The sequence below is a fragment of the Macaca nemestrina genome, chromosome 1, assembly GCF_043159975.1.
Source record: "Macaca nemestrina isolate mMacNem1 chromosome 1, mMacNem.hap1, whole genome shotgun sequence".
Classification (NCBI taxonomy): domain Eukaryota; kingdom Metazoa; phylum Chordata; class Mammalia; order Primates; family Cercopithecidae; genus Macaca; species Macaca nemestrina.
In genome coordinates this window covers 84,170,009-84,313,105 of record NC_092125.1, presented here as the reverse complement: position 1 = coordinate 84,313,105, position 143,097 = coordinate 84,170,009, and the positions used below count along the sequence as shown (strand labels likewise).

At 44.6% G+C, this 143,097-nt stretch overlaps 3 protein-coding genes, 1 long non-coding RNA gene and 1 pseudogene across 6 annotated transcripts; 1 reads left to right on the top strand and 4 right to left on the bottom strand.

Annotated features, from left to right (window-relative positions):
- Nucleotides 1-23,729: 23,729 nt before the first annotated feature.
- Nucleotides 23,730-33,544, bottom strand: LOC105478569 (H3.3 histone A). Of its 2 annotated transcripts, none has more exons than XM_011736020.3 (4): nt 33,411-33,544; nt 31,745-31,895; nt 30,425-30,578; nt 23,730-24,405 (listed from the first exon to the last, which is right to left on the bottom strand). In XM_011736020.3, exons 2-4 carry the CDS (start codon nt 31,870-31,872, stop codon nt 24,277-24,279), a joined length of 411 nt encoding a protein of 136 aa, XP_011734322.1. In that variant the 5' UTR covers nt 31,873-31,895; nt 33,411-33,544; the 3' UTR covers nt 23,730-24,276. The 2 variants fall into 2 exon arrangements, with proteins under 2 accessions (XP_011734322.1, XP_070937570.1); XM_071081469.1 differs by lacking the exon at nt 33,411-33,544 and adding an exon at nt 33,274-33,402.
- LOC139355932 (POLG alternative reading frame-like) lies at nt 33,303-62,289 on the bottom strand. Its single transcript, XM_071068645.1, has 3 exons — nt 62,278-62,289; nt 47,631-47,711; nt 33,303-34,757 (listed from the first exon to the last, which is right to left on the bottom strand). Exon 3 carries the CDS (start codon nt 34,524-34,526, stop codon nt 33,303-33,305), a length of 1,224 nt encoding a protein of 407 aa, XP_070924746.1. The 5' UTR covers nt 34,527-34,757; nt 47,631-47,711; nt 62,278-62,289.
- An 18,413-nt stretch (nt 62,290-80,702) lies between these two features.
- Nucleotides 80,703-97,640, bottom strand: LOC139359130 (uncharacterized). Its single transcript, XR_011614893.1, has 4 exons — nt 97,419-97,640; nt 88,729-88,768; nt 86,826-86,883; nt 80,703-80,840 (listed from the first exon to the last, which is right to left on the bottom strand). It is a non-coding gene; the product is annotated as an uncharacterized lncRNA (long non-coding RNA).
- Nucleotides 97,641-97,658: 18 nt separating this feature from the next.
- On the top strand, nt 97,659-114,627 carry LOC105478566 (SDE2 telomere maintenance homolog). 2 transcript variants are annotated; one of them, XM_071081460.1, is made up of 8 exons: nt 97,659-97,820; nt 101,932-102,049; nt 104,051-104,162; nt 104,482-104,651; nt 105,716-105,836; nt 108,703-109,195; nt 110,786-110,892; nt 111,572-111,703. In XM_071081460.1, exons 1-7 carry the CDS (start codon nt 97,701-97,703, stop codon nt 110,852-110,854), a joined length of 1,203 nt encoding a protein of 400 aa, XP_070937561.1. In that variant the 5' UTR covers nt 97,659-97,700; the 3' UTR covers nt 110,855-110,892; nt 111,572-111,703. The 2 variants fall into 2 exon arrangements, with proteins under 2 accessions (XP_070937561.1, XP_011734310.2); XM_011736008.3 differs by lacking the exon at nt 110,786-110,892 and having other exon boundaries at nt 97,660-97,820; nt 111,572-114,627.
- A 15,540-nt stretch (nt 114,628-130,167) lies between these two features.
- LOC105478558 (NADH dehydrogenase [ubiquinone] 1 alpha subcomplex subunit 3 pseudogene) lies at nt 130,168-130,421 on the bottom strand (annotated as a pseudogene).
- Between the last annotated feature and the right edge of the window lie 12,676 nt (nt 130,422-143,097).

Below are 143,097 nucleotides of genomic sequence, written 5' to 3'. Positions count from 1 at the left end.
ACACCAAAGGGTATCACTGCAAAGGAGGCTCTTGACTATCAGGGGAACAAAGCATATTCTCTGGAGGTTAGGCTGTCTCTTTTTCCAGCTACCATTGCTTGCCCAATGAACCTATGTAACAAAGTGGCTGTGTGGCAAGATTGGAGGCTATGCACGAGCTCAACAACATGAACTTCCCTTCACCAAGGCTGAGTAAGCCATCTACTAACTGCCTAATCTGCCAACAGCAGAGACCAACACTGAGCCCACTCCTTGTGGGACCCAGCCAGCCATCTAGTGGCAAATTGATTACACTGGACTTTTTCCATCATGGAAAGGACATTATACACATATTCTGGATTTGCTTTCCCTGTTCATCTTGTTTCTGCCAGCACCACCATGCATGGATTTACAGAGGGCCTTCCTTACCATCCTTAACGCTCCACTCAGTACTGCTTCTGATCAAAAGATGAGCAACAATGGCCTACTGCCCATGGAACAAACTGTTTTTTTTTTTTTTGTTATTGTTTTTCTTCTTCTTTTCTTTCTTTCCTTCCTTCCTTCCTTCCTTCCTTCTTTCCTTCCTTCCTTCCTTCCTTCTTCCTTCCTTCTTCTTTTTTTTTGTCTGAGATGGATTTTCACTCTTGTTGCCCAGACTGGGGTGCAATGATGAGATCTCAGCTCACTGCAACCTCTGCCTCCCCAGTTCAAGCAATTCTCCTGCCTCAGCCTGCCAAGTAGCTAAGATTACAGTCACCTGCCACCACACCTTGCTAAATTTTGCATTTTTAGTAGAGAGGGGTTTTCCCATATTAGCCAGGCTGGTCTCGAACTCCTGACCTCAGGTGATCCGCCCACCTTGGCCTCCAAAAGTGCTTGGATTACAGGGGTGAGCCACCGTGCCCAGCCCTTGTTTGTTTGTTTTTAAGGCAGGATCTTGCTCTGTCACCCAGGTTGGAGTGCAGTGGTGTGATCTCAGCTCACTGTAGCCTCAAACTCTTGAGCAAGTGATCCTCCCAGCTCAGCCACCCAAGCAGTTAGGACTACAGACACACACCACCACGCCTGGCTGATTTTTATTTTATTTTATTTTGTTTTATTTGAGACAGGGTCTCGCTTTGTCGCCCAGGCTGGAGCGCAGTGGTGTGATCTCGGCTCACCGCAACCTCTGCCTCTCGGGTTCAAGTAATTCTCTTCCCTCAGCCTCCCAAGTAGCTGGGATTATAGGCGCCTGCCACCAAGCCCAGCTAATTTTTGTATTTTTAGTAGAGACGAGGTTTCACCCTCTTGACCAGGCTGGTCTTTAACTTCTGACCTCATGATCCACCTGCTTCAGCCTCCCAAAGTGCTGGAATTACAGGCATGAACCACTGCGCCCGATCTCACTTTTTTCTCTTCTTTTTCTTTTCTTTTTTTCTCTTTCTCTCTCTCTCTCTCACTGCGCCCGATCTCACTTTTTTCTCTTTTTCTTTTCTTTTTTTTTTTTCTCTCTCTCTCTCCCTCCCTCCCTCCCTCCCTCCCTCCCTCTCTCTCTCTCTCTTTCTTTCTTGACACAGAGTCTCGCTCTGTGGCCCAGGCTGGAGTGCAGCGGTGTGATCTCGACTCACTGCAACCTCCACCTCCCGGGTTCAAGTTATTCTCCTACCTCAGCCTCCCAAGTAGCTGGGGTTACACGTGTGCGCCACCACGTCTGGCTAATTTTGTATTTTTGGTGGAGATGGGGTTTCACCATGTTGGCCAGGCTGGTCTCGAACTCCTGGCCTCAAGCGAACCGCCCGCCTTGGCCTCCCAAAGTGCTGGATTACAAGCGTGAGCCAACACGCCCGGCCCCAGAGACCACTTTCGCTGGGCAGAGGGGATGGAGCTGCGGGGTACAGGCTTGCGCGCTGCGGAGCCGGGAATTACTGAGTCCCAGGAGGCGCGGGCAGGACTGGCTCTGTTTTTTTCCAGCTCGCGGGCTCTCCGTTCATAATATGACATCTCCAACAGTCAGCTCGGAGGCAGCTGAGCACTAACCCGCTTTGTTTTCCAAAGTGCCACGCTTCACCCACTCGGCAGGATGTGCTGCACCTTCAAGGCCGCAGCTGCAGCTCGCGGGCTCCAGGCGTTCACGTGGCTGGGCCGGGCGCAGGAGGCTGCCCTCACCCGTGGGACGGTGCCCCCCAGGCCCCGGGACGGGAAGGAGCTGAGGCGACGGCGGGAGTGGGCCCTGCCCCCGGGAGGCTGAGGCCTCAGGAGCGGACCTCACTACAGGCGGCCCGGGTGGGAACGGCGGGGGAGTCCCAGGTCGTGGGGGTGACCCAGCAGCCAGGGCTGGCGGAGAGGGGGCCGTAAGGTGGGGAAACCCGGGGAAGGGCGGGTGGCGGGAACCCCCTGGGCAGGCGGGCGCGTGGGGGCGGACCCGGTGGGCGTGGTGGGCTTTGGGGGCGTGGCCTGGCGCTGAGGCCGTGTCACGTGACAACGACCGAGGCTTGAAGTGCAGTTGGGCGAACCGGAGGCGTCTGGAAGGATCAGTTTCGCGTTTGGGGGAAAGGTCTCTCTGGCACCTGGGGCTGGGGAGGGTGAGCCGGAGGAAGAGACCCCGGGAGAGGCGGCGATTTCAGAAGTGCCTGAATGGGGAGAAGCCCGCCCCGGAGCCACGACAGTGGGGACCGCTGGAGAGATGCTGGGGGCCGGCCTCCACGACCTGGGGGGGAGAAGGGAGGGGACGAGCGGCGGACACCCTGAACCCTCAGTCCTCGAGGCCCTGACAGCGACCCTCTCTCATGCTGCCCCAGAGGAGGGGTTGGAAGGAGCAGCTGGCCCCACGCTCGGTTTCCCAAGACTGCGGGCAGCGCTCCTTAGGAGTCCGTCCGGGGCCGGCTGCTTCCGCCACTGACAGCCGAGTCGCCCCGGCCGCAGGAAGGGCCTGGTGCGCGGCCATCTGCTGACCAGTCTGGAGCTAGCGTGGTGGCCTCGGCTGCGCTGACAGTGAGGCTACCGAGCTCTCTTACACGCCATCAGGCTTCACAGGCCCCTCACCCGGCTAAGCCCGGGCATGGCATGCCTTGAGGGTATCCGAGTCTGTGACATCTTAGCAGAAATCCAAGCTAGCCCTCCCCACCCGCTCCACTCTACCTTCCCTTCACTTGGAATCGGAACTGTTTTATTTCAGCTCCAAATGTGATGATGATGACCCAATAAAATCCACCGTGAATTGAGCCCTCACTGTGTGTGCCCCGCTCTGTGCTAAGCATTTGTCATGCGTTCTCTCATATAATCCCCGGACCTCCTACCACTTTCCTTATTTTTGCCTTGCCAGCCCTAATTGTAAAACTGAACACTTATTATTACAATGTTTTAATTGACTCAATTTTTTTTTTTTTTTTTTTTTGAGACGGAGTCTGGCTCTGTCACCCAGGCTGGAGTGCAGTGGCGCGATCTCGGCTCACTGCAAGCTCCGCCTCCCGGGTTTATGCCATTCTCCTGCCTCAGCCTCCCGAGTAGCTGGGACTACAGGCGCCCGCCACCTCGCCCGGCTAGTTTTTTGTATTTTTTAGTAGAGACGGGGTTTCACCGTGTTAGCCAGGATGGTCTCGATCTCCTGACCTCGTGATCCGCCCGTCTCGGCCTCCCAAAGTGCTGGGATTACAGGCTTGAGCCACCGCGCCCGGCCCTCAAATTTAAACTTAGAGGTGCTATACGAAATCACAGGTTTGATGTGCAATGTTTATTTCACTAATTCATATACAGTATATAGACCTTGAAAATGTTTGAAACTGGCCGGGCATGGTGGCTCACGCCTGTAATCCCAGCACTTTGGGGGGACGAGGCGGTCGGATCACCTGAGATCAGGAGTTCAAGACCAGCCTGGCCAACATGGCGAAACCCTGTCTCTACTAAACATAACAAAAATTAGCCAGGCGTGGTGGTGCGCACCTGTGGTCCCAGCACTCGGGAGGCTGAGGCACGAGAATCTCTTGAACCCGGGAGGCAGAGGTTGCAGTGATCCAAGATTGTGCCACAGCACTCCAGCCTGGGCAACAGAGCAACTCCGTCTCAAAAAAAAAAAAAAAAAAATACATACACACATTTAACAAATTGGATCGGTCTCGTCTCTTTTCTTTTTTGAGACTGAGTTTCGCTCTTGTTGCCCAAGCTGGAGTGCAATGGCGCGATCTCGGCTCACCGCAATATCCCTCTCCCGAGTTCAAGCGATTCTCCAGCCTCAGCCTCCCGAGTAACTGGGATTACAGGCGCGTGCCACCATGCCCAGCTAATTTTTTGTATTTTTAGTAGAGACGGGGTTTCACTGTATTAGCCAGGATGGTCTCAATCTCTTGACCTTGTCATTTGCCCCCCTCGGCCTTCCAAAGTGCTGCCATTACAGGTGTGCGCCACTGCGCCCGGCTCTTCTTTTTTTTTTTTTTTTTTTTTTTTGAGACGGGATCTTACTCTGTCACACAGGCTGGAGTGCAGTGACGCGGTCACAGCTCACTGCAGCCTCAGCCTCCCCGGGTTCAGGCGATCCTCTCACCTCAGCCTCTTGAGCAGCTGGGACTGCAGGCGCGCAGCAGCACGCCTGGCTAATTTTTGTATTTTTTGTAGAGATGGGTTCCGCCATGTTGCCCCAAGCTGTTCTGGAACTCCTGGGCTCAAGCAATTTGCCTGCCTCGCCCTCTACAAGTGCTGGGATTACAGGCATGAGCCACCATGCCCAGCCCTGCCTCATTCTTTTTAATGGTTATGTGGTATTTCTTTTTAAAATTTTTTGTTTGGGTTTCCTTTTAGAGTATATTGCCTAGGGTGGACTCGAACTCCTGGGCTCAAAAAATCTGTATTTTATTGTTTTATTTGACTATGAATTATTTTTAGTTGTTTTATGTTCAGGAAGCTGCTGTTTCTAGTTATATATTTCTATTAATTTTAGCTTAATTCCATTGTGATTGAAGAACATACTCTATGTAATTGCAGTTAAGAACATTTGTTAGGCTTTCTATATAGCTCTGCATATAAACAACTTTGGTAAAAATTTTCCTTGTGAATTTGAAAAGAATGAATTCAGTTGTTGAGTTCAGAGCTCTATATATGTTAGTTGATGCAGTTTGTTAATTGCATTGTTCAAATCTATATCTTTACTTCTTGTTTTTTCTCTCAGCTGATATGAAATATATATTTTAAAGTCTCCTACAATGATTGTGAATTTGTCAACTTCTCTTTTTAGTTTTCTCTGCTCTGTATATTTTGAACCTGTGCTGTTAGGTGCATACAGATTTAGCATTGTGATGTCTTCCTTTTTGATTGCTTCCTTTAGCATTATGAAATAGCCTCTTTACCTCTTGTTACGTTTCTTCCCTTAAAGTATACTTTTATGTTTGTTTGTTGTTTTTATTTTTGAGATGGGGCCTCACTCTGTCCCTCAGGCTGGAGTGCAGTGGCCTGATCAGGGATCACTGCAGCCTCTACCTCCTGGGCTCAGGAGATCTGGGATCCCACCTGAGCCTCCCAAGTAGCTGGAACTACAGGCCCACACCACAGCCAGCTTTTTTTTTTTTTTTTTTTTTTAAGGCAGAGTCTCTCTGTCACCCAGGCTGTACTACAGTGGCACGATCTTGCTCAGTGCAAGCTTCACCTCCCGGGTTCACGCCATTCTCTTGCATCAGCCTCCTGAGTAGCTGGGACTACAGGCACCCGCCACCACACCTGGCTAATTTTTTGTATTTTTAGTAGAGACGGAGTTTCACTGTTGTTAGCCAGGATGGCCTCGATCTCCTGACCTCATGATCAGCCCGCCTCGGCCTCCCAAAGTGCTGTAATTACAGGCGTGAGCCACCATGCCCGGCCTAATTTTTGTATTTTTTTTTTATAGAGGCGGGGTTTCATCCTGTTGCCCAGATGGGTCTGGAACTCCTGAGCTCAAGTGATACGCCTGACTCCGCCTCCCAAAGTGCTGGGACTACAGGCATGAGCCACTGTGCCCAGTCATGTTTTCAGGGAAGATAGTAATATTAAGGTGTATTTTTCTTTTTCTTCCATTCTTTCTTTGTTCTTTTATGTATTTTATTTATATATATTTTTTGAGACAGGGTCTTGCTGTGTTTCCGAGGCTGGAGTGCCGTGGCCTGATCACGGCTCAGTGCAGCCCCGACCTCCTGGTTTCAGGTGATGCTCTCACCTCAGCCTCCCGAGTAGCTTGGATTACAGGAGTACGCCACCATGCTCAGCCAATTTTGTATTTTTTGGAGAGGTGGGGTTTTGCTATGTTGCCCAGGCTGGTCTTGAGTGTTTCTGCCAAAAATGCATAACCTGATCTAATCTGGAAACAGCCAACAAACCCAGAATGTGGAACATTCTTTTTTTTTTTTTTTGAGAAGTTTCACTCTTGTCGCTCAGGAACTTCTGAACTCAAGTGATCCATCCAACTCCACCTCCCAAAGTGCTGGGATTACAGGTGTGAGCCACTGCGCCCTGCCTCCTCTTGTCATTTTATTTAAAGTGTGCCTATTTTATGTAGCATTGTTTGCTGATTTTTAAAAATAGTCTTAGAATCCTACTTGGAATATTTAATATATTTACATTTTGCATTTAATTATCATATAATTAGATTTATATTTATTGTACCTTTTTTTTTTTTTTTTTTTAAGATGGAGTCTCACTCTGTTGCCAGGCTGGACTGCAGTGGTGCAATCTCGGCTCACTGCAACCTCTGCCTCCCAGGTTCAAGAGATTCTCCTGACTTAGCCTCCCGAGTAGCTGGGACTACAGATGTGTGCCACCACACCCAGCTAATTTTTGTATTTTTAGTAGAGACGGGGTTTCACCATGTTGGCCAGGATGTTCTCATTATCTTGACCTCGTGATCCGCCTGCCTCAGCCTCCCAAAGTGCTGGGATTTGGTCCATCTTTTAAATGTCGTTTCCTCCTCCTTTCTTGTCTTCTTTTGGATTAATCAAACACATTTCCTCCTTTTGTTAGTTTTACATTCTTTTTCTGTTCTGTTAGTTATTAGCCTAAGGGTTATGTAATATAGATACTTGACTTACTATGGTGGAACACAGAGTATTGCTTTAACTACAGCTCCAGTGCTGCAGGACATGTTTTAAGTACATTTATTGCCTCCCACTTTTTCTGTTATTGCTGTCGTGCATTTTAATTCTACAAATATTTTAAACTCCTTATGTCATTGCAATTATTGGCTTATCCACATATTTACCTTTCTGTGTGTATGTGTGTTTTTTTGTTTCTATGTCTCTCTGGTATCATTTTTTTTTTTTTTGAGACGGAGTCTCGCTCTGTCGCCCAGGCTGGAATGCAGTGGCCGGATCTCAGCTCACTGCAAGCTCCGCCTCCCGGGTTTATGCCATTCTCCTGCCTCAGCCTCCCGAGTAGCTGGGACTACAGGCGCCCGCCACCTTGCCTGGCTAGAGTTTTGTATTTTTTAGTAGAGATGGGGTTTCACCGGGTTAGCCAGGATGGTCTCGATCTGCTGACCTCGTGATCCGCCTGTCTCGGCCTCCCAAAGTGCTGGGATTACAGGCTTGAGCCACCACGCCCGGCCTGGTATCATTTTTCCTCTGCCTGAAATACTCTCTTTCGTAAAAGGTATGAACCTGCTTGCAACACACTGCCTCATTTTCTTTCTTTCTTTTTTTTTGCCCCCAGTCTTTAATTAACCTTCAGTTTGAAAGGAAAATATTGAGGCCTATAGAATTCTCCATTGGCAGATGTCTTTAAAGTGCTCAAAGAGATGTTATTCCATTGTCTTCTGCATTCCATTATGTCTATTTAGAAGTCAGCCATAAGTCATATTATTGTTCCTTGGTAGGTAAATGTCTCTTTTGTTCTTAAGCTGCTTTTAACATTTTCTCTTTGGTTTTGGTTTTCCTCAGTTTGACTGTGGTGTCCTCAGCTGTGTTTTTCTTCACATTTATCCAGCTGGTGGTTTGTTGAGCTTTTTGAAGTAATAGGGTGCATATCTTCCATCAGTTTTGGAAAATTCCCGGACATTATGTCTTCAAATATTTTTTTCCTGCTCCATTATCACTCTCCTATCCTTCTGTGACTCCACTTTCATACATTCTCTTACCTGATTTTTTTTCCCATTCTTTATTCTCATTGTGTTTTACTTGGGGTATTTTCCATAGATTCATATTCCAGGTCAAAAATCCTGTATTCTGTTGTGAAATCTACCTAAGAATCTGAGTTCTTAACATCAGATGATAAGTATTTCAGTTCTGGAATATTCATCTGATTCTTTTTTATAGATTTCTTTTTTTTCTTTTTTTAAGACAAGGTCTCACTCTGTCACCCAGGCTGGAGTACAGTGGCACAATCTCAGTTCACTGCAACCTCCACCTCCCGGGTTTAGGCAATTTTCATGCCTCAGCCTCCCAAGTAGCTGGGATTACAGGCGCACGCCACCATGCCCAGCTAATTTTTATTTCTATTTTTTGGTAGAGACAGAGTTTCACCATGTTGGCCAGGCTGGTCTTGAACTCCTGACCTTAAGTGATCCACCCACCTCGACCTCCCAAAGTGCTAGGATGACAGGCGTAAGCCACTGCACCTGGCCTTCTTATAGATTTCAAATCTCTCGTGTAATTCTCTCTGCTTTAATCTATCTTTCATTCTATTTTCTTAAGCATACTAATCTTACTTATTTAGAGACAGGGTCTTCCCAGGACAGAATGTAGTGGTGAGATAACTCACTGTGGCCTCAACCTTCCAAACTCAAGTGATCCTCCCAGTGATCCTCCCACCTCAGCCTCCCACGTAGCTGGGACTACAGGCACATTGCACCACGCTCAGCTAATTTTTGTATTTTTTGTAGAGACGGGTTTCACCATGTTGCCCAGGCTGGTCTGGAACCCAGAGCTCAAGTGATCAACCCACTTTGGGCTCCCAAATTGCTGGGATTACAAGCATGAGTCACCATGCTTGGCCATCTTATTTATTTACCAATTTATTTATTTATTTGAGACAGGGTCTCACTCTATCACCCAGGCTGGAACGCAGTGATGCAATCACGACTTACCACAGGCATCACCTCCCTGGACTCAAGTGATTCTCCCACCTCAGCCTCCTGAGTAGCTGGGACTACAGTTGTGCACCATCACGCCCAGCTAATATTTGTATTTTTTGCAGAGAAGGAGTTTCACCATGTTGGCCAGGCTGATCTCAAACTCCTGAGCTCAAGTGACCTGCCTGTCTTGGCCTCTCAAAGTGCAGGGATTACAGGCGTGAGCCACTGCACCCGGCTATCATGTTTATTTTAATATTCTTGCATGCTAATTCAAATATCTGGATCCTCTGTAGTCTGATTTTTCTCTTGATCATCACTTACATATTCTTGTTTCTTTGTAGGTCTAACAAATCAACAAGCAAAAAACAACCCAATTAAAAATGGGCAAATGGGCTAGGTGCAGTAGCTCATACCTATAATCCAAGTACTTTGGGAGGCTGAGGTGGGTAGATCATGAGGTCAAGATATCACAACCATCCTGGCCAACCTGGTGAAACCCTGTCTCTACTAAAAATACAAAAATTAGCTGGGCATGATGGCACATGCCTGTAGTCCCAGCTACTCAGGAGGCTGAGGCAGGAGAATCGCCTGAACCCAGGAGGCGGAGGTTGCAGTGAGCTGAGATGGTGCCACTGCACTCCAGTCTGGTGATAGAGCGAGACTCAAGAAAGAAAAGTGGGCAAATGACACTGGAGGAAGAAAATGGAAAAAAGTAGAAAAGAAAAAATGGGCAAAGAACATGAACAGAACACTTCTCAAAAGAAGACATACATGCAGTCAACAAGCATATGAAAAAATGTGGCCGGGTGCGGTGGCTCAAGCCTGTAATCCCAGCACTTTGGGAGGCCGAGATGGGTGGATCACGAGGTCAGGAGATCAAGACCATCCTGGCTAACACGGTGAAACCCCGTCTCTACTAAAAAAATACAAAAAACTAGCCGGGCGTGGAGGTGGGCGCCTGTAGTCCCAGTTACTCGGGAGGCTGAGGCAGGAGAATGGCGTAAAGCTGGGAGGCAGAGCTTGCAGTGAGCTGAGATACGGCCACTGCACTCCAGCCTGGGCGACAGAGTGAGACTCCGTCTCAAAAAAAAAAAAAAAAAAAAGAAAAAGAAAAAATGCTTGCTATCACTAATCATTAGGGAAATGCATATCAAAACCACAATGAGTGACCATCCTATACCAGTCAGAATAGCTATGATTAAAAAGTCAGGTGGGGTGCAGTGGCTCACACCTGTAACCCCAGAATTTTGGGAGGCCAAGGAGGGCAGATTGCTTGGACTCAGGAGTTTGAGACCAGCAAACCCCATTCTCTAGAAAAATTAAAAAATTAGTCAGTCATGGTGGTGCGTACCTGTAATCCCAGTTACTTGGTGGGCTGAGGCAAGAGGATCGCTTGAATTCAGAAGGTCGAGGCTGCAGTGAGCCAAGATCGTGCCACTGCACTCCAGCCTGGGGAAGAGAGGGAAACCCTGTCTCAAAAAAAAAAAAAAAAAAAAAAAAGTCATCCTATTGTTGCCACATCCGTGAATAAAAAAATTAAGTCAAAAGGTAACAAATGCTGTAGAGATTTCAAAGGAAAGGGAACACTTATACACTGCAGGTGGGATGTAAATTATTAGTTCAGCTATTATGGAAAGCAGTCTAGAAATTTCTCAAAGACTTAAAATAGAACTACCATTCAGCCCAGTGATCCCATTACCAGGTATAGGTATATACACAAAGGAATATAAATCACTCTACCATAAAGATACATGCATGCATATGTTAATCACAGTACTATTCATAATAGCAAAGACATGGAATCAGCCTAGATGCCACCCATCAACAGTGCACTGGATAAAGAAGATGTGGTACATATATACCATGGAATACTAGACAACCATAAAAAAAAACAAAGCCCTGTCCTTTGTGGCAACATGGATGGAGTTGGAGGCCATTGTTCTAAGTAAATTAACAAAGAAACAGAAAACCAAATACGCATGTTCTCACTTTTAAGTGGGAGCTAAAAACTGAGTACACATGGACACAAAGAAGGGAAAAATAGATGCCAGAAACTACTTGAGGCTGGTGGGTGGGAAGAAGGTGAGTATTAAAAAACTACCTATCAGAGCTGGGCACAGTGACTCATGCCTATAATCCTAGCACTTTAAGAGGCTGAGGTGGGAAGGGTTGCTTGAGCCTAGAGTTTGAGACCACCCTGGGCAACAAGGTGAGACCTTGTCTCTATGAAAAAATTTTAAAAATTAGCTGAGTGCCATGGCGCATGCCTGTAGCCCCAGCTACTCAAGAGGCTGAAGCAAGAGGAACCCTTGAACCCATGAGGTCGAGGCTGCAGTGAGCAGTGATCATACCACTACACCCCAGTCTGGGTAACAGAGTGAGTCCCTGGATTTAAAAAAAAAAAAAAGAAAAAGAAAAAGAAAAAAAAAGAAAGGAAAAGAAAGAGAAAAAGAAAAACTACCTATCAGGTATTATGCTGATTACCTGGGTGACAAACTTGTCTGTACATTAAACCCCTGAGACATGAAACTTACCTGTGTAACAAGCCTATGCATGCACCCGTGAACCTAAAAGTTGGAAAGGAAAAAAAAAGGCTTCTTGAGTTCCCACTTTCTTCTTTAGTTACTGCCCATTTCTCTCCCTTTTTTTTTTTTTTTTTTTTTGAGACAGTCTTACTTTTGTTGCCCAGGCTGGAGTGTGGTGGCACAATTTCCGCTCACTGCAACCTCCACGTCCCTGGTTCGAGCAATTCTCCTGTCTCAGCCTCCTGAGTAGCAGGGATTATAGGCGCCTGCCACCATGCCCAGTTAATTTTCGTATTTTTAGTAGACACAGGGTTTCACCATGTTGGCCAGGCTAGTCTCAAACTCCTGACCTCAGGTGATCCACCTGCCTCGGCCTCCCAAGGTGTTGGGATTACAGGCATGAGCCACCACATCCTGCCCATTTCTCTCCATTTTAAACAAAACTACTGGAAAGTTAGCTATGCTTGCTGTCTCTAGTTTGTTTCCTCTAATTCTCATTCTCTCTTTTTTTTTTTTTCTTTTTTGAGACAGACTCTCCGTCTGTTGCCCAGGCTGGAGTGTGGTGGCATGATCTCAGCTCACTGTAGCCTCTGTCTCCCGGGTTCAAGGGATTCTTCTGCCTCAGCTTCCTGAGTAGCTGAGACTATAGACAGGTGCCACCACGCCCGGCTAATTTTTGTATTTTTAGTACAGACAGGGGTCTCGCCATGTTGGCCAGGCTGGTCTGGAACTCCTGACCTCAGGTGATCCACCCACTTTGGCCTCCCAAAGTACTGGGATTACAAGCATGAGCCACCTCGCCGGCCCATCCAATTCTCTTTTTAAAAGCATTTCCCCTAACTGCTTGCTTTGAAATCTTCTTTGCTTCCTTTACATTTTTTTTTTTTTTTTTCTTTTTGAGACAGGGTCTTACTCTGTCGCCTAGGCTGGAGTACAGTGGTGTGATCTTGGCTCACTGCAGCCTCCAACTCCCAGGCTCAAGCCATCCTCCCACCTCAGCTTCCCAAGTAGTTGGGACTACAGGCATGCACCACAGTACCCTCTTTTTTGTTCATTTTGTTGTTGTTTTCTGTACTTTTTGTAGAGATGGGTTTTTGCCACATTGGCCAGGCTGATCTTGAACTCCTGGCCTCAAGTGATCTGCCAGCCTTGGCCTCTCAAAGTGTTGGGATTGCAGACATGAGCCACTGCACCTGGCTCGCTTGCTTGGTCTTTCTTTCTTTTTCTTTTTCTTTTTCTTTTTCTTTTTTTTTTTTTTTTTGAGACGGAGTCTCGCTCTGTCGCCCAGGCTGGAGTGCAGTGGCTGGATCTCAGCTCACTGCAAGCTCTGCCTCCCGGGTTCACGCCATTCTCCTGCCTCAGCCTCCCGAGCAGCTGGGACTATAGGCGCCCGCCACCTCACCCGGCTAATTTTTTGTATTTCTTAGTAGAGACGGGGTTTCACTGTGTTAGCCAGGATGGTCTCGATCTCCTGACCTTGTGATCCACCCGTCTCGGCCTCCCAAAGTGCTGGGATTACAGGCTTGAGCAACCACGCCTGGCTCTCTTTCTTTCTTCTTTCTTTCTTTCTTTCTTTCTTTCTTTCTTTCTTTCTTTCTTTCTTTCTTTCTTTCTTTCTTTCTTTCTTTCTTTCTTTCTTTCTTTCTGTCTGTCTTTCTTTCTGTCTTTCTTTCTGTCTTTCTTTTTCTTTCTTTCTTTTCTTTCTCTCTCTCTCTTTCTTTCTCTTCTTTCTTTCTTCTTTCTTTCTTTCTCTTTCTTTCTTTTTTTTGAAATGAAGTCTCGCTCTGTCACCCAGGCTGGAGTGCTGTGGCATGATCTTGGCTCACTGCAACCTCCACCTCTCAAGTTGAAGCCTCAACCTCCTAAGTAGCTGGGATTACAGGTGCACGCACCATGCCTGGCTAATTTTTGTATTTTTAGTACAGACGGGGTTTCACCATGTTGGTCAGGCTGGCCTCCAACTCCTGATCTCATGATCTGCTTGCCTTGGCCTCCCAAAGTGCTGGGATTACAGGCATGAGCCACCACGCCCGGCCGGCCCTTTCTTTCTTTTTGAGACAGGGTCTCATTCTGTTGCTCAGGCTGGAGGGCAGTGGCATGAACTCAGCTCACTGCAGCTTCCGGCTCCTAGGTTAGGTTCAAGGGATTGTCCTGCCTTAGCTTCCCAAGTAGTTGGGACCACAGTTATATGCCACCATGCCCGGTTAATTTTTGCATTTTTTGTAGACATGGGTCTCACTATGTTGCCCAGGCTGTTCTCAAATGCCTGGACTTAAGCAATCTACCCGCCTTGGCCTTCCAAAGTGTTGATATTACAGGCAGGAGCCACCATGCCTGACTCTAAATATATTTTAAACTGCAGCCGTTATGACCCTTTACCCCTTCATCATCTACCTCAAAGAACAAGGGCATTCTCTTTACAATCATAATACTGTTATTATTATACATTCAGTAAATTTGAGAGTAATATGTTATTTAATATACAGTGCTTATTAAAATCTCCTCAATATTTTCCTTTTAATGTTTAAAAAAAATCCAGACTCTTATACACACTGGGCTCTCAGAAAAAAATAAACCTAGAATCCAATGAAGGATTAATATGCAATTAATTATCATGTCTCTTAAATCACCTTTAATCTAGAACAGTTCCCCTGCCTTGTTTCATGAAATTGACTTTTTTTTTTTTTTTTTTTTTTTTTTTAAGTTGAGATGGAGTTTCACTCTTGTTGCCTGGGCTGGAGTGCAATGGTGCAGTCTCGGCTTACCGCAACCTCCGCCTTCTGGGTTCAAGCGATTCTCCTGCTTCAGCCTCCTGAGTAGCTGGGATTAAAGGCATGCACCACCACGCCTGGCTAATTGTGTATTTTTAGTAGAGACAGGGTTTCTCCATGTTGGTCAGGCTGGTCTCGAACCCCTGACCTCAGGTGATCCACCCACCTCAGCCTTCCAAAGTGCTGGGATTATAGGCTTGAGCCACCACACCTGGTCGACATTTTTTTTGTTTTTTTTGTTTTTTTTTGGAGTTTAGGCAAGTTGCTTTGTACAATGTCTTACTTTTTTTTTTTTTTTTTTTTTTTTTTTTTTTTTTGGAAACAGAGTCTTGCTCTGTCGCCCAGGCTGGAGTGCAATGGCACGATCTCAGCTCCCTGCAACCTTCGCCTCCCAGGTTCAAGCGATTCTCCTGCCTCAACTTCCTGAGTAGCTGGGATTACCATGCTGTGCCACCATGCCCAGCTAATTTTTTTTTGAGATGGAGTCTTGCTCTGTCACAGAGGCTAGAGTGCAGTGGCACGATCTCGGCTCACTGCAACCTCCACCTCCTGGGTTCAAGTGATTTTTGTGCCTCAGCCTCCGGAATAGCTGGGACTACAGGCACACACCACCATGCCTGGCTAATTTTTTGTATTTTTAGTAGAGACTGGATTTCATCACATTGGCCAGGCTGGTCATGAACTCCTGACCTCAGGTGATCCACTGGCCTCGGCCTCCCAAAGTGCTGGGATTACAGGTGTGAGCCACTGCACCCAGCCCAATGTCTTACACTTTGGATTTATCAGGTTGTTTCTTTATCCTTATTATTACATTCAGTTTAAACATTTTGGCTCAACGTTTGGGTGATGTTGCGTCCTCAGTATGATGTCGGTTTGTCTCCTTTTTGATGACATGAAGTTTCATCATTTGATTAAAGCCCTAGTTTCTCTTGAATTCACTCTAATCAGGTTTTGTTCCCTCTATTTCATCAAAACTGTTATTAGGATCACCAATGACCTCTACGAATTCAATGGTCAATTCTCAGACCTCACACTCCAGTTGACTTAGTAGTATTTGACACCGTAGATCACTTTGTCTTCATTGGATCACTTAGACTTAGTAGTATTTGACACCGTAGATCACTTTCTTCTTTTGAATTCCAGATGATCATATATGTCTGGCTTTCTTCCTCTCTGCCTACTTCTTCTCAGTCTTCTTTGGAGCTGTCACTCAGTCCCTAAACTCTAAATGTTGAGTTCCTTTGCCCTTGGAGCTCCTCTCTAATTTCTATCAGCACCTACTTCCTTGGTGATCTCGGCTAGTTTTAAGACCATGTTGATGATTTCCAAATTTATATCTCCAGCCCAAACCTCTCTCCTAAACCCCAGGTTCATATCCAATAGTCTACCTGAAATCACTAAAAAGTCTAATTAAGCATCTCAATCTTAACACATCCAAAACTGAGCTCTTTATATTTCCGAAACCTGTTCCCTCACAGTCTTCTCTATGTTAAGCAATAGCAACTTCATGCAGTTGCTCAGGTGAAAACCCTGGTCCCATTAACCACCACCCCCCACACTTTTTTTTTCTCATGCCTATATCCATTAAGTCCTAGCCATCTTCCTATCATTGTAAAATATCCAGAATGCCACTTCGCACACCTCCACTGCCACCACCCAAGTCCAAGCCACTATATCATGTCGCACTTAGGTTACTGCAATAGCCTAATTGGTTTTCCTTTCTGCTCTACCCTTATTGCCCCCAGTCTATTCTCCAGACAGCAGCTGGAGTAATTTTGTTCAAACACTCGTCAAACCGGTTTTATCCTTCTGCTCAAAACTCTCCAGAGGTTTCCCATCTCACTCAGTGTCCTTGCAGGACCTATAAAGCACTGCATGCGCTGGCTCCCATTACATCTCTGGTTTCCCACCGTGCTTCTCTGCTCATTTGCTCCGCTGTGGCATGCTCACCTCCCTGTTGGTCCTAGAACATACCAGGCTGGCTTCTGCAATGGGACCCCTCATAGGACCTGAAATACTCTTCTCTCACATCTATGTGGCTTGCTGTCTCATTTTCTTCAAGACTTGACTTGAAAGATACCTCAGTGATGTCTCCCTGGCTACCCTAACTTCCAACATCTCCCCACAGTCCACAACACTTGTTATCCACATTCTTTTTTTTTTTTCCTAGCATTTACCACTATCTGATAAACTATGTACAGATGGTCCCAAGTTATGATGGTTCCACCTACAATTTTTCAACTTTTCGATGATGCTAAAGTGACACACATTCAGTAGAAACTGTCCTCGGAGCACCCATACAACCGTTCTGTCACTTTGTTTAGTATTCATGAGCTCTTCAACATTTTATTTAAAAAATAGGCGGGGCACAGTAGCCCCCGCCTGTAATCCCAGCACTTTGGGAGGTCAAGACGGGCAGATCACAAGGTCAGGAGTTCAAGACCAGCCTGGTCAACATGGTGAAACCTCATCACTACTAAAAAATATATTTAAAAATTAGCCAGGCATGGTGGCATGTGCCTGTAATCCCAGCTACTCAGGAGGCTGAGGCAGGAGAACTGCTTGAACCCAGGAGATGGTGGTTGCAGTGAGCCAAGATTGCACCACTGAACTCCAGCCTGAGCTACAGAGCAAGACTCCATCTCAAAATCAAAAAACAAAAAACAAAAAGGCTGTTAGATGGTTTTGCCCAACTATAGGCTAACGTTAAGTGTTCTGATAACTTTTTTTTTTTTTTTTTTGAGACAGGGTCTCACTCTGTCACCCAGGCTGGAATGCAGTGGTAAGATCTTGGCTCACTGCAACCTCCGCTTTCCGGGTTCAAGCGATTCTCCTGCCTCAGCCTCCCAAGTAACTGGGATTACAGGCACATGCCACCACGCCCAGCTAATTTTTGTTTTGTTTTAAGATGGAGTCTTGTTCCCGTTGTGCAAGCTGGAGTGCAGTAGTGTGATCTCAGCTCACTGCAACCTCCACCTCCCAGGTTCAAGTGATTCTCCTTCCTCAACCTCCCGAGTAGCTGGGATTACAGGTGTGTGCCATTACGCCCAGCTAATTTTTGTATTTTTAGTAGAGACGGGGTTTCGCCATGTTGGCCAGGCTGGTCTCGAACTCCTGACCTCAGTTGATCGATCCACCCACCTCGGCCTCCCAAAGTGCTGGGATTACTGGGGTGAGCCACCGCGCCTGGCGTAATTTTTGTATTTTTAGTAGAGACAGGGCTTCACCATGTTGGCCGTGCTGGTCTTGAACTCGTGACCTCAAGTGATCTGCCCATCTCAGCCTCTCAAGGTGCTGGGATTACAGGCATGAGCCAACATGCCTGGCCATTCTGAGAACATTTAAAGTAGGCTAGGCTAGACTGTGATGCTGGGTGTGTTAGGTGTATTAAATGCATTGTCGATTTAGGATATTTTCAACTTAGAGCCAGTTTACTGGGAGATGGCCCTATCCTAAATCAAGGAGTGTTTGCATTTGCTTCATCTTTATTGTGTTTTTTCCCACTACAATGTAGCTCCATAACAATAGGGAACTTTGTTCACTTCTCTATCCCCACAACAGTGTCTGGTACATGGAAGGTACTCCATAAATACTGAATGAATGAATGAATGAATGAATGAATGAGGCATGGGGGACTGGGTGATTTGCCCAAGGTCACTCGGCTAGTACAGAGGCAATTTAATTCCTGAGTGTGAACTGTTGCTTTTTGAAGACAAGGTCTCTCTTGCCCAGGCTGGAGTGCAAGTAGCACAGTCATGGTTCACTGCAGCCTCAACCTCCTGGGCCCAACAGATATTCCCTCCTCAGCTTCCTGAGTAGTTGGGACCACAGGTGGGTGCTACCATATCTGGTTATTTTAAATGTTTTTGTAGAGACAGGGTCTCACTATGTTGTCCAGGTTGGTCTCAATCTTCTGGCCTCAAGCGACCCTCCTGCCTCAGCCTCTTCTAGGCGTGAGTCACCACGCCCACCTCAGAGCCTGAACTCTTAACTGTGGAGCTACACTGCAAATAATTATTTCCTTAAAAAAATAATTTTTAGGCCAGACGTGGTGGCTCAGGCCTGTAACCACAGCACTTTTGGGAGACTGCAGCAGGTGGATCACCTGAGGTCAGGAGTTAGAGACCAGCCTGGCCAACATGGTGAAACCCCGTCTCTACTAAAAACACAAAATTAGCTGGATGTGGTGACTCAATGTTTTTGAGACGGAGTTTTACTCTTGTTGCCCAGGCTGGAGTGCAGTGGCGCCATCTCGGCTCACTGCAACCTCCACCTCCCGGGTTCAAGCGATTCTCCTGCCTCAGCCTCCCAAGTAGCTAGTGGTTAAAAAAAAAAAAAGTATTCATAATGACTTTGAGAATGCCTCTTAAGTAGTTTCACTACTTGCATTGTTACTGATTCATTTGCTATCATGATAAAGTTGTAACCCACCTAGTTCTATTTCACTTTTTTCCATAAAATCTAGCTCCTGCATGATCTATTTCACTTTGAGACTAATATTCGCTGCCATAAGAATCATAGCTATTCAGTAGGGATGCTACTTGGAAAGATAAGTTTGGAACCAGGTTTTGCCCTTCAGTTCTGCAAGGAACAGTATGTATGCTGGCTTGCTTTATCAGAATTTTAGATTCTAGTTCACTTACTATTGTGTCTGGCTTTTTTTTTTTTTTTTTTTTTTTGAGACAGAATCTCGCTCTATGGCTGGAGTGCAGTGGTGTGATCTAGGCTCACTGCAACCTCCACTTCCTGGGTTCAAGTGATTTTCCCACCTCAGCCTTCTGAGTAGGTGGGATTACAGGCATGCACCACCATGCCCAGCTAATTTTTATATTTTTAGTAGAGACGAGGTTTCACCATGTTGCCCAGGCTGGTCTTGAACTCCTGACCTCAAGTGATCCTACCACCTTGGCCTCCTAAAGTGCTGGGATTACAGGCATGAGCCACTTTGCCTGGCCAGGCCCTGTGTTTTTGTATCTTACTTTCATTTACTCCTCAAAATAACAAATCAGTTACCATATATTAAAGTTACAGAAGCTTAAGGTTGACATGGAGGTGAGCAAGACCACTCATTCATTCTAGCATTAATTTGACAAATTTTTATTCAGATTTACTATATATCAGCCGGGGAGCTATAATGGGAAATACAGTGAACCCCCATTCTTGTAGCATTCTAGCGGGAGCAGTCAATAAAACAGTAGATAAATGGGCAGCGCGGTGGCTCATGCCTGTAATCGCAGCACTCTGGGAGGCCGAGGTGGGTGGATCACCTGAGGTCAGGAGTTCAAGACCAGCCTGACCAATATGGTGAAACCCTGTCTCTACTAAAAATACAAAAATTAGCCAGTCATGATGGCATGTGCCTGTAGTCCCAGCTACTTGGGAGGCTGAGACAGGAGAACTGCTTGAACCCTGAAGGCGGAGGTTGCAGTGATCTGAGATAGCGCTATTGCACTCCAGCCTGGGCAACAGAATGAGACTCCATCTCAAAAAAAAAACCCGACAAATTAACAAGGTAATTTCAGATTTTGATAAATACTAAGGAATGTGAAAAAGGGTGTGTGAGCAGAGGGTTTGGCTGGAACTTAAGTGGTGGAAAAAGATTGGTAAGGTCAGATCACATTAGGTTTCTCCTGAGTCAGTGAGTAGTTTAGATTTTATCCAGTGTGCAATGGGAAGCCATTCGAGATCTTTAAGTGGGGAAATGACATGAAACAAATTATGTTTTAAAAGTTTATCTGGAGACTGTGCAGAGGAGTCCAGAGGAGAGTAAGATGCATGGATGGATGCAGATAGATTTAAATTATTTCAAGAGTCCAGGTAAGAAAATAGCAGCTTATGCCTGTGATCCCAGCACTTTGGGAGGTCAAGATGGGGGGGATCACCTAAGGTCAGGAGTTTGAGACCAGCCTGACCAACATGATTAAACCCTGTCTCTACTAAAAATACAAAAAAATTAGCTGGGCATGGTGATTGGCGCCTGTAATCCCAGCAACCTGGGAGGCTTAGACATAATTGCTTGAACTTGGGAGGCGGAGGTTTCAGTGAGCCGAGCCGACATCACATCATTGCACTCTAGCCTGGGCAGCAAGAGCAAAACTCCGCCTCAGAAAAAAAAAAAAGAAAGAAAGAAAGAAAAAGAAAATGGCAAATAGCAGCTTGGATTAGGGCAGAAGTGGTGAGTGAAAAGTTTTGGATGCCCCTTTGGAGGAAGGAGCCTAAAGGAATAGGTGATGACAGTGGAATTAAAGGGGGTAGGTTATGACTGAGCAGGTGATGAGCAGCATGGTTTTGACTGCATGCAGGCTTTTCTTATGATTTCTAAAATATCACCCTCAATCCTAATTTTGTCTTCCCTCCCAACCCCCATTTGTTTCTACTACTGCCAAGACTTCAACTTCTACAATTCCTGGCAAAATTAACTGCTCTAATTTATTCTATGTATCACTTAAGAGAATGGCCTTCGATTTAGCCTACATGGGGACAAAGTCTACCTCCTTCATTTGCCGTTTCCTTACCTGTAAAATAGGGCATAAAACAGTATCCACTTCATAGTTGCTAAATTTTGAGTTGGGGCAAACTTTTGCATCCTCAGCATTTAGCAGGCCCTCGATATATTTGCAAATTTGAACGTATTTCCTCTTAAAGATTCTAGACTGTCAAAAAGGGCAAGAGCTTGGGCATTGTTCAAGCACTTACTCACCTACTTGTAATATAATAGCTGAGATTCCCCCCATTTGCTTAAGAGGATGTTTTCAAATTCCTAAAGATTCTTCCAGTCATAGTATTCCCGGTTTTCCTAAGACATTTACCTGAAATTCTTTTTTTTTTTTTTTTTTTTTGAGATGGAGTCTTGCTCTGTTGCCCAGGCTGGAGTGCAGTGGCCAGATCTCAGCTCACTGCAAGCTCCACCTCCCGGGTCTACGCCATTCTCCTGCCTCAGCCTCCCGAGTAGCTGGGACTACAGGGGCCCGCCACCTCGCCCAGCTAATTTTTTGTATTTTTTTAGTAGAGACGGGGTTTCACCGTGTTAGCCAGGCTGGTCTCGATCTCCGGACCTCGTAATCCACCCGTCTCGGCCTCCCAAAGTGCTGGGATTACAGGCGTGAGCCACCGCACCCAGCCTTACCTGAAATTCTTTTAATCTTAAAATATAATTTTCTGGGGTTTTTCATCTGTTAACTTAGACTTTAGTGAACTTTTCTGGAATCTTAAGAGGTGTTTATTGGCTATTTACTTTGCTATTGAAAAGTTGAAACAAAGTGGTGATTCTAGCTAGTCTCCATACATTTTGGGCCAAATTCCAATTCACTCTAGGTTTTTTTTTCTGGGTGGGATTGTCATATAGCAGCTCTGAAGCATCATAGGAAAGAGGATTATCAGCCTAACAGTTACTGAGCATTAACCCAGGGATTAAAGAGCTGGCAGATCCATTTACACCTGAGTCAAAGGATAGCCCTGAGCTCAGAACTACTATGCATACTGGTCAGGTCCTAGTAAATTAAAAATTTCTTCCCAAATTCCGCCACCTCATTTGTAAATAGTAAAAAGTTACCTACTTCATAGGAATATATAAGAATACATGCCCAATATTAACATAGCATTGTATGAGACAAATTCAATAAATTGACCAGACATCTGTGTACATACACTGAGTGCCAAGTTTATCTGTGCTTTTTTCTATCTGGCTCATTTTATAATGTTCAACTTTACACCTGGACAGTGAGCACATAGTACTATATGTTTAAACAAATTGAAATTTTGTTTAAACAAGGGACTGTTAACAACCACTTCGTGGGGCAATTTTAAAAAAGGACTTTTAGAGCACTAAGACTTTTTGAGATTTTAGGATTCCAAGAACTCAACCAACCATATCGTCTACTTGTAAATAACTGGTCTTTACCAGATTCCAGCAGGTAACATTAACTTTCTCCCTTACTGGAGACACCTGTTTCTTCTGAAGTGTTTTTCATGAAAAGGCCACTTGGTCCTTTGCACTGAAAAACTGAACAGAGAACATTCAACTACAATTGGCTTTTAGTAACTTTTATTTAGAAAGTACCAAGTGTTACCAGTACTTCCCTGTACAAGTACATGCAAAAGATCACACTGAAAACTAGGATGCATGCTAATAAAATCAGACTCTTAAAATAATTCTCCCATTAAAGAATTTTGTAGTCACCTACAGTCAAAAGACTAAGTTACAGCTAAAAAAAAATTTTTTTTTTTTTTGAGACGGAGTCTCGCTCTGTCGCCCAGGCTGGAGTGCAGTGGCCGGATCTCAGCTCACTGAAAGCCTGTAATCCTAGCACTTCGGGAGGCCGACACAGATGGATCACGAGGTCAGGAGATCGAGACCATCCTGGCTAACATGGTGAAACCCCGTCTCTGCTAAAAAGTACAAAAAACTAGCCCGGCGAGGTGGTGGGCACCTGTAGTCCCAGCTACTCGGGAGGCTGAGGCAGGAGAATGGCGTAAACCCAGGAGGCGGAGCTTGCAGTGAGCTGAGATCCGGCCACTGCACTCCAGCCTGGGCCACAGAACAAGACTCCGTCTCAAAAAAAAAAAAAAAAAAAAAAAAAGCAGTAGGAAGGCAAGCCCAAGGTTGTATCTTATTGACATGAGTCTATTCTTGGCATAGTTACTAACATTTCATATTTTTTTTTTTTTTTTTGAGACGGAGTCTCCCTGTCCCCCAGGCTAGAGTGCAGTGGCGCGATCTCGGCTCACTGCAAGCTCTGTCTCCCGCGTTCACGCCATTCTCCTGCCTCAGCGTCCGGACTAGCTGGGATTACAGGTGTCCGCCACAGCACCTGGCTAATTTTTTGTGTTTTAGTAGAGACGGGGTTTCACCGTGGTCTCGATCTCCTGACCTTGTGATCCGCCCGCCTCGGCCTCCCAAAGTGCTGGGATTACAGGCGTGAGCCACCGCGCCCGGCCACATTTCATATCACTTTCTAGGGCAGTTTCAAACACTCAAATGTTACAACTAATGGGATGTGTTCAAAGTCTTAGAAGGTTTAATTATCATTTCACATTAATCGTACCAATACTAAATAAAACAGGGCTAAGAATTACTAATGCTTGAGTAAGTTCAGGGTTAATACAGAGCATCTTAAAATGGCCCGATCTTGAATGCATTAATTTTTGAGCTAAAGACTGTTACACACTTTGTTATTAAACATTCATGAAAGCTGAATCTACTTACAGATTCCAGTATTTCCAGGTGATCCTGTTGATTAGCTTTTCGAATTACTGGTTCAGAAGACAACATATCCAAAGAGTTAAGACCACTGGGTAGTGGCAAGCTTCTAAAAATCAGAAATAAAGCCAGTTTCTTTTTGCCACCAAGTCTATACTTTGCTCATCTCTCAGTAAGTCTTGTCTCAGATATATGTAACTATTAAAGCATTTAATATTGAAATTATTTTGAATGTAATTGTAGGGCAAGGCTGATAATAAAGACCAAAAGCAGGTATAGTTTAATGTATTTTAATAGCAAACTTACAGGAACAGCACAGAAGACAGACAACATTAAAAACATGTACTTGCATGTAGGACAACTCAGTTAGAAAAGTATAGTGAATGGATGGAATCTACTGTATGATAAAAATGCTACAAACACCATTTAGTTGCCGTCAATAAGAAATTTACTTGTTTTAAAAAAATCCAAATGCTGGCATTGTCCAGAAAAATTTAACAGGTTTATTTATAATTATTATAAAGTTGAACCGCTGAAACTTGTTCACTGAAACATTTTAACTTGCATTAATGCTTTACGCCTCTGCATTTATATTAAAAATTCACACACAAATGAAAATGGAAAAACTGCCAATACCTGATTTCTGTCCCCTATTTTTCCACTCGCAATCATATACTTAGGTACCTTTTGACCCCATGGAAAAAAAATATCTAACGTTCAGAACTACCAATAACAGGAAGAAGAGAATTTTTTTTTTTTTTTTTTTTTTGAGAATGAAATGTTTCCCATCATAGTGGATTCTTAAGCACGTTCTCCACGTATGCGGCGTGCTAGCTGGATGTCTTTTGGCATAATTGTTACACGTTTGGCATGGATAGCACACAGGTTGGTGTCTTCAAAAAGGCCAACCAGATAGGCCTCACTTGCCTCCTGCAAAAGGAACGAAGAAAAACTTACTGATGGTGTTATTTACAATAGTTAAGACCCAACTATATGAATTAAAACAAAAAAGTTTTTGAACCCTTTAAAAAAAACGACTGGGCAAAATGTTGACAATTTTACCAAATGCTTACATTTTAAAACCTGTGAGACAAAGCTCAAAAGCAGATTAAAAAAAAAAAAAAGCTTAAGTCTTTTATGAAGTTACACAAGTCTAATTACTTCGTTACTAGGAAACTTCACTTTTTCTAATGGTACATGATTTCTAATAAACTGAAACATCACAAATAAAGCAAGAAATCCAATTTAACACTCTCATTCTTATAAGCAGAATCATGTTCAATCCAAATACTCCATCCCAGCCTAGTCTCACTCTGAATCCCATTCACACAGTATGTAAACCTCTGCCTTATCCAGTAGTATAATATGGTGAACTGGTTTTTATCACATGCTTCTCATCTACCTTCCCTTTTATACCTGTTTTATCATGAGAGTACTTTTGATTCCAGAACTTATCATAAGTTAGTTCCGTATTTCTTTTTGAGATGGAGTCTTGCTCTGTTGCCCAGGCTGGAGTACAGTGGCGTGATCTCAGCTCACTGCAATCTCTGCCTCCCGGATTCAAGTGATTCTCCTGCCTCAGTCTCCCGAGTAGCTGGGACTACAGGCAAGCACCACCATGCCCGGCTAGTTTTTTGTACTTTTAGTAGAGAAGGGGTTTTACCACATTGGTCAGGCTGGTCTCAAACTCGTGATCCACCCACCTTGGCCTCCCAAAGTGCTAGGCTTACAGGCGTGAGCCACCTTGCCTGGCAGTTTTTTATTTATTCATTCATTCATTTATTCAGTCTCCCTTTGTCGCCCAGGCTGGAGTGCAGTGACCAGATCTCGGCTCACTGCAAGCTCCACCTCCCGAGTTCACGCCATTCTCCTGCCTTAGCCTCCCGAGTAGCTGGGACTACAGGCACCCGCCACCACGCCCAGCTAATTTTTTTTTTTAGTAAAGACGGGGTTTCACTGTGTTAGCTAGCATGGTCTCAATCTGCTGACCTTGTGTTCCACCCACTTCAGCCTCCCAAAGTGCTGGGATTACAGGAATGAGACACCGTGCCCAGCCTGGCAGTTCCTTATTTATACACTTTGATCTATGCCCAGGAGACGTGCCCCTGTCCTCTACCAAGTACCTTCCTCTATGTACCCCAAAATTAACAGCATTTGTTGCCCTCTACTACTAATATCGATTTGTTTTTCCCCATTTGACTGTAAGATCCTTTCAAGTTATCTTATTCCTACTACCACTCAAAAATGACAGTATGAATCATTGATACTTAGCTTGTGAAGAGGAAAAAAGGGGCATTTCCACTTAGAATTAACTCATAACTCAAATTGTTAGTATACTTATAGCTGTCTGAAAAGCTGAAGAATCTTTTAGTCTAAGTCAAAACATCTGCCTTTTTTTTTTTTCTCTTTTTTTAAAGATTTGAGTCTTGCTCTGTAGCCCTGGCTGGAGTGCAGTAGTATAATCTTGGCTCACTGCCACCTCCATCCTCCTGGGCTCAGGCAATTCTCCTGCCTCAGCCTCCCAAGTAGCTGGGATTACAGGCATGCACCATCACGTCCAGCTAATTTTGTATTTTTAGTAGAGACGGGGTTTCACCACGTTGGCCAGGCTGGTCTTGAACTCCTAACTTCAGGTGATCCGCCATGCCTGGTCTGCTTACTCATTCTGAAATGCAGAAATTACCATTTTAAAAAATAACCATAAATCCAACAGTTTTGGATTTGGAACATGAAATGATAGGTTAGCTGGCTCTCCTTCTCTATAAGGAAAAGTTATTTCTCTGCTCAACATATATTAAGGGAGAAAAGAGTCTTATAGTTGTTATTTTTATTCTAACAAAAATTTCCAGGCCGGGCGCCACGGTGGCTCACACCTGTAATCCCAGCACTTTGGGAGGCCGAGGCGGGCAGATCACCTGAGGTCAGGAGTTTTGAGACCAGACTGACCAACATGGAGAAACCTTGTCTCTACTAAAAATACAAAAAGTAGCCGGGCGTGGTGGCATTTGCCTGTAGTCCCAGCTACTCAGGAGGCTGAGACAGGAGAATTGCTTGAACCCAGGAGGTGGAGGCTGCAGTAAGCCGAGATTGCGCCACTGCACTCCAGCCTAGGTGACAGAGTGAGACTGTCTCCAAAAAAAAAAGTACATTCACATTTACAGCTTCATCCTTTTTAGCACTATCACTACTCTTCTACAAGTTTCTTTCATTCAAATTGAACTATTTTCACGTGTGTTTCTCCAGCATTTGTCATTAACAACTAAGTCTTTACTTATCTACCCTTTAAGGCCCAGCTCAAGACTATTCTATGAAGGAGAAAATCGTATACTCGTCTCTTGCTCCTGTTGCCAGTGCAGGCAACACTGAACTCCTAGTTCCTTGGCACTCACACTGACCTTGCATTATCAGCCATTTTTTGGTGCCCTTAAGTTACTTCATAGAAATCTCATTTTATACTCAAAATGCCTTGTCCTCAAGTAGATTTTCATTATTTGCTACTTTTAAAAAATGTTTCTAGTCTATGCAATTAGTCCCTCGCATCTTACCTATTCTACAGGTATTAAAAGCAAAAGTCCTTAATATTCAGAGATTCATTCTTAAGATATTCTAGAAGTGGGTAGAAATCCTGGAAAAAATGGCGTATCGTAGCCTCCTTAGGGGCTCACAACACACATCAGCTATTGTATCAGGAAAGAAAACAGTTTAATTTTGCTTAACCTGGCACCTCGGGATTACAGAAAGCTAGAATGCTTTTGTGGAATGCGGTACAAGCTACTATGTGGGCAAACCACCAGGTACCATGATTCTGGTAGCCTTCTAGAGTGATCACTTAGAACTAATCAGATGCGGCATGTGGTAGCTGGGGCTCCCACTGCTGTCTTAGAACTTGGCTACTAGTTTATAAAGGTTGTGCCTGGTCAGCTCTGAGAGAAGATTCAACTCCCACAGAGGATCTGACCATGACCCATACATTTCCAATTCTATTACGAATAACCCAAAGTCCCTTAAAACATTAAGGCTGTAATGGGAATTAAAGACTGCCACACTAATTTCTGACTTAAAGAATTAATTTTGAGTTAATGGCAAAGAAAAAAAAAAACTACAAGAAAATATTAGTTTAGAACATTTTGAGTATATTCAAAGTCTGGCTTTTTACCATTTCAAAGCAACACTGTCCACTTAACATACGATATTTGGGTTCAAGTTCTCAGATATTAAAGGCAAAGACTATATTTTAAGTAAGTAAATTATTGATTATCTATGGCAAACTGAGACTAACTTCTCCTCTACCATTCTCTCACTGGACTACCTCCTATCCTTTAGTTGTAAAGTGTGTAATTCTAAGGCCAAAACCAAAGCACCTTTGGATTTCTACTTCCATTGTGATCTTCTGTTACCCTATTCCATTAACAAATTCTCCCAATCTTTTTTTTTTTTTTTTTTTTTGAGACAGAGTTTCGCTCTTGTTGCCCAGGCTGGAGTGCAACAGCGCCATCTCGGCTCACTGCTACCTCCGCTTTCCGGGTTCAAGTGATTCAGCCTCCCTAGTAGCTGGGATTACAGGTGCCCAACACCACACTCAGTTAATTTTTTGTATTTTTAGTAGAGAAGGGTTTCACCATGTTGGCCAGGCTGGTCTGGAACTCCTGACCTCAGGTGATCCACCCACCTCAGCCTCCCAAAGTGTTGGGATTACAGCCGTGAGTCACCGTGCCCGGCCCACCCTCTCTATCTTTAAGATAACTAAAATATATGCATTAAAAAGCAAACAGAGGCCGGGCGCGGTGGTTCACGCCTGTAATCCCAGCACTTTGGGAGGCCGAGGCGGGCAGATCATGAGGTCAGGAGATCGAGACCATCCTGGCTAACATGGTGAAACCCGTCTCTACTAAAAATACAAAAAATTAGCCGGGCGTGGTCGCAAGCGCCTGTAGTCCCAGCTACTCGGGAGGCTGAGGCAGGAGAATGACTTGAACCCGGGAGGCGGAGCTTGCAGTGAGCTGAGATCGCACCACTGCACTCCAGCCTGGGCAACAGAGCGAGACTCCATCTCAAAAAAAAAAAAAAAAGGAAGCAAACAGAAAGCACAAAAGCTTAACAAAGATCACTCTTTTCAATAAAGAGCTAACACTAAGAGAACTGTGAACAGAACAGGTGAACATTTTGCTTAAAATCAATACAACCACACTTAATGACAAATATGCAATAGTAACAATGGAAGTTTATATGTGAATAATTTTAAAAAGATGAGTCTTTTACCCAGATTGTTTAGTAAATTCAATTTAAAAGGCTGTATTGGCGCGGTGGCTCAAGCCTGTAATCCCAGCACTTTGGGAGGCCGAGGTGGGCGGATCACAAGGTCAGGAGATAGAGACCACAGTGAAACCCCGTCTCTACTAAAAATACAAAAAATTAGCCGGGCGCGGTGGCGGGCGCCTGTAGTCCCAGCTACTCAGGAGGCTGAGGCAGGAGAATGGCGTGAACCCAAGAGGCGGAGCTTGCAGTGAGCCGAGATCGCGCCACTGCACTCCAGCCTGGGAAACAGCGTGAGACTCCGTCTCAAAAAAAAAAAAAAAAAAAAGGCTGTATTATTGACATTTAAGCTAAAAAATGCTACACTTTTCAAGTACGGTACTGTGTTCTTTAAGCACAGTTCTAACTAGAAAATACTGGCAGCTTTGTACCAATGCTTACGAATCTTAGTAACGTTTCTGTATTTAGTAATAAACGAGAACTGAAGATAATCAGCTATTAAAACAGAAAATAAAGTTTTAAGTAAAAGCATGGAAGATTTTAGTAGCTGAAATTTCAGCAACTGAGAATTTAATGGATGCCTACTCCTGGAATTCACCAATCAACTGAAGTTTAGACTAACCATAGAAACAGCTCGACCAATTACACTTCAGGGTGGAATCCACCTATCATATCTTTCTCACATATAAAGCAAAAGCCCGGCACAGCAACAGCAGCCTTGAAAATCCTCCAATGGAGTGTACTTAAGATTCTGGATGCCTCCTCCCCCACCCCCCCGGAGTTTGATTCAGGTCTGCAATGGTGCTTGGCAATCAGCATTTTTAACAACCCCCAACTGCACACTTCTGATGGAGGTGGTAGTTTTACTGTATTCTGGAATACTTGCATCTAAAGAATCCAACTACACAATATAAAATAGGTTACTTAAACGATTGATGTTAATGACGTCTACATAAGTTTACCAAGTATCCTGTAGGAATTTCAAGTTTTGGTCTTGTCTTAAACAACAAATATCTCTAGAACAGTATTTCTCTAAGTCCTGACATGCTAGAGATGAAGATTAAATTCAATATGCTCCACATTTAAGTGGCAATCCCTAATCCCCTTTAGGAAACCACAAGGCAAATCCCGGTCCCTTTACATGTCCAGTATCACCTTTAAGCACTATTCCCCCCAACTTGCCAATCCAATCCTATCCTCCATTCACTGATCCTTTTACATCTTAATGCATAATTCTTTAATACTGCCTATTCCCATCCTAGCTCTCTCTACCTATATGTTTCTTCACAACCTGAAGACAGATTTCTTTTATTCTAGGCACTGTTGTTTGAAATTGTTACTGCAAATATAGACCTCTAATCTCAACTTCTTCTTAATGTCCTGCAGCATCCATAAACCAAACCAGAGGATTTTCTTTATTGTTTTTAGTGCAATGTTTCAAAATTTTAAATGGTATAATGGAATGTGCACTAAGCCGTGGAGTGGAGTCAAATGGGTTCAAATTATGGTTTTGTCATTTTCTATGTGTATGACCTTGAGCAATTCAACCTTTCTGAAGTCTCAACAGTGAAGTAATGATACAACTACCTGACAGGCTTGTGATTAAAAGATATAAGCATATGCAACAATTTGGAACTGTTCTTGGTACACAACAGGAATACAAACTCTCTTGAGTTATCCCCACCCACCATTTTACCTGCAAAGCACCAATAGCTGCGCTCTGGAAGCGCAGATCTGTTTTAAAGTCCTGAGCAATTTCTCGCACCAGACGCTGGAAGGGAAGTTTGCGAATCAGAAGTTCAGTGGACTTCTGATAACGTCTAATTTCACGGAGTGCCACAGTACCAGGCCTTTAAAAAATTAACAATAAAGAAACTGTTACCAAAAACATAAATAGCACAAAAAGGTAAGTGGGCAGCTTTACTGAAATGCAGTAATTTTTCAAAAAATAAACCACCCAACAATTCTTCAGCTTCAATATAAAATTTCCCTGATCAACTTAAGATGTGAACATTCAAATCGAGTAACAATACCTTTAAAGCAAAAAGCATGAACTTAAAATGCATTCTTAGCAAAGAGTTTATCAAAGTCCTATTTACTTTCATTTTAAAAAGTTATTCATGTATATAAAACTTGGGAAGGTATTAGCTGTCAGGCTAAAAAAGAAGTTGGCTCCTCTCAATTGAGTACCACTCTCCTTCCCTACACCCTCTATTATCTTAAGAGCCCTTAAAGATGACCAACACAACCCAATGAACTTCATTTAAAAATATACTTGTGGCGTTTAAGTTCTATTCCCCAGAATACCTCTGACTACAATTCATCCCTCATGAATTATTAAATTTGAATACACCCGATTGTGCAGTGTTCCTTCCACGTGGAAAAGTATTTTTTTCGAACTAATTGTCAGCAAGAAATTTACCTCTCATTCTGACTTATTTCTTCCACTGTATGAGCTTTTATTTTAAGTTAATCGTAGTGTCTGCGGAGGCTAAGTCTGGGCAACTTCTGCCCTCTAATGGCAGATGCCCTTAACAACACAGTGGCTCAGCTAGTGCACAATCAAAAAAGCCAATACAGAAGGAAATAAGCTTATCAAGTACACGAGGGGGTAGGAACTTTATAAAACACCCAATTTCGATTAAATTATTATTTTGCCAAAAGCTAGGAAAGATATCCTCAAAAGTGTATTCAAGAAAGCAACACGTAACTATTTTTAAAGAATTACTAATAGTTAACTAAAATGTCAACATATCCCATTAACATTATCAGTGATATACTAGGTCTCCTTAGACCTGTAGGTCAGATTATGGCTTCAAAGTTAAACGTTTTCAATAAAACCCAATACCAAACGTTATATAAAAATGATCATACAGTACATATATTTAAGTAGTAAAGTGTTCAAAAAAAAAAAAGTCTCTCTAAAGCAAAAACTTTTCCTGTTATCCATCTTTTTGTTAAATTATATGGATACATACCAGAGACTTTGTCCCATTTTTTCCCTGTTTTTAAATACCTGTAACGATGAGGTTTCTTCACCCCTCCAGTAGAGGGCGCACTCTTGCGAGCGGCTTTTGTAGCCAGTTGCTTCCTGGGTGCTTTACCACCGGTCGATTTGCGGGCAGTCTGCTTTGTACGAGCCATGGTACAGAGACCTCCTTACTTACCTACCAGCATGGAAAAATCAAAAATCACCATATGCAACTACTAAACATACAACTTTTCCTGCCACGATCACCCCCTCCCCATATCTGGAAATTATGATCAATATAAAAAATAATGTTCGTATTGTTATATAATTTGAAAGGGTGCAGATTACGTCTACCCAAAATCTTCTTGAAACAAACTATAGTACTAGAAAATTGTTAGCAATTAATGTCAATCACCTCTCAAAATGCCAATTCTGAGCGACAAACGGCAAAACAAAAAGACCTCGAACAGCCTTTGATCCTATTTATTTAATTAAAGTAGAAATTAGAAATGTCTGTAAACATTCCAGCCACAAACAAGTCAAAAGAACGAAGCCACAAACCACTGGAAGGTCTAGCCAAATTACAGCAAAAAAAGGTCTTCCTCCCCCCCGACTTTGGCTGCCCCCCCTTCGTCTGGCTGTTGATGAATTGCTGTAAATATCTGAAAATATTCTTGGTTTTGCATCGTTACAGTTATGTTGACAAAAAGGCGTCTCGAAAAAACAAGAGAGGAACAACAGCTACCACCAGCGAGCATTCTACAAAGCCCCGTCCTCGCGTCCAGTCTTCACAGGCTTCGCAGTGAAATGAAGTGCCCCGCACCCAGGCTTTAATTAACGCACGACATCCGCCGACCGGTCCACCCCAAGCACCACATAAACTTTCGGTTTTGCCTCCTCCGGGTCCCTCTGCACAGGGTCCCCTAACCTGCCCACCTCGCTCCCAGCGCCTCAAGCAGGAACCAACTCGCCTCCCAGACCAGAACAAAATGGAAACAATCGCAAAACGTATCGGATTCCGTTCCAAAGAGACAAAACACCAAATCGCTCGAAAATACCCCATCCCCTGCCACGTGCCGCCCTCCAAAATGCAAAAGTTTTTTTGCATTTCAAATGCATCAAGTTTCCGCTTCTCCAAAAAAGGGAAAAAAATGTCCCTCTTTTAAAAATTCTTGCTTTTTTGAAATGGGGAAGAGAGAAACGGGGGAAAAAATATGGTCGGTGACCAGAGAAGAGAGACAAGATGGTGAAGCTTAGCAACAACTGTGGGGAGGCAGCAAAAAGCGAGTTACCCCAGGGTGCGAAGCGGCGGCGATTTCCACCCCTTTCCCGCTCGAAAACTGGGGGCTGGGGCCCGGGGGCGGTAGTTAAGAGGCCCGCGCGGGTCGTGGTGAAGGTTTGGGGTCCTAGGAAGAGGCGGCGGGCGGGATTTCACCGAAGAAAGAGGAGCCAGGGGCGCGGGGAGGAGGAGGGAGAGCAGGCTCGGCGCCGCGGCGGTTGCTGCTGTTGGGCTGAGGCGGCGAGAGACTGGGGAGCCGCCGCCGTCAGAGGGAAAAGGGAAACTCGCTCCTTACCTCCATTTCTGGGCCAAAAAGTTTGTGGGCTAAGCCGGAGGGGCTACGGGTCCCCTCCCGGCACGGCCAGGGCCCGGTTCCCGGCTGACGACAAGCGGGGCTCGGTTCCGGGGAAGCGGGCAGACGGGGAAACTTACCCCCCTTCTCCTTCGGCTGTAGCTCGGCGAGCGAGAGGCGGCGCTGGCGTTAGAGAGCGACGGCGGCGCGGCGGCGGCTGCGAACACAATTGAAAGATGGCTGACACCGAGGCTATCCCCCAACACACGCCGCCCCGCCCCCGCGCCGCGCGCCAGCCAATCACACACAATGGAGGGAAGGCTCGGCCCCGCCCCCACAGCAACTCTCGCGCCCCGCCCCCTCCCCTCCCCCCGCGCGCCCGTTCGCTGGCGCGCGCTCGCCCCTCCCCCGCGCGCCGCCCGCTCCCTCCTCCAGGCCGCCTCGCGCGGTGTGTGTACAAACACAAAAGACACGCTGAGGGGCCGCCGGCTCCCGCCGAGACTGCCGCCCGCCCCCGGCCAGCCCCCGCCCCCGGCCCTGCACTCCCATCCCGCTCCGTGTGCGCACGGCGTCGAACCCCCGAGGCCCGGGTTTGGGGCGCCCGGAGGGAAGTAGGGGGAGGGGAAGGCGGGCGGAGGCGCGGCGGGTGAACGCCCGGCCTGCGGGCGTCTCGGGTCGCGGCGGGGAGGGGAAGGAGGGGCCGCCCCCGCGCAGGCCCTGGCGCGCGCCTCCGAGGAGACCCGGGCGGCAGTGGGGGAGGAGGACGCGGTCGGCCGGGTCGCCGCGCCCCATTGGAAAACGCTCCCCAGCAGGAAGCTGGCAAATAGGAATCCAGCGTCCCGTGCCCGCTGTCGGACGGGGTCGCTGCGGCAGCGGGAGGGGTGGACCGACGGCCTCCTTCCCGCCTGCGCGCTGGGCCAAGTGCGGCCGGGTCCTGCGGGGCCGGCCCGAGTCCGCCGCAGAGAACTTGATCCGCTCAGACTCCTGGGCCGGCCGCTTGCGTGCAGGGCAGCTTCTCGCCGGTGTCGGCCTCCAGGATCAGGGGACGGGGCTCGCTCTCCTCCTGGGCCCGGGCCCCCGACGCAAGATGGCTGTGTCGCGTCGGCCTCTAAACAATGTGTGGAGCGAGCAGCTCCTGCACCAGGGCCCGGTGGCTTGTCCTGCCCGCCTGTGGGGCCGTGTGATCTGTTTTCGGTAGGATTGCTTTGGAAAGGAATTGCCGAATATAGATCGTCAAATGTCCGCAGCTTCTGCATAGTTTAGAAGAGGCTGAAAACAGTAGAAAGAAACCAAACATGGTTTGGGAATTAGTACATCTACCTGTTTTCCAATTCTCAGTAGCGTAGGAAACGGACTTTTCATGGCCCAAGTTATCCTCATGACTTGTCAGTTGATTGGCTTTGGAACCTCTGAACCGTCCCTAGATGGTATTGACGCTTCACAACTGTGTGTGAAGGTTTTCAATAGAAGGGTCATGCAAATATCCCCTAGGGTAGTGAAGGAGGAAAATTTCATAAATGAAGGGCAGTAACGATTTGTAATCTGAAGATTTCACAAAGCATCTTAGTCATAAACATTATCCCGAAACAGATACGTGGAAATCAGATATGAGGAAAGAAATGGATTTGTCCAAAGTCACTTAAGTGAGGAAGAGACCTAGGAGAAACAAACAAACAAAAATCCAGGCCTCCCGTTTCATTATTACTTCATGAATGTTAAGTGTCCCTGGTTGCTGTGCAGAACACATGCAATCTCTAGTCCTATCCTAAAAGCACATATGCAATCAGCTTGGGCCGAGCTGCCAGCAAAGAATTTCCTATAATTCAAGCCAAGATGAGTTATTTTGCTTGTTTTTTGTTTTGTTTTCGGGAAACCAAAATATTTATTGTTGGATTTATCCAGGAAGGCTGTTCTGCATTAGTTAAATCCATCATATCTTCAATAAATGTTAAATAACATGGGTAATGTTCTCTTTGTATGCTGGATTTTTCAATAGCTCCTACTTCTTGGCTTTAAAAAATATTTCTAACCAAGGGTCAGACCATTTTAGTAGAGTAGTTATGATCTTAGATTATTTGAACTAACTCAGCTGTCCTTTTGTGAAATGGGCATAATAATATTTATCTCAATGAAGTTAGGCCACAAATTCTTTCTAGTAGGTTCAAGTACTTAAGCACCTGGAAAGGTGACTGGTTACCCTCCTAGTGGCTTCAGGAAGTTTTCTCACTGAATGAATATTTGAGTGCCAACTCTGTGCTCAGCACAATTCAGGGGTGCTGGGAATGCAGCAGTGGATAACACAAGCGCTGTTCCTGCCCTCATGGGGCTTATGATCTCTGGAAGCACTGCTTTGCACAGGGAAGTAGCACCAGGAGAGGCGAAAGAAAGAGGGACTTTGGAGCCCCAAGATTGGCAAAAACTATAGCTAAGGAGAGAGGTGAACTGTGGAGTCTAGATAATGGGAGAGGAGAGCTGCCAGAGCAAGAAGGGATTCCCACTGGGCCCTAGGGGTCAGTCCTGAATTGGTTTTACTCAGGCCCAGCACAGTGGCTCACGTCTGTAATCCCAGCACTTTGGGAGGCTGAGGTGGGTGGATCACTTGAGATCAGGAGTTTGAGACCAACCTGGCTAACATGGAGAAACCCTGTCTCTATTAAAAATAAAAAATAGCTGTCATGGTGGCACACTCCTGTAATCCTAGCTACTTAGGAGACTGAAGTGGGAGGATTGCTTGAATTCGGGAGGTGGAGGTTGCAGTGAGCTGAGATTTTGCCACTGCACTTCAGCCTGGGTGACAGAGTGAGACTCCATCTCAAAAAAAAAAAAACAAAAAGCAATAGAATTCTTGGGCTAATAATGACCTCAACATTCGCAGTTAAGAAATGGGGGGGATGGGAGCAAAAGCTTTTAAGTTAAAATATTTTCCCTAGAATAGAGTACTTATGGCCACGAATTTAGATTTGTTTATAAGTAGAAAAGTAGAATGGAAAGGACTTTTTTTTTTTTTTTTTTTGAGGTCAGGAGTTGGAGACCACCTTGGCCAATATGGCGAAACCCCATCTCTGCTAAAAATACTAAAATTAGCCAGGCGTGGTGGCTCACATCTGTAGTCCCAGCTACTTGGGAGACTGAGGCAGAGAATTGCTTGAACCCCAGGAGGTGGAAGTTGCAGTGAGCAGAGATTTTGCCACTATACTCCAGTCTAGGTGACAGGAAGACTCTCTCAAAAAAAAAAGAAAAATATGGATCATTTATCTTGAGGCTTTGGATTCACACCGTCTGTCTAAAACTGTCCTTTCCCTCAGTCTTGTCCAGTAAATAGCACTATCATTTACTCAACTGCTCAAACCAAAAAGTACAGAGCCTCCTTGAGCCTCCTTTTCTTTCACACCCATAGCCAGTCTATTGGTCCTGCTCTGAAATGCTTATCAGAATGACCTACTCCTCTTCTCATCTCTTACCTGGCCTCCAACGGTAACTTTCTGTATGACCTTTCTCTTTCCCTTCCTGCACCTCTGTATTCTATTTGCTACGAAGCAGGCACAGATTAGATTATAGAATATAAATCAGATTAGGTTGCATTCTTGCTTAAATCTTCAGTGGCCTGCTACTGCTCTTGGTTAAATTCCACGTGTGTGGGCCCTGGCATTCCCCCTCTCTCCCCTCAGCACTGTGCTGCAGACCAGCCACCCCGGTCCATCAAGTCCTCCTCTGCCTTAGGATCATCGCATCTGTTCTTTCTGAAGCTTGAATTCTCTTCTCCCAGCTCTTAATAGGACTGTCTCACCATTCTTCTAAGGCAAACTTTCTAACCTTTCCCATGTCATTTTCTTCTTAGAAAATGATCATATTTGGCCAGGTGCAGTGGTTCACGCCTCTAATCCCTGCACTGTGGGAGGCCGAGGTGGGTGGACCACCTGAGGTCAGGAGTTCGAGACCAAACTAGCCAACATGATGAAACCCTGTCTCTACTAAAAATATAAAAAATTAGCCGGGCATGGTGGTGGGTGCTTGTAATCCAGCTACTTGGGAGGCCTGAGGCAGGAGAATCACTTGAACCTGGGAGGTGGAGGTTGCAGTGAGCTGAGATTGCACCACTGCACTCCAGCCTGGGCAACAAGAGTGAAACTGCATGTCAAAAAAGGTTGAGAGTTCAGGCTGGCCTGAAACTCTCAACCTCAGGTGATCTGCCTTCCTCGGCCTCCCAAAGTGCTGGGATAACAGGTGTGAGCCACCGCGCCTGTAATCCCAGCGCTTTTGGAGTGCCAAAACAGGCAGATGGCCAACGTGGAGAAACCCCATCTCTACAGAAATACAAAAATAAGCTGGGCATGATGGCGGGTGCCTCTAATTCCAGCTACTCAGGAGGCTGAGGCAGGAGAATCGCTTGAACCTGGGAGGTGGAGGTTGCAGTGAGCTGAGATCACGCCATTGCACTCCAGCCTGGGCAACAGAGTGAGACTCTGTCTCAGAAATATAAATAAATAAATAAATAAGCAAACAAACAAGAAATTTAAAAAATAAATCTAAAATTCATTACAGGCATACCTCATTTTATTATGTTTCACAGATGTGTTATTTACTATCTGAAGGTTTGTGGCAACCCTACTTTGAGCAAGTCATTTTTCTAATAGCATTTTGATAATTCTCACAGTATTTCAAACTTTTCTATTACTTTTTTTTTTTTTTTTGAGACGGAGTCTCGCTCAGTCGCCCAGGCTGGAGTGCAGTGGTGCGATCTTGGCTCACTGCAAGCTCTGCCTCCTGGGTTCACGCCATTCTCCTGCCTCAGCCTCCCAAGTAGGTGGGACTACAGGTGCCTGCCACCATGCCCGGCTACTTTTTTGTAGTTTTAGTAGAGATAGGGTTTCACCATGTTAGCCAAGATGGTCTCGATCTCCTGACCTCGTGATCCACCCACCTCGGCCTCCCAAAGTGCTGGGATTACAGGCGTGAGCCACCGCGCTTGGCTTTTTTTTTTTTTTTTTTTTTTTTAATGAGACAGAGTCTCACTCTGTCACCGAGGCTGGAGGGCCGTGGCACTGTGTCGGCTCGCTGCAACCTCCGTCTTCTGGGTTCAAGCAATTCTCCTGCCTTAGCCTCCTGAGTATCTGGGTTTACAGGCGTCTACCACCACACCTGGCTAGTTTTTCTATTTTTAGTAGAGACAGGGTTTCACCATGTTGGCCAGGCTGGTCTTGAACTCCTGACCTCAGGTTATCCACCCGCCTCGGCGTCCCAAGGTGCTGGGATTACAGGCATGAGCCACTGCGCCCAGCCTTTTCCATTACTATTATTATTTGAGACAGAGCCTCACTCTGTCGCCCAGGCTGGAGTGCAGTGGTGTGATCGTGGCTCACTGCAACCTCTGCCTCCCAGCTTCAAGCAATTCTCCTGCCCCAGCCTCCCGAGTAGCTAGAATTACAGGCATGTGCCACCACGCCCAGCTAATTGTTTTTGTATTTTTAGTAGAGATAGGGTTTCACCATTGTTGGCCAGGCTGGTCTCAAACTCCTGACCTCAAGTGATCTGCCTGCCTTGGCCAACCAAAGTGCTGGGATTATGGGCATGAGCCATTGCACCTGCCCTCCATTATTATTATTTCAGTTATGGTGATCTGTAATCAGTGATCTTGGATGTTACTATTGTAATTGTCTTGGGGAGCCATGAGCTGCACCTGTGTAAGATGGCAAACTTACTCTGTAAATGTCCTGTGTGTTCTGATGTCCACGGATCGGCTGTTCCCCCATTTTTCTTTCTCTCCTTGCACCTCCAATTCTCTAAGACACAACAATATTGAAATCCAGGCCAATTAATAGCCCCACAGTGACCTCTAAGTGTTCAAGTTAAAGGAAGAGTTGCACGTTTCTCACTTTCTTTTTTTTTTTTTTTTTTTTTTTTTTGAGACTGAGTCTGGCTCTGTCGCCCAGGCTGGAGTGCAGTGGCCGGATCTCAGCTCACTGCAAGCTCCGCCTCCCGGGTTTACGCCATTCTCCTGCCTCAGCCTCCGGAGTAGCTGGGACCACAGGCGCCCACCACCTCGCCCGGCTAGTTTTTTGTATTTTTTAGTAGAGACGGGGTTTCACCGTGTTAGCCAGGATGGTCTCGATCTCCTGACCTTGTGTTCCGCCCGTCTCAGCCTCCCAAAGTGCTGGGATTACAGGCTTGAGCCACCGTGCCCGGCTACGTTTCTCACTTTCAATCGAAAGCTAGAAATGATTTTGCTTAGTCAGGAAGGCATGTCGAAAGCCAAGATAGGCCAAAAGCTAGGCCTCTTGCACCAAACAGTTAACCAGGTTGTGAAAGCAAAGGGAAAGTTATTGAAGAAAATTAAAAGGGCTACTCCAGTGAGTACACGAATGATAAGAAACAGAATAGCCCTCTTGCTGATAAGGAAAACATTTTAGTGGTCTGGACAGATCAAACCAGCTACAACATTCTCTTAAGCCAAAGCCTGATCCAGATCACAGTCCTAGCTGTCTTCAGTTCTCTGAAGCCTGAGAGAGGTGAGGAACTACAGAAGAAAAGTTTGAAGTGAGCAGAGGTTGGTTAATGAAGTTTAAGTAACGAAGTCATCTCTGTAACAAAAAGTGCAAGATAAAGCATCAGGTGATCCAAAAGATCTAAGATAATTGATGAAGGTGGCTAAACTAAAAAACAGATTTTTGTTGTAGATTAAACAGTTTTTATTTGAAGGAAATGCCATCTAAGACTTTCATAGCTAGAGAAGAGAAATCAGTGCCTGGCTTCAAGTTTCAAAGGACAGGATGATTCTCTTGGTAGGGGCTAACACAGCTGTGACTTTAAATGGAAGTCAGTGCTTATTTACTGTTCTGAAAATCCTAGGGCCTTTAAGAATTATGCTAAATCTACTCTGCCTGTGCTCTATATAAATGGAACAACAAAGCCTGGATGACAGTACATCTGTTTAGAGCATGGGTTACTTTTTTTTTTTTTTTTGAGGCATAGTTTCGCTCTTGTTGCCTAGGCTGGAGTACAATGGCACCATCTCGGCTCACCACAACCTCTGCCTCCCGGGTTCAACTGATTGTCCTGCCTCAGCCTCCCAAGTAGCTGGGATTACAGGCATGCGCCACCACATCCAGCTCATTTTGTATTTTCAGTAGAGATGGGGTTTTTCCATGTTGGTCAGACTGGTCTCAAACTTGTGACCTCAGGTGATCCACCCGCCTCAGCCTCCCCAAGTGCTGGGATTACAGGCGTGAGCTACGGTTTTTTGTTTTTGAATCTCGCTCTTGTTGCCCAGCTGGAGTGCAGTGGTGTGATCTCGGCTCACTGCAACCTCCGCCTCCCGGGTTCAAGCGATTCTCCTGCCTTAGCCTCTTGGGTAGCTGGGATTACAGGTGCCTGCCACCACACCCGGCCAAGTTTTGTACTTTTAGTAGAGATGGAGTGTCACCATGTTGGCCAGGCTGGTCTCAAACTCCTGACCTCAGGTGACCTGCCCACCTCAGCCTCCCAAAGTCCTGGGATTACAGGTGTGAGCCACTGCACCCAGTCGCATGGTTTACTATTTTAAGCTTGCTGTGGAGACTACTGCTAAAAAAAAAAAAAAAAAAGATTCCTTTCAAAACATTATTGTTCATTGACAGTGCACTTAGTTGCCCGAGAGCTCTGATGGAGATGAACGAGGAGATTAATGTTATTTTCATGCTTGCTAACACAACATTCTGCAGCCTGTGGATCAATGAGCAATTTCAACTTTTTTTTTTTTTGAGATGGGGTCCTACCCTGTCACCCAGGTTGAATGCAGTGGTGCAGTCTCAGGTCACTACAACCTCCACCTCTGAGGCTCAAGTGATCCTCCTACCTCAGCTTCCCCAGGAGCTGGGACTACAAGTGCATGCCACCACACCTGGCTAATTTTTTTTGTATTTTTGGTAGAGGCAGGGTTTTGTCAGGTGCCCCAGACTGGTCTCAAACTCCTGAGCCCAGGCGATCCACCCTGCCCTAATTTCAACTTTCAAATCTTATTATTTAAGAAATACATTTCAGGCCGGGAATGGTGGCTCATGCCTGTAATGCCAGCACTTTGGGAAGCTGAGGCGGGTGGATCATCTGAGGTCAGGAGTTCGAGACCAGCCTGGCTAACATGGTGAAACCCCATCTCTACTAAAAATAAAAAATTAGCCAAGTGTTGCAGCACACACCCATAATCCTGGCTACTCGGGAGGCTGAGGCAGGAGAATCGCTTGAACCCAGGAGGTGAAGGTTGCAGTGAGCCAAGATCACACCATTGGACTCCAGCCTGGGCAACAAGAGTGAAACTCTGTCAAAAAAAAGAAGAGAGAAAGAGAAGAGAAGAAAAGAGGTGAGACATTGCATAAGGCTATAGCTGCTATAGCAAGTGATTCCTCAGATGGATCTGGGCAAAATGGTGTAAAATCCTTCTGGAAAGGATTCACCATTCTAGATGTCACTTAAAACTTTCACGATTCATGGGAGGAGTCAAAACATCAGCATTAACCAGAGTTTGGAAGAAGTAGATTCCAACACTTATGGATAACTTTTAGGAGTTCAAGACTTCAGTGGAAAAAGTAACTGCAGATGTGATGGAAATAGAGAACTAGAGCCTGAATTTGGCTGAATTGCTGCAATCTGATGGTAAAACTTTAATGGTTAAGGAGTTGCTTCTCATGGATTAGCAAAGAAAGTGGCTTATTGAGAAGGAATCTACTTCTGGTGAAATTGCTGTGAACATTGTTGAAATAACAAGAAAATATTTAGAATATTACATAAATTTAGTTGATAAAGCAGTGTCAGGGTTGAGGATCGATTCCAATTTTAAAAGAAGTACTACTGTGGGTAAAATGCTGTCATTCTTCTGGTAGATTGAGAATATTACTCTACAGAGATCACCTACCACAAGGACAAGGGACTTGAGTTACCAGGGACCCCCAAACTACCTGGTACATTTCATTGGTTGGTTGATTGATTGATTGATTGGCAGGGTCTCATTCGGTTGTCCAGGCTGGAGTGCAGTGGCACAATCATAGCTCACTGCATCCTCAAACTCCTGGGCTCAAGGGATCCTCCCACCTTATTCTCCTGAGTAGATAGTACTACAGGCATCTGCCACCACAATCAGCTAATTTTTAAAATGTTTAGTAGAGATGGGGTCTTGTTTTGTTGCCCTGGCTGGTCTTGAACTCCTGGGCTTAAGCAGTCCTCCTGCCTTGGCCTCCCAAAGTGCTGAGATTATAGGTGTGAGCCACTGAGCCTGGCCCTGGTATCATTTTTTAGTAGTAGTTCAAGCAGTGTTGTTTCCATTTTTCTAGTATTGAAAAAGAAAGTGAATTCTTTTTTATTTTTTTTTGAGATGGAGTCTCACTTTGTTGCCCAAGATGGAGTGCAGTGGTGTGATCTTGTCTCACTGCAACCTCCACCTCCTGGGTTCAGTAGGGACCACATGGCTCCCTATTAAGACGGTAAGCTTTCCCAAGTCCACTTTCTACACTGACATCCACCCACAGCATGACCCATCCTGTATACATTGTTCCAAGGCCTCATGGAGGGAGTGCTCCCTACTGTTAGTCTCCAAATGCAGCCCAGGAAGTCACCCCCTGCTAAGGTTGCCAGATAAAATGGTGCGTGGGCATACTTACACTAGAAAATAATTAGTTGTTTATCTGAAATTCAAATTTAGCTGAGCATCGTATGTTTTGATTTGCTATATCTGGCAGACTTAACCCCCTGCTATAGTGCTGTTTCTTTCAACTCTCCATGGCCCCAGCTCCTGGTTGTTGACACTGTTCTGAGCTGTTCATTAGCATCTGAACCTGGCTTCCTTCCATGGGCCTGAAGGCTGGTGTCCACTTGCATTCTTGCCACATCCATCCTTCCCTTTCTAGCAAGAGAATTTTTCCATGTATACGTCTCCATATTGCAGGTTAAGAGTTTCCAGGCCCTCTCAGGTCCCTTAACTGTTGTCTTTCCTGGACATTTAGAACTCTCCACAGACAGGGCAGAGCTTATAATAGCTGAGATTACTCTGGTCTCCCTCCTAGATACTCTGCCAAGAGACCTACCCCATGGAGCCATCGGGTTCTTGTCACAGTTTATGGTACAAAGCTTGCTGTGAAAGTTGACAGTGCTATCCAAGTTCAATTCCTAATTAGTTCTTCACCAAGCAGAACCTACCCAGTGACAATCCCTAGGCATAACCAGGATAAAAGAGGACCAAATGGGAACGGCAGGGACTTTGAAGTCAAATGGGGCTGAGTTTGAATCCCAGCACTGGCCCTTATTACTAGGGGAGTATTAACCCCTCTGGATCCTAGATTCCTTGTCTGTAAAATGAGTAAAATTACCTTAAAGTACAATCATAGTCCTACCTTGTTAGGTTGCTATAAGGATTAGAGAATATGAAGATGGAGTACCTGACACAGAGTCCAGGCTCCACTAGTGATGATCCGTTGTATCATACCCATCTTTACTGCTTTCAAAAGAGTGATACAGTCTTTATTATTACAATTTAAAATAGCTGTATTAATGCTTCTCAAACATGTCTGTGAAATGTGACCTTTTTGAAGCATGAAGTTCAGGTTACCTTTAGGAGGATTTGTCATTCTTTATTTGACTCTGGTCCTTTGCTACATAGCTAGTCAGTGTCACACAGAGAATAGTATGGGCCAGTACTTCTACATAAGATTTAAGGAAGATGCTTAATTAAGCAATAGCTGGCTGGGTGTGGTGACTTACACCTGTAATCCTAGCACTTTGAGAGGCCAAAGTGGGTGGATCACTTGAGGTCAGGAGTTCGAGACCAGCCTTGCCAACATGGTGAAACGCTACCTCTACTAAAAATACAAAAATTAGCCAGAAATCACTTGAACCTGGGAGGTGGACGTTGCAGTGAGCTGAGATCGTGTCACTGCACTCCAGCCTGGGCAACAGAGCAAGACCCAATCTAAAAAAATTAAAAAATAAAAAAAGGAATAGCCACATTATTAGAAGCCCCTCAATGTCCCCAGTCTGTGAGGTAGAAAAGTAATTGCAGCATCAGGAGAGTAGAAGATTTCTCCAGACTGATTCCACAGGAGAAAGAGAAACAGACTCTGCCAAGGCAGTCTTCTGTCCTATGAGTGGTATCTTTCCCTCTCAGTCATCAAGGATGCCCCACTGCTACTCAAAAGCGACAGGAAAAGTTATCAGTTATCTTGGGATTATAGTTTTGTGTTTCCTTGAGGGTGATCACCTCTTTCTTCCTTCTAGGTTTCCTTTTTTTTTTTTTTTTTTTTTTTAAGACAGAGTCTCACTCTATTGTCCAGGTTGGAGTGCAGTGGCACGATCTTGGCTCAACCTCTGCCTCCCAGGTTGAAGCGATTCTCCCTGCCTCAGCCTCCTGGGTAGCTGGGATTACAGGTGTGTGCCACCCACACATGGCTAATTTTTGTGTTTTTAGTAGAGATGAGGTTTCACCATGTTGGTCAGGCTGGTCTCGAACTCCTGACCTCAGGTGATCCACCTGCCTCGGCTTCCCAAAGTGCTGGGATTACAGGCGTGAGCCACTGTGCCCGGCCATATTTCTTGAACACCCAAAGTAACTTAAGTCACACATATTTACCAGGAGTCAATGATGAAAGAGAGGTCCATTGGAAATAAGGTAACATTATTTCCATGGACATTAAATGCGGGTGATACAGATATTAGTAAAAGTTGTTTTTTTTTGTTTGTTTTTGTGTGTGTGTGTGTTTTTTTTTTTTTTTTTTTGAGATGGAGTCTCGTTCTGTCACCCAGGCTGGAGTGCAGTGGCACCATCTCAGCTCACTGCAACCTCCACTTCCTGGGTTCAGTGATTCTTCTGCCTGAGCCTCCCGAGTAACTGTGACTACATGCGTGAGCCACCACGCCCGGCTAATTGTTGTACTTTTAGTAGAGACGGGGTGTCACCATATTGGCCAAGCTGGTCTTGAACTCCTAGACCTTGTGATGCACCCACCTTGGCCTCCCAAAATGCTGGGATTATAGGCGTGAGCCACGGCGCCCGGCTAGTGAAAGTCATTCTATATCCACTATTGCCTCCATAAATTTTCTTTCTTTTCTTTTTTTTAAATAGTGAAAGGATCTTGCTCTGCTGATTAGGGTGGAATAACATTCAACTCCTGGGCTCAAGTCATCCTCCCACCTAAGCCTCCTGAGTAGCTAGGATTACAGGCATATGCCACCATGTTTGGATAATTTTTAAATTTTTTTTCCCATAGAGATGTCACATAGAGATGGGATCTTGCTATGTTGGCCAGGCTGGTCTCAAACTCCTGGCCTCAAGTGATCATCCTGCCTCAGCCTCCCAAAGCATTGGGATTATTAGGTATGAGCCACTGTGCCCAGCACTCCTACAAATTTTCATGTGTGGATATGAAATCACCTGACTCCCTAATAGGCCCAATGGTTGAAAATTTAAAGGTTAACATATTTATCAGAAATGAGAAAATAGGCCAGATGTGGTAGCTCATGCCTATAATCCCAGCACTTTGGGAGGCCAAGGTGGGCGGATCACCTGAGGTCAGGAGTTTGAGACCAGCCTGGCCAACATGGCGAAACCCTGTCTCTACTAAAAATACAAAAAATTAGCCAGGTATGGTGACCTGTGCCTGTAGTCTCAGCTACTTGGGAAGCTGAGACAGGAGAATTGCTTGAACCTGGGAGGTGGAGGTTGCAGTGAGCCACTGCACTCCATCCTGGGCAACAGAGCGAGACTCCATCTCAAAAAAAAATTATGTATAATAATATATGTATAATTTGTGTTATTACATTATATATGTTATATATTATATATAAATAAGAACATTATTATTAGAGAGTCCATCATATGGTTGAGAAAAACATAGCTAATATTTATTGTGCATTTATGGTGTGCCAGGCCCTGTGTTGAATGTTAGATGCGCTTTCTCAATAATGTGTTTATTATTCTGCCTCAGTTACAGTTGAGGAAATAGGCTAAGGAAGGTCGGTAAGGAAGGTAACTGACCAGGCTGGCAAGTGGCAGGGCTGGAACTCCACCCTGAATATGCTCAGTAGCCCAGGCTCTGCTGTCCATATAATTCACAAGCATTTATTCAACTAAGATTAGTCACAGACAGTTATCAGAAATTTACCTTTAAAATCTTAAAAATGGCCACACTTAATTTTTTTCTTTTCTTTTCTTTTCTTTTTTTTTTTGAGACAGTCTTGCTCTGTCTCCCAGGCTAGAGTGCTGTGGTGCCATCTTGGCTCACTGCAACCTCCACCTCCCGAGTTCAAGTAATTCTCCTGCCTCAGCCTCCTGAGTAGCTGGGATTACAGATGCCTGCTACTGTGCCTGGCTAATTTTTGTATTTTTAGTAGAGACAAGGTTTCACCATCTTGGCCAGACTGGTCTCAAACTCCTGACCACCTGCCTCGGTCTCCCACTCGGCCTCCCAAAGTGCTGGGATTACAGGCATGAGCCACCACGCCCAGCCTGATCATATTTTTACCTATCAAGAATTGGTCCATTTTTCTAGAGTGTCATATAAATATACTAATAACCTCACAACAAGTTGCTGAAATTGATAAATATATATATATATATATCAAAGATTATAATGCATAATGTTAAAAGCTGCAGTAATTTTCAAAGAAAGTACTACCTAGATACAAGAATCCTCCAGTAAGGAAGGTGAATAACCACCCATTTGCCATGAATCAGCAGTTAGCATATTAGTGGTGCTTCACAAATACTTTTTTGTCATTTTTGAGGTGTAGAAGCACTGCTATTCCATAGCTCCTAGAGAGATGAAGTGGCCAGGATAAACTCAGAAGCGCAGGGAGCCACAGCCATAGGATCCCAGAGCTCAGTCGCTCTGCTCCCTGGAATGTGTTTTTCAAAACTGCAGTGTGAGGCTGAAGGGCCAGCACACTGGACCCAGGCTTATGAAATGGACAAGACCAATGTGAAAGGGTCTGGTTCTTTGCAGGTGCTCATTAAATGTGGTTTTCCCCTTCTCTTATTCAATAAACAGCTGTTTGGTGTGTGTCAGCTCCTATTTATTGCTACATTAGAAAATAATAGCATTATTCTCACATAGAGCATCTATGAGTAGAGCTGACAAGACCAACATAGGGCAACAGTGCTTTCTGTGGCATTTGCATAGAAAGTGCACCCTTCGAATAGGCAGTATGCCTGGAGCTGTTTGGAGTTTAGCCTGAGACTCAAATCTGCCAAAGTCTTTTCTTCTGAGAAAGCTACCCTGTTTGTGATTGCTATATTCCAGTTTATGTGACAGCCATTTTTTTGTTTCCTAGCAGTCCACAGATACATCATTGGAAATTGTGGTTTGGAGCATCATTTAAGGGTTTTTTTATTTTTTAATACTCACCTGGTTTAAATGACACTGCTCTTCCGTTTATCATCTTCAGTATAGCATCTGTTTTTTATTCATCTTGTATCTGTACTTTACCTACTAAAGTAGGGGGCCATTATTCAATGAAATTATCATGAGAATCATTTCAAAACTTTACCACTTTAGTTTGTTGGTGGTGTTTATATGAAACAGACCCCTCAGATTGTTGATGATTGTATAAATTGATAAAACCTCTTTTGAAAGCAATTTGCAAATGCATCAAGAATCATGAGCATATTCATACTCTGAGCCTATAATTCAGCATCTAGAATCTAAACCAAGGAAAAATAAAAATAAAAATGTATGTCTAATGGTATCTATTGCAGATTTATTAATAGTGCAAAAGTATAAACAAATAGACATATGATTAATATATTTTAGTAACCCCCAAGTGAAATAGCCTGCCATTAAAATGCTATCCTTAATAAGTTTTACAAGAAATGTTTTTAAAAATGTTTTTAAAATTGTAATGTTGGCCAGGTGTGGTGGCTCACGGCTGTAATCTCAGCACTTTGGGATGCCAAGGTGGGAGGATCACATGAGACCAGGAGTTCAAAACCAGCCTGTACAACATGGCAAGACCCCATCACAAAGAAAAAAAGACATTGTAATGTGGGTTGGAGAAAATGAGATATAAAATTTTATATTTATTTTATGCTGGGAAAATTATACACAAGTATATACCCATATGCCAGGATGGTGATATTATGGGTGATATGTTTTTCTTCCTACTTTTCCAAAAGTTTTTAATGTGATTACATTATTTTTATAGTGGAAAGATTTTTAATAATTAAAAAAAATCATAAGTGCAAGTAGAACCATATGCCATTATGAGGAGAATTTTTAAAACTAAAGATACCAGGATACGTGGCCTGACTTACAGCCTAACAATAGGACACAGGGTTTGAAATTGAAACTATTCCCCCAAATCCAACACATACACATATCCATAGATAAATTGGCAATGATGTCTGTAAACCAAAAGTGATTTGGGTAACTCAAGCTTGTTTGAGGGAACCCCTCCAGACATTATGTTGGCAGGAACTATGGCCACCCATGGTGCCATACATAACCCCGGTACAAGCTGTCAGGGAACCAAATAAAACTGATATACCCTCATGTGGCTCAAACAGTGAGTCTTTTCAGCAGTTGTTCTGCCCAGGAAACTTCTCTGTTGGTAGTGTCATCATTCTATACAAAGGCAAGTCTGGCCAGTCCTAACTAACAAATACCAGTACAAAGGCATTACAATGTCTTATCCATGATTTAGAAGCTTTGTGTTAGTGTTCAGATGACCACATTCTTCTACTTTTCCTCTCTCCCAGGACATTCACTCAGCCTGTCCTGGGAGAAGAGCCTTCCTCCTAGTCCCTGCATTCAGCAGTGCATCTGGGGTGATGGTGCAGTGGAGAATGGCTCGTTATTAGTTTCTGGACACTGTCTCTCTCTCTCTATCTCTCTCTCTCTCTTATTGTATAAACTCCAAATTAAGTTTTAATAAAAAGATATTGGTGAATATCTTGAAGATTCATTCATTCATTTGGTCATTTCTTCATTTATTAAAGGATTCATTAAAACAAACATAATAGGCTGGGCACAGTGGCTCACCCCTGTAATCCCAGCATTTTGGGAGGCCAAGGTGGGTGGATCACCAGGGGTCAGGAGTTCAAGACCAGCCTGACCAATATAGTGAAACTCCGTCTCTACTAAAAATACAAAAATTAGCTGGGCATCATGGTGTGCGCCTGCAATCCCAGCTACTCAGGAAGCTGAGACAGGAAAATTGCTTGAACCTAGGAGGTGGAGGTTGCAGTGAGCCAAGGTGGCACCACTGCACTCCAGCCTGGGCAAGTAAGCGAGACTCTATCTCAAAAAATACAAACAAACAAAAACAAAACAACAGGCATAATTTATTACATACTGGAATTAAAGAACACAGAAAACCACCACCCTTCTTTCAGTTTATAGGCTACATCAGGCTCACAGATAAAAATCTAAGGATCTTTGGCATGGTATTTCAGAAATTACTGGGGAAGCTGGCGGGGTTGGGGGGTGGTGGTGGAAGTGGGGGCTGTGATGGGTGTGCTTAGGACTTGGTAATGAGAGTGAGATGGGACCACGTGTTCCTTAGGGAGTAGGGCTCAGATGGGGGAAGGGGAGAGACTCTGGGAATTGCTGAAGGGAGTGGGACTCAGGGCAGTGGCCCAGGAAGGTCTTTTGAGGGCTGCTAACTACTGGTGAGCTGAGTTTAGCTTGAAACTTAAAGGGAGATTCAGAAAAGAGACGAAAGAAGACAAATGTCACATACTAGACAATTTTGCTTAAGTCTCTCTCTTGAGTGAGGGAACAGTAGGACTGCTGCTTTTTCTTCCTGAATCCACCTAGGCAGTTTGGTCCCCTTTGGGTAGATCTGCAAATAGGGAAGTGTTCATGGCCCCCTGCCCAGGAGGCTTCCTAGGAATTTGTTGAGCAAATTTCTTTGATACCCAGGATTTGATATTTGCCAAGAGTCAGCCTGAGCAAATTCCTAACTGTTGAACATGAAAGCAAAATTCTCAGAGTCGGCCAGCTCTGCTAATTGCATCTTTCCCTAGCAGAGACTTGCAGTGGTACAGGCTATTTCTTCATCCACTAAGCACATGCTTCTTGGCCTATGTGGTGGTCTAGCCTTTGCATTCTTGCCTTTGAGAAGATTCCTGGAGAGTACCAGGCAAGATTCTTCTCCAGCGTAGGAGGTGGGATGGCAGGCAAGAGGATGAGCTTTCCAGTTCTTTTTTGTCTGTATTAATTCTACTCCTCCCCTTCTAGGGTCTTCCTTTCTCTCTTCATCTCCCTTTTCCCCTCTTTTTTCTCTACCCTCTTACTCCCTATTCTGGCCAAGTGGATTAGGAAGTAGGGAGGGAATGGTCAGGGCTGGGAAGTCTATTCTTATTTATTTTTCTTTTTATAGCAAATACCAAGCTTCCTTCATGGAAGCACATGGGAAATTACACCCCTGGGTTGCTGAGGCCACTTAATTTAAAAAGTAAGCCCAGTCTGGAATATATCAGTTGAGTGAAGTGTCCATCCCTGGTGAATGGTCCTCAGACGCCTGCCATGTCTTGGAGAAAAGCTGGGGCTCACAGAGTGCTGCTGCCCCTGCCTTGCACACATGTGCAAGGGTTGGTGGTGCTGGGGACCAGGCTTAGGTGGAAGGGAGGCCAGCCCTTCCAGAGGTGAATATTCTGAACTCAGCCTCTCTAACTCTAATTAACTTAAAATGAAAGATTTTGTCTGGGAGCAGTGTCTCATGCCTGTAATCCCAAAACTTTGGGATGCTGAGATGGGAGGATAGTTTGAGGGCAGGGGTTCAAGACCAGCCTTGGTAATGTAGTGTGATGGTTAATATTTGGTGTCAACTTGATTGAAAGATGCCTAGATAGCTGGTACAGTATTGCTTCTGGGTGTGCCTGTGAGGGTGTTGCCAGAGAAGATTAACATTTGAGTCAGTGGACTGGGAGAGAAAGACCCACTCTCAATGTGGGTGGCACCATCCAATTGGTCGCCAGCATGGCTGAAACAAAGCAGACAGAAGAAGGTGGAATAAGATTACTTGCTGAATCTTCTGGCTTTCATCTTTCCTCTGTGCTAGATGCTTCCGGCCCTTAAGCATCAGACTCCAGGTTCTTTGGCTTTTGGACTCTTGCAGTTACACCAGTGGTTTCCCAGGAACTCTTCAGCCTTGGGCCACAGACTGAAGGCTGCACTGTCGGCTTCCCTGCTTTTGAGATTTTGTGACTTGGACTGAGCCATCTGGCTTCCTTGCTCCTCAGCTTGCGGCCGGCCTATCGTGGGACTTTGCCTTGGGATCGTGTGAGTCAATTGTCCTTAATAAACTGCCTTTCATATATACATCTATCCTATTAGTTCTGTCCCTCTGGAGAACTCTGACTGCTGATATACATAGCAAGAAGAAAGACACATTGGAAAATAGAGAATAGATCAAGAAAACAATCCACTCATAATTCCATTACCCTATCACTACCACTAGTAGCATTCCAAAAAGGTTTTCATTATTAATTCAGTTTGGTGCTATAGTGGGTACATAGGGTCAAGGGGAAGGTACCTGCAAAGTCTAAGTGAAGCAAAGACTATCCTTTGAGAATGAAATTAGGAAGAATTGTTGAGATCAGCCCTCTATAGCAATGGCCCAATCTATGAAACTGAAATAAATTTGCTGAGACATTTCACCGTTCTCATCTGTAAAATGGCAATAATATTTGAATTCCCTCCTTTTCAGATTTGTTGTAAGATTAAAATAAAATAATAAAAAAGAACAAATTGTAAAGTCATTAGTAAATGAATGTATCCTACTGTGTCATGATTATCCAATTTATTTAAATGACATAGGCAATCAAATTTCATAATTCAGGATTTAAAAAATTGTACTTGGGGCCTCTCAATTCCTTTCCTGTCTGATTTGATGAAATATAAAAGGTAGGTAATTGGTGAATAAGTCTTGTTTCTTACAGGTCATATACATCTGGTTGGAAATAAAATAAAGATATGGCAGACTAATGCCTATTTGTACGCGCTTTTAGAACTTCTCTACCGTACTGTAGCACCATGAGATGATTAGTGTTAGTAACTAATGCTATGGAAGTATGAGAATAATAAAGAATGATGAAAACAAGAAGAATAAAGAAAAGTAGAATACTTATACTTTATTACAGTTTTGTATTCTTCTAATTAAAAAATTTTTATTATAGTTGCACTGAGAAACAGTTTATTAAAAAATGAAAATAATTATTATTTTTTAGAGACAGAGTCTCACTCTGTTGCTCAGCCTGGAGTGCTGTGGCATGATCATAGCTCACTGCAGCTTTGAATTCCTGAACTCAAGCAATCCTCCCACCTCAGCCTCCTGATTAGCTAGGACTACAGATGCACACTACCATGCCCGGCTAACTTAAAAATTTTTTTTGTTTGTTTTTTGTAGAGACGGAGTTTTGTTTTGTAGCCCAAGCTGGTCTCAAACTCCTGGCCTCAAGCAATCCTTTTGCCTCAGCTTGCCAAAGTGCTAGGATTATAGGTGTGAGCCCACCACCTCCAACTTGGGTTTGTATTATAAAATTAACCTCAGAAGCAAATCACTGCTCTAGACTCTGTGAAACCATGTGATCTTAGTCTATTTTGTGTTGCCATAGTGGAATCCTTGAGACTGGGTAATTTATAAACAAAAGAGGTTTATTTGGCTCACAATTCTGCAGGCTGGGAAGTTCAAGGGCATGGCCCTGGCTTCTGGTGAGAGCTTCCATGCTGCAACATAACATGGTAGGGAAGGTAACACAAGTGAGGAGGGAGAACCTGAGGGATGTCTCAGCTTCATAAACAACCCACTCTCACTGGAGCTAATCCTTTCCCACAGGAACTTGCACCAAGCCATTCATGAGGGATCCTCCCCATGATCCAGACACTTCCCACTAGGCCCACCTCTCAGCACCACCACATGGAGGATCAAATTTCAACATGAGTTTTGGTGGGGACAAACAAACCATGTCCCAGCCATGGCACATGTGGCACACCAAAGCAGAAACATAAACATATGAACAGCTGTTTTAGAGAAAGTCTGATTTCTATGCTGCCAGAAATACAAAGCAATGGTACTTATTCTGATGGATTCTTGAGTTATTTCAATCTTTTCCACATATTTCCTAAGCGTCATTCCTTCATATACAATTAGATGGCCCTCAGGCTTCATCCCATTGGAGATCAGAGTCAAATCACTATGAAATGAGTTGAATTTCATCCTCCCAAAATTCACATGTTAAAATTCTAACCCATAGCACTTCAGAATGTGACCTGATTCAAAAATAGGGTCATTACAGGACAGGTGCAGAGGCTGACGCCTATAAAGAGACACAGGGAGAAGACGGCTACCTACTAGTCAAAGAGAGAGGCCACAGACAGATTCCCTTACAGTTCTCCGAGGACCAAGCAGCCCTTCCGACACCTCGATTTCAGATTTCCAGCCTCCATAATGCAAGACAATACATTTCTGTTGTTTAAGCTATCCAGGCTGTTGCACTTTGTTATGGCAGCAAAAGAACACACCTTTCTTGTAGGAGATACTTATTTGTGATTAGTTCCAGAGGAAGAACTTCCTGAAGAAGGTGGGCAGGTCAGTGGGAGCTCAGTCCCTGTTGGCCTTCAGGCTGCCAAGGCCCACCCAACACTTGAGATGGTTAATGGCACCCATGTAAGGCCAGGGATTTGGGGAAAATGATTTCCCTCCATCTCTGGCGCAGACTGATCCTGGCCTAAAGTAACTCACATTATGCTTCCTCTCTTGACCTACACTTGACTGCCATTCCTGAGACAAGACCAGCACATGGCCAGGCACAGTGGATGGCTCACGCCTGTACTCCCAGCACTTTGGGAGGCCAAGGCGGGTGGATCACTTGAGGTCAGGAGTTTGAGACCAGCCTGGCCAACATGGTGAAACCCATCTCTACTAAAAATACAAAAAATAGCCAGGCATGGTGGTATGTGCCTGTAATCCCAGCAACTCAGGAGGCTGAGGCAGGAGAATTGCTTGAACCCAGGAGGTGGAGGTTGCAGTAAACCAAGATTACACCACTGCACTCCAGCCTGGGTGACAGAGTGAGACTCCATCTCAAAAAAAAAAAAAAAAAAGACAGGATTTTGTTCTGTCAGAACTTCCTCTGGTCACAGAGTCAAGTCATTTGTAAACCATCATCACTTGTGCAAATCTGAAAACTGGGGATTCTGCAGAGGTTGACAAAGGACACAGGATGTGGACAGAGGAAGTTGTGATGAAGTAAAAAAATCCCTCAGTGTCCAAAAATCAACCAAAGTGTCCATTTCTACTTTGATACTGTTACATGAGAGTGGAAGTGCAACTTATTTTATAGGAATACTAATTTTGCAATGAGTTTGCTAAGGTGTATGCCCTGCCTGCTGCTGATGGACCAGGGTTGGGGATATGGCCCTGAGACCAGCCAGTCCACTGGATAAACTGTGCCCTAGATGCCCTCCCTTGAACATTTTCACTCAGCTCTGCCAACATTCTGTGGATAAGAGGGACAGAGAGATGCCTTTTTTTTTTTTTTTTTTTTTGAGACAGAGTCTCGCTCTCTCACCCAGGATAGAGTGCAGTGGTGCGATCTCGGCTCACTGCAACCTCTGCCTCCTGGGTTCAAGCAATTCCCCTGCTTCAGCCTCCCGAGTAGCTGGGATTACAGGCGCCTGCCACCATGCCCGACTAATTTTTGTATTTTTAGTAGAGACAGGGTTTCACCATGTTGGTCGGGCTGGTCTCAAGCTCCTGATCTCATGATCCGCCCGCCTTGGCCTCCCAAAGTGCTGGGATTACAGGCGTGAGCTACTGCACCTGACTGAGAGATGCCTTTTAAGAGAAAGCTAGGCGGCAGAAGACACTGCTCAGGAGAGATGAGTGGAGAGAGGTGGAGCTGAAGGACCCCGAAGTATAGAAAGCAGAGGGGAGCCTCCTTTTCTATTACACTGTGGTCCCCTAAGGTGCATCTTTTCGCCCTGTTTCCCGCTCTTTGAATCCAGCAATCCAAGATTGCCTGCTGTGTCCTAGTAATGCCCACTGCTGGCCCCACCCTCTCTGACCTGAGCTAGCTCAAGTGGATACCTGTTCGTTGTAACCCCTCACCTTGCCTGGAGCAGCATCTTGCCCCTACCCAGGGAGCAGTCCAGCCACCCCGTCCCTGGGCTGCCGAGCACCTGGAGAAACAGCAGCCGGAAGACTGGACCCCACGACTGTTCATATCCCTGTCTGCATGGATTGAAACTCTGTTTTATTCACTGCTGTGGTTCTAGACCCTAGTGCAATTCCTGCCACATAGTGAGCACTCAAAGACAATGTTTGAATGAATGAAATACATTGCTTCAACCTCCGCTGGGCTATCTGAGCTCTCTATCTTCTCTCAGCACTTTTCACCTGTCTTTGCTTAAGTCCTTTTTGTTTCCTGCCCTGGCTCTTCCACTTGCTCAAGTTACCCTCCTGCTGCCTCTCTCTTCAGCAGTAATAGCTAACGTTTACTGAGTGCATACTGTGGACTGGGCACGGTTCTAAGTGTTTTATACGTGTGAAATCCTTTAATCCTCCTGAAACCTATGAAGCAAATCCTATTATTATCACTCCTATCTTACAGATGAGAAAGCTGAGGCATGGAGACTAAGTGACTTGTCCAAGTTCACAAAATAGCGATAATGAGGACTCAAACTAGACAGTCTGGCTCTAGTCAACATCCTTAACCCTTCATTAGCTTTGTGATAATAAAACCCAGCAGTGCTCAGCAGCTTAACTAAAAAAGCAGAGAAAACTCTTTCTTCATCAGAAAAGAACAAGACTATTCTTTATAAAATGTTTGTGAAAAGGGGTGATTGGTCTCTAGTTTGGGTGCCTAGCACAAGTCACCACCCCCTGGTTCACCAAGGAAACGGAGGGAATTGGTTATGAATTCTGCAGACCCTCCTGCTTGCAGACATCTTTGTCAGACCATTCTGCTGCCTTCCTCTGGTCTCAGAGAGCTGGGTCTGCCCTCGCTTTAGCTCTTGATCTAGGTCCCTCCTGACTGTTTTGGGGGTTGCCTCATTAGATGCACCCATCAGGTCCTGGCAGAAGAGAGGTGGTGCACTCAAAACTTGGGCTGCTGAGCACTGTCAGAGTTTAAGCAGGGTTTGATGAAGAGCCCACCCACGGGGTGTGAGCAGAATAGGACAGGGTGTGTGGGCACAAGCAACAGCAAGGAGCCACAAGGGGGTAAACGGTGACCCTGGGGCCTGGCAAAAGTGGGCTCTGTGGAGAGTGGGGGCCTGGGAGTGAGGTGGAGTAGAGTTGTATTTGACAGCAACAAGCCTTGCCGCTCTCTCTCCTGCCCATCCGTGGTGCAGAGGCTCCCGGAAGCTGGAGGGCAGTGGAGGCTGCCTAATGGAGTCTCCTGGAACACGGAGCAATTGTGGAGAAGGGAGGGTCTTAGGTAAACGGAGCATAGCCAGCGCATGGCTTCCCCATCCTGGGTGCTCAGCCTCCCCTTCTCTGTTAGAATGCTGTCTTCTCTCCTCTGCTGGCCCACCTCTCCCCTTCCTTCCAGGCACAATTCGTCAGAGAATAGTTTCTAATAATCGTCTCCACTTCCTTACTACCTATTAACTTTTATTTTTTTATTTATTGAGACGGAGTCTTGCTCTGTCGCTCAGGCTGGAGTGCCGTGGCACAACCTTAGCTCACTGCAACCTCCGCCTCCCAGGATCAAGCAATTATCCTGCCTCAGCCTCCCAAGTAGCTGAGATTACAGGAGTGCACCACCACATCTGGCTAATTTTTGTACTTTTAGTAGAGACGGCGTTTCACCCTGTTGGCCATACTGGTCTTGAACTCCTGACCTCAGGTGATCCACCTGCCTTGGCCTCCCAAAGTGCTGGGATTACATGCGTGAGCCACTGTGCCTGGCCAACTTTTAAAAATCCTTATTGCATTTTAGATTACAAATACAACATTAAGTTATGTAAATTTTGAACACTACAGGTCGGTTGTGGTGGCTCACGCCCCCAGCACTTTGGGAGACTAAGGCAGGTGGATCACCGGAGGTCAGGAATTCAAGACCAGCCTGGCCAACATGGTGAAACCCCGTCTCTACTAAAAATACAAAATATTAGCCAGGCACAGTGGTAGATGCCTGTAATCCCAGCTACTCAGGAGTTGAGGCAGGAGAATGCTTGAACCCGGGAGGCGGAGGTTGCAGTGAGCCAAATTGCACCGCTGCACTCCACCCTGGGCGACAGAGCAAGACTCCATCACAAAAAAAAAAAAAGAAAAAAAGGCACAGTAGCTCATGCCTGTAATCCTAGCACTTTGGGAGGCCAAGGTGGGTGGATCACAAGGTCAGGAGATTGAGACCATCCTGGCTAACGTAGTGAAACCCCATCTCTACTAAAAATGCGAAAAATTAGCCGGGCATGGTGGCAGGCACCTGTAGTACCAGCTGCTCGGGAGGCTGAGGCAGGAGAATGGCATGAACCCGGGAGGTGAGCTGACCCCATCTCAAAAAAAAAAAAAAAAAGAAGAACACTGCAAAAGTAGATAATATATAAAGGAAAAGTCTTCCATTATGTTAACCCATACACACACTAGAAACCACCACTGTCAAGAGTATAGTGCATGTTTGTCTAACTTGTAAAAAGTATATGTATGATCGGAATGACTGAAATAAAAAATAATGACACTATTAAATGCTGGCGAGGATGGAGAGAACTTTGATCACTCACATGTTGCCGGTAGGAATATAAAATGGTATGGCCACTCTAGAAAAGAGTATGACTGCTTCTTACAATATTAAATATGCACTTGCCATATGATGCAGCAATTACACACCTGGGCATCTACCCAGAGTAATGAAAGTTTATGTTCCTGGCCATAAATGTTTGCAATAGCTTTATTCCTAATTGCCCCAAACTGGAAACAACTCAAATGTCCTTTAATGGTGGAAGGTTCAATAAACTATGGTACATTCATACCATGGAATACTACTCAGCAATAAAAGGGAAGGACTTATTGATACGCATGACAATCTGGATGGGTCTCCAGAGAATTTTGCTGAGTGAGAAAAGCCAGTCTCAAAAGGTTACATACTGTGTGATTCCATTTAGATAATATTCTTGAAACAATAAATGTATAGAGATAGAAAACAGATTGGGTCAGGTAGAAGGGAAGAGTGACTGTGGCCATAAAAAGGTAGCATCAGGGGTCTGTGTAGCGGAACTGTTCTTCATCTTGACTTTGGTGGTGGTCACATGAATCCACACATGCGGTAAAATTGCTTAGAATTAAATACACACACATGAGTGGCTGGATATGGTGGCTTGTATCTGTAATCCCAGCACTTTGGGAGGCTGAGGCGGGCATATCACTTGAGGTCAGAAGTTCAAGATCAACCTGGCCAACGTGGTGAAACCCCATCTCTACTAAAAATACTAAAATTAGCTGGGTGTGGTGGCGCATGCCTGTAATCCCAGCTACTTGGGAGGCTGAGGCAGGAGAATCGCTTGAACCCAGGAGGTGGAGGTTGCAGTGAGCGGAGATCATACCACTGCACTCCAGCATGTGCAGCAGAGTGAGACTCCGTTTCAAAAAAAGAAAAAAAAAGAACTAAACACACACACATGAATGTGTGTAAAACTGATGACATCTGAGTAATGGTGAAGGGTTCTATCAATGTCAGTTTCCTGGCTGTGATATTGTGCAATAGTTATATGTTACCATTGGGGGGAAATGGGTGAAGGGTAAGCAGGATCTCTCTGTATTGTTTCTTTTTTCCAGTAAGTTTTATTGAGATAAAATTCAAGTAATATTTACCTTTTTAATGTGTAAAATTTAGTGGTTTTTAACATATTTACAGAGTCGTGCAACTTCAGCACTATCTAATTTTAGAACCTCTTCATCACCCCCAAAAGAAACCCTGTATCCATTATTAGTCACTCCCCGTTCCTCTCTCCCCCAGCTCCTGGCAGCCACTAATCTACTTTCTGTCTCTGGATTTGCCTACTCAAGTTATTTCATATTAATGGAATCATACAGTATGTGGCCTTATGTCTGGCTTCTCTCGCTTAGCACAAGGTTTTCTTTTTTTTTTTTTTTTTTTTTTTTTTTTTGAGACGGAGTCTCACTCTGTCGCCCAGGTTGGAGTGCAGTGGCCGGATCTCAGCTCACTGCAAGCTCCACCTCCCAGGTTTACGCCATTCTCCTGCCTCAGCCTCCTGAGTAGCTGGGACTACAGGCGCCCGCCACCTCGCCCGGCTAGTTTTTTGTATTTTTAGTAGAGACGGGGTTTCACCGTGTTAGCCAGGATGGTCTCGATCTCCTGACCTCGTCGTGATCCGCCCGTCTCGGCCTCCCAAAGTGCTGGGATTACAGGCTTGAGCCACTGCGCCCGGCCACAAGGTTTTCAAAATCCATCTATTAATATTTTATAAAATGTGTCTGTACTTCACTTCTTTTTACAGTCAAATAATACCTCATTGTATGGGTCTACTTCCACATTTTATTTATCATGTTCATAAGTTGATGGACATTTGGGTTGTTTCTACTTCTTGGCTACTATGAATAATGCTGCTGTGGACATTCATGTACTAGTTTTTGTGTGAACATAGTTTTTAATTCTCTTAGGTATTTATACCTAGGAGTGGAATTGCAGAGTCACATAAGCTCTGCCTCCCGGGTTCACGCCATTCTCCTGCCTCAGCCTGAATAGCTGAGATTACAGGTGCATGCCACCATGCCTGGCTAATTTTTGTATTTTTAGTAGAGATGACCATGTTGGTCAGGCTGGTCTTGAACTCCTGACCTTGTGATCCACCTGCCTCAGCCTCCCAAAGTGCTGGGATTATAGGCTTGAGCCATCGCACCCGGCCCTCTATGTTTAACTTTCTAAGGAATCACCAAGCTGTTTTTCAAAGGGGCTATACTGTTTTGCATTTCCATGAGCAATGTCTGAGGGGTCTGAGTTTTCCACATCCTTACCAACATTTGTTATTGTCTGTTTTTTTGTTTGTTTATTTATAGCCATCCTAGTGTGAAATGGTAACACACTGTGATTCTGCATTATCTCCCCCTCTTTTTTTTTTTTTTTTTTTTGAGACAGGGTCTAGCTCTGTCACCCAAACTGGAGTGCAGTGGTGTGATCACAGTCCACTGCAGCCTCAACCTCTCAAGCTCAAGTGATCTTCCCATCTCAGCCTCCCAAGTAGCTAGGGCTACAGGCATGTACCACCATGCTTGGCTAATTATTTTCTTTTTTTTGTAGAGACAGGATTGTATTGTCTCTTATAATTGCATGTAAAGCCGGGCGCGGTGGCTCACGCCTGTAATCCCAGCACTTTGGGAGGCCGAGGCAGGCGAATCACAAGGTCAGGAGATCGAGACCACGGTGAAACCCTGTCTCTACTAAAAATACAAAAAATGAGCCGGGCGAGGTGGCGTGCGCCTGTAGTCCCAGCTACTCGGGAGGCTGGGGCAGGAGAATGGCGTGAACCCAGGAGGCGGAGCTTGCAGTGAACCAGGATCGCGCCACTGCACTCCAGCTTGGGCGACAGAGCAAGACTCCGTCTCAAAAAAAAATAATAATAATAATAATTGCATGCAAATCGGCCTGGTGCGGTGGCTCACACCTATATTCCCAGCACTTTGGGAGGCCGAGGTGGGTGGATCACTTGAGGTCAGGAGTTCGAGACCAGCCTGGTTTAGTAGAGGCAACCAGCCAACAGATTTAGTAGAAACCTGTCTCTACTAAAAATACAAAAATTAGCCGGGTGCGGTGGCACGTGCCTGTAATCTTAGCTACTTGGGAGGCTGAGGCAGGAGAGTCACTTGAACCCAGGAGGCGGAGGTTGCAGTGAGCCGAGATCTCACCACTGCACTCCAGCCTGGACAACAATAGTGAAACTCTGTCTCAAAAATATTGAGCCACCACACTCAGCTAATTTTGTATTTTTAGTAGACACGGGGTTTCACCATGTTGGCCAGACTAGTCTTGAACTCCTGACCTTGTGATCCGCCTGCCTCTGCTTCCCAAAGTGCTGGGATTACAGGCGTCAGCCATCACACCCGGCCTACCTGGTGTTTGTTAAATGAACACTCGGGTGAACTGAAAACACCCAGCGATGCTCCAGAAAGGAGCACAAGTACAGTAGGAAGGGGAGGAGTTTTTCATATTGGCAAGAGGCCTCATGGAAACTACATCATGGTAGAATTGGAACTGCTCTGTGAGCAGCAGAAAGAAGGAAAGAGAGAAAGGAAGAGGGAAAAACCTTGGGGCTATTCCCTGGGGGACTTAGAGCCAGTAGGAGATTCTTCTTTCATTGCTGCCCACAGGCAAAGAGGGAAGTAAAAAGGTGAAGGAAGATACAGAGAGCTCCTCTGTCTCTGCTGTGCCTCCTTTGCTGAATTCAGCACCTACATGCTAAATGCAAAAGAACACTTGGCATCTCTTTCCTCCTCAGGTAGAATGAGAATCCCTCTAAACAAAGCTGGATAATGTCTTTACTATTTCCACGAAACTTCACCCTCTGGGAATAATGCCCTTCTCAATTATATGGGCATTTTCAGTGTACACCTCTTTGGAAAAGGTCAAGAACAATCCATATAAATATAATCTTTTCTAATTATACATTTATATTTGGGTAAAAGTTCTTTCATAGTAGGGATGAAAGAGAATAAATTATAGAACTCAAAGACAGAGAAAACGCTCCAGAAGAAAGTCTGAACTTACCTAAGAAAAAGTTAGATGAACAGCATTAGTTTTTTTTTTGTTTTTTTTGTTTTTTTTGCTTATATATATTATATATGTCTTACTTTCAATGAATATGTCTTACTTTCCTAATAGTAGAAAAAAGCAATACGTTTATTTAAACCATAAGAATTCTTGCTGGGCGTGGTGGTTCACACCTATAATGCCAACACTTCGGGAGGCCAAGGTGGATCATTTGAGGCCAGGAGTTCATAACCAGACTGGGGAACATAGTGAGACCCCACCTCTACCAAAAAAAACAAAAAAAAACAAAAAAAAAACTATAAAAATTTGGGTGTTGTACACACCTGTGGTTCCAGCTACTCAGGAAGCTGTGGTAGGAGGATCACTTGAGTCAGGGTCGAGGCTGCAGTGAGCTATGATCATGCCACTGCACTCCAGCCTGGGCAACAGACGGAGATCCTGTCTTAAAAAATAAAATAAAATAAGATAAAAAAGAATTGCTCATCAGCGGACATGGAGTAAAGGTTATCAGAGGAAAAAACAGAAGGGCTGAGGCCACCTTGCTCAGATTGGAGGCTTATAGGACAAGGGAGCATATTTGTTTCCTATGCTGCATAACACATTACAACAAACGTACTAGTTTAAAACAACTTCCCTTTATTATCCCACACCCTGTGAGTCAGGGGCCTGGGCATAGTGCAGGCTGCAGGGCTGTCATCATGGTGTCGGCCATGGCTCAGCTCCATCTGGAGGCCTGACTAGTGACAGATCTGCTGCCAAACTCATTCGGGTTGTTGGCAGAATTTGGTTCCTTGTTGCTTTAAGACCAAGGGCCTGGCTTTTTCTGACTGTTGGCTGCCCTTAGCTCTATGAGGCTGCTCACAGTTCCTTGCCATGTGGACCTCTTGATAGGTCCTCTTACAAAATAGCAGTTTGCTTCTTCAAAGCCACTAAGGGATGAACAGAGCTAGTGGGGTGGAATTGTATATAATGTAATCTAATCACAGACTAACAGCCCGTCACCTTTGCCATATTCTGTTGGTTAGAAGTAGTCTTAGATTGGGAGGCTGAGGCAAAAAGATTGCTTGAGCCCAGGAGTTAGAGGCTATAGTGGGCTATAATTGCGTCTGTGAATAGCAACTGCACTCTAGCCAAGGCAACACAGTGAGACCTCATCTCTTAAAAAAAAAAAAAAAGAAACAGAAAATAAGAAAAAATAAGAAGCAGTCACTGGACCCACCTACACTCAAAGGGAGGGGATTATATGATTATACAAAGGTGTGAGTTACTAGGAGGTGGAGATCATGGGGACCACTTTAGAGTCTGTTCCTTAAAGGGAGCTCAGAAATTCTTTTGGGATCCATATCCCCTTGTCACTCAGCATTCCAGTATGTTCTAGTGGCTATCCTACTGAAAGCACCTGGGATTCTTCACCTGACAGTTTTCCTTCCACCTGAGACACAGACATGCTGGAGAATTACTGACCCAATGAGCAGGCCCCAGCCAATGATGGATGGAAACCGGAGGCTCCCCTTCTTCCTCACCTCTTGGGTAGGAAAGCTCAGAGGCATGTTCTGCACTGTCTCCCAGGGTCCCCAGTAGGACTGAACCCCAGTTGCAGTTACACAGCAGCAACTTGCTTAATAATGTTCCTTTTCTTGGCTTCCTTCCCTTTCCTGCCTTACTTCCCCACTCTAGCCTTCCTGGAATCACCTCTTAAAGAAACTAGTTGAATCCAGAAACAGAAAGTAGAGTGATTGCTAGGGGATAGGGGAAGGAGGGAATGGGGAGTTAATTGGTTTAAGGCATATGGTTCAGGTTTACAGGATGAAAAGGGTTATAGAGATGGATGATGGTGATGATGGCACAACATTGTCAATGTGTTTAATACCACTCAATTGGACACTTAAAACTTATTAAGATGGGGCTGGGCACGATGGCTCACTCCTGTAATCACAGCACTTTGGGAGGCCGAGGCGGGCAGATCACGAGGTCAGGAGTTCGAAACTTGCCTGACCAACATGGTGAAACCCTGTCTCTACTAAAAATACAAAATTTAGCGGGGCATGGTGGCACACTGTGTGTGTGATTACAGGCACACACACAGATTACGCCTGTAATCTCAGCTACTCAGGAGGCTGAGGCAAGAGAATTGCTTGAACATGGGAGGCAGAGGTTGCAGTGAGCCAAGATCGTGCTACTGCACTCCAGCCTGGGTGACAGGGCAAAACTCCATCTCAAAACAAAACAAAAAAAAACCCCACAAAAACAAACAAAAAACAAAACAAAAAAAACCTTATTAAGATGGTAAATTGTATATTATATGTATTTTACCACAATTTAAAAAAATGGAACAAAACAAAATATACAGAACAAAACTAGTCGCACTCAAATCCTGCCTTAAGGTCTGATTCTGGGACAACCTAACCTAAGATAATAGGAATCTATATTAATTTTGGGTAGCAGAGAAAAAAAGCACTTACAAGCTGAGTTTAGGGTTACATGGAGTCCAACTAAAAGAAACCTAAAATCAGCAAAGACTAGAAATGAGAGAAAGAGTCTAGCAGGCCTGGGGAGGAAAATGAAGAATCAGACACCATCTTCAACAAGTTAGTCAAATGTGACTGAGCTGGGAATGGTTAAATTTCCCAGCTATAGATAGATGATATCCTAAGATTCCTCACAGTGTAATAAAGCAGATTTTTGCATCCTAAACCTGAACGTGGCAATTTGGACATGTCACAGAGGCAGGGCACAGAAGAGGCAGCAAGACTTCAGCCCTCCAGCAATTAGTAAGTAGAAGTGACCAGCAGTTTTGGGCTGCCCAGCATCTATTGCCACTATCTTGTTAATTGTACCCTGATTTTCCTTGAATGTCTCCAAGATACCTTAAAATCAGTAAGTCCAAAACCAAACTCATGATTCTCCCTGCCAGACCCAGGCTTCTTTGAACATTCCATAGGTCAAGATGGTGCCATCATCTATCCATGTAAGCAAGCCAAACACAATGACCCCAGCCTAGTTCCCTTCTCTCCTTCCCTGTAAACAATCTGTCACCAAGTCCTGCAATTTTACTTCCTCAATTTCTTGTGGGTTTTTGTTGTTGTTGTTGTTTGTTTGTGTTTTTTTAGATGGAGTTTTGCTCTGTCACCCAGGCTGGAGTGCAGTGGCACGATCTCGGCTCCCTGCAGCCTCCTCCTCCTGGGTTTAAGCCATTCTCGTGCCTCAGCTTCCCGGGTAGCTGGGATTACAGGCATGCATCACCATGCCCAGCCAATTTTTTCTTTCTTTCTTTCTTTTTTTTCATTTTTAATAGAGATGTAGTTTTTTCATGTTGGCCAGGCTGGTCTCAAACTCCTGATCTCAGGTGAACCACCCATCTCGGCTTCCCAAAGTGCTGGGATTATAGGCGTGAGCCACCGCGCCAGGCCTACTTCCTCAATTTCTGTTAAATTCATCCATTTCTCTCTGCTTACACCACTATGACTACGCCAGTCCAAGTCCCTGCCATCTCAACTTCCAAAATAGTTTCCTAGCTGTGTCACTCAGTAACAGGGCAATCCCCGTGTGATGGATAATTTTAGGCATCAACTTGACTGGATTAAGGGATACTCAGCTGGTGAAGCATTATTTCTGGGTATGTTGGTGAGGGCATTTCCATAAGAGATGGGCATTTGAATCAGTGGACTGAGTAAGGAAGATCCACTCTCACCCAATGTGGCTGGACACCATTCAATCCTTTGATGGCCTGAATAAAACCAAAAGGTATAAGAAAGGCAAATTCTCGCTTTCTCACTCCTGAAACTGGGACGCCCTCTTCTCCTGCCCTTGGACATCAGAACACTAGGTTCTCTGGTTCTTTGGACCCAGGAACTTGCACCAGCAGGCAGTCTGTTTCTCAGGCCTCTGGCCTTGGACTCAGAGTCACACTGTCAGATTCCCTGGTTCTCTAGCTTGCAGACAGCATATAGTGAGACTTTTCAGCCTCCATAATCATGTGAGCCAATTCCTCTAATAAATCTCTGGGCTGGGCGCGGTGGCTCACACCTGTAATCCCAGCACTTTGGGAGGCCAAGGCGGGCAGATCACCTGTGGTCAGGAGTTTAAGAGCAACCTGACCAACATGGTGAAACCCCATCTCTACTAAAACTACAAAAATTAGCCTGCGTGACGGCAGGCACCTGTAATCCTAGCTACTCGGGAGGCTGAGGCAGGAGAATTGCTTGAACCGGGAGGCAGAATTTGAGTGAGCTGAGATCGTGCCACTGCACTCCAGCCTGGGTGACAGAGCGAGACTGTCTCAAAAAAAATAAAATAAAAAATAAATCTTATCTCCTATCTATCTATCTATCTATCTATCTATCTATAATAAATCATCTCTCATCTCTGTCATCTATCTATCTATCCATCCATCCATCTCTCTCTTTCTTCTATTGATTCTCTGTCTCTCTGGAGAATCCTAATACACTCTGGGCATACAAAGCCCTCCTGACACCCCCTCAGTTTCTTCTTAGGGAAGCGCCTCTGGCTACACTTCCCAACCTCAGGACTCCTACACATTCTCACAGTCCATGTACTCATTGTTTTCAGCGTTCAATCGTAGTTGTAACATAAAATATTTGTAAATATATTTTTATTGTGAGAACATTCAGTTTGACGAAATACAGAGAACAACATATCAAGCACCTATGTAGTCATGACCCAGAATTAACTATATTAACACATGTTAACCTTCTGCCATATTTATTTCAAATTTTGTTTTACGTTTAAAAGGAATCAAACATAAAACAGATATGGCTAAAATCCACTTGACCAGTGTTTCCCTTCTCCTCCACTTCTGTTCTCTCTCCCTCTTCAGAGGAACTAGCAACAAGAATTTCAATGTATTTCTTTCCCATTCATGTTTTTATGCTTTTAATAGATAAGATGTGTTTTCAAAACCATTGGTTGTGTTCCTATTGTTTTTTGTTGTTGTTGAGACAGAGTCTCGCTCTGTCGCCCAGGCTGGAGTGCAGTGGCGCTATCTCAGTTCACTGCAACCTCTGCCTCCTGGATTCGAGCGATTTTCCTGACTCAGCCTCCTGAGTAGCTAGGACTACGGGCACGCACCACCGCGCCTGGCTAATTTTCGTTTTGTTTTTTTTTGAGACGAAGTCTCGCTCTGTAGCCCAGGCTGGACTGCAGTGGCCGGATCTCAGCTCACTGCAAGCTCCGCCTCCCGGGTCCACGCCATTCTCCTGCCTCAGCCTCCGGAGTAGCTGCGACTACAGGCGCCCGCCACCTCGCCCGGCTAGTTTTTTTTTTTTTTTTTTTTTTTTTTTTGTATTTTTCAGTAGAGACGGGGTTTCACCGTGTTAGCCAGGATGGTCTCGATCTCCTGATCTCGTGATCCACCCGTCTCGGCCTCCCAAAGTGCTGGGATTACAGGCTTGAGCCACCGCGCCCGGCCCCATTTTTGTATTTTTAGTAGAGATGGGGTTTCACCATGTTGCCCAGACTGGTCTTGAACTCTTGAGCTCAGGTGATCCGCCTGCCTCGGCCTCCCAAAGTGCTGGGATTACAGGCGTGAGCCACCGCACCTGGCCTATTCCTACAGTTTCTAAAAGCAGATATAATTAGTTTTAATTTAAACCACTTTGATTTCATTCAAGCCGAGAATATCTTGGTCCTCAGGTGGTGGATTCAGAAGGGAACCAAAGAGGGTTTTCATTCTGTCTCATCGTGGAGAAACAGCAGCAAGAACAACCAGCTCATTTTTCTTCTTCTTCCACTTTCCCCCAAGTATCAGAGGGGAGCTGGGGCCAGCAGTACCCATCAGAGAATATCAAAGCAGAAGCACATAATGCTTTGGCACCTGTGGGCTTACCTGGTAGCATCATAAACGTCTAACACCAGCGCTGAGAGTTGAACATTTTAAAAATAGGGAAAAATACAGTGAATGAACAGGTGGCCTCAAGTTTCTGTGCCCCCTGGTCCTGGAGACATGGTGCTGTGCTCAGGCTGGCTTCTAGCCTACTTCTGGTCTGCTTCCTGTCTGCTTGAAGCATGTGGCCCTGCTGCTGGAGGCTTGGCATCTGAAGATGTGAAGCTTTGGGTTAAGAGGCTCAAAGTGCCTCCAAGTTGTTACATGGAATCAATAAGGGTGAACAAGTGCCTGCGGCCTTCTCTGGGACACTTTGCCCTCTTCGGTTTGTTACAGAAGATACGGCTAAATAAATTTTAGATTGTTTGCTTCCAGATACAAAGGAGGGCATCAAAGAGGAGTAAACTCCTTTCCAAGTGATTGCGCCAGCCAATCTGTCTAGTCTAGATTGAGAATTATACCTTGCCGTGACAAAGGGTCCAAAGAACAACTCATCATCCTTGGCTAGGAATAAAGTTATTGCTTCTTAAGGGGCGGAGAACTCTCTGGCTTCATATCATTAACATACTTGTCACCTCTAACTAGACCCAGTCAGGCCCAATGAGCTCCATTAGAGTGAAACTCAGAACCTGCTAATACTGAAGTGTGGATGGACAACAGTATTTGTTTATGTGTAAAACTGGTACTTTTTTTTTTTTTTTTTTTTGGTGGAAAATGAGGAAGTGAAAAGAATGTGACCTTTGGAGTCACGCAGACCTGGGTTTCTCTCCTGGCACCGCCTCTGACCTGCTGTGTCACATGAGCTTTCTGAGCTTTAGTTTTCACTTCTGTGACACAAGGAGAAAATTCCCATCTCATAGGGAGAATTTAGTGAAAGGACTGAGCATTTTGTCTGGGACATGATTGATCCCTTCATCTGATTTTTTTTTCTTTTTTTTTGAGACAGAGTCTCGCTCTGTTGCCCAGGCTGGGGTGCAGTGGCACGATCTCAGCTCACCGAAACCTCTGCCTCCCAGGTTCAAGTGATTCTTGTGCCTCAGCCTCCCAAGTAGCTGGGATTACAGGCACGCACCACCACGTCTGGCTAATTTTTGTATTTTTAGCACAGACAGGATTTTGCCATGTTGACCAGGCTGGTCTCGAACTCCTGACCTCAAGGCCAAGTGCCTTGGCCTTCCAAAGTGCTAGGATTATGGGCGTGAGCCACCGCACCCGGTCCCTTCATCTGAATTTGGAGAGGGCAAAAGTTGGAACTCTGGGTTGTGCCTGGGAAAGGTGGATATGAGGTGAAGATTAGATTGGGGCAACTATAGGAGTCGCCAGAGTCTGCTGGCCATGCCACCATTTAGGAACTGGTAGAAGGCTGCTGCAGTGAGAGCTGGCTTTGCTTCGATCCTGTTAAGTAAACCATGAGGATGCTTCAGTGTTTGGAGCGGCCTTCTTTGGTCACCCACTGTATCACCCTGGGGCAGAAAGCTTCCAATCTCAGTCCCACAGGGGTGTTATTCACGTTAGGAAAGAGAGTGGTTTTCATTTTCAGAAGAACACGAACACATTGGCCTCCAGATGAATATGCAACTTCAAAGCTTCTAAAATAGCTGGCTATCCCTTGTCCTGAGTTTTCACTCAAGGTTTATGACACTGTTGTCGGATATTCATTGTCCCATATTGGCTAGACTGGAAAAGCGGAATCTCTTCTCCCTGTCCACATCTGAAAGAGCAACACTGTCTGCTGTCCTACAGAGCCTGTCATTGATCTATGATTTGGCCTCTCACCTTAGACTGTTCTCAATACGTAGAACAATGCTCCACCTTCACCCGTGTGTAACATTAGGCTGGATAAACACTACCAAAGGAAACATACATTATTCAGGGAATGTGAGCGTGTAGGTCCCATGCCCACAGTGTGTCATGGACTTACCAAGAGATGTGTTGCAAATAATGAGTGGCATCTTGTTTCAAACAATGCAAAGCCAACAATAATAGGAAAAATGACACTTCTCTGGATTCTCCAGCTAAGAAAACACAAAGCAGTTTTGGCGGATGGAGTTCAAGCTGATTACTTTTCTACCTAAATTATTCTTTTATTTCTTTCAAGTTGGTTTCGCAAGGTTTTAAGGAAGCCACCCAGTTGTGGGTGGAGCATTTTCTTCTGGGAACTACTCCCAGGTGCATGAAATACCATTCAGAAATGAGCAAGACATGTTCACAAGGCCAAGGGCTTCTTTGGAGCCATAGTTACTCTCCACTGTATGCTGCTCACACATGGATTTTTGGTTTGACTTGTAAACCCTAGCCTGTTGTTGCAGGCTTTAAAAAATATGTGTTGGCCAGGAGTGGTGTCTCACGCCTGTAATCCCAGCACTTTGGGATGCCGAGTTGGGAGGATCACTTGAACTTAAGAATTTGAGACCAGCCTGGGCAACAGGGCAAAACTCCGTCTCTACACAAAATACAAAAAATTAGCTGGGTGTGGTATCGTGTGCCTGTAGTCTCAGCTACTGGGAGGCTGAGGTAGGAGAATCTCTTCAGTCTGAGAGGTCAAGACTGCAGTGAGCTGTGATCATCCCATTGCACTCCAGCCTGGGTAACTAAGTGAGACCCTGTCTCAAAGAAAAAAGAAAGAAGGAAAGAAAATATGTGTTAATTATGGGGAATCTGGTCATTAAAAAAATATATGTGGAATCATAAAGTATATGATATTTATCCTTCCCTTGTTTGTTATGACAGTATGTCCCTGGAACTTAGGTGGCAGGTATCAGAGTGTTTTACGTGTAGTCCACATCCTGTATTACATGCTCATTCTCGGAGTTGGGCTTTGGCAGAGATGCTAAACACACAGATGCCAATTAGGAAACTAAAATCCAGTCATTACCCAGAGATTAAATATTTCAACACAGTGTCTCAAACTATAATTAAAGGCAGTGAGCTTTGTTACTGGGAGAACAAAAACAGAGAGAGGCAGACAACTATTTTTGGAATTGTCCTTATCTTCGACATGATCTACTCTATACATTTATCAAGTTGTTTACCATACTTACAACTTTACAAATCAGTCTAAATAGAACATCATAAAATGACATGTTTGCAGGCCAAGTGCAGTGGCTCGTGCCTGTAATCCCAGTACTTTGGGAGGCTGAGGCAGGAGGATCACTTTTTTTTTTGAGATGGAGTCTCACTCTGTTGCCCAGGCTGGAGTGCACTGGCACGATCTCAGCTCACTGCAACCTCTGCCTCCCGGGCTCAAGCAATTCTCCTGTCTCAGCCTCCCGAGTAGCTGGGACTACAGGCACCCACCACCACGCCTGGCTAATTTTTGTATTTTTAGTAGAGACGGGGTTTCACCATGTTAACCAGGCTGGTCTTGAACTTCTGACCTCAGGTGATAGGAGGACCATTTAAAGCCAGAAGTTCAAGACCAGCTTGGGCAACAAAGTGAAACCCCATCCCTATAAAACATTTGGTGACACACATCTGTAGTCCCAGCTACTTGGGGAGGCTGAGGTGGGAGGATCACTTGAGCCCAGGAGGTTGAGGCTGCAGTGAGCTAAGATTACGCCACTGCACTCCAGCCTGGGTGACAGAGTGAGACTCTATCTATAAAAATAAATAAGCAGGCCCAGGCGCAGTGGCTCACGCCTGTAATCCTAGCACTCTGGGAGGCCGAGGTGGGCAGATCACTTGAGGTTAGGAGTTTGAGACCAGCATGGCCAACATCGTGAAATCCCCCCCTCTGCTAAAAATACAAAAATTAGCCAGGCGTGGTGGTGGGCGCCAGTAACCCCAGCTACTCCAAAGGCTGAGGAGGTAGGAGACCGGGAGGCAGAGGCTGCAATGAGCCGGCTTGAACCTGGGAGGCGGAGGTTGCAATGAGCTGAGATTGCGCCACTATAGCCTGGGCAAAAGAGTGAGACTCTGTCTCGAAAAATAAATAAATAAATAAATAAATAAACAAACAAACAAATAAGTGATGCAGCTGTGAAGTGGCCTAGGGAGAAGTAGGGAGGAAGCAGGCAAAAGAAGAGATGGTAGGAACAAGAGAGAGAGAGAGACAGACCTCCTTCCCCCCCACCCCCAGAAAGGTTAAGAAAGAAAATTTAAAAAAAAAAAAAAAAAATGTCCGGCGCAGTGGCTCACACCTATAATCCCGGCACTTTGAGAGGCCGAAGTAGGCAGATCACTTAAGGTCAGGAGTTCGAAACCAGCCTGGCCAACATAGTGAAACCCTGTCTCTACTAAAAATACAAAAAGTTGGCTATGTGTGGTGGCGGGCACCTGTAATCCCCGCTACTTTGGAGACTGAGGCAGAAGAATTGCTTGAACCCAGGAGGCGGAGGTTGCAGTGATTGGAGATTGCACCACTGCACTCCAGCCTGGGCGACAGAGTGACACTCCATCTCAAAAAAATAAAAAATAAAATAAAATAAATCAATGAAAATCCATAGTCTTTGCATCAAATGTTAAGTGGTAGTACAGTTCAATTTTGCCCTAAATTTACTATTTGTATTTTGTTATATCTTCTAAATCAAAGTATAATTCCAAGAGTATAAAGTACATATACACTATGTGCATGTCTTGAGCATATACTAATAAAATTATTTACTTTATAAATATCAAAGTTTATCATTGAAGAAATGACAGGTCATATATAACAGTATCTATCTATCCAAGTCAGAAAAATTTACTTGCTGAAAGAATTAAGTTTAAAAAACCATTTCCTACTACCTAAACATTTGGTCAGCTAGCTTATGATTTCATTTGTCTGTTTTTATCCTGTTGTTTTTGCATCATGTAAGTCCATTCTTAATGGCTTTTTAAACAAACTAAATGAGTAAATAAAAGGCTTAAGAGTGCTATATAAATGTGTACATTATTATTACTTCTGACTCTGGAAATTAAGAGAGCTAAGAATATTTTAAAGGTGCTGAGAACATTTTACTATATTTTTATTTATTTATTTTAAATTTTATTTATTTATTTTTTTGAGATGGAGTCTTGCTCTGTTACCCAGGCTGGAGTGCAGTGGCACAATCTCCGCCTTCTGGGTTCACGCCATTCTCCTGCCTCAGTGTCCCAAGTAGCTGGGATTACAGGCACCCATCACCACACCCTGCTAATTTTTTTGCATTTTTAGTAGAGATGGGGTTTCATCACGTTGCACAGGCTGGTCTCAAACTCCTGACCTCAAGGCCTGCCTTGGCCTCCCAAAGTGGTAGGATTACAGGCATGAGCCGCGGTGCCCAGTCTCATTTTACTATATTTTCTATACCCATTTTGGGATAATAACAGAACAGGTATTTCCAAGGCAGTATCAGGAAACACCACACATTTCCCTAATACTTTTTGCTGAGTGCACAGAGAATGGAGCAGATAACTATTGACACATGGCAGGGAGCTGTACTTACAACCAAGATTTATCTGATTAATTACATTTTCTGACAACTAGCATAATGTCACAGTATCCAAAATGGAAACTCATGTTACAGATTATATCCAATCCATAGATAATAAAGAAGGATCCCCCTCCCCCATCCAAATACTTCTAAACTTGTTTATGTATAAAAGGATTTTTTTTTTTTTTTTTTTTTTTTGAGACAGAGTCTTGCTCTGTCACCCAGCCTGGAGTGCAATGGTGCGATCTCCACTCACTGCAACCTCCACCTCCTGGGCTCAAGTGATTCTCCTGTCTCAGCCTCCCGAATAACTGGGATTACAGGCACCCACCACCATGCCCAGCCAGGAATATTTTTTTTAAGAGACATTTTACAAAGAAAAAAAATCTCTAAAGTTTTTTCCGTCTTAGTATTCTCTAATTTTATTGTTTTAAGTGGGTATCATAGAAAACAGCCAACTATAATATAATTAAATAGACTGCACTTTAATGATCAGAGATATTTGATTATAGTTTGGGTATTAGGTGAAAATAAGTACTATTCATCCTGTTAGGTGTGAAATTGACATTATGGTCAAAGAAGAACATATGCACATTTTTAAGAGACACATACTGAAATATATATGGGTGAATTGAAATTTTTAAAAAATATTTATTTATTTATTTATTTATTAACCACAGGGTCTTGCTATGTTGACCAGCCTCCCAAAGTGCTAGGGTTACAGGCGTGAGCCACCATGTCTGGGCAATTGAAATAATTTCTAGAATTAAAAAAAAATTCAGAGAGAGAGAAAGTGATAATGTGGCAAAATCTTGATAATTGTTAAATCTGATGATGGGTACATGCAGGTTTATTGTTCTGTCTACTTTTGTGTAAGTTTAAAATATTTATATAAAAAGGGTTTGTTTATTATATTTTAATTTTTAATCTATGTATTTATTTATTTTGAGACCAGGTCATAAGACTGGCTAATTTTTGTATTTTTGGTAGAGGTGTGGTTTTGCTGTGTTACTTAGGCTGGTCTTGAACTCCTGGGTTCAAGTGATCCACCCACCTCAGCCTCCCAAAGTGGTGGGATTACAGGTGTGAACCACTACCCCTGGCCAACAAAAAAAGTTTTTTAAATAATTCAAATAATTGGTTTAACAGTTTTGTTTTTTCATATGCAAAACATAAATTGGATAGAGAGAATTCTGCTACAGTGTTTATCTGCTAAAGGGATTATTTATCTAGCTCACTAGTTCTCAAACTTGAGTGTGCTGTTTAAAATTCAGATTGCTGAGTCCAGCCCCAGAGTTTCTGATAATAAGTCTTGCAGGGGCCCAGCAATTTGCATTTCCAACAAGTTCCTAGTTGATGCTGATGCTCCAGTCCAGGGACCATGTCGTGAGAATTACTTCTCTGGGTAAACCATCTCTTCTAAGCTATCGTTCTTCATTCTTTCTGCAGCCAATTCCATTCCTTTATTATTTCATGTCAAGCATGAGCTTTAACTGTCCATATGGGCCAGTTTCTTATCTTAATTTATTCTGGAATATACTGAGAGTCAAAATCTTGAGAATTTGATAATTAAGTCTCCTCATTGTTTGGTTCTGACTTACCCAGCTTTTCAATCTTTTCTTCCTTTATTCTCCTGACTCCAGCAATATCAGGATGTTTGTACTCTAAGTGAGTCATGCATATTCCTACCTCAGTACCTTTACCCATGCCACCATCCCCTCCTGAAATGCATACGTTGTGTTCACACACACACACACACACACACAAAATGAGTAACCAAAATGTCCAGTCCAAATCTCCCGTTCTCTGTGAAGTTGATTATCAGCATCCATGGTGATCCTTCCTGCTGAAAACTTCTCATTTTACACTAGTCATACCATCATGTAATAATTTATATTTTTTTATATTCGTGCATTTTTTTTTTTTCTTTTTGAGATGGGGTTTTGCTCTGTCACCCAGGCTGGAGTACAGTGGCATAGTCTCAGCTCACTGTAGGCTCGACCTCCTGAGTTCAAGCAATCCTCTGACTTCAGTCTCCCTGGGACACAGGCATGCACCACCATGCCTGGGTAATTTTTGTATTTTTTGTAGAGACAGGGTTTTGCCATGTTGCCCAGGCTGGGTATTCATGCTCCTTATCTCCTCCATAGGCTTGTCAATTCCTTGAGGGCAGAGACCTTGCCTTATACAGAAATTCTTTGTGCAGCCCACAGACTTTGGCCCAGAGCTATGTTCTTAATAGGTACTTTCATTTTCTCTGCAAACTGGGGGAAATACGTTTTTTCTAATAATAGATGGAACCTGAAGTCTACAGATGTAGAATAAGCACCAGGGAAAGGCTCATAGAATCCTAACATCAATGCACATCCAAGCAGTGCTATAAGAATAATTAATTATTATGCGAGTCTTTGAGACCTTCAGATGAAAGGGGCTTTAAAAGAGTCCAGAATTATTATGATGATCCATGTCACCTTTTTTTTTTTTTTTTTTTTTTTTGAGACGGAGTTTCGCTCTTGTTGCCCAGGCTGGAGTGCAATCGCGCGATCTCGGCTCACCACAACCTCCGCCTCCCGGGTTCAAGCGATTCTCTTGCCTCAGCCTCCCGAGTAGCTGGGATTACAGGCATGAGCCACCATGCCCAGCTAATTTTTGTATTTTTAGTAGAGACGGGGTTTCTCCACGTTGGTCAGGCTGGTCTTGAACCCCCAACCTCAGGTGATCCACCTGCCTCAGCCTCCCAAAGTGTTGGGATTACAGGCATGAGCCACCACGCCCAGCCCATGTCACCCTTTCAAAGCCTCAAATCAAATTTCACAGCATCCCTCAGGTTTCCTCAGACTGGGAAGAGTTCAGGGTTACTCCTCCAAGGGTGGAGTAAAAAGTGACTTCTCCACACCCACCACTCAGGATTTTCAGGAAAGACAAACTTTAAAATAAGGCTGGAGATAGCAAAAGTCCCAACAAAACAAACTCTTGGCTTCCTGAGAAAAAGTGAAATCGAGTTACTATGTGTCGTCCTCCAGCAGGGAGAGTTGGACTCCAGACCAATCATCTGTGCCTGTCTTCCTATCTTGTCCCCTTGGCTAGTGGCACTCACAGGCTTTCAGATGTTGGCGTCTACCTGCAGTCATCTAGATAAGAACCTGCATGTTCAGGCCAGGCATGGTGGCTCACACCTGTAATCCCAGCACTTTGGGAAGCCGAGGCAGTTGGATCACTTGAGGCCAGGTATTCAAGGCCAGGTGTTCGAGGTCAGCCTGGCCAACATGGCAAAACCCTGTCTCCAATAAAAATACAAAAAGTAGTTTGGTGTGGTGGCAGGTGCCTGGAATCCCAGCTACTCAGGAAGCTGAGGCAGAAGAATTACTTGAACTCGAGAGGCGGAGGTTGCAGTGAGCCAAGATCATGACGCCATTACACTCCAGCCTGGGCAGCATAGCCAGACTCTGTCTCAAAAAAAAAAAAAAAAAAAATAAGAACCTGCATGTTCAAGTTGTTATTTTTGTTCTGAGTATGTAAATTTTGGCCTGAGTTCTGCTTCCATGAAGCACTATGAATGAATCTCTCTCTCTCTCTCTTTCCCTCCCTCTCACTCATGGAATAGGTCAAGTCATCTCTTGATTACCACTTGAAAATCTGTTATGACCCAAGCTCGGGAATGTTGCTTCAACATCGAGGCTTAAGTTTTCTTCAACTTCATTTTCCTTGATAGCACGTTTCCTCTCTCTGTTCTCTTTGCTTTATTCCTGCATCCTTGTTTTGGTTGACTTGGGTTGGTACCACTTTACCAATAATTCACTAAACATAAAAAATGTCTTCTCTGAGTCTGTAGCTATGACTGCCTACGTTAGTGGGAACTAAAAGAGCTTCAATACTTTTACAGGCCCAGGCAAACATGGATACAGTTATAATTAAGCAGTAAATCACAACAAGATGCTGTTAGAGCATGCCTCAGATGTGCTGGCGAAAGTTGAATATCCTCACCTGCCAGCGAGAAAGAAAAAAAAATGAAAAGCCCAGCCAAGCTTAACCAGTCAGGGCTTATACCCAGTGTGATCATAAAGCCACTCCTGGCTTATATTTCCAGGAATGAAAAATCCAATGTACAAAGAGCCAGGGTTATGTTACACACCAAATGCTAATTCCCTCTTTAGCTGATCGGGTTAAACCATTTCCTGGTTTGCAAGGGGCAACTTTGATTAGACTAATTGTGAGATTAGAAGTCCCCAGACCTTTATGACTGGCATACCAAAAAAGTACAATTTATTTAAAACAATGACCAAAAAAATCACATATAAAGACTTCATTCCAGATCCTAAATTAGAAGGTGTAGGGTTTTTTGTTTTTTTGTTTTTTGACAGAGTTTTGCTCTTGTTGCCCAGGCTGGTGTGCAATGACCCGATCCTGGCTCACTGCTGCAACCTCCACCTCCTGGGTTCTAGTGATTCTCCTGCCTCAGCCTCCCGAGTAGCTGGGATTACAGGCATGCGCCACCAGACCAGGCTAATTTTTTGTACTTTTAGTAGAGACAGGGTTTCTCCATGGTCAGGCTGGTCTTGAACTCCCAACCTCAGGTGATCCGCCCACCTCAGCCTCCCAAAGTGCTGGGATGACAGGCATGAGCCACCACACCCGGCTAGAAGGTGTAGGGTTTTAACCTGGATTTGCCATCAACTAACCAAGTACTTTGGCTTCATTGTACCTTGCTTTGGCCTCGGAGGGTCATTGTTGGTTTTGGTCCCTACACAGCTAATGTCAGTGTGGACAGCCCTTGATTCCCAACTCAGACTTGGAAAACAAGCAAACAAGTACTGGAGGAGGCACCGACTCTCAGTCTCTAACTACCATTTGAGCCCAATTCAGGATATGCTTTCATGGAAGAAGGAGGTCTCGCTTCTGGGCAAAGATATACATATATATATATTCTATAATATATATAATATATAATTTTTTAGAATGAGTCTCACTCTGTTGTCCAGACTGGAGTGCAGTGGCACAATCTTGGCTCACTGCAACCTCTGCCTCCCAGGTTCAAGCGATTCTTCTCCCTCAGCCCCTTGAGCAACTGGGATTACAGGCCCCTGCCACCATGCCCGGATAATTTTTGTGTTTTTTAGTACAGAAAGGGTTTCACAATGTTGATCAGGCTGGTCTCAAACTCCTGACCTCAGGTGATCCACCCACCTCGGCATCCCAAAGTGCTGGGATTACAGGCGTGAGCCACTAGGCCTAGCCCTAATTTTTGTATTTTTAGTAGAGCTGGAGTTTCTCCACGTTGGCCAAGCTGGTCTCGAACTCTTGAGCTCAGGTGATCCAACTGCCTCGGCCTCCTGAAATGCTGGGATTACAGGCGTGAGCCACCATGCCCAGGAAATATATCTGAATGATGTATCTTGGGCAAATATATCTGAACAACTTGATGACGTCTCCTCCCCAAGCCCCTCCCTAGCACACACAGTGACTTCTACTGAGGCTCAGCTGTTAGCAGCCCCTTAAGCTGGAAGAAGAGATGCAATGAACCAGAGGGAAAAGAGAATCTTTAGTCAGTTATAGTTGAAACAATACTATAAATCCATGTAAACCATGGGCTAAAAGGCTTTTTGGGATTTGGACTGGGACCTTCACCCAGTACCTGTAACCATATTTTTGCTGGAAAATGTTTCCTGAGGTGTACACAACTGGCTTATTGACTTTGGGGTACAAATTCCTCAGTAAATTGCTGACTGTGCCCTCATAATAGAATCTGATTCTGGAAGAGACCTTAGAGATCATATAGTTGAACTCCAGATTTTCCAATGCCGCCTTTTAGAATGTTCTAAGGTATGGGATCAAAGGATTTGTCACAACTATATTGCTCATAATCTGTAACATGTTCTCTAAGTGTGGTCCCCGACTATCTGGCAATGACAGCATCACCTGAGAGCTTGTTATAAATGCAGATTCTCAGGCCTCTCTCCAGACTTACAGAATCAAAAGCTCTGGGAATGGGGCCCACCAATCGGTTTTTTTGTTTTTTTTTTTTTTTTTTTTTTTTTTTGAGACGGAGTCTTGCTCTGTCACCCAGGCTGGAGTGCAGTGGCGGGATCTCAGCTCACTGCAAGCTCCGCCTCCCGGGTTTACGCCATTCTCCTGCCTCAGCCTCCCGAGTAGCTGGGACTACAGGCGCCCGCCACCTCGCCCGGCTATTTTTTTGTATTTTTTAGTAGAGACGGGGTTTCACCGTGTTAGCCGGGATCGTCTCTCGATCTCCTGACCTCGTGATCCGCTCATCTCGGCCTCCCAAAGTGCTGGGATTACAGGCTTGAGCCTCCGCGCCCGGCCAACCAATCGGTTTTAACAACTCCTCTGTGTGGTACTAGTTTGAGAGTCACTGGTGTACAGGAAAAACGTATTTATCGAGGGAGAAAGTTGTGGGGAGTTGCTTTATTGTCTACCTTGAGTGTGCTTAATATTAAATATGGGTGTAAGTAGCCATTTTTGTCTTATCTTTGCAACCTGATTTTTGCACGTGAAAAACAGAAATGAGGCCGGGCGCGGTGGCTCAAGCCTGTAATCCCAGCACTTTGGGAGGCCGAGACGGGCGGATCACGAGGTCAGGAGATCGAGACCATCCTGGCTAACACCGTGAAACCCCGTCTCTACTAAAAATACAAAAAACTAGCCGGGCGAGGTGGCGGGCGCCTGTAGTCCCAGCTACTCCGGAGGCTGAGGCAGGAGAATGGCGTAAACCCGGGAGGCGGAGCTTGCAGTGAGCTGAGATCCGGCCACTGCACTCCAGCCCGGGCTACAGAGCAAGACTCCGTCTCAAAAAAAAAAAAAAAAAAAAAAAAAAGAAAAACAGAAATGACCTCATTTTGCCCCCTTCATCAAAAGTGGGTTGATGATGTCATATTTGAACATTCTCTCTCTACCTGTCTTTGATCTCACGATGGAGCCAAGATTCTGCTCAGAGAAAGGTGCTCCTGCCAGTACCGGTCCTCTCAGCCCTGGAGGTCACCAGGCAAGGTGCTTCCCGTACAATTCAGAAGCAGGCTGGCAAGCTGAGGTAAGGGATTTGACGGCTTGGCCACCACCTGACAGGGAGGAAATCTGCTCGTGCACTCAGGAGTCCTGCCTGGTCCTGCTGGGGAGCTCCCCAACTCGGGAAACATCTGGTCCACATATGGTCAGAGAGCTGAGGGCCAGGGCCTCACAAAGCAAGGACAAACATCCTCAATAACCTTCCATGGGCTGTTATCAGAATTAATGGCAAGGCAGGGGCACCCACAGGGCTCCGAGCCCTTTCAGAGAAAGGCATAGTATTAAGACTTTTCACAGAAATGCGTGTTTATTACATGTGGGTGACTTTTTCCTATTTATCTCTCTACTGGACACAGGTTCAACTGGGAGTTCTTGAGGAAAGGGCCGTCGCCTCACTTAATATTATATTGCTACGATTCAACCATATTGTTATCTATAGCTATAGTTCATTTGTTTTTTGTTTGTTTATTTTTTTCAGAGCCCACTGAAAGAATAGTTCATTTGTTTTAATTGCTGAATCACATTCCATTGTAGGAATAAAACACAACTTACTTATCTTCTCTCCTCTTGATGGGCATTTGGATTGTTTTGGGGTTTTTGTTATTGTAAACAGGAGACAAGATGTTCCTGTCTGGAAAAAGATCAGTAAGGAGCAACTTAACCTTTTGATAACAAAACCCATTATGAAATATAATAATTAAAGCAATGCAGTACTGGCCTGGGAAGAGACAAACTGACCAATGGAATAGAATGGAATGGTGTGGAACTTTGGCATATGCCAGAGGTGGCATATAAAACCAGTGGGAGGGCCAGGTGTTGTGGCTCATGCCTGTAATCCCAGCACTTTGGGAGCTAAGGCAGGAGAATCACTTGAACCTGGGAGGCAGAGGTTGCAGTGAGACAAAATTGCGCCATTACACTCCAGCCTGGGCAACAAGAGCGAAACTCCATCCCAGAAAAAAAAAAAAAAAAGAAAGAAAAAAGAAAAGAAAAGAAAGAACATATAGGTAAATCTTTCAGACCTTGAAGTTGGAAAAGGCTTCTTAAATAATACCTAAACAGTATTTAACTGAAAAGGAAAGACTGATACATTTGACTATATTAAAAGTAAGAATATTTTTCACACGTAGATTTTTCTGCAAAAAAAATTCCAAGAATAACGATTATTCTGCTACTCTTAACCACTCCGCAGTAATAAACTTTTTATAACTTGAGATTAGATTTGAATATAAATACAATTGCAGGCTGGGCATGGTGGCACATGTCTGTAATCCCAGAACTTTGGGAGGCCAAGTCAGGAGAGTCACTTGAACCTGGATGGCAGAGGCTGCAGTGAGGCAAGATTGTGCCACTGTACTCCGGCCTGGGTGACAGAGCAAGACACCATCTCAAAAAATAATAATAATAAATAAATACAATTGCAGCTGACTCCATAGTCTTCTTCTTTTTTTTTTTTTTTTTGAGACAGGGTCTCATTCTGTTGCCCATGCTGGAGCACAATGGCATGATCTTGGCTCACTGCAACCTCGATCGCCTGATCTCCCAGGCTCAGGTGATCCTCCCACCTCAGCCTCCTGAGTAGCTGGGACTACAGGTATGCACCATCACACTCAGCTAATTTTTTTCTTTTTTTTCTTTCTTCCTTTTTTTTTTTGAGACAGAGTCTTGCCCTGTCGCCCAGGCTGAAATGCAATGGCATGATATTGGCTCACTGCAACCTCTGCCTCCTGGGTTCAAGCGATTCTCCTGCCTCAGCCTTCCCAGTGGCTGGGATTACAGGCACACGCAACCATGCCTGGCTAATTTTTTGTATTTTTAGTAGAGACGGAGTTTCACCATGTGGGCCAGGCTGGTCTCAAACTCCTGTCCTCGTGATCTGCCCGCCTCAGCCTCCCAAAATGCTGGGATTACAGGCATGAGCCACCATGCCCGGCCTCGGCTAATTTTTGTATTTTTTGCAGAGATGGGGTTTCGCCATGTTGTCCGGGTTACATAGTCTTAAAGAGAATCATTCTTTCCCCCAGACTGCAGTAACATTGGTGCCAAATCACCCTCTTCTCTTGACCTGGTTCATCTTAACCAAGTGTTCCCTTCTTGCTTCCTGCTTCCTCTTTCACCCCACTTAGAATAGAAACATCAGACCTTTACTGGCTGGAAACCATAATGGGAGAAAAAAGTCAAAATATGCTGAAATAAAACATAAGTGGGACATTATCCTCACCCAAAGATAAAAATTTGAAGTTACCAACAATAAAGAAGCTAATGGAAATTAATTAATATTCCTTCCTCAAATATTTATTTGAGCATCAACTCTCTCTTAGACACTGTGCTAGCAGCTAGAAATAGAAACATAAGATGAAGCCGGGCACGGTGGCTTAGCCACCGTGATTACTCACAGCACTTTGGGAGGCTGAGGTGGGTGGATCACTGAGGTCAGGAGTTCAAGACCAGCCTGGCCAACATGGTGAAACCCCATCTCTACTAAAAATACAAAAATTAGCCAGACGTGGTGGCGCATGCCTCTAATCCCAGCTACTGGGAAGGCTGAAGCAGGAGAATCACTTGAACCTAGGAGGCAGAGGGTGCAGTGAACTGACACCATGCCATTGTACTCCAACCTGGGAGACAAGAGCAAAACTCTGTCTCAGAAAAAGAAAAGAAAAGAAAAAAAAAAGGAAACATAAGATGCAGTCTCTGTCCTAAAAGAAGACAAGGAGATGCTAGGGCCAGTGTGCTTGGCACTGTGTTAGAGTTCTATAACGTCCCAGCAGAGCACACAGGAAGGGATGGGCAGTAATAGCAGGGAGAGTGGGGAAAGCTGGGGAAAGGCAGGGATAGGAGAAGCTTGAAAGGTCCAATTTGAGCAAGGATATGAAGGTGTGAATAAGCAGCTGAACACAGAGAAGCACAGGTAGTCAGCGTGGCTGAAGCATAGGGTCCCAGCAGGGAGACTGCGTGAGAACCAAGACACAGCATGAGGCAGAGGCCGGTTTGGGTGTCTGAACTTTCTTCAGAAGCTAAAGGGTGCCACTGAAGAGTTTCAAACACAGGAGTGGCATTATTATTATTATTACTACTATTGAGACAGTTTCGCTCTTGTTGCCCAGGCTGGGGTGCAGTGGCACAATTTCGGCTTACTGCAACCTCCACTGCCCGGGTTCAAACGATCCTCCTGCCTCAGCCTCCCAAGTAGCTGGGATTACCAGCATGTGCCACCACACCCAGCTAATTTTGTACTTTTAGTAGTGACAGGCTTTCACCATATTGGCCAGGCTGGTCTCGAACTCCTGACCTCAGGTGATCCACCTACCTCAGCTTCCCAAAGTGTTGGGGTTACAGATGTGAGCCACCGTGCCCATCCAGGAGTGGCATAATTATATTTGGTTTTAGGGAGATCAGTATGGCTGCAGTGTGCAGTGTGGCGGAAGGGTTTGAGGATGGTGGTAGGAAGTTCACCCAGACCAGAGCCCATGGTGGCTGAAACACAGAGTTAGCTTCAGGAGAGGAAGGGCAGAGAGAGAGAAGTGAAGGAATTGGATGTTGACTAGATTTGGGAGATAACAAAGCATGGGATCTAGGATGACTCCGTTTTAGACACCCAGGTGGATAGATGGTGGCACCACTCACTGAATTAGGGAATACAAAAGCTAAAGCAAGTTTATGGGGAAGATAATTAATCTTGAGATACATATGGGACATCCAGATGGCAGAGCCAGAGAGCTGAGAAAGAGGCCCACCATAGCATGCTGCAGAGTCATGGCAAGGAAAGGGGCAGGGCAAGCCTAGAGAAACCTCCTCAGAACCTGGCTGGGAGGGGGGGATTGACAGTCCGAAGAGACAAAGGGCACAGAGGGTGTTTTTTTGGGGTGGAGTAGGACAGGGTCTTGCTGTGTCACCAGGGTTGGACTATAGTGGTGTGATCATAGCTCACTGTAGCCTCAAACTCTGGGGCTCAAGGAATCCTCCCACCTTAGTCTCCCAAGTAGCTGGGACCACAGATGCATGGCACAACGCCTGGCTAATTTTGTAATTTTTTGTAGACATGGGGTCTTGCTGTGTGACCAGGCTGATCTAGAACTCCTGGCCTCAAGTGATCTTCCAGCCTCAGCCTCCCAAAGTGGTGGGATTATAGGCATGAGCTACCATGCCCAGCCAAGGCTGGTTTTTAAGTTTAAGACGTGTGAAACATAAATATGTATGCAGATTGTGAAAAAGAAGTCAGTAGAACTGGAATATTTGATGGAGAAATCCCATCTTTATGTCTTACATCTTGTGGATATTGAACTTTCAAAGAAAAGGTAAAGGTATTTGTAGGAAGTCATTCTTACTCTAAAATAAATCCTAGACAGTGTCAAAATTATAGCATAGTCCCTCTTGCCTCATCAATAGCAAACAATACTTTTGATGCATAAACAAGGTATATATCCAAAATTGCAAGAATCACACAAAGGAATGTAACTCAGAATGGCAGGCGCAGGCCTAATGTCTTCATCTGCATCTGTGTTCCACTAATATCATAACAGCATCCAGCCCTTCTCATTGGGCTTTTCTATTTAGGCGGGATCTGTGATACAATCACACAGGCATTTTTCCAGATTTATGCAGATAATACAGAATATCATTATAAATTCATGACATAGGCATTGACTGGCTGCACATGGAACCCAGATATAGAAAGGGAAAGGCAAAGAAAAGGAACCTGGCAAGGAGTACATTGAAGATGAAGACACACTGGAAACGTTCCCACCCAAGCCTTCCCACTCGGCACTCAGTAGTGAGTGATCATGAAGGTTTCTGGCAGGAAGAGGACACTCAAGGAGATTGACCAAATGTCTCTTTTTTCCTCCTCCCTGATCTTCTACCTTCTGGACTGTGCTTTGTCTTTGAGGACACCAGATACCCATGAGTAAAGAGGAAGCCATTTAGTCATTCTGCTTCCTCAGGGTTTGCTGCCATTGTCTGCAGGCCTTCATCTCCTCTGGACCTTGGCAGTAGCCCGACTGGTCTTCATGCTGTGGAATCACTCAGACCCAAGTTGAAATCTTGGCTTTGATACCTTATTGCTGTGTGACCTAGGTTAAGTCTCTTCATCTGTCTGAGTCTGTTTCCACATTTGTAAAATAGAGATGGCTACTCAATAAATGGTGACTAGTATTGCTGTTATTTATGCCTTCAATCTCTCTCCAGGGTTCTTTTTCTTTTTTTTTTCCGTTTCTCTCTTTTTTTTTTTTTTTTTTTTTTGAGACAGAGTTTCACTCTTGTCACCTAGGCTGGAGTGCAATGGTGTAATCTTGGCTCCCTGCAACCTCCACCTCCCAGGTTCAAGTGATTCTCCTGCCTCAGCCTCCCAAGCAGCTGGGATTACAGGCACGTGCCACCATGCCTGGCTAATTTTTGTATTTTTGTAGAGACAGGATTTCACCATGCTGGCCAGGCTGGTCTTGAACTCCTGACCTCAAGTAATCTACCAACCTTTGCCTCCCAAGTGCTAGGATTACAGATGTGAGCCAAGTAATCTGCCTGCCTCTGCCTCCCAAAGTGCTAGGATTACAGACGTGAGCCACCATGCCTGGGCCCCAGGGTTATTTTTCTAAAGCACAGATCTGACCATGTCTCCTTTCTATTCAAAACCTGCTGTGGTTTCTCCTTCCTAACGAGTGAGGTCCAGATGTCTCAGCCAGGCATTAAATGACCAGTCTGCCTCTTCAGCCATTATCTTCCATGCTTTCACCCTTTCCCCTGCCGTGTATGCTCTTGCAGTAATGTCAGACTTCTTTCCACTCCTTGAACGAACCCTGTGCTCCTCCTCGGTGCCTTTCTATTAAGTGCATCTGTGTGTCTGTCATCAACGCTTTTATTTTTTAACCTGATCAGCCTATCCAATGCATACCCATTCAAAACCCCAATTCTTTGTCTCTCTCTCTCCCCTAAGTGCCTTTGGGATGTGGTTTGTGTGTGCCTGTGCGTCTGTTATAGCGTTTACTGGTCTGAGACATTTCAAGAATGATTTTTTATTTATGATGGTTTTAGAACATCTGGAGAGTAGGCCCTTACCTTTTTTTTTTTTTTTTTTTTTTGAGACGGAGTCTTGCTCTGTCACCCAGGCTGGAGTGCAGTGGCCGGATCTCAGCTCACTGCAAGCTCCGCCTCCCGGGTTCGGGCCATTCTCCTGTCTCAGCCTCCTGAGTAGCTGGGACTACAGGCGCCCGCCACCTCGCCCGGCTAGTTTTTTGTATTTTTTAGTAGAGACGGGGTTTCACCGTGTTAGCCAGGATGGTCTCGATCTCCTGACCTAGTGATCCGCCCGTCTCGGCCTCCCAAAGTGCTGGGATTACAGGCTTGAGCCACCGCGCCCGGCCGGCCCTTACCTTTTTTATCCTGGTATCTCTCTGTCAAGTTCCCTCCCTCTCATCCCTCTTTTCCTGCACTTAGGAGGTAAGAAATAAATGGTTGTTAAATTGAATTGAACAAGCCACTCATACTGCAGGTCTCTAAATCTTTAGAGTGAGCTGTGATGATACAGAGCTTCATCTTTACACAGTGAATTCCTTTGTGGTTATTGGCTCTGCACGTGAGCATAAAGAGGACACATAGTGTAGCTGTGTTCAGTAATTACCTTATCCTCCAGGTGGAAGAAGGAGGGGAGACTTAGCTCATCACATCAGTCTTAACAACTAGAAAAAAAGATACAGTAAAGTGGATTTTGATGGTGTGTGGAGAAAAAAGAGTATGGGTGTTTATGAATTAAAATGAACTGAGCTCTGGACGGGCATGGTGGCTCACGCCTGTTATCCCAGCAGTTTGGGATGCCGAGGTGGGCGGATCACCTGAGGTCAGGAGTTCAAGACCAACCTGACCAACAGCAGGTGCCTGTAATCCCAGCTACTTGGGAGGTTGAGGTAGAAGAGTCACTTGAACCTGGGAGGCACAGGTTACTGTGAGCTGAGATCTTGCCATTATGCTCTAGCCTGGTGACAGAGTGAGGCTCCGTCTCAAAAAAAAAAGAAAAGAAAAGAACTGAGCTCTATAATATACTAAGGAATTGAAGGCAGTGCCTCTGTAATCTGCATCTCTGGTTTTTTGTTTAGAAACTCTGTAGTTAACCTATAGTTCCTTACTTCAATCTCAGACTTTTTTGAATACCAATCTTAGGGCATACTGTTAGGTGTGACTTGAAAAGAAGTTCCATAGTCAAATAAGTTTGCAAAATACTGGATTAAACAAAGAAAACAAAACTTCTCAGGGCTTTTATTATGTTAATTCATGAATCTCTGAAAGAGGGCATATGGTATGGGAGTTGTTACAGAATTAATGTTTGTGTCTCTGCCAAATTCAATTTTTTTTTTTTAAAGAGATGGGGTCTCACTCTATTGTCCAGGCTGGAGTGCACTGGCACCATCATAACTCACTGCAACCTCAAACTCCTGGCCTCAAGCAATCCTCCTGCCTTAGCCTCCTGGGATAACAGGCTCAAGCCACCATGCTTGGCTCAAATTCACATATTGAAGCCCCAACCCCCAGTGTGATGGTATTAGGAGAGGCAGCCTTTGGGAGGTAATTAGGGTTACAGAAATTAGGATGAAGCTCTCATGATGGGATTAGTGCCCTTATCAGAAGAGGTAGAGACTGCATCTCGCGCACTCTCGCTCTCTCTCTCTCCCCCATCTGGACATGCCAGCGAAAAGGCATCCGTCTATAAGCCAGGAAGAGGGCCCTCACCAAGAACTGAATCTGCCAGCACCTAGATCATAGGACTTTCCAGTCTCTAGAACTATGAGAAATAAATATCTGTTGTGTAAGTTACCTGGTATGTTTTTCTTTCTTTCTTTTTTTTTTTTTTTTTTTGAGACGGAGTCTCGCTCTGTCGCCCAGGCTGGAGTGCAGTGACACGATCTCAGCTCATGGCAACCTCCGCTTCCTGGGTTCCAGTGATTCACCTGCCTCAGCCTCCCAAGTAGCTGGGATTACAGGCAGGCGCCACCATACCCTGCTAATTTTTGTATTTTTAGTAGAGACAGGGTTTTGCCATGTTGGCCAGGATAGTCTTGAACTCCCAACCTCAAGTGATCCTCCCACCTTGGCCTCCCAAATTTCTGGGATTACAGGCGTGAGCCACTGCACCTGGCCTGGTATGGTATTTTGTTATAGCAACCCAAGTCAGACTAACACAGGAATGTTCTCAAATGTATTTGAAAATGGAATTCTTTTCTAACAGTGCATTGTGGTCTAGTGTTTTCTGGAGTGCAGTTTGGGAGATACTGCTCTGATTTAACCTTCATAGAATCTGGAGCCTGTATATATATTTGTTTCATCTCCTAAAAGCAGCATATCATGCGCATTATTCCTTTCCTTTTATCAATGTCCAGAGGACTTCGACAGTGACTATGCATTTCATGTTCTTTATGAATCCTTTACATAGTCCAGATACATGGATTCTAGAATTCTCATAAATATTCAAAGGAAAACCCTCTACTAATTTATGGAAGATGAGAGAATTTTTGTATCATTCCTATCCTTACCTTCTTATCCAGAATGATGTAGGTTGTCTGTATTCAAAGGCTACAGGTAATTAAAAAGAAAAGTGATGTATTTTAATTAAATGTCACGTTATACTAACAAGGAGGAAATTGTTTATTTGTACGTAAAGCAGCTTGTCTTACCCCCTATCTGAAATACATTAGAATATAAAAATTATCAGCCGGGCGCAGTGGCTCACGCCTGTAATTCCAGCACTTTGGGAGGCTGAAGTGGGTGGATCACTTAGGTCAGGAGTTTGAGACCAGCCTGGCCAACATGGTGAAACCCTGTCGCTACTGAAAATACAAAAAATTAGCAGGGCGTGGTGGTACGCACCTGTAATCCCAGCTACTCAGGAGGCTGAGGCAGGAGAATCACATAAACCCACGAGGCAGAGGTTGCAGTGAGCTGAGATCGAGCCATTGCACTCCAGCCTGGATGATAGAATGAGACTTCGTCTTAAATAAATAAATAAAATAAAAATTAAAAATATTTGGAGGAGTGCCTAAACAGCTAAGACCTTCACTGTCTGGAACTTTTAGAAAGCTATCCAGAATAGCAAATGGATAGCTGAAGTTCCCTGATTGTTAGGGTTTAACCCATAAATCCACGAATATTCAAAATTCTTCCCTTTTTGGTGAACCTCTCCTTTTTTTTTTTTCTTTTTTTGAGACAAAGTCTCGCTCTTGTCCCCCAGGCTAGAGTGCGATGGCGCGATCTCGGCTCACTGCAACCTCTGCCTCCTGGGTTCAAGCGATTCTCCTGCCTCGACCCCCCGAGTAGCTGGGATTACAGGTGCCTGCCACCATGCCTGGCTAATTTTTGTATTTTTAGTTGAGACGGGGTTTCACCATGTTGGCCAGGCTGGTCTCGAACTCCTGACCTCGGGTGATCCACCTGCCTCGGCCTCCCAAAGTGCTGGGATTACAGGCATGAGCCACCACGCTTGGCCAACTTTTTCTAAAATGTGTTTCGTGCTGCCTTGTCATCATAACTAGAAAACACTGAACATAACTGAGCCTTTCTATTAGACTCGGGATATGGGAATCCCTTTAGGGCCTATTGTGGTGCGTCGCATTGTTTGACCCAATACAATCTTTTCCCCAATGGTGGTGATTTGGAGTTCCTTCTCTGCGTTGATTTTGTTTTCCTTTCTTCCTTTCCTTCCTTTCCTTCCTTCCTTTCTTTCCTTCCTTCCTTCCTTCCTTCCTTCCTTCCTTCCTTCCTTCCTTCCTTCCTTCCTCCCTTCCTCCCTTCCTCTCTCTCTTTCTTTCTTTTTCCTTTTCCTTTCTTTTCTTCTTCTTATTTTCTTTTTTTTTTTTTTTGAGACAGGGCCTCACTCTGTCACCCAGGCTGGAGTGCAGTGGCATGATCATGGCTTACTGCAGCCTTGACCTCCCAGGCTCAAGCCATCCTCCCACCTCAACCTCTGGAGTAGCTGGGACTACGGGCATGCACCACCACACCCAGCTAGTTTTTTGTATTTTTAATAGAGACAGAGTTTCGCCATGTTGGTCGGGCTGGTCTCGAACTCCTGGTCTGGGATTACAGGCGTGGGCCACCACACGGGCCTGATTTTTGTCTTTAAATACAGGCGGTGGCTCACGCCTGTAATCCCAACACTGTGAGAGGCTGAGGCAGGCGGGTCACTTGAGGTCAGGAGTTCAAGACCAGTCTGGCCAACATGGTGAAACCCCATCTCTACTAAAAATACAAAAGTTAACTGGGTCCAGTGGCGGGTGCCTGTAATCCCAGCTACTCAGGAGGCTGAGGCAGGAGAATCACTTGAACCTGGGAGGTGGAAGTTGCAATGAGCCAAGATTGTGTCACTGCACTCCAGCCTGGGCGACAGAGAGACTCTGTCTCCAAAAAAAAAATAAATAAATAAAATAAAATAAAATAAAATAAATCACTCTGGTAGGCAGCTCTTATTTCTCATTCTTGTCCCCAGGCCAGCCTCTTGCAGCCCCCATTTTGTTCTCTTCTGTTCCTATCCCCTTACTAATTTTCTGCAGACGGTCAAGCAGACCACCATAGAATATACTTTTAATTCTTTCATTTTATTTTATTTTATTTTATTTTATTTTATTTTATTTGAGACAGGGTCTTGCTCTGTCACCAAGGTTGGAGTGCAGTGATGCAATCTTGTCTCACTGAAACCTCAACCTCTCAAGCTCAAGTGATCTTCCCACCTCAGCCTCCTGAGTACCTGGGACAATAGGTGTGTGCCACCTTGCCCAGATAATTTTTGTATTTTTTGTAGAGACAAGGCTTTGCCATGTTGTCCAGGCTGGTCCTGAACTCCTGGACTCAAGTGATTATCCCACCTCAGCCTCCCAAAGTGTTGGGATTACAGGTGTCAGTCACCATGCATGGCCTAGAATATTTTTTAAAACAAGAAGGGCCTAGAATTCTACAAGAAAATATACAGACACTAACTGTTCAGAGGCCATTGCACTTATTTCTATTTTTACTTTTTAAAAATGTTTTTCAGGGTGCTACAGTGGCTCCTGCCTATAATCCCAACACTTTGGGAGGCTGAGGTGGGAAGATCACTTGAAGCCAGAAGTTCAAGACCAGCTTCTATAAAAAACCTCTATAAAAATGTTTTTAAAATTTACAAAGCAAGACCTTGTCTCTACAAAAAAAATTAAAAATAAAAAAGGTAGCTGGATGTGGTGGTGTACACCTGTGGTCCCAGCTACTTGGGAGACTAAGGCAGGAGGATTGCTTGAGGCTAGGAGTTTGAGGCTGAGTGAACCTTTGAGTGGGCCACTGCCCACTCCAGCCTGGGTGGCATAGTGAGACCCTCTTTTCCTTTTCCTTTTTTCCTTCCTTCCTTCCTTCCTTCCTTCCTTCCTTCCTTCCTTCCTTCCTTCCTTCCTTCCTTCCTTCCTTCCCTCCGTCTTTCTTTCCCTCTTTCCCCCCTCCCCTCCCCTTCCCTCCCCTCCCCTCCCCTCTCCTCTCCTCTCCTTTCCTTTCGTTCTTTGACAGAGTCTGCCTCCATCACCCACACTGGAATGCGGTAGTGTGATCGCAGCTTACTGCAACCTCAGCCTTAGACTCTCCTGCCTCAGGTTCCCAAGTAACTGGGACTACAGATGTGCACCACCATGCCCGGCTACTTTTTGTATTTTTATTAGAGATGGGGCTTAGCTATGTTGTCCAGGCTGGTTGTGAACTCCTGACCTCAAGTGATCCGCCTGCCTCGGCCTCCCAAAGTGCTGGGATTACAGGCGTGAGCCACGGTGCCCGGCCAGCCCCTGACTTTTTAATTGATAGAGCACAACACCTTCTATCTTAGAAATCTCAAAGAAGGCTGAGCACGGTGGCTCACGCCTGTAATCCCAGCACTTTGGGAGGCCGAGGCAGGTGGATTGTCTGAGGTCGGGAGTTCGAGACCAGCCTGGCCAACATGGTAAACCCCATCTTTACTGAAAATACAAAAATTAGCCAGGTGTGGTGGCACACGTCTGTAATCCCAGCTATTTGGGAGACTAAGGCAGGAGAATCACTTGACCTCGGAAAGGTGAGCTTGTGGTAAGTCGTGATAGCACCACTGCACTCCAGCCTGGGTAACAGAGCTAGACTCTATCTCAAAAAGAAAAGAAAAGAAAAGAAATCTCAAAGGATTCACAATTTGGAAGTCTGGCCACATCCTGTGGTAGATAGGTAAATTCTACCAATAGTCATAGTTATAACTCTTCTTCAACCATTCAGAAACAAATGTGTAAAATAGTCAGATGAGCTTCCTGAGTTCACACAGCAAAACATCTGGGGAATAAGAGGCATTTGATTTTTAGTCAGTCCCTCTCTATTTTCAAAATAACATTTCCTCTTTGGTTGCACAGCTAAATTTAAATAAAATAATGAAAGGTATTTATTTATTTGAGACACAGTCTCGTTCTGTTGCCCAGGCTGGAGTGCAGTGGTGCAATCTCGGCTCACTGCAACCTCTGCCTCCCGGGTTCAAGTGATTCTTGTGCCTCAACCTCCTGAGTAGCTGGGACTACAGGCATGCACCTCCATGCCTGGCTAATTTTTGTACTTTTAGTAGAGGGGGTTTCGCCATGTTGGCCAGGCTCGAACTCTTGACCTCAAGTGATCTGCCCACCTCAGCCTCCCAAAGTGCTGGGATTACAGACGTGAGCCACCGTGCCCAGCCAAAAGTTATTTATTTATCAAATATACTCAGTTAGTGGATATGATGATTAATTTTACGTCAACTTGCTTGGGCCATCAGGTGCCCAGATGTTTGGTCTAACATGATTCTGGGTGTTCCTGTGGGGTGTTTTTGGATGAGGTTAACATTTGAATCAGTAGACTGAGTAAGGCAGGTTGCTTCCCCTAATGTAGGTGGACCTCATCCAATCAGTTGAAGGCCTGAATAGAACAAAATGGTTGACACTTCCCCAGTAAAGAACTCCTCCTACCTGACTCCTTTTGAACTGAGACATCAGCTTTTTCCTGCCTTTGGACTTGAGGACTTGAACTAAAACATAGACTCTTTCTTAGTTTTCCAGTCTGCTGGCCTTCTTGTGGGAACTACACCATTAGCTCTCCTGGGTCTCCAACTTGCCAACTCACCCCGCAGATCTCGGGACTTGTCAGCCTCCATAATCATGTGAGCCAATTCCTTATTATCTATCTATGTATTTATTGATCTATCTGTCTATTCATCCATCCATTCATCCTATTGGTTCTGTTTCTCTGGAAAACCCTAATAGACTGACATTACACTAATGTCAACTAATTAAACTACCCCCAAAGGCTTCTCCAGCAAGAAAATCCCCTTTTGAAATGCTTGGCTGTACAGAATTCAAACAGGATCATGGATTTTATTGACCAGAGAGAAATCAAGTTCAATGTTGAAAAAAATTCTAGTACTGAAATACTAAATTTCTGGAAGATAGGCACTACGCTAGTTTTGCTTTATAGTTTTAGTACAGTGAATAATATAGAAATTATTTTTTTAATGAAACAACATTGTTTGATGGTGATGATAAGAGTAATGATAACCAGTAGGACTTCATAAGCTAGTGTTGTCATGATGATGCAAGCAAGGTAATATCTAGAGCAACTGGGAGTGATAGAATTTATTGGTGGAAGTCCACTCTGAAGGACGGTCCTTTTGTCTTGCTGATACTACAAAGAGGTGGGCTTCTATACTCAGCACTGACTGTGAGGCCAGCTTTTTCTCTCTGCTCTGCACCTCTACCCTAGTGTTCTTTTCTGCCCTCTCACGCTCCTTTCCAGTGTCAGTGCTGAACACAACCCTTCTCTGCCTCTCAACTCCACCTCACCATTGTCCTGTTTTCTTCCAGCCAATAAGGAAGGAGGGCGGAGCTGTGCCTTCCCTGGCAGCCAGCATCTTGGGGCTTGCTTCAGGCTCCACCTCCCACACTATCCACCACCTGCTGTGGACTACACAGCTCTCATCCAGATGCTGTTTTTCAATCCTAGGAGCTGACCTCATTGTCCCTGGGGCTGGAGCCATCTATAAGACGACACTTGCCAATTTGGGAGTTTATGGCAGTTTTGTGTTTCTGGCACAGGAGTCAGCCTGTCCCATTATCTTTTGTCATAAATAAGGTATTAGCAACCACCTTTCCTCTGCACACAAACATGGCTTGTGTGCAGTCACATGGAAGTGTGACTTGTATGTTACACATGGATATAGATTCACTAGTTTAGGGGTGTGTCTGCTGTTTATGGAAATTGCCAGCATACAGTTCTGCTTCCTGTTCTTGCAGACCAGCATGACATTTGGCTCAACTGAGCCCCTGTCATGGGTTGCCACACAAACATTGTCTGTCTGATGCCGTCATTTCCTGGCAGTGAACAATTATTCCACATTGCCTCAAGATGCCCTCACAGTGTCCCTCTCACAGCAGCAGAACCAGTCCTCAAAAGGCAAATGTGTGGCCAGAGCATTCTTCTGGAGAACATAGGCAGGAACAAAGCCAGTGTGGTTTACTGGAAAGCACACCAAATATAGTCCTAGGAGCATGGCCACACTATGTAGACAATAGAGGAACTGGCCCCTCCGCCACTCACCATTTAGTTGTTACAACCATACACGTGCCTTCCTGTGCCTTCCCTACCTGACATCACAAGGTGGGAAAGGTAGCAGCAGTTGGCTCTTTTCCATAATCACTGACCAGCCCCGCCACATAGCACTGTCAACTGGACGCTACCACACACCCTTAGCAACCCAGCTAATAGCTGTCTTTCCAGATTTTGTTTTTTCACTGATGTGCACTGTGTTCTTGGCCACAGCCCTAACTTTACATGCTTCAATTTCCCCATTCTTTAAAGGAATTTAATAGCAATCCAAGTTAAATTCTGCATCCTTAGAACAGATTGTGCCACATTAGTGCAAAATATACTTCATCATATGTACATTGAGGATAATTAACTTACTACCTTAGTAATCCATCAAGTATCCAACTAATATTTACTTAATGTCTACTCTGTACATGTCATGGTACTACAGGCCCATTTTGAAGTTTTAAGAACAAATTATATATTGCTTGGAAATTTGTGTCTTTAAAAGGCTAATATCAATAGTTATTTCATATTTTAAATGACAAATACCTATTCAATACTTGGGACTCTTTAACATACATTTAAATGCAACAGAGGGATAAAAAGTGAAAAATTCCATTCAGACATCAGGTTTTATGAGGACTATATATAATGTTAGTAATAAATGATGTGGAGTTTCCTTACTGGAAAGTACTACTTATGCCAGGCGCAGCAGGCCACGCCTGTAATCCCAGCACTTTGGGAGGGTGAGGCGGGAGGATCTCTTGAGCCCAAGAGTTCGAGACCAGCCTGGGCAACTTAGTGAAAAACCCATCTCTACAAAAAATTTAAAAATTAGTCAGGTGTGGTGGCATGCACCTGTAGTTCCAACTACTCTGGAGGCTGTGGCGGATCACTTGAGCCCAGGAGTTCAAGGCTGTGTGTGCTATGATTGCGCCACTATACTCCAGCCCAGGTGGCAGAGCAAGGGTCTCAAAAGAGAAAGAAAGAGAAAAAAGACTAATCATAATCATTCCTTACAAGATACAAAGCATTATCCTGATACAGAAATGTTATGGAAACCCAAACTGATCTTTACACAGTTACTTGTAGGATCTCAGACCTTTGAAATAGTCATTTAAAAAATTATTTATTTGAAATAGTCATTTTTGATCCCCAGAAGGAAGAAATCACAAACAAAAAAAAAGAAGCAGCTTAAGGCTCAGATCTGTAGATTGCTTTTTCAGGAACCCGGAGGACAGACAGCTGGGGAGGAAACTGCAGAGGAACTTGAGGTTTCTGGAGTGTGGATGGCTTACAAGTACCTGGCAACACCTTCACGCCCCAGGGTTGCCATGGCACCACCTTTCCAAAATACTGCTTCCTAGGTACAATATATATTTTTTTGTGTGTGTGAAACAAGTCTTGCTCTGTCGCCCAGGCTGGAGTGCAGTGGCGCGATCTCAGCTCACTGCAACCTCTGCCTCCCGGGTTCAAGCGATTCCCCTGCCTCAGCCTCCTGAACAGCTGGGATTACAGGCACGCGCCACCACACCCGGTTAATTATTGTATTTTTAGTAGAGATGGGGTGTCAACATATTGGTCAGGCTGGTCTCGAACTCCTGACCAAGAGATCTGCCCGCCTCAGGCTCCCAAAGTGCTGGATTACAGGCATGAGCCACCACGCCTGGCCGGTACAATCTATCTTTATTTTTATTTTTTTTGTAATTTTTCTTTATCTACTGGCATCCCCATGGAGGCCCTTTCTCTCCCCAACTTTCCCTCGTGTGTGAAATAAAGACCACTGAATCTATTAACTTCCCAGGCCTTGAAATTCCATTTTCGCACATACTGCCACCTCTAAACGATTTCTGAATTTTTTCTTGTTACCCACTCAGCTAGGAGTTTCATTTGCCAAGCATTTTAACAGCAGAGAAGGCAATTCTGTGGGCCGATGCATTTGCGTTTAGGAGGCACAGATATCTCCTAATAACCTTCCTATCTTCACACTGGTGGCTTTTGAATTGTTCAGGGTTTTAGAAATACCATAATCTCAGCCTATTAAATATTAAGGGACTCCTTCAGATTCCCTGAGCCTTAAAGTTACGTTATGCAAATCTGTCCGAGTGTGTTTCCATGGTGCAGAATAAAAGTTATGGTAGGGTTTTTTGAAGCAGCATGACTATAAACGTCACTCCTGTCACTGCCTTTCACAAGAGCCCACTTGCTGTGAAATATTTTGAAAACAGAGCTTAAGTGGAGATAACGCAGAGCACAAACAGGCGGAAATAAGAATAAACCGTGCGTGGCAGGCAGAAACCCGGAGGTTGGCTGTTTCTGGAGGGGAAGAGAACGCTCTGTAAACCTGGAGGAGAAACCACGCGGGCCACTGTTTGGGGGCCTCCTGGGGGTCGTTTCCCTGGTCCCCTCGGGTTGGGGGGCTCCTCCAGGCCAAGGAAGCGGCCCCCTAAAACCGCTTCCGGGACTGCAGCTTCTCTCCCCACACTCCCAAGGAGCAGAGCTTTCTTGGGCCACAATTCTCCGCGACCCAAAAATAACTACACAGATGTGAGGAAAAGGGCCAAAGCCTACGGCACAGGGCGGTGCTTAGTTAACAGCCTTATCGCTTATGGCCAGGAAGCTCGAAACCTAACCCAGCACGAACCTTTTATAGCCGGTCCCTCGAGCCCCGCCCTAGCAACTTCTCCTGGCAACGCCTCGCCCAGTGCTCTGCTGCCTTATCGGCCTCCGCCAGGCCTTTCCTGTTCCCCTCCCCCAGCCCGCGCCGCCCGGCCGCCCGGCTCACTTGACCAGCCCCAGGGGAGGGGAGGAGCGAATGGAAGCGTGAGGGGCGGGGCGCTGGGAGACGCTCGCGTCATCAAGATGCGCCGGGTGAGTTGCGGCGCCTGGTGTCTCAGGGAGCCTAGAGGTTCGGGGAGTTGGTGATATGGCGGAAGGCGCTGGGCTGGTGTGGATTCGCGGCCCCGGCTTCGGGTGCAAGGCGGTGCGGTGTGCCTCGGCTCGGTGCACCGTCCGTGATTTTATCCACCGGCACTGCCAAGATCAGGTGAGGATTTCGGTTCCTGTTAGGAAGGAGAAAGAGGCAGACAGGTGGCAGCGCTGGGTTCGGAGTAGGTCTGTCCGGAGGAGGAGGGGCGGGTACCTCTATTCTCTGGGGTTTTCCCTTGTTGAGGCTGAGAGTTCCTCAGTGTTAAGGTGCTTCGAACTGTTACTGAGAGCTTCCTTTTCTTTTGTGATGGTGGTTTGCCTCCCCACCAAGAGGGAGAAAAAAACTGTTAGAGGCACTTAGTCCGGCTCACAGTTACAAATACTTTGTTTCTCTTTCTTTATCCGTAAATATAACGGTCTTCTGGCAGTTGGGCAGGCTGATGTTTAAGGCTACAGTCTTCACCTTCTTACTGTGGTTATGTGACGTGTATTTTTTTCAGTTATCACACAGCCTTGTTAAGCCCCAGCCTGGAGAAGTATGTCATATCCGAACCCAGGCCAAAGGATGATTTGGGAGGAAAATTGATTCTTCTGGTCACTCGTTGTGACCAAGCATTCACACGTGTGTCCTGTTGAGAGCCTGGGTTCTTAGGGCCTGTTATGTAGAAGTGTTCACTAATCATTTGATGGTCTTATTTGTCCATGCACATTTGCGGAAACCTACCAGGGACTTCCCAAGTTACACGTGAGCTTTTACTTAACTCTCAATTAAGTAAGCTTTTACCAGCAATAAGATATTAAACCTATTCAGTTGTCAAAAGAATTTAGTGGTTTCCTTGAATCTAATTTTAATGTTGGCACTTGATCTAGAACTCTGTTCTTCTTTCCGCACCTCATCCGTGCTTTCCTCGGCTATTTCCTCTGCTTACTATTTATAAGCTTAACAAATGTTAACGCTGCAGTCTAAACCAGATTTTTAAGAGACTTGGATCGATTCCGTGAAGAAGCAATGTGTTTGCAAATAATACGGTTTTTCACTTTCCATGTTTTCCTTCCTGCTCTGTAATCCAGTCTAAAAACTGTAAGCACAACTGTTTTTGACCATGAAAATAATTGCATTCTAATTCTTTTGAAAATAATTCTTTTCTCATGAGTACAGTTTTCTTTTCTCCTCTCTCTGCCCCCCGCCCACTGGCGGATTTTCACTCCTGTTGCCCAAGCTGGAGTGCAATGGCGCCATCTCGGCCACTGCAACCTCCGCCTCCTGAGTTCAAGCGATTCTCCTGCCTTGGCCTCCCAAGTAGCTGGGATTACAGGCGCCCGCCACCATGCCTGGCTAATTTTTTTATTTTTAGTAGGAACGGAGTTTCACCACGTTGGCCAGGTCTTGAACTCCTGACCTCGGGTGATCCTCCCACCTTAGCCTCCCAAAGTGCTGGGATTACAGGCTTGAGCCACTCTTTCGGGCCTATGAGTACAGTTTTCAAACTTGCTGACAATTGATCCAAAGTGAAACCAGAAAAAATAGGATCTTAATCATGAGGTATGTTGGAAATAATTATTTTTAAATCGGAAGCAAGAAATAATAGGCCAGGTGCGGTGGCTCACGCCTGTAATCCCAACACTTAGGGAGGTCGAGGCGGGCAGATCACCTGAGGTCAGAAGTTCGAGACCAGCTTGGCCAACATGGTGAACCCCATCTCTCCTAAAAATACACAAAAATTGGCTAGGCGTGGCGGCAGGCGCCTGTAATCCCAGCTACTGGGGAGGCTGAAGCAGGAGAATCATTTGAACCTGAGAGGTGGAGGTTGCAGTGAGCCGAGATTGAGCCATTGCACTCCAAACTGGGTGACAAAGATAGACTCAGTCTCAAAAAAAAAAAGAAATATAAATGAGTGGATTCAGTCAGAAACTTAAGAAACATGACCATAGCAAATATGAATAGAAACACAAAAGAGTATTTGATGAGATACTGGAACAAATAAGAATAGCTCAAGTTCACACCTATGTTTTTAAAAACAAAACTCTTCTGACACATGATGAAGTTAGTGTTAACTCCCACTGAGAAAATAAAAATCTGCCCTGCTTTTCATCAGGCTGGGATAACAGACACAAATAAAGCCAGCTGCAAAATTTATGTTTGTTTTTGTGACCCCCACACTACACCGATGTACAGCTACAGAGTTAACAGGAAATGGTGATATGTCATAATGTCATAATGACCCCCATGAAGGTCTGCTACTTTCTTATTCACTGAGAAGCCTCGGTCTCAAAAACCAAATAATATCTAAGGAATTTTGCTGTTTGAAGTTCTCTCGATAAGAGTGAACCCTCCCACTCTTGCCCTGTAGAGAAGCATTCTTGATTTCCAACCCAGGACAGAGCTTCCCATTAAGGGTTTCTGGCCGGGCGCGGTGGCTCAAGCCTGTAATCCCAGCACTTTGGGAGGCCGAGACGGGCGGATCACAAGGTCAGGAGATCGAGACCATCCTGGCTAACACGGTGAAACCCTGTCTCTACTAAAAAATACAAAAACCTAGCCGGGCGAGGTGGCGGGCGTCTGTAGTCCCAGCTACTCGGGAGGCTGAGGCAGGAGAATGGCGTGAACCCGGGAGGCGGAGCTTGCAGTGAGCTGAGATCCGGCCACTGCACTCCAGTCTGGGCGACAAAGCGAGACTCTGTCTCAACAAAAAAAAAAAAAAAAAAAAAAAAAAGGGTTTCTGGACACAACTTTCCACATTTATCTTAAATTTGTAGTTTCCAAGGAAAGAGGAGCCTTCACAATCCAGAGCTGATGTTGATGTTTTCATATACAGTCCTGTTTTATTTTGAACGTGTTTAAACACTGCTTGATGTAAATTTCACCTCAACCCCACCCTAGCCCCAAATCTTGTAATGACACTCCTTTCTTTGTGTTGGTGAGATACCCATGACTCCTGGTGTGCAGTTACCCTCGCTGCAGTGAATAAGTTTGACAGGTTTATCTCTGATAGCCGTAGGCTGATTGTGCTAAAACACACATGGTAATTTGTGTTTGAAGCACTTTACAATGCACAAATGGTTAAAAACAGTTAAATTGAGTTTAAATGTTGTATCCTTTTTTCTGCTCGTGACGTCATTGACAAGAATCTTAGGTAGAAAATGCGATTTTGTTGATCAGTTGTTTTGTTTAATAAGCCATTCTGTTTGAAAATGAAGTGTACATAATTTCCTTGGTGTATACTTTCTGCCTTCATATTAATATCTTTTAAAATTATTTAGAAATACCCTACCCATTAGACATACAGAAGGCTTCTAATGTGTAAACATTAAATAGATACAAAATGTATTACATATCTCATTTAATGTTTACAACAGTTAAGGTATACAGTATTTTAAAGACAAGAATAGTCGTTCATGTTACCTCATTGCAAATAGCCTGAGCTGAGCTCCCGTGCTCTTCTCTCCAGCCGTTACATTTGCCTAGGAAAACCCCAGATAACATAAATCCAACTCTCCACCTGTTCTGCCCTGGCTGGGCAGTGACTGTAGTAGAGAACTATAATCACATAGCTCAGTCTCCATACATCCACCAGCCTGGTACTGGTTGGTAATTCTGTATTTTCTTGGTCCAGAGTGGGCTTTTACTGGGTTACAGGACTGCTGAGAGTATTGATTCATGTAGGCTTTGGGGCAGCTCCACAGAATCTGGGGCTGCCCAGCATCTTCAACAACTTTGCACATTTTTGCTCATTTTTCATGTTTTTATGTCTCCCATGGTGTATTTATATCGGTTTATTAAAAACCATACTCTTGACTCCTTCCTTCTCTACTTCTTATTCCTACCTGTACTTTTTAGGATTGAGGACTACTTTTGATGTTCAATTTAGTTTTACCTGTTTAAGAAAGTCAGAAAATGGGACCTCCACAGTTATTTAATCTGAGTCCTGCATAGTCTTCTACCTTGACTTAGATTACCTATCAAAGAAGAAGCAGTTTTTGTTTTCACCGAAAAGACTGAAGTTTCTTCTATGTGTGATAATTAGGTAATATTGGGAAAAATTTATACCCAAAATGCATCATGTGAAATGACTTTTTTTCTCCTAGTAGTTTACATTTCCAATTCAACAAATATTAATTGAACACCCACTGTTGTAACCAGAGTAATAAAAAGACAGCTAGGTCCTGCCTTGTAACAAACTTAGATTATTATCTCATAGAAGGCATTAAAAAACCAAATTTGTCTCTAGGATGTTCCAGTGGAAAACTTCTTTGTGAAATGCAATGGCGCACTCATTAACAGCAGTGACACAGTGCAGCATGGAGCTGTTTATAGTTTGGAACCCAGACTTTGTGGTGGAAAAGGAGGTAGGACGTGAACATTGACTACTTAGTTGTAGCACATTTGTAGTCTTTATTTATTTTTATTTATTTATTTTTATATTCTGCTGCTGACATTTGCTGTCTTTAGCCATGGTATTAAATTAACAAACTTCCTAGTCTCTTTAGTATGCCAATATTGTTTTGCCTTATGAATTCTTTTATTTACTTAACCTGATTTTGGACATTTTCTCTTTTATTCTTTTGTTTTCTTTCTTTCTCTCTCTCTCTCTCTTTCTTTCTTTTTCTTTTTTTTTTTTTTTTTTTTTGAGATACCATCTCATTCTGTCACCCAGGCTGGAGTACAGTGGTGTGATCATGGCTCACTGAAGCCTTGACCTCCTGAACTCAAGCAATACTCCCACCTCAGTTTCCCTGGTAGCTGCGACTACAGGCACACGCCACCATGCCTAGCTAAGTTTTGTATTTTTTATAGAGATGGGGTTTCGCCATGTTGCTCAGGCTGTCTTTTATTTTTGTTCAGGAAGAAATATTGTATGATACTATTCCCACTTTCTTCAGCTGGATAGCTCTTAGGGAACCTAGGCTCTAAAACTTGGGGGAAAATTAAATGAAGAGAGATGGCCATTATTCTGTTCAATTTGCTGAATAAATAGTTTTTGTTTTTCTAAATCTCCTTCCACTTTAATCAGAATTTTCTCTCATTATTATAGTTCTAAAGGAAGTCTAAAGTTACCTTAGGAAACACAATTGTTTACAAGTTGAGGCAGATTAAGGTTTTGTTTGTATTAACACAACTACTAAGAAAGAAAATGAGAAAGCAAAAACAATATAAACAGTTGTTGGTATTTCTCCTAATGTAGTGACATGTGATCCCTAAGCGTTCTCAAAATCTACAGTGATTTGGTTTGGTTTTCAGAGAGCTGACATCTCAGACTATATCCAGCTGTTTAAAATCGTGTCATTAAGAATGAAGCATGGGCTGGGCATGGCGGCTCACGCCTGTAATCCCAGCACTTTGGGAGGCCAAGGTGGGTGGATCACCTGGGTCAGGAGTTTGAGACAGGGCTGGCCAACATGGTGAAACCCCGTCTCTACTAGAGATATAAAGATTAGCCAGGTGTGGTGTTACCCGCCTGTAATCTCAGCTACTTGGGAGGCTGAGGCACAAGAATCACTTGAACCTGGGAGGTGGAGGCTGCAGTGAGCCGAGATTATGCCACTGCACTGCAGCCTGGGTCGACACAGTGAGACTCTGTCTCAAAAAAAAAAGAATGAAGCATGTGGCCAGGTGTGGTGGCTCACAACTATAATCCTAACACTTTGAGAGTCCAAGGTGGGAGGACTGTTTGAACCCAGGAGTTTGAGACTAGCCTGGGTAAGATGGTGAGACCGTGGTCTCTACAAAAAAAAAAAAAAAAGCTAGCTGCGTTGGCACACGCTTGTAATCCTAGCAAGTTGGGAGGCTGTGGTAAGAAGATCCATTGAGCCCAGGAGTTCAAGGCTGCGGTGAGCTTTGATTGCATCAAGCCGTTGCACCCTAGCTTGGGTGACAGAGCAAGGCCCCATCTCTTAGGGGGAAAAAAAAATGAGTGAATGAAGCATGTCGTATCAGCCAGTGAGAGCTTAAAATTGCCTTTCCTTCTAAACTCATTGAAAAATCTCACTATATACTTTTTAAGTCCTTAATCTGAGAATCTTGGTATATCTGTCATTGGGTAAAGCTTTTTAAGTATTCTAGCTGTACAGGTATTATACCTGTGTGCAAATAACTAACACGAGGATAAATAATTAGATTTGGGAAGGCTAGGTATTTTATCTCAGAACTATAAAATGAAAGGTGAAAGGCATGAGGTTCTTTTACTTTCGCTGCCTGAATTAGAACCTTGATGTTCATCTTTTCTGAAAGAAAAAAAAAAAAAAGTAGAGATCATTGTTAATCTTGTGATATAGATTGTTTTCACAAATTCTGCTTTTATTCATCCTTGAACACATTTTAACCTGCTTTCTCCAAATACATCTGTTCAGGTTTTGGATCTATGCTCCGAGCACTTGGTGCTCAAATTGAGAAGACAACCAATCGAGAAGCTTGTCGGGATCTCAGTGGAAGGAGACTACGTGATGTCAATCATGAAAAAGCGTAGGATGCCCACCTTTGTTTGTTTTTTTTGATACTTTCCTATCAGTAGTGATTATACATATGCCATGTATATTGGAAATGGAAACTTAAAATATTTACACGTGAATTTATTATCAGATTTAACCTTTTTGATAATTTAATAATTATCTTTGGGATTTAGTTAAGATCAGTATCATATGCTAGTAGTAAACATGGCGCACCTTTCTAAGAGAATTATCACAGTATGAGCAAGTGCATTAATTCATCAGGGACATTTTATATATAAAAGTGTATATGTAATATATCCATTCAGTTACATCTCTTCCTCCCTCATCCCCAGAATGGCTGAATGGGTAAAACAACAAGCCGAGCGAGAGGCTGAAAAGGAGCAGAAGCGGCTGGAGCGACTGCAGCGGAAGCTTGTAGAACCCAAGCACTGCTTCACCAGCCCCGACTACCAGCAGCAGTGCCATGAGATGGCTGAGCGTCTGGAGGATTCTGTCCTCAAAGGTGAGAATGAGGATTCCTTAGTGTGTTCAGCTGGCACCCCTGAAGCCAGCTGTTCAGACTGCTCTACACTACACACAAAGAGCAGTTCTTAAGCTTTTTTTAGGTTACAGATGTCTGAGAATCTGATGAAAACCTTGGAACTTTTATCCTCAAAAATGAACACAGTATATTTTTTAAAAAAGAACACATACACAACATTTGGCATTTTTTTCCCCCCAAGATGGAGTCTTGCTCTGTCACCCAGAGCTGTAGTGCAATGGCATGATCTCGGCTCACTGCAACATCCGGCTCCCATGTTCAAGCAATTCTCCTGCATCAGCCTCCAGAGTAGCTGGGATTACAGGCGTGCGCCACCACGCCTGGTTAATTTTCATATTTTTAGTACAGACAGGGTTTCACCATGTTGGCCAGGCTGGCCTCAAACTCCTGACCTTGTGATCTGCCCGCCTTGGCCTCCCAAAGTGTTGGGATTACAGGCGTGAGCTACCATGCCCAGCAAACATTTGGCATATTTAACCCCTGAATTCCATTGGGTCATGGGCCCCAGGTAAGAACATTTTTGTTTGTATTTAGAGATGAGCTAAGTCTTCAGAAGATGTCTAGACCTCAAAGAATTTCCTGCCGGTTTTAGGTCAGTTTTTAATGTGAATGATTATCATTAACTTTTGTTTTTAGCATCCAAAACATATGGCAGGTTTAGCATGGGAACAATTGAATAAGAAATAATCTTTTTCCATCAAAAAGGTTATGACATAACAGGAAAAAGACAAGTGTATGCAAATAACTAACACAGGAATAAATAGGTTTGGCGAAGGCTAAGTATGAACTTGTCAGTCTCAAAAGTTATGAATTGTGCAATGGTGCCTTAAAAATTTGCTTCTAGACTAGAATGTTTATTATTTTAAATCTGTGTAAATTTGGGATTAACTGTATAAAATGTTGATATCTTAAGAAATTTAAATCTAGAACTGTAGATTGCAGCTCTTTTTGCAATCCATGTTATTTATAATTTCTTTAAACTCAGTCCCTATAGTAGAAACTGAGTTGTTTAAATTTCTGGTTAGGTATGCAGGCTGCCTCCAGCAAGATGGTTTCAGCAGAAATCAGTGAGAATCGGAAACGACAATGGCCTGCCAAATCTAAAACAGACAGAGGAGCCAGTGCGGGAAAGAGGAGGTGCTTCTGGTAAGTGTTTCACTTTCATTCCCAACGGATCTTTGAGGACTGATAGGAGACATTTTCTCTTGTTTATCTGGCACAAACACATTTTTGTGTAATGTTTGATGGGAGCTCAGAAAATTTCCAGAGTGCTTCAGGCTTTAGGTTTCAGTGATTGTCACATTGTACATACTGCAGTAATGGTTTCTGCTGTGAATGCCATTAATTGAATGTAAAGGATGAATTTTTTCCTTACACTGAAACATAAAAATAGCTTTATATTTGAATTACTTTTTTGGTGTTGAAGGGGTTTAACTTTTAGAAATTCTAGGTGGAAATCAAGCTGTACTTCCAGTTGGTTGTTTTCTGTGGTTTTTTGCGGTCATTGAGGTCTGGTCACTTTGCCAGACTTCTCTTCACCACTTTCGCACTTGAGGGTAAAAAGCACAGTAGTACTTTTTCTTGTTCATTTTTCTGATAGTTCTCTTGTCCTTCTAGTTGGTCCTCTTTGTTGCCAGTGACTTCCCTTGGGCCAAGTTCTTAAAAATAAGTTTATCCCCTTTGGGGATAAACAGATAATTATTAATCAAAGATCATATAACACTGTGAGTTCAGCATACAATGTTTGTTCTTTTTGAAATGGGAATTAAATGTTCCTGAGAGAAAGGGTGGTGACACTACCTGTGGTTTGTATTTTTTTTGATGAGGTTTACTGAGATATAATTTATATATAGCAAAATTCACCCTTTTTGGTTGATTGGTTCTATGACTTTTGAAAAATGTATGCTATGTGGTCATGTAACCACCACCATAATCTAGATAGTATTTTAATGACCTGAAATAGTTCCCATGTGCCCTTTTGTAGTTAAGTCCCTTTTCCCACCTCCAGACCCTGGCAACCATTGGTCACCAGTGTGATATTTGTTACTATGGTTTAGTCTTTCCTAAGATGTCATATAGCCTTTAGTGTCTGGCTTCCCTCACTTAATATAAAGCTTTTGAGATTCATCCATGGTAGTGTATGTATCAGTAGTTCATTCTTTTTTATTACTCAGTATCATTTCATGGTATGAACGTACCACAGTTTGTTTATCCAGTCTCCATTTGGTAGACATTTGGGTAATTTCTGGGTTTGAGTAATTATTAATAAAGCATTGGGGGTTTTTTTGTTTTTTTTTTTTTTGAGATAGGTTCTCACTCTATTGCTGAGGTTGGAGTGCAGTGGCACTATCTCGGCTCACTGAAGCCTTGACCTCCCGGGCTTAAGCTATCCTCCCATGTCAGCCTCCTGAGTAGCTGGGGCTAGGGCGAATACCACCACGCCCAGCTGATGTTTTTGTATTTTTCTGTGAAGACAGGGTTTTGGCATGTTGCCCAGGCTGGTCTCAAACTCCTGACTTCAGGTGATCCTCCCGCCTCAGCCTCGCAGAGTGCTGGGATTATAGGCGTGAGCCACCGCTTACAGCCCACGCATAGGATTTATAAATGTGTGTGTGTGTGTGTGTGTATGTGTATTTTAATATTTATTATTGGGCAACACCTCTGTAAAACAGAATAATTGTTCCTAGGATTTTCTTTATATTTTTTTTCACCAATCAAGTCAAGGAGCAGCACCGAATAATTTTCTTCTTTTCCTTCTTTTTTTTTTTGAGACAGAATCTTGCTCTGTCACCCAGGCTGGAGTGCAGTGGCATGATCTCGGCTTACTGCAACCTCCACCTCCCAGGTTCAAGCAATTCTCCTGCCTCAGTCTCCTGAGTAGCTGGGACTACAGCCATGCGCCACCACACCTGGCTAATTTTGTATTTTTAGTAGAGACGGTGTTTCACCATGTTGGCCAGGCTAGCCTTGAACTCCTAACCTCAGGTGATCCACCCACCTCAGCCTCCCAAAGTGCTGGGATTACAGGCGTGAGCCACCACGCCCGGCTGGATTTTCTTTATAACTATCATTATTATTATTATTATTATTATTATTATTATTATTATTATTTTGAGACAGAGTCTCACTGTGTGGCCCAGGCTGGAGTGCAGTGGCGTGATCACGGCTCACTGCAACCTCTGCCTCCTGGGTTTAAGTGATTCTCCTGCCTCAGCCTCCCGAGTAACTAGTATTACAGGCACCGCCACCAGGCCCAGCTAATTTTTATATTTTTAGCAGAGACGAGATTTCACCATATTGGCCAGGCTGGTCTTGAACTCCTGACCTTGTGATCCACGCACCTTGGCCTCCCAAAGTGCTGGGATTACAGGCGTGAGCCACCACGCCTGGCCAACTATTATTTTATCTAATTTCCAACTGTTGAAGTTAATGTAATATGGCGAAAAAAAACTAAGCAAAATCAATTTTGCTTTTAGAGATTCAGAACTTTAGAAAGGAGATCCTCTTGGATCTTTGGGACAGTTGGTTCCAGTCTCATTGAAATTTTTTCCTTCTGTTTATAAGCTCTGGAATATCTTTTTCCTAAATGTACCTGTTCTTCATCTCAAGCTAGCATAAACAGATTCTGTTTCCTGAACAAACTATAACTCTTTGCTTTATTTATTTATTTTTGAGACGGAGTCTCACTCTGTCACCCAGTGGGGAGTGCACTGGCGTGATCTCAGCTCACTGCAACCTGTGCCTCCCGGGTTCAGGTGATTCTCCCACCTCAGCCTCCTGAATAGCTGGGATTATAGGTGCGTGCCACCACACCCAGCTAATTTTTGTATTTTTAGTAGAGATGGGGTTTCACTATGTTGGCTAGTCTGGTCTCAAACTCCTGACCTTGTGATCTGCCTGCCTTGGTCTCCCAAAGTCCTGGGATTACAGGCCTGAGCCACCGTGCCCAGCCAACTCTTTACTTTACATAGAAGCTACAAATGCTGTTAAATATTTCTGTTGCTTCTGACAGGTTGGGCATGGAGGGACTAGAGACTGCAGAAGGGTCCAGCTCTGAGAGCTCAGATGATGACAATGAAGAAGCACCAAGCACTTCAGGAATGGGTTTCCATGCTCCAAAAATTGGCAGCGATGGTGTCGAGATGGCAGCCAAATTTCCCAGTAGTTCTCAGAGGGCGAGAGTAGTGAATACAGACCGTGGACCACCGGAACAACTGCAGATCCCGGTAACTGACTCTGGGAGGCATATTTCAGAAGACTTATGTGCTGGGCTGGGGGAGTCCAAAGAGCATATGGAAAGCAGGATAGTTACAGAAACAGAAGAGACCCAGGAGAAGAAGGCAGAGAGTAAAGAACTCATAGAAGAGGAACCCACTGGGGCTGGACTGAGTAAGGATAAAGAGACAAAAGAAAGGACTGATGGGGAAAGAGTTGCCGAGGTAGCACCTGAAGAAAGGGAAAACGTTGCCGTTGTCAAACTGCAGGAAAGCCAGCTAGGAAACACAGTAAGTATGTTTTGGGGTTGATATCTAGAGCTAAATCAATTTAATCTCCACAATAAGTCATTAAAATGAAAATACGCTTTTCCTCCTCAGCTGCTTAGTGAAAGGCTTGTTTGATTTTAAGAAGTACGGATTATGGTGAAGCTTGCCTTGTTCCCCAAAAGACTCTTTTTAAGCTCTGGCATTTATAGTATGTTGCCACTAGGTGGTGTCCTTGATTCCATATTGTATCAATTGTAAGATGCTTGTTTTCTACATTTTAGCATGTCTAAGATGTGTATAACATATTATAACTTAATTGGTATTGTTTATTCTTAGTAATACATGAACAAGAGTATATTACGATCGATGGCATTTTAGATTTGATGAAATGTGCTCATTTTTCCTGTCACTAAATTGCTACTCAGCTTTTTCTAATGTGAGGATAGTTTGAACAATAGTTTCAGCTGAATGTGAAGACCTCTTCTATAGAAGAGGAACCTCTCCTTTTAAATGTATCATTAAATCTTAAGTACCCACAGTCAGCCTTTTAAAAAAGTCATCTTCAGCCAGGTGCGGTGGCTCATGTCTGTAATCCCAGCACTTTGGGAGGCCGAGGCGGGCAGATCACTTGAGGTCAGGAGCTCGAGACCTGCCTGGCCAGCATGGTGAAACCCTGCCTCTATTAAAAATACAACAACAACAAAAAGTAGCCAGGCATGGTGGTGCATGCCTGTAATCCCAGCTACTCAGGAGGCTGAGGCACGAGAATTGCTTGTGCCCTGGGAGGCAGAGGTTGCAGCGAGATAATGAGATTGTACCACTGCACTCCAGCCTGGGCGACAGAGTGAGACTCCATCTCAAAAAATAATAATAAAATAAAAAGGCATTTTTATTTCATTCTCTCAAAAAGTTGGTTTTTCACTGTCTACAATGGACTGGCTTCCAGCAAAAATCTCTGATGTTCTTTGATCTAATGGTTTGCTTTTTAGAATAGGTGAAACCTAAACTACTTAATTTCCTTCGATAAACACAAAACCTACCATTCGTTTAGCCAGCACCTTCCCCTACCCCCAGTAAATAAAAATGCATAAATTGCCCTTTCTGGTGAGAATATTGGAATTTTTTTATGCTAAGGGCTTTACAGTCTCTGGGGTTGTAAGCATGTAATTTTTATGTTACGTGTATGCATTAGATAAGAGCTTTATCTGGACTGAAGTCTTAGAAAAATAAAAAAGGAATCATAGGATAAAACCTGATATTTTTCAATGTTAGCCATGGAGTTTTGTTCTTGATGTTGTAGTAATAGCTGCTGTATTCCTAACAACCAGGTGTGATTATTTAAACACACATAAGTGGTATTTTAGAATTTGGTCACAAATAAGCCAAAGTTAACTCCCAGAAATCTAACAAAATAGCTTTTTTAAGAAAACAAAGATCAACTAGAAAGATAGAGTGTGTCTCCAGAGCTCTTTAGTATTTTAAAACTGTAAGAGAAAGTTATTCTTTGAATATAGTTTTTAAAAATCATCCAAAGATGAACATTTTCATTCTTTTCAAGGTATCATTAGCAGTATTTAATTTTGTCTTTTTTTTTTTTTTTTTTTAACACAGAGTCTTACTCTGTTGCTCAGGCTGGAGTGCAGTGATGTGATTTCTGCTCCACCTCCCAGGTTCGAGTGATTCTCCTGTCTCAGTCTCCGGAGTAGCTGAGACTACAGGCACGTGCCACCACACCTGGCTAATTTTTGCATTTTTAGTAGAGATGGGGTTTTACCATGTTGACCAAGCTGGTTTCGGATTCCTAACTTCAAGTGTTCCACCTGCCTCCACCTCCCAAAGGGCTGGGATTACAGGCTAATTTTGTCTTAAAGTCTATAAAGGCACTTGGTGGGTAGAACAGTTGCGAGTCTATTTGAACAGCATTTGAGTTTGTTATATAAGGGGGAGCTCTGACAGTTAGTCTTAATTACTCAATTAGAATGGAAAGCATTAAGATTATGGAATTAATAGATTCAGAAGCGTGGGATTCTCATTAAGCTTTTAGGAGTGCCTACTCTTTTCTGTGGGAATAGTGTGGGGATAGGCTGGCTATATTTTACTGTTTAGATTTTTACTAGAAAAATCAGAAAAGAGAGCAATATTAAAAATCCGTTTGGAATGCTATACTTCTGTTACTGTTCTGAATGCTTTTTTTCTAAATGTATAGATGAAAAATTAGTTTTTATGTATATTGAGAATACTTACGGAATAACATGTGGATGGATGATTAAAATTCAGTTGCAGGATATGGCAAATTAAATGAAAAATTCTCAAGAAATAAAAGGTACTCGACAGTTAAAGAGTCTTTATTCAGAGGAAGAAGCCTGTTTTAAATACTTTCTTATTTTTTTCCCCCAGGTTATTGATAAGGAAACTATAGATTTATTGGCGTTCAGCTCTGTTGCAGAACTGGAGTTGCTGGGTTTGGAGAAGCTCAAATGTGAACTGATAGCCCTTGGACTGAAATGTGGGGGCACTCTGCAGGAGCGGGCAGCAAGACTCTTCTCTGTCAGAGGACTAGCAAAGGAGCAAATTGACCCGGCTTTATTTGCCAAGCCTTTGAAAGGGAAGAAAAAATGAGTGTCATCAGAGCTGATTCCTATTGCTTTATAGTGTCTACCGTTTATAACCTGCATAATGTGGACTCTTGACCAGTATTCCTGTTGATATTAAAAGCTAACTTTTTAGTGACCCAATTCTTACTATCCCTTTTCCTTGTTAGGTCTGTAGAGTTAACGTCTGAAACCATCTGGGCCTTAAATTTTCTTTGTCTAGTTTTCTATAATGTACTTAATAAATATAGGGCTATTCACATTTTTTGGTTTGATCTCGTGTCATTTAGGTAATGAATCTATCCAAGGAATCTATCCTTTTGACCCAGGTTATCAAATTTGTAGACAAGTTTATTTATAATGGTCCCTTCTTACCCATTTAATGTCTGTAGGGGCTGTGTTGATAATTTCCTTTTCATTATGATACTGGTAATTTCCTAATCAGGTTGGGTAGGGGTTTATCAGTTTTATTAATCTGACTTGTTTTTTATGTTTTATTATTTTTTATTTTTTTGAGACAGAGTCTTGTTCTGTTGTCCAGGCTGGAGTGCCATCTTGGCTCACTGCAAGCTCCGCCTCCTGGGTTCACGCCATTCTCCTGCCTCAGCCTCCCAAGTAGCTGGGTCCACAGGTGCCCACCACCATGCTCAGCTAATTTTTTGTATTTTTAGTAGAGACGGGTTTCACTGTGTTAGACAGCATGGTCTCGATTTCCTGACCTCATGATCCACACCTGCCTAACTTTTAAAGAACCAACCTTTGGTTTTATTTTTCTCAATTGTTTATATAATTGATTTCTTTTATTTTCTTTCTTCTACTTAGCTTGAGTTTCCTTTGATCTTTTTAGTTCCTTAAGATAAGCCTTAGGTCATTGATCTTAGACGTTACTTAAAATACATATTTAAAGCTATACATTTTCCTTTAAACATTACTTTAGTTGTGATTTTACAATTTTATTATGTTGTATTTTTATTATTCCGTTCTAATTTTCCTTTTTATGTTGTATTTTTATTATTCAGTTCTAATTTTCCTTTTTTTTTTTTTTGAGATGGAATTTCACTTTTGTCACCCAGGCTGGAGTGCAGTGGTGCAATCTCAGCTCACTGTAACCTCTGCCTCCCGGGTTCAAGTGATTCTCCTGCCTCAGCCTCCTGAGTAGTTGGGATTACAGGTTCCAGCCACCATGCCTAGCTAATTTTTGTATTTTTAGTAGAGATGAGGTTTCACCACAGTGGCCAGGCTGGTCTTGAACTCCTGACCTCAGGTGATCCACTCACCTCGGCCTCCCAAAGTGCTGGGATTACAGGTGTGAGCCACCACACCCAGCCTCATTATTTTCTGATTTCCTCCCTGAATTCTTCTTTGACCCATGGATTATCAAAAGTGGGTTGTCTGATTAGCAAACATTTGTTGCTGATTTCTACTTTTAATTCCATTGAGGTCAGAAAATATCGTCTTTATGATTTAAATCCTCTTAGTTTTATTGAGACTTGTTTTGTGACCCAATATATTGTCTGTTATGGTGAATGTACCACATACAGTTTAAAAGAATGCATATTTTAGGCCAGGTGTGGTGGCTCATGCCTGTAATCCCAGCACTTTGGGAGGCTGAGGTGGGAGGATCATTTTGAGACCAGCCTGGGCAACGTATAGCGAGACCATGTCTCTAAAAAAAAGAATATATAATTTGAATTGTTGGGTTAATATGTTCTGTAATATCGATTAGATTAAGTGGTTGATAATACTATTCAGATCTTCTATGTCTTTACTGATTTTTTTGTTTATTTCTATCAGGTGCTGAGAAAGGATGTTAAAATCTTCAATTACGATTGTGGAATTGTCCATTTCTTTCTTAAATGCTACCAGTCTTTGCTTCATATTTTGAAACTCTAATAGCTTAGGTTGTGTTATGTCTTCCTAATGTATTGACTATTTTATCATTATGAAATTTCCCTCTGTCTATGGTAATTTGGGTTAGAAATCTACTTTATCTTATGTGAATATAGCCACTACAGCCTTCTTAAGCTTAGTGTTTGTACAGTATACCTCTTTCTATTAATTTACTTTGTACTTCTGTGCCTATTTAAAGTAGTTTATTTAGGCCGGGCGCGGTGGCTCAAGCCTGTAATCCCCGCACTTTGGGAGGCCGAGACGGGTGGATCACGAGGTCAGGAGATCGAGACCATCCTGGCTAACACGGTGAAACCCCGTGTCTACTAAAAAAAAAAATACAAAAAACTAGCCGGGCGAGGTGGCGGGCGCCTGTAGTCCCAGCTACTCGGGAGGCTGAGGCAGGAGAATGGCGTAAACCCAGGAGGCGGAGCTTGCAGTGAGCTGAGATCTGGCCACTGCACTCCAGCCTGGGCGACAGAGCGAGACTCCGCCTCAAAAAAAAAAAAAAAAAAAAAAGTAGTTTATTTAAACATTTACTTGAGTCTTGCATTTTTATATATTGTATCTGTACCTTTTAATAAGTGTTTATTAACATTAAATGTAATTATTAATAGGTTTCTAATATTTTACATGTTTCCTGTTAAGATTATTTTATAATTGTATTTTAATTTATTGACTCTTTATACTGTTTTAATAATGTTTTTGAGTTGGGTGTTCTAGTGATTACAATATACATTCTTAATTTTTCAGTCTACCTAGAGTTGATGTGCCACGTCACATAAAATGTAGAAATCTTTTAAGTGTGTACATCCATTTATCATACCTGTCTTTTATGCTGTAGTTGTCACACATACTAAATCTACATATATTGTAAGTCTTGTCATAAGTTACAATTTCTGCTTTAAATAATGATATGTATTTTAAAGAAATTAAGGGGAAAAAATAAAATCTTTTCTATTTATTCACATATTTACCATTTCTAATATTCTTCATTTCTTCTTGAAGATCTAATAGCCTTTCCCTTAAGCCTGAAGAACTTTCTGTAGCATTTTTTGTGTCTCCTGGCAACAAATTAGTTTTCTCTCTTTTTTTTTTTTTTTTTTTTGAGACAGAGTTTCGCTCTTGTTGCCCAGGCTGGAGTGCAATGGCACGATCTCAGCTCACTGCATCCTCCACTTCTGGGTTCAAGCAATTCTCCTGCCTCAGCCTCCTGAGTGACTGGGATTGGGCATGTGCCACCACACCCGGCTGATTTTGTATTTTTAGTAGAGACAAGGTTTCTCCATGTGGTCAGGCTGGTGTCAAATCCTGACCTTGTGATCCACCCACCTCGGCTTCCGAACGTGCTGAGATTACCACTGCGCCTGGCCAGTTCTCTTTTTTTTTTTTTTTGACATGGAGGCTCGCTCTGTCGCCCAGGCTGAAGTGCAGTGGCCAGATCTCAGCTCACTGCAAGCTCCACCTCCCGGGTTTACGCCATTCTCCTGCTTCAGCCTCCCGAGTAGCTGGGACTACAGGCGCCTGCCACCACGCCCAGCTAGTTTTTTTGTATTTTTTTAGTAGAGACGGGGTTTCACTGTGTCAGCCAGGATGGTCTCTATCTCCTGACCTCGTGATCTGCCTGTCTCGGCCTCCCAAAGTGCTGGGATTACAGGCTTGAGCCACCGCGCCCGGCCAGTTTTCTCTTTTTTAAAAAGAATTCCTTGGCTGAGTGCAGTGGCTCAGGCCTGTAATCCCAGCACTTTCGGAAGGCTGGGTGGGTGGATCATTTTAGGTCAGGAGTTCAAGACCCACCTGGCCAACATGATGAAACCCCGTCTCTACTAAAAATACAAAAAAGTAGCCAGGTGTGGTGGCACGTGCCTGTAATCCCAGCTACTTGAGAGGCTTAGGCATGAGAATTGCTGGAACCCAGGAGGCGGAGGTTGCAATGAGCCAAGATTGTGCCACTGCACTCCAGCTTGGGTGACAGTGAGACCCTGTCTCCAAAAAAATAAAAATCTCTTCACAGATCTTGTTCCACTGTCTTCTGGCCACCTTTGTTTCTGATGACAAGTCAGTGGATATTCGAATAGTGGTTCCCTTTATAGAATGTGTCTTTCTCTTTGGCAGCTTTCAGGTGTGGTGTTCTATGTATTTATCCTGGAGTTTGATGAACTTCTTGGCTCTAAATTTATGCTGTTTAATCAAATATAGGAAAGTGTGAGCCATTATTTCCTCAGGTCTTTTTCCTGACCCGTGTTTCTCTCCTGGGACTTCAGTTACAAATATACTAAGCCTCAGTCTCAATCTCGAGTCTCTCTTCCCCCGCTCCCCGCCACCAAACGGTTCTCTGTGTTCTTCAGATGATTTCTGTAATACAGCTAAGTTGATGGAGAGTCTTCAAACCAAAGTTGCCTTTTGGAGGAGCTGGCATCTTGCCGGAATGGGCCTGCCTTAGTGTCTGCACTGTGCTCATTGGCTATAGAGTCCCCAGAAAGTGTGGCCTAAGTGTGAACCTGGTGGCCCCCCCCACAGCAGGAGATCTGAGAGGTGTGTTTTTGTGGCTACCACAGTATGTTCTGTTGCTTAGGGAGGATTATTTTTCCAGTCTGGGTAGTTGGAAACAGTTTTCTTCAAATTATGTGGATGCCTGTTCAGATCTTTTTTTTTTTTTTTTTTTTTTTTGAGATGGAGTCTCGCTCTGTCGCCCAGGCTGGAGTGCAGTGGCCGGATCTCAGCTCACTGCAAGCTCTGCCTCCCGGGTTCACGCCATTCTCCTGCCTCAGCCTCCCGAGTAGCTGGGACTACAGGCGCCCGCCACCTCGCTGGGCTAGCTTTTTGTATTTTTTTAGTAGACATGGGGTTTCACCGTGTTAGCCAGGATGGTCTTGATCTCCTGACCTTGTGATCCACCCGTCTCGGCCTCCCAAAGTGCTGGGATTACAGGCTTGAGCCACCGTGCCCGGCGCCTGTTCAGATCTTAAAAAGCACACTCACTCCGTCTCAAAAAAAAAAAAAAAAAAAAAAAAAAAAAAAGCACACTCAAAGGGAGAAGGGAAACATTTAGATTAAGTGAAGGTTAACTTTTTTTTTTTTTTTTTTTTTTTTTTTAGACGGAGTCTCTGTCGCCCCGGCTGGAGTGCAGTAGCACAGTCTCAGGTTCTTGCCATTCTCCTGCCTCAGCCTCCCAAGTAGCTGGGACTACAGGCGCATGCCACCACACCTGGCTAATTTTTTTGTATTTTTAGTAGAGACGGGGTTTCACCTTGTTAGCCGGGATGGTGTCGATCTCCTGACCTTGGGATCCACCCGCCTCGGCCTCCTAAAGTGCTGGGATTACAGGTGTGAGCCACTGCGCCCGGCCTAGTGAAGGTTTACTTTATAAGATTAGAGGTTCGTCTTTGGGAGACTCAGGCAGCCATGCCCAAATAATTTTTCTTTTGTGGCAGCATGAAGCTGGCTGGGCCGGTGCCCCTTTCCTAATTGGCCTGGTTATCCTCTTCAGGTTGCCAGAGCTCTAGCTGGGCCCTGCTTTATTTAGCATGGGAGTGTGAGCAGCTGTTGCCCTGCTCCCCGCAGGCAAATGGACCTTGACTGGCAAAATGAAAAGACGAGTTTTGTAATTGCCCCCTCTCTTGTAGCATTAAAGGCTAGAAGTAAGGAGGCCGCTGATGGGCAGAAACTGACCATCTTGTCACTCTCAGAGGTGGCTGTAGTTCTTCCAGCCCTCACTGATCTGTGCATAGGAATGTTAGTGGGCTTTTGCTGTGGGTCCATTTCACTCACCCACACATTTTGATTTGGAGATAGCTACCTTCCTCCTTCCTCTTCTAGTGCTCATACCGCAAGCTTCCTCATTATATTCCTTTTGTGAGTTCAAATAGGAGTTTGCAAGAGGGAATTAAATATGCTCAGATTACCTTATTGAGCCAGCACCTGTTGGTGATTTTCAAGGTGAAAAGTGCCCCCCCCCCACCCCTGAGAAAGTCTAAGAACACCAGGTGTTAATTCTAGGCTGGTTCTCATCAAAATCATAAAAGCATTGCCTTAAACTTTATGGCCTTATTTGTGTGCCTGAACTAGAATACAGGAAAGGATTATAGACTCCAGGCGGCCCTGTGCCAGCCACACTGTTGCTGCAAGCCACCTGCCTATTGGCCTGTTTCTGGGAGGAATCTCTAGATTCAGTCAGTGCTAGTCTCATCCTTGGTGTGTTTGGTATTACTTTTTCTTTGCATTCACCTTCATGAGATTTCCTTTGAGAAAAACTAAATTAATGATGCTCTGTAAAGTAAGCCTACACTCAAACCATTCATAGGTCATTGATTCAGGGTGGCCCCCACATAATACTGATGAGCTGAAGGAAAGAGTGTGCATGGTCATACTTTGGTTTTCCCTGGAATACAGGCCATGTGGTGTGGTGAGCCTTAGGGCAAGGGTTTTAGAGTTTCTGATCTGGGTCTAAATCCCGATTTTCTTCCTTTCTAATAGTGTTTCATCAGACAAGCTCCATAGCCTTTCTGAGCATCAGTCCCCTACTCCTGCTATTAAATGGGGTCGTAGCTACTTTTAGGGATGTTAGGATTAAATAAAGTAGTATGTAAGATTCCTAGCACAGTGCTTAGCAAATTTGTAGTTGCTCAGTAAATGGAAGCTGTTGGAATACTCTACAGCACCATTGTCCAATAGAAATGTAATATGAGCCAGATAATGTAATTTTACTTTTTTTTTTCAGTCATTAAAAAGTACAAAGAATTAGCCAGGTGTGGTGGTACATGCCTGCAGTTCTAGCTACATGGGAGGCTGAGGTGGGAGGATTGCTTGAGCCCAGGAGTTGAAGGCTGCAATGAATTTTTTCTTTTTTTTTCTTTTTTTTTTTTTGAGATGGAGTCTCACTCTGCTGCCCAGGCTGGAGTGCAGTGGCACAATCTTGGCTCATTGCAACCTCTGCCTCTTGAGTTCAAGTGATTCTCCTGCCTCAGCCTCCCGAGTAACTGGGATTACAGGCATGCGCCACAACGCCCGGCAAATTTTTGTATTTTTTGTAGAGATGGAGTTTCACCATGTTGGCCAGGCTGGTATTGAACTCCTGACCTCAAGTGATCTGCACGCCTCAGCCTCCCAAAGTGCTGGGATTATAGGCGTGAGCCACCATGCCCGGCCAATGATGCAGTGAACTTTGAAGGCGTCACTGCAACTCCAGCCTGGGCGACAGAGTGAGACCTCATCTCAAAAAAAAAAAAAAAAAAAAAAAAAATTACAAAGAAGCAAGTGAAATTAATTTTAGCAATATATTTTATTTAACCCCAAAATATTCAAAATATTTCAAAGTAATAGAAAATTATTAATGAGATAGTTTACATTTGTGTGCTAAGTCTGAAATCTGGTGTGTATTTTACACTTACAGCACTTGTCAATTCACAGTGGCTACATTCCAGGTGCTTAATAGCCCCGTGTGACTTTCAGCTCCTGTATTAGGCAGTGCCCCTCTGGAACACATCTAAGGCAAGGCAGTGAGCACAGCAGAACTGTCCACCTTAATCCAAACACATGTGTACAGAGCTGAATCAAAACCAAATCAGGCTGGGAAGACCTGGGGCTTTTAGCACGCTCTGCCCTTCCCTGAGCCACCCTTGTGATCAAGTGGAACATATGTAAAATAAAAGCTTTATGAGCAGTCAGGTGTCTTTCCTGTGGGGACTCCTTACATGCCAGGCTTGCAGAGGTGCAGAAACAAGTGTGAAAGCTGTGGTCTGTGAATCCTAACCTTGGCTTTGCTGGTGCAGGGCTGGGTGACCTCATCTGGCAAACTGCGGTATCTGTTTACTTTTGTGAATTGAGCTGTGAGGCATAGCTGAAATTTGCATGGGGGTGACAAACAGACTTTAAAGCATCTTGCGAAAAAGTAAGGAATTAGGAGTTGTAGACAAATGCTCAATGAAAACAGAGTGTGATGTTGGGTATTGCACCAGACCCTAGTGCTGGATCCCTCAGTTTACCGAGTAGATCATTTGGTCCAATTACAGAGTAGCATAGGAATGGCGATTACCCTGGCATGTCCCATCTCTCCTTGTTGAAGTTCTGCTTTTTTTTTTTTCTTTTTTTTGAGATGAGGTCTTGCTATGTAGCTCATGCTAGAGTGCAGTGGCACAATCACAGCTCACTGCAGCCTCCACTGCTGGGGCTGGGACCACAGGCATGTGCCACCCTGTCCAGCTAATCTTTTAAAAATTATTTGCAGAGACGAGGTCTCACTGTGTTGCCAGGTTGGTACTTAATCTTTTTTTTTTTTTTTTTTTTTGAGGCGGAGTCTTCACTTTGTCGCCCAGGCTGGAGTGCAGTGGCACCATCTCGGCTCACTGCAAGCTCCGCCTCCCGGGTTCGCGCCATTCTCCTGCCTCAGCCTCCCGAGTAGCTGGGACTACAGGCGCCCGCCACCGCACCTGGCTAATTTTTTGTATTTTAGTAGAGACGGGGTTTCACCGTGTTAGCCAGGATGGTCTCGATCTCCTGACCTCGTGATCCGCCCGCCTCAGCCTCCCAAAGTGCAGGGATTACAGGCGTGAGCCACCGCGCCCGGCCGGTACTTAATCTTTCAAGACAGCTTACAGGCTTCCTCTTCCAACTGTGAGCCTCAGTGAGGAAACAGTGGGCTTGTGGAGTTTATTCTGCAGCCCTCCAGTCTCCAAACATTAATTGTGCATGTCTGATCAGTAAAACATTTGGGGGTGCATCCCACATGATGTCACTCATCTGTCAGAGCCCTCCATCGGCCTCGGAGTACAAGCCCACACACTTACAATGACTGGCCATCCCCTCTTAGGCTGCACGCCTCTCCCCTCTCTGACCTCATCTACTCCTCCTCACTCCACCGCAGTCCTTGCTGTTTCTGGAAGCAACCAAACACACTATGCTCCCCCGGCATGGCACTGACTGTCCCTCCTCCAGGAACAGTCTTTCCCAGACATCCCCAGGGAAGACTCTCTCACCTCTCACTCCATTTAAAATGGCAACCCGCGAGCCCCGTCACTTTCTTTCCTGACTGGTTGGTATGGTTGGTTGGTTGGTTGGTTTTTTTTGAGACAGAGTCTCGCTCTGTCGCCCAGGCTGGAGTGCAGGGGTGCAGTCTCAGCTTACTGCAATTTCCGCCTCCTGAGTTCAAGCAATTCTCCTGCCTCAGCCTCCCAAGTAACCCAGACTACAGGCTTCCACTACCATGCCCAGCTGTTCATTCATTCATTCATTCATTCATTCATTCATTCATTCATTCATTGTATTTTTAGTAGAGACGGGGTTTTGCTGTGTTGGCCAGGCTGGTCTCAATCTCCTGACCTCAGTGATCCGCCCATCTTGGCCTCCCACCAAGCCCAGCTGACAGTTTTATTTTTTTTGAGACGGAGTCTTGCTCTGTCGCCCAGGCTGGAGTGCAGTGGCGCGATCTTGGCTCACTGCAAGCTCCGCTTCCTGGCTTCAAGCAATTCTCCTGCCTCAGCCTCCTGAATAGCTGGGATTACAGGTGCGTGCCACTACGCCTGGCTAATTTTTGTATTTTTGGCAGAGACAGGGTTTCACCATGTTGGTCAGGTTGGTCTTGAACTCCTGACCTCGTGAACTGCCCGCTGTGGCCTCCTAAAGTGCTGGGATTACAAGCGTGAGCCACCGCGCCGGGTCCTGACAGTTTTTTGTTTTTGTTTTTGTTTTTTTAATATTACCCCTTATCATACTTTTTTTTTTTTTTTAATTAAATGTCCCTCTCTCCTCAGAAAATAAGCTCTGCCAGGGCAGAGAGTTGACCTGTTTTATCAGTGCCGGATACCTAAAATGTGCTCCATGAATATCTGTTGAATGAATCCAGTGTACTAATATGGTATTTATAAAACAACAAATGGAATTCCAAGTAAATTCACCATCTCTCAACAGACCACGTGACATGTTCGCTGGGGTGTATGTACCTGCTTTGAAACATTTGCTTGTAGAAACGGGTGTCTTTGAAAGTGGTTGAGGAAAATGAGTGGGACTATTTTACCAAAATCTGAGAGCAACTGAAGTGAGCACATGATTGGCAATTCTATAGAAAGGGGTTCTGTTGAGTCATTCACCACCAGCCAACCATTAAAAAGGTTACCCGTTTCTGAGGAAGACTCTTCCTACAACCACTAGAGAGCGCTGTGCACTAGCAAATGCCAGCCAAAGCCGTCAGGGAGAGACTGCTGGGGAAGATGGGGAGGTGGTGGCTATGGCAGTGTTGCCTGGCAGTGGGGTAGCGGGTAGCAGTGGGGTAGCGGGTAGCTGAATGGCCAAATCCTGTGAGACCCACCTTTCCCCATCCTTATACTCCCCCACACACCATAAGTGGCAGACTGATGATTAGGTGCAGCTGGCCAGGGTTGGACTAGGCTCTGTTCTTTCTGATTCTTGAATTCTCAGATTTAGCTTTAGTTTTCACTGTACAGGTGGTGAATAAATCATTTACTGTCTTGCTGAATATCCCATAACGTTATTACTTCTGTCCTCAACAAACAACGTTATCTTAATCATTTGTTGTTTTCCACTAGAGGAATTTGAGTATCTGTGTATGCAACCATGTCTTTATTTTTGTGTTATCAAAAATAAACCTGGGGCCAGGTGCCGTGGCTCACACCTGTAATCCCAGCACTTTGGGAGGCCGGGGTGGGCGGATCACCTGAGGTCAGGAGTTTGAGACCAGCCTGGCCAACACGGTGAAACTCCATCTCTACTAAAAATACAAAAATTAGCCAGGCATGCTTGTGGGTGCCTGTAATCCCAGCTATTGGGAGGCTGAGGCATGAGAATTGCTTGAACCCAGGAGACAGAGGTTGCAGTGAACCAAGATCACACCACTGCACTCCAGCCTGGGTGACGGGGCCAGACTCCACCTCAAAAATAAAAATAAAAATAAAAAAATAAATCTGGGGGCATATATAGCTGTGCTGTGTGTAGCTCTGACATATTTGTGACTGGCTCCTGCATTTCTCCTTGGTGGGAAATGTACGTGTTGACATTAGGATTCAACTCGGTTATTACGCCCGACCTGAGCTGCTCTTAGACCAGGCAGGCAAAAGAGACCTCTGCCCAGAGTCTGCATCTAGAAAACACAGAAACACAAGGCTAGGGGAAGAAGAGGACAAAATCCAGCCCTCACCCTGGAAATTCAGAGGAAAAGTGGCTGCTTTTGTTCTAGGTTCATCTCCCCAGATCATCCTTAGTGTTCAGGCAGATGGGGTCCAGGAGGCGTCCTTCCTCCCCAGCTCCATTCACGTAGGTGTAGTTAGCGGGGCTCCTAGAACTGCCTGGAAGTCCTGAGTGGGCACAGCAAGGTATGGGGAGGAGACTCGTCCACCCAGCTTCCGAGGAGTTGACAGATCCTTCAGGCCAGCCCCTGTGCTGTGGCAGCACGATTTCGGGGGCCGTGTTTCTGTGGTTGCGCAGGAGGATGAGGCTGTAAGGTGGGCCTCCGCGGCTCCATGCTCCAGTTTTGTCTTCGTGCGAAGAGACTCAGGGCACATACTGACCCACATGATCAAAGTGAGCATCAAACCTTAGACTCCCAAAGTATATTTATTTGAATAAAATATAACTGTTAGGCACTTTGGGAGGCTGAGGCAGGAGGATCTTTTGAGTCTCAAAGTTCGAGACCAGTCTGGGCAACATAGTGAGACCTCATCTCTATTAAAAATATGGATAGATAAATAGACAGATAATCACTGTTATATTTTTCTATATTGGAGTTCTGTGTAAGATTGTATTGACAAAAGCATTCACTGATGAAAGTTTGCAGGCATTAATTTTTATATCACTATATAGAAATAGGAATTTTGGAAAAATGGATAGCTCTTAACTGAGTCAAGTGGGAAAAAAGATGGAAATGATTCTGAGATACAAGAATGAAATATTGTACCTGTTGTCAGAAGAGGAAGGACATAAAATTTTTGTAGAGATTGTAAAATCATTAATGCAAAAACAAAGATTATGCCTAGGAAAAAATGACAAGAAGGAAAATACAGGTTAGTGTTTCCCAAAATTTTCCTCGGCAGTATGAAAGTGGATTGTTTTGCCCTCTTCCCAATCTTATATGTTATTCTAAGCTTTCTATGATCTCTCTGTCACCCAGGCTGGGGTGCAGTGGTGTGATCTCAGTCTCAGCTCACTGCAACCTCTGCTTCCTAGGTTCAAGCAATTCTCCTGCCTCAGCCTCCCAAGTGGCAGGAATTACAAGCATGCACCACCACGCCCAGCTAATTTTTGTATTTTTAGTAGAGATGGGGTTTCACCATGTTGGCCAGGCTGGTCTTGAACTCCTGACCTCAGGTGATCCACCTGCCTCGGCCTCCCAAAGTGCTGGGATTACAGGTGTGAGCCACCACACCTGGCCCGGATACACTTTTAGAATAGTAAAAAAAAGTTAGGGCTTTTTTGTTGGAATATGTATATCATGATGATTTACTTCAATTTTATTCAACAAGTGCCTGCGGAGCACCTGCTCTGTGCTCTGCTCTATACCAGCCCGGGATGCCTCCCTCACTGAGAGAATCTCCTAGCAAGAGCAGGTGGTGATGATGTGACTGCAGTTGTTGTACACACACAACATGCAGTAATGAAGTGCAGTCATCAGGAGAGTGGATGGAGGTGTGGCATTCCATCTGGTGGAGTGAAGCGAGGTCACTGGGGAGGTGAATTGAGCTCTGGGTTTTAAAAGCTATCTCCCAACCCAGGCAAAACATGGAGGCCAAATGACAAGGTTCTTAAGAAGAAATAGCATTTCCATGCCACACAGCGATGTATAAATAAATCCTCTCCTACTTAGAGCCAGTGCCCAGGGCTGGCTGAGGTGGCGAAGTTTCGCTGCTGGGTTCCCCCCATAATCTCCCTCGGACTCTCCCAAGCCTCCTCCAACACACAATCTGAATAAAACACTGCTCAAATGCCTTATCTCATTTGCTTTGCACTGCAACCCTTCAACATAGATACTGTTATCATCCCCATTTTACAGGTGAGGAAACCAAAGCTGACAAATATTAAGTAAGCAGCCCAAGGGCACGCAGGTCAGAGAGGGCAGAGCCGGGGCGAGGCCGAGGCCTTCCAACTCTGAGTCCACAAGCTTCCGTTCTGCCTGCGGCCTCCTTGCCGCCGACCCTGCTCTGGTCCAAGCTGGCGTCAGTGGGGCTCCCCCTCTGAAGGGTGGTCCTAGAGTCCTACCGAGGCCAGCTTCCCTTTCCTGAGCTTCCTCCCACCCCTTGGGAACCAAGAGCTTCTCCCTACTGTGGACTGGTGGCTTTGTGTTCAGCCCACCTGCAATCAGAGTCCACCTTGTGCCTACCCCAGGGCACAGCAGCATGGGCTGACCACTGGGACCTAGCTACAGAGAGCAGAGGCTCACAGCCCATTCAACCTCTCCAAGCCTCAGCTCCCTTGTTTGCAATTTATAGGACACAGGTCCTGCCTCATATGATGGTTTCTGAAACTCTGCAGATGATTTCCCTAAAGCACACATCACGGTGCCTGGCGCCTTCCTGTGCTCAGGGACGGGAATGTCACCCTCTACCATTAGACAACGTCCCCCGGGAGTCAGGAGGAAATGCAGCTCACTGAGCCAGGCTCCACTGGAAAGAGAGCTGAAGGGTCATGGGGTCTGAGGCCAGGCACCCTCAGACCCCATGACTGGACTTGGGGACTTGCAGTGGCCTTGCCTGTCGGTTTTTTTTTTTTTTCGAGACAGAGTCTTGCTCTGTCATCCAGGCTGGAATGCAAAGGTGCCGTCATAGTTCCCTGCAACCTCAAACTCCTAGACTCAGGTGATCCTTTCACTTCAGCCTCCTGAGTAGCTGGGACTACAGATGTGCACCACCATACCTGGCTAATATTTATTTAGTTATTTATTTTTTGTAGAGACGGAGTCTTGATATGTTTCCTAGGACGGTCTTGAACTCCTGGCCTCAAATGATCCACCCACCTTGGCCTCCCAAAGCGCTGGGATTATAGGCATGAGCCACTGCACCCTGCCTTGTTGTCCTGTGGATTTTAAAATCTTGTTGTTGAAAAAAATGATGTATCTTTTGTTTTCTTTGAGACAGGTCTCACTCTGTTGCCCAGGCTGGAGCTCAGTGGCAGGATCTCAGCTCACTGCAAACTCTGCATCCCAGGTTCAAGTGATTCTCCTGCCTCAGCCTCCCGAGTAGCTGGTACTACAGGAGCACTACCACGCCCAGCTAATTTTTATATTTTTAGTAGAGATGGGGTTTCACCATCTTGGCCAGGCTGGTCTTGAACTCCTGACCTCATGATCCACCCACCTGGACCTCCCAAAGTGCTGGTATTACAGGCGTAAGCCACTGTGCCTGGCCTAATTTCTGTATTTTTAGTAGAGACGGGGTTTCACTATGTTGGCCAGGCTGGTCTCGAACTCCTGATCTTGTGATCCGCCTGCCTTGGCCTCCCAAAGTGCTGGGATTACAGGCGTGAGCCACCGCACCTGGCCAGGATTTCCTTTCTTTTTAAGGCTGAATAATATTCCATTGTATGAATAGACTACATTTTGTTTATCCATTTGATTTGTTTGTTTTGAGATGGATTCTCACTGTTGCCCAGGCTGGAGTGCAGTGGCTTGATCCCAGCTCACTGCAACCTCTGCCTCCAAGGTTCAAGCGATTTTCCTGCCTCAGACTCCCAAGTAGCTGAGATTACAGGTGCACACAACTATGCCTGGATAATTTTTGTATTTTTAGTAGAGGTGGGATTTCACCATGTTGACCAGGCTGGTCTCGAACTCCTGACCTCAAGTGATCCACCGGCCCTGGCCTCACAAAATGTTGAGATTACAGGTGTGAGCCACTGCGCCTGGTTTGATTGTTTTTTTTAATGCAAATCAGACCTTGTCACTCTTTTGCTTGAAGCTCCTCAGTGGTTGCCTATGGCTGTCAAGGTCAGAGCCTCACCACGGCCTGGGTTTCCTCCTGTGGTCCCTGGCCCTCGCCTCCTGCTCTATCCTTATTGTGAACCACGCCAAGCCCTTTCTCAACCCCGCCCCTTGCTCCCTCTGTCTGGAACTACCTTCCCAGTCCTTTTTTGCACTGTTCATTCTCAAGTCACCTCCTCAGTGAGCCCTCCCTAGTTGCTCCCTTTCATCACCCTGTTTTCTTCCTCCCCATTATCTGGTTTCCCTGGAGGCTTTTGGAATGTGGGCTTCATGGCAAAGGCCTATTAGGGTCACTGCTGTGTTCAAGGCTCAGTAAGGATGCCTCGGTGCGCCTGACTGCGGAACGGGCCGGCTGGCTGGGGGTGTCACCTGGCGAGATTTGTTGTCACTTGCTCACTTGTCCTAGATGCTGTTTATAAAAATACTAACAGAACCAGGCACGGTGGCTTATGCCTGTAATCCTAGCATTTTGGAAGCCCGAGGCAGGCAAATCCCTTGAGCCCAGGTGTTTGAAACCAGCTTGGGCAACAGGGCAAAACCCTGTCTCTACTAAAAGAAACCAAAAAACAAAATTAGCCAGGCATGGTGGTGCGCATATAGTCCCAGCTACTTAGGAGGTTGAGTGGGAGGATCACCTGAGCCTGGGGAGGTTGAGGCCGCAGTGAGCTATAATTGCGTCACTGCGCTCCAGCCTGGGTAACAGAGTGAGACCCTGTCTCAAAAATAAATAAATAAATAATAAAGTAATAGTAGAAGGTGGTGTATGGCCTTGGAAAAGGCTGAGTTCGACGGCTAGGAAGGCTAGTTTTCCCCTCTCTTCCTCTTCCTCACATTCATACCCTCCAGATCATGGTGCTGAACTGAAGGTCTCAGTTTCTCCTTACGTCCCATCAAGGAGGGTGATGCTGACAGCAGGCATCCTCTCCTGACTTCCCAGCAGTTTTGTGAAGATGTGGGGGAGAGGCCAGGCATGGTGACTCACACCTGTAATCCCAGCACTTTGGGAGACTGAGGTGGGTGGATCACCTGAGGTCAGGAGTTCAAGACCATCCTGGCCAACATGGTGAAACTCCGTCTCTACCAAAAATACAAAAATTAGCTGGGTGTGGTGGCAAGTGCCTGTAACCCCAGCTACCGGGAGACTGAGACAGGAGAATCACTGAACCCAGGAGGCGGAGGTTGCAGTGAGCTCAGATCACACCATTGCACTCCAGCCTGGGCGACAAAGCAAGACTCTCTGTCTCAAAAAAAAAAAAAAAAAGGAAAGAAAGAGAGAGATGTAGGGGAGAGAGAAATGAAGAATATCGGGGGGAAATGAAGAGCTTAAAAAATATAACTACAAAATCTTTTAGCCACAGGGGGAAAAAAAGCAAGGGCAACATAAATAATTTGAGATTTTTCTCCAGAGAAATAGCAAAAGTTCCACTCATCTCCATTTAGAAGTTTGTAATGGGGAGAAACATATTCCATAAATCAAAGAGTAATTTATTTTCAAATTACATATGTCTGTAGAAACACATAAAATTTATACAGAAAGATGAAGAGATTATAAGAAAAAAAAAAAGTCCTTAATTTCTTTTTCTTTCTTTTTTTTTTTTTTTGAGACGGAGTTTCTCTTTGTTGCCCAGGCTGGAGTGCAGTGGCGTGATTTTGGCTCACTGTAACCTCTGCCTCCAGGGTTCAAGTGATTCTCATGCCTCAGCCTCCCAAGAAACTGCGACTACAGGCACGCCCCACCACTCCTGGCTAATTTTTCTTTGTATTTTTAGTAGAGACAGGGTTTCACTCTGTTGGCCAGGCTGGTCTTGCACTCCTGGCCTCAGGTGACCTGCCCATCTTGGCCTCTCAAAGTGCTGGGATTATAGACATGAGCCACGGCGCCTGGCTCCTTAATTTAGAGTAAAGGCAAGGACCTAAGTGATATTTTTTATGTGTTGCAAATATCTCCTCCTACTCTCAGCTTTCCATTTCCTTAATGATGTCTTAAAAATTGTATTAATATAAGATACATACAGTATGAAAATGAATAAATCATAATGTACAATGTGATTTTTTTTTTTTTAACAAATGAACTGTGTAACCAGCATCCAGATCAAGAAACGGAACATTATAAGAACTCTAAAGCCCTGGAGACCGCTTCTGGTCACCACCTTCCAAGGGTACCATTATCCTGACTTGTATAAATGGAATCTGAGAGAATGCAAGTTTTCTTTTGCATATATTATGTATGTGGGATTCCGCATACTGTTTCATTCATTCATGAGTAGTGGTCATTCATTCATGTTCGTTGCTTTATAGTATTCTAGTGTGCCCCAATTCATCCACTCTACTGTTGATGGACATTTGGATAATTCCCAGTTTGGGGGTATTATTAATGGTGCTGCTATGGAACATTCTCTCTCTCTCTCTCTCTGTCTAGCAATTTTACTGAACTGGTGTTGCTCCTTGCGGAGGAGGACTAACCCATAGGCACTGTGCCCAGAGTCAGCCTGAACATTCTAGAACTTGCTTTTGATCAACACCTTGTATTAGTCAGGGACAGAACTAGAGGGATGGAGCTAATAGGATGTATGTATATATGAAAGGAAGTTTATTAAGGAGAACTGACTCACAAGATCACAAGGTAAAGTCCTATGATAGGCTCTCTGCAAGCTCAGGAGCAAGGAAGCCAGCAGTGGCTCAGTCTGAGTCTCAAAACCTCAAAAGTCAGGAAGCTCACAGTGCAGCCTTCAGTCTATGGCCAAAGGTCCAAGAGCCCCTGGCAAACCACCAGTGTAAGTCCAATAGTCCAAAAACCAAAGAACTTGGAGTGTGATGTTCCAGGCAGGAAGCATCGAGCACAGGAGAAAGATGAAGGCCTGAAGACTCAGGAAGTCTGCCCTTCCATCTTCTTCTGCCTGCTGTTTCTAGCTGCACTGACTGGCAGCCAATTGGATGGTGCCCACCCAGATTGGGGGTGGATCTGCCTCTCCCAGTCCACTGCCTCAAATGTTAATCTCTGGTACCACTGTAACAACAACAAAAAAACACCCAGAAACAATACTTTGCATCCTTCAATCCAATCAGGTTGACTTTTTTTTTTAGACAGAGTTTAAGAGGCTGGGGTGCAGTGGCGTGATCTTGGCTCACTGCAACCTTCACCTCCCTGATTCAAGCAATTCTCCTGCCTCAGTCTCCTGAGTAGCTGGGACTACAGGTGCGCACCACCACACCTGGCTAATTTTTGTATTTTTAGTAGAGATGGGGTTGGCCATGTTGACCAATCTGGTCTTAAACTCCTGGTCTCAAGTGATCTGCCTGCCTTGGCCTTCTCCCAAAGTGCTGGGATTACAGGTGTGAGCCACTGCACCCGGCCACAATCAAGTTGACACTTAATATTAACTACCACACACGAACATATTTCTGTTGAGTATATACCTATGCTGGCCACAGGATATGTAAATATTCAGCTTCAGGAGATATTGGGAGAAGTAGCAACACTTGATAGACATATATACATATATTTTTGTTGTTGTTGTTTTGTTGTTGGTGGTGGTGGTTTTCACATTTTTATTGGGAGCCATGGGAGGGGCCTCTTCTGTCAGTGGAGGTGCTCACATTTTCTTCAGCCACTCCAAGCTGGGGCCCTGGGGGCCCTGGAGGTGGCTGCACGTGTCTGCATGTTCCCATCATCGCGGATGGGCACTGGATACTTGTAGGGTGTGGCCTCACTGATCATGATGGAGTACTTGGTGTAGGGGCTGAGTGGGGGCAGAATTACAGTGAGGCTCCCAATGATGAAGGAGACCACCCACACTGGCTCCTTGGCCCAGGCATTCTTGAGGAAGGTGCCGAGTCTCACAACCATCTTGATCTCAGCCATATATATATATATGTGTGTATATATATATTTTTATATATGTATATAAAAAAGAGTGGGAGTGTGTGTGTTTGTGTGTGATTAGAGATTTCATCTCACTATGTTGTTGCCCAAGCTGATCTTGAAGGGCTCAAGCAATCCTCCTACCTCATCCTCCCAAAGCACTGAGAATAGAGGCATGAGCCACCCTGCCCGGCCACATCCTGTATTAACTTGCATTTCCCTGATGACTAATGGAGCCAAGCATTTTTTCCTGTTGATTGGCCATGTGGATATCCTCTTCTACCATGTGCCGATTCTAGTCTTTTGCCCATTTTGTGAGGTTTTTTTTTTTTTTTTGCCATTTTTTTCCCATTGAATTGTCTGTTTGTCCTTTTCTTATTGACTTTTTTGTTTGTTTGTTTGTTTTTGAGTTGGAGTCTTGCTCTGTTGCCCACGCTGAAGTGCAGTGGTGTGATCTCAGCTCACTGCAACCTCTGCCTCCTGGGTTCAAGAGATTCTCCTACCTCAGACTCCTGAGTAGCTGGGATTACAGGGGCCCCCCACCATGCCTGCTTAATTTTTTTTATTTTTAGTACAGACGGGGTTTCACCATATTGGTCAGGCTGGTCTCGGACTCCTGACCTCAGGTGATCCACCTGCCTCAACCTCCCAAAGTGCTGGGATTACAGGTGTGAGCCACCGCACCCAGCCTCTTATTGACTTTTAGGAAGTTTTTCTGTATTCTGGATTCAAGTCCTTTGTCAGATATATGAATTATGAATATCTTCTCCCACACTCCGGCTTGAATTTTCATTCTTATTGGTGTCTTTTGATGAACAGGAATTCTTAAATTTAACATAGTTTAATTACCAAGTTTTTGTAAATAGAATAGCCTACATCAATACTGAGAAGTCATAGCTATTATACCAGTAACAAAACAAGAAAGCTAATTTTGAAACTTCCCTGTACTGCTGAGGATTCTGGGAAACAAATACACTCATTTCATTGCTCAAGATTTTTTTTTAATTTTTGATTTTTTAATTATTATTATTATTACTACCCTTATTATTTTTGAGGGAGAGTCTCACTCTGTCGCCCAGACTGGAGTGCAATGGTGCCAGCTCGGCTCACTGCAACCTCTGCCTCCCGAGTTCAAGCGATTCTCATTCCTCAATCTCCCGATGGGACTACAGGCACCCACCACACCCAGCTAATTTTTGTATTTTTAGTAGAACGGGGTTTCTCTACTACAGAGAGAGGAGAGGCTGGCCAGGCTTGTCTGGAACTCCTGAGCTCAGGTGATTCGCCCGTCTCGGCCTCCCAAAGAGCTGGGATTACAGATGTGAGCCACGGCGCCTGGCCGAATTATTATAAAATATGTAATTTTTAAACGTTTGATAAGCTCTTGCCCTAACCCTTCCTCTCCTACAGGGCTTCTGAAAGCCGCTGTCTGAATCTTCCGGTTTGACCTAAGTTAGAAGAGCAGGAGTTTTTCCATTAACCAGTTAGGGACTCTGGGCAAGTCCTTTGACCTCTTTGTCCTGGGTTTCTTCATCTGGGAGGACCCTCTGCACCCCCTGGGTTTAGAGCAGAGATGGCCGTTCAGCAAAAGCACCTGAACACAGCGCTGCAGATGCACTGTCAGCGCCGTGATTCCCATGTCTGCAGCGACCCCTGCTGGCTGCCGGCCTGGGCTCAGGGTCCATCGAAGGCCGCCTCCAGCCCCTACTTGTGTGCTTCCCGGAGGGCACTGCCCAGAAGGCTGGGCAGCTGCAGGTGGGTGGCTCCTCTGAGTCCGTTTTCCCCACTCCTCCCCTTCCTCTTCTTTCCTCCTTTCCCCGCTACAGCCTGGGGTGGGGCAGGGACCCGGAGAGACCTCACACAATTCTTCCCGGTAACTATCCCCCATCCTTGCACATTGCTTGACCACTTTCTTGTGCAAGACCTTTTTCACGAATACTCTTTCATTGGCGTGCTCAGAAGGAAATTTCTTTGAATGTGTGGGTTTATGAAGACAGCTTATACAGCCAAGAAGTACTTCCTTTAGAAACTCAAAATTCCGGCCAGGCGCGGTGGCTCACGCCTATAATCCTAGCACTTTGGGAGGCCGAGGCGAGCAGATCATAAGGTCAGGAGCTCAAGACCAGCCTGGTCAAAATAGAGAAACCCCGTCTCTACTGAAAATAGAAAAATTAGCCAGGCGTGGTGGCACATGCCTGTAATCCCAGCTATTCGGGAGTCTGAGGCAGGAGAATTGCTTGAACTCGGGAGGCTGAGGTTGCGGTGAGCCGAGATCTCGCCACTGCACTCCAACCTGGGCGACAGAGCGAGACTCCACTCAAAACAAAAAAAGAAAGAAATAAACTAAAAATTCTAAGACATCCCAAGGGATGATAGGACTCTTCCCCTAGGCATCCCCTCTAGCTTAAAGTGTGTGGCGGGTGGGGTCTGGACCACAGGTGCTGGTGCCTTACTTCATTCTCCATGCCCACACTTCATGGAGTTATTGTTCCCACATCTCATGGTTGATCAAACGGAGTGTCTGAGTGGTTAAATAACTTGCCTAAGCTTCTAAGTAGGTAGGTTAGGTAGGTTATTGGCGGAATTTATCTGTCGAGACTTCAGAGTTTGTGCATTAAAAATAAAATAGAATAAAAATTTTTCTGATTATTTTTAAAAAGTTTTCAGAGATTCTGGAAAATACATAAAGAATATAAAGATGAAGCTAAAAATCACCCAGATGTCCTCAACTCAGTCATTGTTAATACTTTGGTAAATATCCTTGTTTGTTTGCTTTTCTGTGCATATTAACTGAAATCATATATTATGAGTGATGATATCTGTTCCTTTTTGATTTGAAATTGCGTAGTATGAGCTTTCTTTATGGCATGTAAAATTCTTCCACATGTGGTTTTTAATGACTATATAACAGTTTTCTTTGTGTATGCACCATCATTTGACCTTTCTTGTTTTGTGAGGCATTTGCATTTCTTAATTTTTTTGAAATTGTATAAAGTCTTTGCATATTGACCTTTGCTTGAATCTCAAATGATCTCCCCGGGACATTCACAAATAGGCCCTTACTGGTGCTAGTCTATGAATATATATACTTTTTTTTTTTTTTTTTTTTTTGAGACGGAGTCTTGCTCTGTCACCCAGGCTGGAGTGCAGTGGCACAATCTCGGCTCACTGCAAGCTCCAACTCCCGGGTTCACACCATTCTCCTGCCTCAGCTTCCTGAGTAACTGGGACTACAGGCGCCCGCCACCACGCCCAGCTAATTTTTTTGTATTTTTAGTAGAGATGGAGTTTCACCATGTTAGCCAGGATGGTCTAGATCTCCTGACCTCATGATCCGCCCACCTCAGCCTCCCAAAGTGCTGGGATTACAGGCGTGAGCCACCGTGCCCAGCCATATACATATATTTTTTTGAGACAGAGTCTCACTTTGTCACCCAGGCTGGAGCATAGCAACACGATCTCAGCTCACTGCAACCTCTGCCTCCTGGATTCAAGGGATTCTCCTGCCTCAGCCTCCCAAGTAGCTGGGATTACAGGCGTGTGCCACCACGTCCAGCTAATTTATGTTTGTTTGTTTTTGAAATGGAGTTTTGCTCTTGTTGTTCAGGCTGGAGTGCGATGGCATGATCTCGACTCACTGCAACCTCCGCCTCCCAGGTTCAGGTGATGCTCCTGTCTCAGGCTCCTGTAACTGGGATTCCAGGTGCCTGCCACCACGCCCAGCTAATTATTTTGTATTTTTAGTAGAGACAGGATTTCACCATGTTGGCCAGGCTGGTTTTGAACACTTGACCTCAGGTGATCCGCCCACCTCGGCCTCCCAAAGTTCTGGGATTACAGGTGTGAGCCACTGCGTCTGGCCATCCCAGTCTTATTTCTTTAGGTGTCCTGCGCACTGATTCATCAATGGTCTTTCAAAGCCAGGTCACGTTAACTGGGGCCAGTGTCCTTTAGGGTGGCAAGAATGCCACTTGCTTTGCAAGCAAGGCTGTGACTCAGCCCTCCTGCAATGAGGCAAGAGTAGAGGCAGGTCTAAAGGGATTATACCCAGGATTATACCTGTGTGTCCCTGTGCCAGGGCCTTCTCCAGGCCCACTGCTCAGCCGGTGGCAGGGCTGCATCTGTTCAGTCAACGTGGAAGGGCCTCCGACCCCAAAAGAAGGAAAATCTGAAATCAACTGCTCAGTGGGAAGCTAATGGAAATCCACATTAGCATGGCCTGGGCCCAGCCACACTTCTATCCTGTCCACTATCATCCTGTTAACTAAACACCCGGGCTTTGTATCCCCAGCTCTGAGGTGGCTGATGATGGATAGGTGCTCAGTAGATGTGGATTGCATGAATGAACTGTGGATGGGATTAGCCTGCTGCCCAGAAGTAGCCCATCTACTAGGATTAGGAGATTGTTTATCCATGAGATTAAGGGGCCAAAGGTGCAGCCTAGACTGGTCAGGGGGCGTGGGTTCAAATCCCAGTGGGACACCCTGACCCTGTTGACACAGCAGTCACACTGCAAGGCCTTGGATGAATTAGTTTGTGTGTTTTGGCCTCAGTTTCCCTTCCAAAGTCCTCTATTGTTTTGAGGGTAGAAATAGAACATGTGTGGCAACAAGGAGATCTAGCCCGGGTAGATGCAAACGCTGCACACTGAGCCTTAAATGGGGATCAGGGAGCCACAGGGTTCCTCATTCACTCCTATTCTTTTATTTTTTATCTTATTTTGTTTTTAGAGACAAGGTCTCACTATGTTGGCCAGGCTGATCTTGAACTCCTGGGCTCAAGGGATTCTCCCGCCCTGGCCTCCAAAAGTGCTGGGATTACAGATGTAAGCCGCTGTGCCCAGTTTACTCGCATTCTTGGTCCTTCTGAAGAGAGGTGACACCATTTGAAGCTTCAGGGTTGACTTTTTCCCCCTCCTCAAAAATGATTTTCTTACAGGGCGCTCTGCTCTATAGATAGTGCTGCAACCTCTGGGAGGCAGGAATCAAAGCCACAAAGCACCCTGGGGATCTGCCTGGAAATCTCTCTCACTGCCTGAGGCCGGACTCTAGGAAGTTCTAAATTCTCCTCCCACCTTTGATAAATTAAGAAGAAACCAGAGTAACGTGGCAAAGGTAGAGGAAGGAACGGTCCCATCTCCGCTGCAGTGTCTTCATTGACCATGCCTTCTTTCTGAAACCCTTTTCTCTCTCCACTTTGTTTTCTCACTTTCCTGCTATTCTCCCAGGCCCCAGCTGGGGCCCTCTGCTCTCCCTAGGACTGGGCCCAGGTGGGGTGAGTGGTGTACTCACCTTGGATGCAAAATCTAAGAGGGCATCAAAGAATTCAGTAATCAAGATAAACAATATTTTAATTTAACATTTTTAAATGAAAATTAGCACCAAAAAATCACAATGAGCAAAATATCAAAAAATATATGTATTTTTTGAGACAGGATCTCACTCTGTTGCCCAGGCTGGAGTACACTGGCACAATCACGGCTCAGTGCAACTTCGACCTCCCCAGGCTCAGGTGATCCTCCCACCTCAGCCTCCCGAGTAGCTGGGACTATAGGCGTGCGCCACCATGTCTGGCTAATTGTTTTTGTATTTTTTGTAGAGGTGGGGTTTCACCATATTGCCAAGGCTGGTCTTGAACTCCTGGGCTCAAGCAATCCCCACCTCAGCCTCCCAAAGTGCTGAGATTACAGGTGTGAGCCACTGCGGCTGGCCCAAACTTCTTTTTTTTCTTTTTTTTTTTTCTGAGACAGAGTCTCACTCTGTCTCCCAGGCTGGAATGCAGCAGCGCGATCTCGGCTCACTGCAACCTCCACCTCTTAGGTTCAAGCAATCCTCCTGCCTCAGCCCCCTAGTAGATGGGATTACAGGTACACACCACCATGCCAGGCTAATTTTTGTATTTTTAGTAGAGACGGGGTTTTGCCTCGGGAGGCCGAGGCGGATGGATCACGAGGTCAGGAGTTTGAGACCAGCCTGACTACTAAAAATACAAAAATTAGCTGGGCACAGTGGCACGTGCCTGTAATCCCAGCTACTCAGGAGGCTGAGGCTGGAGAATCACTTGAACCTGGGAGGCAGAGGTTGCAGTGAGCTGAGATTGGGCCACTGCATTCTAGCTTGGCAACAGAGTGAGATTCCATCTCAAAAAAAAAGAAAAAGAAAAAAGAAAAGGTGGCTTGGTTCACTCCAGTGAGAGCTGACATCCTCACGGCCTCCAGACGGTCCCCAGGCTGCCTTACAGAGGTCATCCCATCCATCTAGCTGGAGCCTTCCTTTTTCACGGACTCTACCGGTGTTTTGGTAAAGTTTGGGCTTCTGCATACGGTCTCCCAATCTGCATCCCTCAGAGGGTTCTCCAGGGTCTGGGTACAGGTGGGTGCTCCTTTGTTTAGGGGAGGCTTCCTCAAGACAGAGGGAAGGGGCCACCTAGCCCTGAGGTCACTACCCCCAGGATTGAGAAGGGATCTGGGTGATATCCAAGGTGGCCTCTTGTGCTTACAGCCCCCATGGACCTCCCAGTGGATAAGGCCTCACTGCATATGCTCCTGTCCATTGCAGTCAGCACAGGTGGCTGAAATTCACAATGGGAGAGCTGCCCAATGGGAGTCTTTGTCCAAGAACAAGTGTTCATCATGACGGCTCCCAGCTCTACTTTCTCTACAGTAATAGATGATGGCTTAGGTTGGTCCCCTTTGAAGAACTGACTGTAGAGCAAACAAATATTTGGGGGGAACATAAAATACTTTAAAATTATAATTCATATTCTCAGAATGATTCCATAATAAGAAAGAAGCTTTGGACATTTTAATATTATTTGTGAAAGTAAAAACCCAAATGTCACAGCCAAGAGGAGACAAGACAACTACATGTAATGTAGTGTGATGAGTGGGATCCTGGAACAAAAAGTGGACATTAGGTAAAAACTAAGACAATCGGGTAAAGTGTGGATTTTGTGTCAATATTGCTTCAATGATTATAACAAAGGTACCATACTAATGTAAATGTTAATAATAGAGTAAACTTATGTGGGATATATGGGAACTATCTGTACCATCTTTGCAATTTTTCTATCAATAGGAAATTATTCTAAAATAAAAACTTTGTTTAAAAAGCAGCAACAGAAGGGGTAAACTATAAAGATATGATATTTCAGAATGTGAGACCAAGGGCAGAGAAAAACAAAGGAAAGGTGAAATGTAGAGATTCTATCAGTTCCAGATCTAGAGAACAGAGATCACAGAGAGGAGATGAAGAGGGTTGGTAGGATGAGATAGTATTAAAAGAAGACAGAAAAGGCAGAGATTTCTCACAGTTAAAGAACTTCAGGCCGGGTGCGGTGGCTCATGCCTCCAATCCCAGCACTTTGGGAGGCCGAGGCGGGCAAATCACAAGGTCAGGAGTTCGAGAGCAGCCGGGCCAACATGGCGAAACCCCGTCTCTACTAAAATATAAAAATTAGCTGGGCGTGGTGGCAGGCGCCTCTAATCCCAGCTACTTGGGAGGCTGAGGCAGGAGAATTGCTTGAACCCAGAAGGCAGAGGTTGCAGTGAGCTGAGTTCACGCCACTGCACTCCAGTCTGGGTGACAGAGTGAGAATCTATCTCAAAAAAAAGGAACTACAGAGGAAAAGGGCTCATAGATCTTGTAGTAAGAGAGGCATCCTTAAATAATATGCAAAAAGAAAAAGATTAAAACATTTGACTTCAACAAAGTATTTTACTATCAATTTGAAAAGAAACCATAAAAAGGGGAACATCTCAGTCATGATCCGGAAGTACATATTCATCATGCATATAATCAAGAAAGAATCTGTATCCAGAGTATATGAAGAGTTGCTGCTAAGGAAAAGACAACCCACACAATAGAAATACAGGCAGAGGAAATATAAATGGCACATAAACATTGGAAAAGCTATTCAATTTCACTGATTATCAGGGGAATGCAAAATAAGTAAATACACAGGGCACACTGATGCCTGCCCTGTGTACCAGCTACTCAGAAGGCTAAGACAGGAGGATCATTTGAGTACAGGAGTTCAAGGCTACAGTGAACTATGATCAAGCCTGTGAATAGCCCCTGCACTTCAGCCTGGACAACATAGCAAGACCCCAACTCTAAAGCTACATTAAAAAATTTAAAAATAAAGACAATGTCATGCAATTTCCCCCCACCCTTACCCTACACTAGATTAGCAAGTCTGTAGAGCTTAATTATGATAAGGTGAGGGTTAGGCAAGGTAGCTCAAGTCTGTAATCCCAGCACTCTGGGATGCCCAGGCGGGAGAGATTACTTGAGCTCAGGAGTTCAAGACCAGTCTGGGCAACATAGCAAGACTGTACTAAAAATAAAAACAATTAGCTGGGCATGGTAGTGCACACCTATAGTCCCAGTTACTCAGGAGGCTGTGGTGGGAGGGTCACTTGAGCCCAGGAAGTTAAGGCTGCAGTGAGCCATGTTCATGCTATGGCACTCCAGCCTGGTGACAGAGTAAGATCCTGTCAAAAAAAAAAAATAGGGTAAGGACATGCGGAGATAGGCTCTCTCATACAAATGAATGGGTCTATATATTGGTGGAAACTTCTTGGAGGGCAATTTGTCAGAATCTGATAACACTGTAAAATGTGTACATCCTTCTCTCTAGTTCTCATTATCTAACTTAGAGAAATACCCACCCACAGGTGCACAAAGAGGAATGCTTGAGAATTTTCATTGCAGCATTGTTTGTAACGTGGAAAAAATCTAAAAGTCTATCGAGGAAGTCTTCTAATTTTTAAAACAATTTAAGCAGAGTCTCACTGTGTTTCCCAGGCTGGTCTTGAACTCCTGGGCTCAAGCCAAAGGAATGCTTCTACACTTTGACATACTATTCAGCAGTGAAAAGAATGTAATAGAACTTGGTGGGCCATCATGGAAATATCTCTAAGACATCTGTTAAGTGAGAAAAGCAAGTTGCATGGAGTTATGTGCAGTTCGATCCCAATTATGTGAAAGAGAAAAGAATGCAAAATACATATTTTATATGTACACATAAGTATAAATTAATAGAAAAAATGTCTCAAAGGATACATACCAGAATGATGGCAATGATTAATTACCCTGCAAGAGTTTTCAGAGGCTAGGCATGATGGCTCACACCTATAATCTTAGCACTTTGGGAGGCAGAGACAGGAGGATCACTTGAGCCCAGGAGTTTGAGACCAGCCTGGGCAACATGGAGAGACTACATCTCTACAAAAATAAATTAGCAAGGTGTGGTGGCGGACACCTGTTGTCCCAGCTACTCAGGAAGCTGAGGTGGGAAGTTTGCTTGAGCTCAGGAGTTTGAGGTTGCAGTGAGCTGTGATGACACCGCTGCACTCCATCCTGGGTGACAGAGCGAGACCCGATCTCTAAAAAAAAAAAAAAGGAAGAAAAAAATGTAAAAAAACCAGTTTGCAGGGAGGCAGGGAAGATGAAGGCGTATTAGAATATGGAAGTTTTTGTTTTATCAGGATTGTTTATTTTTATTTATATATTTATTTATTCAATTATGGAGACAGAGTCTCCCAGGCTGGAGTACAAGTGGCATGATCTTGGCTCACTGCAACCTCCACCTCCTTTCAGCCTCCCAAGTAGCTGGGATTACAGGCATGCGCCACCACATCCAGCTAATTCTTGTATTTTTAGTAAAAACGGGGTTTCACCACGTTGGCCAGGCTGGGCCCTAACTCCTGACCTCAGGTGATCCACCCACCTCGGCCTCCCAAAGTGCTGGGATTACAGGTATGAGCCACCGTGCCCGGCCTTATCAGGATTGTTTACATCTTCTTCAGTGAAATTTATTTGCTTAATGTAAAAATTATATAATAATGTTATCAATTGGTGTTTTCAGCATTTAAAATCAATTTGTAGGCTGGGCGCGGTGGCTCAAGCCTGTAATCCCAGCACTTTGGGAGGCCGAGACGGGCGGATCACGAGGTCGAGAGATCGAGACCATACTGGCTAACACGGTGAAACCCCGTCTCTACTAAAAAAATACAAAAAACTAGCCGGGCGAGGTGGCGGGCGCCTGTAGTCCCAGCTACTCGGGAGGCTGAGGCAGGAGAATGGCGTGAACCCGGGAGGCGGAGCTTGCAGTGAGCTGAGATCCGGCCACTGCACTCCAGCCTGGGTGACAGAGCGAGACTCCGTCTCAAAAAAAAAAAAAAAAAAAATCAATTTGTAAACAAAGGACTGAACAGAATGTAAAGGTTGTCAGACCTGAGCATGCATAGGTAAGGATGTAGCTGGTAGAGGTGGTAGATGAGGGGTATCTCATTGTCTGGCTTTACCTGGTGAAACACTGAGATATTCCCTAAAGCTTGGGGAGCAGGAAATAGAGGCTTTAGTGTATTGTTTAAATTTGCACCATTGCACTCCAACCTGGGCAACAGAGCAAGACTCAGTCTCAAAATAATAATAATAATAATAATATTAATAATAAATACAAATAAAAAGTGCCACACGCAGGAGCTCACGCCTGTAATCCCAACACTTTGGGAGGCCGAGGTGGGTGGATCACCTGAGACCAGGAGTTCGAGACCATCCTGGCCAACATGGTGAAAAACCATCTCTACTAAAAATACAAAAAATTAGCCGGGCGTAGTGACACATGCGTGTAGTCCCAGCTACTCGGAAGGCTGAGGCAGGAGAATCACTTGAACCCAGGAGGGGGAGGTTGCAGTGAGCTGAGATCGTGCCACTGTACTCCAGCCTGGGCGACAGAGTGAGATTCCATCTCAAAAAAAAAAAAAAAAAAAGAAAAGAAAAGAAAAGAAAAAAAAGCAAAGAAAAAAAGAGGCAGAAGTACTGTGTTGATTGTTTTGGAGGTAAACCCTCAGAACTGACTGTTGGAGTGGGGAAAGGTGGAGTGGAGGTTAGTGCTTAGTGCTTTTCACTGGAGACCCTTCTGTGCTATTTGATTTTGTACCAAGACATGTCTTTAATTACATACACCACATGCACACACACACACACGCACACACACTCACACACCCCTACCCACCCAAAAGGTTCTTTGGAAAACTCATCAGCTCCCACCAGGAACCTCTCAGGGCTCCAAAACCAAGAGGCAGGCCAAATGCTGAAGGGATAGCTTAGGGTTGCATTGCAGAGGAAGCAAAAAGTGTTTCTAGGAGGTGTCAGGGCCGCTTGGTGGCTGGAGTGTCACATTCCCTAATGAACGTGCAGGAAGGGGGTCAAACACGCCAGTAGCTTCTCACCAGTGTGGATGGCAAAAGCTCGTTTCCTCTACATGACAGCTGCAGGGCTTAGCTGTTGATAAAATGCTGAAGGTTCCAACAAAGGATCTGCCCCAGCGTGACAGGGCTTATCCCAGGGATTCCCAAATGACTCCATATTCATTATTCTGAATTTTGTTTACTTGACCCACCTTTCCAATTATCTGTCAGAATGTGCAAATCCTCCCTCCCTGCTTATCAGCCACACTCTGGAGATTAGGGAACAGGGTAACGACCCTCATTATCAATACCACAGCCCCCACGGATCCTCTTCCCTGGGCTGGTGAGAACACTCCCTCTGCTTCATGGACTCACTACCCACAGCCTAGAAGACATGATACCATCTGAGTCTTTAATATTTTCCATCTAGAAGAGGGCGATCCTAAAGAAAGGCCAAGGGAATCCTGTGAGGTCAGGAGAACTGTATCTCTGAGGGAAGGGAGGTGGTTGAAGATGTGTCCCCAGATGAAATCAGGGCATAGGGGAACAATGTTACTGCATACACAGTGTTATTACACACCTGGGCTTTGGCAAGCTTAGACTGTCCTGGAAGTGCATACAAGATACAGTGCTGCTTTGGGGAAGCTGACCAGGGGTTAGGTGTCAGAATAGGAGAGACACTTCTCACCATCCTCACTGTATTTTTTTTTCTTTTTTCTTTTCTTTCTTTCTTTTTTTTTTTTTGAGACAGGGTCTCACTCTGTCATCCAGCCTGGGGTGCAGTGGTACGATCTTGGCTCACTGCAATCTCTGCCTCCTGGGCTCAAAGCATCCTCCTGCCTCAGCCTCCTGAGTTGCTGGGACCACAGGTGCATGCCACTACACATGGCTAATTTTTAATTTTTTTGTAGAGATGGGGTCTCAGTATGTTGCCCAGGCTGGTCTCAAACTCCTGGACTCAAGCAATCCTCCAGACTCAGTCTCCCAAAGGTCTGGGATTACAGGCATTGAGCGATCACACCCAGTCTGTTTTTTCAACTTTTAAGTTGTGTTTGTTGGTTACCAGTTTCCTTAAAGAATACTGGCCTTAATGTGGACTAAAATCTCATGTCTCACATTTTCCATTTTAAATTTCTTAGCAAAAAAAGGTATAATCCATCTATTCTCTCTCTCTTTTTCTTTCTTTCAGCAAATAGCATTTGAGCACCAATTATTTTCTAGGCACTGTGCTCATCTTAATCACAGGATGGAGCAAGAGGGAATCCCTTTGCTGAGCCCGTGCTGTGTGGGAGCACCTAGGCACATCTCTCCACGATGCCAGGAGAAGGTGTCATCCCACTGTGTTCATGAGGGACCAAGGTGCACCCGGAGGACACAGCGATGAGCAAGGCAGCGAGAGGCAGGAGTGGTCAGAACATGACAGGAGGATTTTCATGAAGAAAATGAGTGTTATGCCGATGCTTG

Coding starts and splice junctions, on each gene's coding strand:
- LOC105478566 (XM_011736008.3), top strand. CDS start 97,701: ATGGCGGAAGGCGCTGGGCTGGTGTGGATTCGCGGCCCCGGCTTCGGG. Junction 105,837..108,702: donor GGAAAGAGGAGGTGCTTCTG/GTAAGTGTTTCA, acceptor TGCTTCTGACAG/GTTGGGCATGGAGGGACTAG. Junction 109,196..111,571: donor AAAGCCAGCTAGGAAACACA/GTAAGTATGTTT, acceptor TTTTTCCCCCAG/GTTATTGATAAGGAAACTAT.
- LOC105478569 (XM_011736020.3), bottom strand. CDS start 31,872: ATGGCTCGTACAAAGCAGACTGCCCGCAAATCGACCGGTGGTAAAGCA. Junction 30,579..31,744: donor AAGAAACCTCATCGTTACAG/GTATTTAAAAAC, acceptor AATTTTTTAAAG/GCCTGGTACTGTGGCACTCC. Junction 24,406..30,424: donor CAGCTATTGGTGCTTTGCAG/GTAAAATGGTGG, acceptor TTCCTTTTGCAG/GAGGCAAGTGAGGCCTATCT.
- LOC139355932 (XM_071068645.1), bottom strand. CDS start 34,526: ATGCAGAAGCTGCGGACATTTGACGATCTATATTCGGCAATTCCTTTC.